This window comes from Lepus europaeus, chromosome 2, assembly GCF_033115175.1.
Source record: "Lepus europaeus isolate LE1 chromosome 2, mLepTim1.pri, whole genome shotgun sequence".
In the NCBI taxonomy this organism is placed as follows: Eukaryota; Metazoa; Chordata; class Mammalia; order Lagomorpha; family Leporidae; genus Lepus; species Lepus europaeus.
The window spans coordinates 147,801,964-147,934,797 of NC_084828.1; the positions used below are offsets into that span (position 1 = coordinate 147,801,964).

Here is a 132,834-nt window from a genome sequence, read left to right on the forward strand (position 1 = left end):
CAAGTGGGACAGAATCCGATGCCCCGACGGGGACCAGAACCTGGTGTGCCGGCGCCGCAGGCAGAGGATTAGCCTATTGAGCCGCGGCGCCGGCCTAGCACATGTATTAAAACTTTTGTGAGACATCACCGTTAATCTGCTGAAGTATCTAGAATTAAAACGCTGACCCTCTTCTGCAACAATGTCTAAAAGATGCTCAGTGTCTGATGCGGGCTTTCCTCCAATGTGGCCCCTAATGAAGGTAGGCTGTCCCAGAACCCTGGTCATAGAAGCATTTTCCCAAAAGGAACAGGATCTGCATGCGTGCTGGGAGACCTACAGCTCTCATGAGTTCATCTAAAACAAAAACACGTCAGCAGGGCCTGGGGTGCTGTGCCTGACAGCAGCAGGGGTGCTTTCCTTATTGAGGAGCAAAAAAGTGTTGTGGACGTATTGAAGGCACAGACTCAGGAAGCTAAACGCAAAAGCGGAAGCTTCTTTGAGTAATTAAAAAACCAAGAGGCAAGAAAAAGAGACCCAAAATATCAAGTCCTGGCAAGAATGTGAAGCACTAACTAGTACTTTTCTTTAAGATTTATTTATGGGGGCAGGTGCCGTGGCTCTCTTGGTTCATTCTCTGCCTTCAGCCCGGCATCCCATATGGGCGCTTGGTTCTAGTCCCGGTTGCTCCTCTTCCAGTCCAGCTCTCTGCTGTGGCCTGGGAGGGCAGTGGAGGATGGTGCAGGTGCTTGGGCCCCTGCACCTGCATGGGAGACCAGGAGGAAGCACATGGCTCCTGGCTTCTGATCCACACAGTGCTGGCTGTAGCAGCCATTTGGGGAGTGAACCAACCAAAGGAAGACCTTTCTGTCTCTCTCTCACTGTCTATAACTCTACCTATCAAATAAATTTAAAAAAAAAAGAAAGAAAAAGATTTATTTATGGCTCCAACAGCTGGAGCTGGGCCAATCCGAAGCCAAGAGCCAGGAGTTTCTTCCAGGTCTCTCATGTGGGTGCAGGGGCCTAAGCACTTAAACCATCTTCTGCTGCTTTCCCAGGTGCATTAGCAGGGAGCTGAACTGGAAGGGGAGCAGCTGGGACTTGAACCAGAGCCCATATGGGATACCAGTACAGCAGGCAGTGACTTATTTGCAACCATAGCACTGACCCTTCACTGGTACTTGATAGGACCAGTTCGTTAGACCAGAAATACTTACTAAATATGAAGACATGTTCTATGATTCAGTAGTTCTACACTTAGGTACATACCCAGAAGAACATAGTGCATATGTTCATACACACACACACATACACACACTCACAAGATTTTCTTAACCATAGTATTTGTAGTAACCAAACACTGGAGACAACCTAAATGTCCCTCTACAACAGAACGGGTAAATAGAACTGCAGCATGTCCATGCCACAGAACATGACATAGTGATGAGAATGAACCTACTGCACCCACATGCAATACCATAGGTGATTCCTATCAACTCAACACTGAATGCAAGAGCTGGATGCTTTTGTCTGACTCACCCTACATAAGACTCAAAATATGGACAAAACCACTCTATGTTGGCATATCTGAATGGTTTTTCCTTTGTGGGAAACACAGTGTGATGACAGGAAGGGGGTGATGGACGGGGTGCTGGTACTGGCAGTATTCCTTGTTTTGATTGGGGTAGTGGTTATGTAGATATGTTCACTGGTGATTTGTTGACTTTTTTATGCATGCATGTAGGTTTATATTAAAATATATAGGTATAGAGGCATAGTTTTTCTTATTCTTCTTACCAAATTCAACAGAATACTCTGGGTATTATATATCAACAAAGAAACAAAAAAGTCTAGAAGGAAAACAGAAAGCAAACCAGGCAGGTATCTTTGGACCCTAGGAATCACATGGTGGTGAGCTCTCTGTTTTTTTTGTTTGTTTGTTTGTTTGTTTGAAGATTTATTTATTTGAAAAGCAGAGTTATAGAGCAGCAGAGGCAGTAAGAGAGAGAGGTTTTTCATCCCCTGGTTCACTCCCCAGATGGCCACAATGGCCAGAGCTTCGCCAATCCAAAGCCAGAAGCCAGGAGCTTCTTCCGGGTCTCCCATGCAGTTGCAGGGGCCCAAGGACTTGGGCCATCTTCTACTGCTTTCCCAGGCCATAGCAGAGAGCTGGATCAGAAGTGGAGCAGCTGGTACTCAAACCGGCGCCTATATAGGATGTCGGCACTGCAGGTGTTAGCTTCACCCGCTACGCCATAGCGCTGGCCCCATCTGGGGTTTTATTTTGCCTCACGTATCCAGGACTTGGAGCTGAAGAAGCTGACAACTCAGAAACCCCAAGAAGCACAGAAAAAAATAAAACCCTCGAAAGTTCAGCTCTCTAGTTGAAGGACCAAGGAAGGCAAGCTAGTAAGACAGGTTACTAACTACTGTCCTTCATCCAAACACCTGCTGAGCTCCACTCCCTGCCCATCCACCTGTGCCAGCTGGAGAGCACGGACTTCCACCAGTACCAGCCCACACCAAAGCGCCTGCCTTAGTTCATTTAATGTTGCTGTAATGAAGTTGCTGAGACTGGGTGACAGATAAACAATAGCACATTATTCAGCCCCGGTTCCGGAGGCTGGGAAGTCCAGGGCATGGTACTGTGCTGGCCTGTGATGAGAACATTCCCTCTGCATCCTAACACAATGGAGATCATCACAAGGTGAGATGGCAAACTTGCCAGGGCCAGGTCCACGGTCACCCCTTCAGCTCATATGGCTCTCCCCTCATTGCCCAGTCTCCTGTCTGAAGTCCACCAACATATGGACAAGGAAACTAAGTTTTCAGTAAGTGAATTTGGGGGTACAATTCAAACCATATAGTGCCTGAGCCCTTCAGCTCTGATAGGAATGTCGGAGATGATCAAAGTATGGACCAGGACTTCCGTCCCCCAGACAATGCTGAGGACGCCCACCTGTCGTATTATGGCAGACCACATCCGGGGCTGAACTGCCAGCACCACTCTACAGCACTAAAGCCCAACAGCATCTACAAAGCCTCAAAAAGCAAATCAGCAGGGAAAATGTAGCCATTTCTACAAGTGGTGCTGAAGCAGCTGGCATCCTTAGGCAGTGCAGTCACTCATGGATTTCATTCATTCATTAAGTGGACCCTCACCCTGAGTCTCCCAACTCTTTCAAATGTAACTCCAAATGAACCATAAACTTAAATGGAAAACACAGAAGTAATTTTAAATTTTTTAGAAAAATTTATTTATTTATTTGAAAGGCAATTACAGAGGAGAGAGAGAGAGAGAGAGAGAGAGAGAGAGAGAGAGAGAGAGAGAATCTTCAATCCCCTGGTTCACACCCCTACCTAAATGGCCACACAGCTAAGCCCGGGCCAAGACAGAGCCAGGATCCAGGCATTCCATCCAGGTCTCATGCAAGGGTGGTAGGGGCCCAGGTACTTGGGCCATCTTTTGCTGCTTTCCCAGGAGCATTTGCAGGGAGCTGGATGGGAAGTAGAGCGGCTGGGATTTGAACTGGTGCTCATATGAGTCCCAACAGCACAGATGGTAGCTTAACCCAGTGCATCACAATACTGGCTGCTTTTAAAAATCTTATAAAAATAGTCTGGCCTCATGGTTTATTGAAAAGACTGTGTTTTCTCCAATGTATGTTCTTGGCACCTTTGTCAAAAATCAGTTGCTTGTATGTATGTGGATAAATTGCTGGGTTCTCTATTCTGATCCATTAACTTATGTCAGTTTTTATGCCAGCGATATATGCTGTTTTAATTACCATAGCTTTGTAGTATGGTTTGAAATCAGGTCTTGTGATGCCTCCAGCTTTATTCATTTACTTATGTGTTTATTTACTTTTGGTCAGGATTGCTTTGGCCATTCTAAGTCTTGTGATTCCATCAGAATTTTAAAATTGTTTTTTCTATTTCTATAAAGAATGCCATTGGTGTTTTGATAGAGAATGCATTGAGTCTGTAGATTGCTCTAGGCAGTATGGACATTTTAATAATATCAATTCTTCTAGTCAATGAATAGGGGATATCATTCCACTTTTTGTGTCCTTAGTGATTTCTTTAATCAGCGTTTTACAATTTTTAAAAGATTTATTTATTTATCCATGTATTTATTCATTTAAAGTCAGAATTACAGAGAGGAAGAGACATGCAGAGTTTCCATTTGCTGGTTCACTCCCCAAATGACTGCAATGGCCAGCTGGGCCAGGCCAGAGCCAGGAGCGAGGAGCAAGGAGCCAGGAGCTTCTTCTGGGTCTCCCATGCTCCCATGTGGGTGCTGGGGTCCAAGCATTTGGGCCATACTCCACTGCTTTTCTAGGCACATGAGCAGGAAGCTGGATTGAAAGTGGAGCAGCTGCGAGTTGAACTGGAGCCCATATGGGATCCCTGCATTGTAGGCTTAACCTGCTCCGCCACAATACCGGCCCCTGCAATTTCCATTGTAGAGATCTTTCACTTCTTTGGTTAAATTTATCCCCAAATATTTAATTTTGGGGTAACTATTATAAATGAAATTTCTTTCTTGATTTCTCTTTCAGCAAGATCATTATTGGTGTATTAAAAAACTACCATTTTTTTCCTGTTACTTTTGTGTCTGATGACTTTACTGAATTAACTTATCAGCTCTAACAGCTTTTTTTGGTGGCATCTTTAGGCTTTTCCATGTACAAAATCATGTCTTCTGAAAACACGGACATCTTGACTTCCTCCTTTCCAATTTCCATGCTCTTTATAAATGATATTGGCAAAACTGGATATCATATGTAGAAGAATGAAATTAGATCCCTACCTCTTACTATATATAAAAATCAATTCAAGATGGATCAAAGAAATAAATGTAAGACTTGAAACTGTGAAAATGCTAGAAAAAAAATTTGGAAAACACTTCAAGACACTGGTGAAAGCAGAGATTTTTTTGGGAGAAGACTCCAAAATGCAATCAACAAAGCTAGACAAATAGGATTATATCTAACTCAGAAACTGCTATACAGCAAAAGAAACAATCAACAAAGGGAACAGACATCCAATAGAATAAGAGAAAGTATTGCAAGCTACTTACTCAATGAAGGATTAATACACAGACTGCTTCTCACCCACTTGGGAGGCTGGGATAGAGTTCCAGGCTCCTGGCTTCAGCTTTCTCCAATGTTGGCTGTTGTGGGCATTTGGAGAATGAATCAGTGGGTGGAAAATCTCTCTGCCTTTCAACTGAAATGAAAAGAAAGCCATTAACATTTTAAAAAAGATTTATTTATTTATTTGAAAGGCAGAATTAGAGAGAGGCAGAGGCAAAGAGAGAGAGCAAGAGAGATAGAGAGGTCTTCCATCCACTGGTTCACTCCCCAAATGGCCATAACGGCCAGAGCTGGGCCGTTTCTTCCAGGTTTCCCACTTTGGTGCAATCTTACTCTGCTTTTCCAGGCACATTAGCAGGGAGCTGGATCAGAAGTGGAGCAGCCAGAACTTGAATTGGCACCCAATATGAGATGCCAGCACTGCAGGTAGCAGCGTTACCCGCTATGCCACAGCGCCAACCCCTAAATTTTTTTTTAATTTAAATTTTACTTTGCAAAAAATTTTATTAAGAGGATGAAAAGGCAAGCTTGCACACCACATTTCTGACAAAGGACTCATATAGAGAACTCTCAACACTTAACAGTAAAACATCCCAAACAATCCAAATAAAAAATGGACCAAAGACACAGCCATGTCACCAAGAGGTTTGTGGAGGGCAAATAAGCCCATGAAAATGTCATTGGCCATGAGGGAAATGCAGATAAAACCCATAAAGGTATAGCACTGTATACCTCTCAGGATTGCATCAAAAATAGTGACAACCTAAGACGCTGGTCACACCTTGCTGGAGGGAGCATGGAGTATGGTCTAGCGGGTCCTTTAAAAAACAAACACGTCCATGACCCAGTAGTTGCATCCCTGGGCATTTATCCTCGAGAAATAGCAATTTAGTTTCACAGAAAAATCTGGACGTGAATGCTGATCGAAGCTTAATTTCTAATGGCTCCATATTGGAAGGAATCTGGACGCTCTCTCTTCAACAGGTGCATGGCTGAACAATCTGTGCCTCACCTGTACTATGTGGAACACACAGGGCTTGGTAGTGCCTGAGAGTGAACTAAATACTGATGCAAACTCTCACCTGGGTCAATCTTCATCAAATCAGGCTGAGCGAAAAAGCTCACTGCCAAAGGTTACGCACAGGGTGATTCCTCTTACGTAAGATTCTTGAAATGACAAATGTGCTGAACTGAACAGCAGATCAGTGATTGCCAGTGCTCAGGAAGGTGGGGGGATGGTGGGGGTGGCTGTCAAAGGGGAACACGCAGGATCTTTGTGGTGATGGATGTGCTCTCTGCCTGGGCTGCCTGAATGTCAGTACCTGCTTGTGGGCTTCGCAAGATGTTACCACTGGGGAAACTGGATCAAGACACACAGGATCTGTCTCATTTCTTACCGCTATCTGTGAATCTACAGGGATCTCAAAATGTAAAAAAAAAAAAAAAAAAAAAAAAAAGCTTAACTTTCATCAAATGCGTATATAATGGCAAAGGACCGAGAATAGCCAAGATCCTGAAGAAAATGGAAAATATAGGTGAAGATGTTGGGCTCCGTGACCTAACAACTATCTTTGGAAAACAGATTGGCATAAAATTAATGATACACTTGGTGCTATCCCACAATTTATCTACTTGATACAGATCTTAGAAAATCTTTTCCCAGGTGCCATCAGGAGATACAGAAAGTCCACAGTAGCATTGTTTGTGTTCACAGAAAGCAAGTTGGGTGCATTTTCCAATATTAACTTCCTGGCTTTGCTAATGTGCCACAGTTATGTAAGATGTTAGAGTGGGGAAGCTGGGTGAGGATACACAGAAACTTCCTGTACTATTTTTTGCAACCTCTCTGTGAGTCGAAAAATTACTTCACATTTAAAAACTGGACACATTTTACTGAAAAAGACTTAAAAAGTGGGGCATACAATGGGCTACTAAGCAGCAGTGGAAATGAAAGATCTGCTGCTACGTCTATCAACAGACCACTCCCAGGAACATCATGTCACAAAAAGTGCAAGTCATAGCACACCTGATACCTTTCATAAAACAAGATGCAAAACAGAGCTGTTGAAGGACACATCCAAATGGGATAAAACACAAAGAAAATCAGCATCCTGGACTTCTGAGTCGGAGAGGGACTTGAAGAAAAATCTTGGGCTTCCGTAACATTGTAACATTTGATTTCTCCAGCTGCTGAGGGGATGAGTGGGCATGGATGCAGATAAGAGTTCTCTTTATAGTTTATGTATACATAGCATATCTTAATTAACAGGAGGCTTTATAGGGAAACAATGGACACACAGGTACTATGTAAAAGAACCTGACTCTAGTGGGCTGCTGAACGGAGGTTCAGAGTGGTCACATCTTCTGTCACCTGGAGAAAGGCTGCCTTGCTCTAGGGCAGCTGGAGGACAAGACTCAAAACAAGGGGAGACAACGTGACGACAGGTGGAGAGGGAGACTGGGAGCGCGGCACACCTGGTGTCCCTGCAGCTCTGATTTCTACAGCTACGGCTGTCCATCCAGTCACAGGAGCCAGACCCCGCAGTTGGAGTTGTTGTTTTTTTAAGATTCTTATTTATTTATTTGAGAGGTAGAGCTACAGACAGTGAGAGTGACAGACACAGAGAGAGGTCTTCCATCCGCTGGTTCACTCTCCAAATGGCTGCACCAATCTGAAGCCAGGAGCCAGGAGTTTCCTTCGGGTCTCCCACGTGGGTGCAGGGACCCAAGCACTTGGGCCATCTTCTACTGCTTTCTTCTACTGCTTTCCCAGGACACAGCAGAGAGCTGGATTGGAAAAGGAGCAGCTGAGACTCAAACCGGTGCCCATATGGGATGCAGGTGCCACAGGCAGAGGATTAACCTACTGCGCCACAGTGCTGGCCCTTGGAGTTGAGTTCTTATCATCTGAATTGGAAGACTGTCCACAGCAGGATGCCCTGCAAGACCTCTGGGCCCACAGTCAGCCCAGCCAGATCTGGTTAGAGATACCAGAGGGGCCCGTGTCCCCAACCCTCCCCCTCTTCCTGCCAAACCAGAGAAGGCGCAGGAGGTGTTTGGGTTTACCTGAAAGACTGTCACAGCTCAGCTGCCTTATCTTGCCAACGAGGACCTCGGGAGGGTGTGCGAGGGGGCGAGAAGGCAGCTCCAGGTACAGGAGAGGGTACAGGCTGGAGGAGTGTTGCCCTGGTTGGGTGCCGTGGAGGGCAGGAAGGGCTATGACATGAGAGAATCCTCTCCTAGAGCCTCTTCCTCCAGCACCACCCTGGACATGTTCTGCTGAGCACAAGTGCGGTGGGGTCCGGGGAGGTTGCCCTGGGCCCGACACGAGGTGCAGTGACACAGGTGTCCCGGGCTCATAGCCTACAGCCCTTGGGCTTCTTGCCAAAGGTGACTGAGAGAGTAGGACACTGGTGCAGACATTCAACAAGGATGTCCTGAGCTCTGAGCTGGGGCCTCAGGATCCAGTGTCGGAGCCTCACTGCTGCTTCTGCCAGGTTCTAGCAAGCAGGGAGACAGTCACGGTGAGCACAGCTGGGCGGGAGCTTGAGCAAGCCCCGTCCGTCAAAAGGAGGCAACAGAGGCGAACTTTTGGACTAGCAGTTAGGATGCTGGTTAGGACAACCTCGTATTGGGCTTGGGCTCCTGATTCCAGCTTCCTGCTAACACAGACCCTAGGAGGCAATGGTGACAGGGCCTAAGGGCTTGCATTCGTGCCATCCCTGTGGGAGACCTGAATTGGTTCCCAGATCCTGGCTTTGGCTTTGAACTAGTGGATGGAAGCTCAATCTCAGGCTCAAATAAATAAAAATTATAAAGGGGGAGGGGAGCTGAAACAAGTGTCCCCTCAAAATCTGGAGTGAGGGTTGTTTCACCCCTCTCCGTTGGAGTACACGCGGCTCTAGGCATGCACACACGCAGTGCGGTCCAGTCCCAAGTAAATATTTACTGAAATGAGGAGAACGGGGGTGGGGTGGGGTGGCAGGGCAGGAGGAGGCGGCCCTGCAAACCCCGTTGAGCCAGAATGCCACGGTGCCGACTCGGCCCTCACCCTCTCACACCTTGCTGCATGCCCCTCCGTGCACAAGGCGAGCACGAGGGCTACCGTGGTGGTGTCGCCCGCGTGTCCCCTGGGAGCCCGACGTCGTCCACACACGCACAGAGCTGCTAGGGCGAGGAGTGGCACTGTCAGCGGGGCCGCCCCCGGGCACTGCAGGTGCTAAGGACGCAGCAGCGCTGGCGTTGCTGGCGTCCCGGCCCCTCCTTTCCCGGAGGTGGGCAGGTCAGGCCGTAAAATGCTCCTAGGAGCGATTGGTTTCTGGTAGGCGCGCCCTGTACTGGTGCCTCGTCGCTCCCTGGCCAGGTCTGCGGGGGACACCTACAGATCCCGCCGAGGCCGCCAGACCCAGAGTTGGGCCCGGAGACGCGAGGGTGGGTTGCACCAGGTGTCTCCCCACACCCCGGCTCCCCGCCACTCCCGGTCCCTGCAGCCCCCGCGCCGTCTACGCCGTGCACCGATGTCTCGCGAGGCAGCGGAACGCACTGGTTCCTAGGCTTAGAAGACCAGAAACAAATGTCCCCTGACAATTTCGTGTCATTTCTCGGGGAATCAAAGGACGGGTGGAGTGGGGCGGGGGGAGCGGAGAGAGACGCAGGGCGGCAGCCAGAGATGGTCGGATCCCAGGGCCATTCGGCCTCACCGCGTTCTCTTTCGCCCGCCGGCGGGCCCCGGGTGGGCGGGCAGACACCCCCAGCCCCGCAGCGCCGCGGGCCCCGCATGACATCAGAGGCTGGGGAGCGCGCAGAGCGCAGGCGCCGGCGCAGGCGGGAGGGGGCCGGCTGGCGCGGCTCGGGAGAGCGCTCCTCCGCCCTGCGCGCGGTCCTTGCGCCCCTCGTCGCCCGCGCCGCGCCTCGGCAGTCCACAGTGCGCCCCTCGGCCCGCAGCCGGCGCCGCCCGCGGCAGCCCAGCCCCAGCCCGCTGCCTCCGCCTCCGCCTCCGCCTCCGCCCTCGCCTCCGCCCTCGCCGCCGCCGCTGGACACGCAGCCGCAGGCCGGGGCCGGGACGCAGCTGGGGAGGCAGGACGCGCGCAGCCAGCCCTTCCCCCTCCGGCTCCCGCACCGCCGGCCGCCTCCCCTCGCCCTCCTCTCCCCGCCCTGCTGCTTCGCGGCATCCTCCTCCTCCTCCTCCTTTCCCGGCCCCGGCTGCCAGCACCATGTCCGCAGGGGGAGATTTTGGAAACCCACTGAGAAAATTCAAGTTGGTGTTCCTGGGGGAGCAGAGCGGTGAGTACCGGGCGCTGCGCCGTACCTCGGCGCCAGGTCGACCCTCCGCCGCGCATTCGCCCGCCCCATGGGGACCCCCTTCTTCCTAGCCCGGGAGGACGCGAGGATGGGGATGTCGAGGTCGGGGCTGGCTCGGGCGGGGCCGGGCTGGGAGGGGCCAAGGTAAGGACCGAGGAGGCGCCGGGGCCAAGGGTGGCAGTGAGGGTGGGATCCGGGTGGGGGGTTGGGGTGCAGGTGCAGGTGAGGCGCGGCGCGGCGGGGAAGCCGGAGGGCGGCGGCTCCTTTGGCGGCGCGGACCCAGGCGTGAAGGCGCCGGGCTCGCTCTCTCGCTCGCACTGCGGCACCGGTTGCGGGCGACAGCGCAGGTGGCGGGTGCCGGCGGGGGTGGGGGTGGGGGAGGGCGCCCCTCTTGGGAGAACGGGGCGGGGCGGGAGTCTGGCCGCCCCCTAGACTTGCGGCGCCGGAGCGGTTCCCTGCGGACCCTGCCCAGAACCGTGCGAGAAGGCACGTCGGAGCGCGGAGCCCTTGGCCGCTGGGGGATGGACCGACAACCTGCCTCTGCTGGAAAGAGCCGCCCAGGCCGAGGGGGCAGGCGCGGGGCGGACAAGGCACCTACCTTCTCTGGCTTATCCGATTGGGCAGAAGGTTCTAGACCCGCTGCCCTTCGCTGGTGCCTGTTAGCCGTCTGGGGGCTCAGAAGTCTGGGTGATGACAGCGAGGCGATCTGGGGGAACAGTACAGGAGCCACCTCATACCAGGAGGCTGTGCAGCCTGCGCTGGACAGAGAAAGGCCCAGGCGACACGCCCTGCCTGCGGCCCAGCGCCCTCCCACCCCCACCGCCCCGGATCACCCGCCCTTCTGGGGGGAGGGGAGGTCACCGTGGCCGAAGGCTGGGGGGTGGGGAGGGAGGGACGAGCAGCCCCTGGGGGAAAGCAATCCTGAGACCCAGGTTGGAAGCCCAGATGGAAGAGCAAGGACCGCTGTGACACCTGTAGGAAGGAGTGGCTCTCGGAGCGCACCCTTGCAGTGGCCTCTCATAGGGAGACAGGCTGGGCCCTGAGCAGCTCTGCCCTGGGAGGCAGGACCGGACTCCAGGTCTGCAGAGCAGGCCGGTGGTTCATCTGGTTGGGAGTCTTGTCTGTACAGGAACCCCAAGAAAGGCAACTGTGGGAGTTCCTGGTGTGCTCAGGACCAGTGCTGCCGTGGTGTGTGCTTGTGGGTTGTGGAGGTCATGTGGCTGCCTCCGGTCTGTGGTGTGCATTGCCCAGCATGGAGGATTCAGAAGCGGGTGGCAGAGGGGGGGTCACAGGCCCTGGCAAGGACAGATGGGGGCATTTGGACCAAGCTCAGCCCAGCCAGCCAGTGCTATGTCCTGGCCTCTGATACTCTGTTTTTGATCAATCCGAGGTTCACAGCTTCCTCCGTGTCTAGGAGGGATGCTGGCCATCTCCACACCCCAGAGCTCTTTTCACCAACCCTGGAGCTCTAGCAGAGAACCTGCAGGCATCAGGCATCCTGGGAGTGGAATGCCCAGCCTTCCTGCTGCCTTAGCAAGATGTCGAATTGTCTGAGACTCAGTTTGTGTCTCTGCAGAATGGTTGCTTGGACACAGTTATCTTGCTCCTTTGTGGGTCCCCAGTGCCCCCTGAAAGTGCATCTTGGGGGGTTCTCAGTAAACATTTGTTGATTCCAGGCCTGAGCCCCGTGCAGTAGTGGACCTGGAGTTTGATGAGCAAAATGTCCCTGGCCAGTTTCAGTGAGAAGTCTGGGCTCCCTCAGAATCCCTGGTGGCTGAAGCCCTGCTGCGCCCTGCAAAGCCCCTTCGCACCGAAAGTCACAGAAATGGGAACTGAGGCCTAGGGCACAATCCTAACACCTCCCGCACAGGTGCACATGGGAAGCTGGAGCCCCACCAAGGGGCAGAACTTGTCCTGAGCCCCACTGTGGCTGGTTAACTTCTCTGGTCTGGGCACCCAGGGCTCCTGTTCCTGGTCCGTTGTTTTTCACTGGCATGACATTGGGAAATAAAATGACCTTGAACTGGAGAAGCCAAGAATCGGGGAGCTTCCCGAGACGGGGCGAGGCTGCTGCTCCCTGGCTGGGCCTGTGGCTGGGTTGGGTGACCTTGTGGGAATGCTGGGCCAGTTACCCAGGGGCTAGCTGGTCTGTGGGCTTTAGGAACATTGTCATTAGGGAGGCACTGCCACGTGTGAGACCAGCTCCCGCCTGCCCTGTCCTCTAGCCTCCAGTCCTGAATGGCTTCCTTCTATTAGGTTGTTTTCTTGAGGTTCCCAGGGCTTTGGGGACCTCCGAGTATGGTAGGGGACATGTGCATCCGTGAGCCTGGTGGTATGGGAAGACTTGTGTCTTTGGCCTGCAGACAGCTTTGTGCCCACCAGCCCACTGCAGCCTCCCTAGATCTGACCATCACCCCCTCTAGCGTTTCCTGCCTGTGGGAGCCCAAGGCCTCTCACCTTCTGCACAGGGGAGAATTGAATGAGCTGAGTTCTGTGGAACCTTCTAGAGCAGTGTGGGCTTGTGGAGGGGGTGAGACAGAGGAAAGGGCTAGGTGGATATATCCTCCTCTTGTTTCCAGAGCCTGCCATAGTGCTGGTCAGGGAGCCAGGGCAGCTGGAACCCAGAGAGAGTGCTGTCCCTGGAGCAGGATGAGGAAGAAGACCCCTGGACCCCGTCCCCTCTGAGGTTCCAGGAACTGGTTGAAGGGCAGGCCTGGAGGAGCAGCTCTGGAGACAGCACCTGCAGCCTGTGAGAGAGCCCCCCTCCCAGCAGCATAGTGCCTGCAGGTCCCCGGCCTGCAGAATGTGGCCTGGCACGGGGTGGGGTTGTGGAGAGGGCCTGGGGATGCACGGCTCTCTGGGCCTCCTGGATCTGCCCTGTGCTGAGGGCTGTGGTGGGGGACTCAGGGGGCCGGTGCGTGGCAATCCCGTGGGAACTCAATGGTAGCCAGAGAAGACAGGTGGTCCTGCAGGACATGTGGCTCCCCCCACCCCAACTCCTACTGGGAACTTCTCAGCCCATCTGTGTGTGGTGGGCGGGGAGGGTCAGGGATGTGTCTCCCATCTTCTGAGATTCTACAGGCAGGAGCAGGATGTAGGCGAGCTGCCGGCCTTCCCAGCGGGGGCCAGCAGGCCAGCTTCCCTCCCTGCCCTTGGCACTTGGCTGTCTGCACTAAGCACGCTGTAAGCAGCACCCTGGAGTTGCGTGACACTGTGACCTTGCCGCCAGCTGCCTGTTGGTTGTTGGCTCGATGGTTCACTCAGTGCCCTCTCCCTGCTCCTTCTGTCACCTGTTTACCTAATCAGATCCTCCAGTATTCCCCTGCCCTCGTGGGGCTTAGGGTCTGCTGGGGAGTGCAAGCATTTGTGGATATGATCACAGTAGAGATCTCTGCGTGCCGTGATGGGGGAGGGACGGCTGCGGCCTGTGCAGGGGCCTTTGGGAGCAGGTGTCAGAGGTGGCCTCTTGGGGCTTCGGTAGGTGAGGTGCTCCCACAGACAGCAGGCGGCTGCACCTTCCACTGGGTTAGGTGGAGGCAGGAGGCCGAGGTGCTGTCAGGTTGCTCGTGCTGGGGCAAAGCTGTCCCCCCACTTTCTTTCCCTCCCGGACCTCACTGCCTGCAAGGCTCCCCCTGGTCCCAGCCCAGCCGGACCCTGAGCCCTTGGCCGGCCTGTGATGTGCTGCAGCCCTCTTGGAAGCTTCCCCTCCCCACCAGCCCCAGGCCCCCTCCTCTGCAATGCCCAACTCTGCTCCTGTCCTGCAGGGCTGCCACCCCCCTGCCCTAGGCATCCCTCCTGGTTTTTTTTCTTGCGCTTTCTAAAAACCCAATGAATCATATGCTGCCCTGTGGCCTGTCTTCTGTCATCACTGTTAACTACAAACTTCAAAATGGTTCTTCACCTTGCCAGGCACAGAAGCCCACCCTGAACTGTAGGCACCGTCACGGTGAACACAGGCAGGGCCGTAGGATGGCCTTGGTGGTCATTTACCCGCTCCATCCACCCGGTGGTGGTTGGTGCTCCTTCAGTCCTGGGTTTGGACGTGGTGAGCTCTGCCTGGCTGTGCTGATGCCTAGCAGTAGATGGCCACCTCGAAACAGGATTCCTTCGTCCTGACACCTGCTGCCATTTCAAGCCAGAAGGTTCTTAGCAGCCACACTTAAGCTTTTTTTTTTTTTTTTTCCAAAGGCTGGGATCATTTAGCCTGCATCCTGCCCCACTCAAATTCATCTCAAAGAGCCTGAAGTTCTGAGAGCACACCCCAGCTCTGAACAGATACAGGGGTACAGCCAGCCCCCTGAGATGCCAGTGGGCATGCCGGGCCTGGTCCTGCCAGAGTGCGCCTTGAGCTCGGAGCCAGCCCCCGAGCTACACGGAGCCTTGGCTTCCCTGTCTGGCTTTCTCTCTCCCACTCTTCCCTCCTTCCTCTGCGGCTGGTGTGAGAAGGGGGCACCTGGGAAGTTGGGCACAGGCCTGGAACTTCTGCTTTGTCACTTGTGGAAGGGGGGATGTGTGAGTGAGTCAGGCAGACACCGGGATGAGACTTAACCTGTACTTGGTATAGGAGGAAAGCGGCACCCTCGACTCTGACGATTAGCACAGAAGTCACCAGCAGGGCGGAGAAGAAACTCTGAGTATGGCTAAGTCACGTCTTTTGCGCGATGTGATAGCCCGTATCGTTGCAGCCCTCAAATTATACTGCAGCAAATTAGAATAACTCCGTTGTCCTCTTGTCCCTCACCCATGCATCGTTGTCCTAACAGGTGCTACCCTGACTGGCCTGGGGTGGTTGTGAGAGTGGTGCCCCTGTCCTGTGCCAGCTACTGGTGCTGAATGAATGCACCATGCTGTGCGCAGGGCTGTCTGCCCTCGTGGGAATGGTTTAGAGAAAGTGCTGGGCCTAACCATGGAGGAGAGGCAGGGGCAGGCCCGTAGACCAGCAGGGTGCATAAGCATCAGGAGTGGAATGCCTTTGTCTGCAGTCTGTCGTCCTTTGTCCTGTTCCCCTTCTCCTCACAGAGGAGACTTCGGGGGAGCCGTGGGTGGAGGTTGCTGGAAGAAGTACCAGACACACCCTGCCGTGCATGGGCAGCTCTTGCCAGAGAGGATGCTGGGAAATGGGCTGTGGGCAGGGCCTTCGGACAGAAGCCCAAGGAGACACAGAGGCTGGGAATGGGCAGGAAGGTCGGCCTTTGTTTCCTGCAACCAGGTAACCAAGGAAGGAAACAAGGAAGAGTCACAGGGCCTCTTTTTTAAGATGTATTTATTAATCCAAAAGGCAGTCTTAGAGAGAGAGAGAGAGAGAAAGGAAGAGACAGAGGTCCTCCATCTACTGTTTCACTCCCCAAATGGCTGCAACAGCTGAGCTGGGCCAGTGTGAAGCCAGGAGCCAGGAGTCTCCTCTGGGTCCCCCACGTGGGTGCAGGTGCCCAAGCACTTGTGCCATATTCCACTGCTGTCCCAGGCCATAGCAGAGCTGGATCGGAAGTGGGGCAGGTAGGACTCGAGTCGGCACCCTTATGGGATGCTGGTGCTGTAGACAGCAGCTTTCCCTGCTATGCCACAGCACCGGCCCCAAGTCGCAGCTCCTAAAGACACCTAAAAAGAGTCTTTCCTGTGTCAGGGGGCTGGAAATTTAGAATTCCTTTCATAATGTTTGCCCTCAACGAAGTGCGATCTTTTTGAAAAGCAAATTTTTTGCTGCTGTGAAAGTGAAGTGGTTTATTTTCAGTAGGAAGACACATTTATATTGATCCTTGGTAACGAGGCTAAACGGGAACCCAGGTGACTGGATCACATGTCCCCAAGGCCGGGCCTGATTCCTGGGGGACAGAGGTGTCACTGACTTCCAAGAAATGCATAAAAAGAGTGGTAGCCAGGTTTCTTCCTTCAGTACACGGTGGACAGCCTGTCCTAACACCCAACATAGACCCCACTGGACACCCACAGAGGAGAGGCCCCGAGAGAGCTGGCCCTGCCCAAGGACTCACTGTTACCATGGCAGAATGAGCCTTGAGACGCAGACACTGTGAGAAACACAGGTGTGCCCAGGCCCAGGAGAGACGGGCGCGGGTCTCGGGGACAGGAGTGTGCTCAGTGACTCAGGGAGGGGCTGTGCTGAAGAGGCACCAGGGGAGCATGGGGGCGGGCTGCTGTGGGGCCTTGAGTGGGGAGGAGGATGGGGTGGGGGGAGCAAGGTCTATGTGGGTGTCTGGTGGGCTGGCACTGCTCAGCGGGCTCTGTGTCCTTATACAGAGTGAACTGTTTACTTGGGGTGATTTCAAGGGAGCTGACAGAGGGGCAGCTAAGCCCACCCCTCCCCCCCGCCAAGTCAGTCCTTAGTCCACTGCCATGGGGGAGAGGCAGCCCAGGACCTAGCTGAGGACTGATTGCCAAGGACCATGTCCTCCTTCCAAGCTTGGAGATAGCAGGGCCCTGGGTATCCTGGCTCCATCCTGGGTGTGTTGTGTAATTGTTCTGGTCGATCTCTGCCTTTCTCCATGTGTGCCCCCAAGGCTACTGGACTGCCTGACCCCTCGTTTTGTGATTGAGTGCCCACTCTGACAAGGCCAAGCCGATAACACTTCTAGCCTGGAGGCCAGGGCACTGCTGGCCAGAGGGGCTGCAGGGAGGGCAGCGTGGGGTCGGGGGTTCTGCCAGCTGTCTCCCCAGAAGTGCCCGGCCCTGAGTGCAGGGTGCTCTCCTGCCTGCCAGCCTTTCCCCCTGGGAGGCATTCCTGCCCCCATCACTGCCTCAGGGTGCTCTGGCTTCTGTCTCCTGAGGTGCGCTGGCCCGGGTTGCCAGGAAACAGGGGCCAGGCCATCCTGCACCTGCTGCTGTGGGAAGGTGTTTCTTCCACACACAGAAGACCTGTGATGAGGACCACAGGCAAGGTGACAGCTCCCAAGTGCTGCTAGCCCTGGACACTTCCTTCTGCAGGGTGGGTCGTGGGCAGAGAAAGGACCAGAGCCACAAGGGATGTTCCGTGTCCCCACTACCCAGGCAGGCCTTGGAGGCCCTGCCCCAGCTCCCACTCTGACCAACACTCTGACCACCCTCCTGCCGGACGGTGCCAGTGTTCAGCATTCAATGCCTGTTTAGGACTCACAGAGGCCTAATGCTTGGCTGCACAGCTCTGGTATCAGCTCCAGTGACTCATGGGTAACTTTGTTCTTGATGGAGTGACAGCAGCCTCCCCAGCCTCTCCCCTCATGGATGTTGAGGGACACGGAAGGGGTGCTGGGTGTGGAGCGTCACTGCTCATTTGTGTGCAGTGAGCTGTGCTGCCCGATCTCACGATCCCACAGGTAGAGGCGCTCATCCCATTTTATAGATGAGTGTGGCTTGGGGCTGGTTAAGCAGCAGGTTAAGCTGCCACTGCCCAGACTGGCATCCATATTGGAGTGCCTGTTTCAGTGCTGGCCACTCTACTTCCAATCCAGCTCCCTGCTATGGCCTGGGAAAGTAGCAGAAGATGGCCCAAGTGCCTGGGCCCCTGTACCCACGTGGGAGACAAGGTTGGAGCTCCTGGCTCCTGGCTTTGGCCTGGCCCAGCCCAGGCCGTTGTCACCATTTGGGGAATGAACCAGGAGATAGAAGACCTCTCTCTGTCTCTCCCTGACTGTAATTCTGCCTTTCAAATAAGTGAATCTTGAGAAAAAGACAAAAAAGAGAGTAAGGTGAAGTGAAGATCTTTATGCAGAAGTGCTTACTGCTGAGCCGGAAGGCAAGCCCAGTCTGATTCCCTCACTCGCTCAGAGGCAGGAAGTGGGATCCACACCCCCCAGCCCCCCAGGCAGAACCCCTCATTTTCCTTGCTGTTGGCATCCCCAAGCGCACCTGGGGGAGAGACTGCAGGGGCGTGGCTTGGAGGGTTGGGGTAGCTTCAGCAGAGTGAGGTGTTCAGGGCAGGTAGGCTGCACCCAGTCTCTGGTGGCGGTAAGCCGAATGGTCTGCACCCAGGCACAGCACAGAGCGGAGCTGGGCTGCCTGGGCATACGGGAAGGTCCCAATGTGGGATGTGATGAGTGGGATTCCACCAGTGGACAAGGGCAGGCACCCAGGGCAGCAGGCCCAGGCACACCAAAGTGGCCAAGGGCTTGGGGCTTGGCAGCCAGGAACTGGACAGCAGGTGTGGAGCAGGAGCAGGGAGGCTGGACCCTGGTGCAGGGACCGGGGATAGGAGAAGGGGTCCAGCGGGGTTTTGCCCCTGCAGCAGGAGTGTGAGCCATGCCTGCAGTCAGTGGGGACCCTCTGGGGGGTGGACTTAGGAGGGATGTGCTCTGGGGTTGGGAGGCAGGACGTGACCCACATGCAGGCAGATCCAGGTGGCTGAGCTGGGTCAGGTGGGAGCATCCAGAGGCTAGGACTTGGAGGGGGGCTGGTGAGAGGTGGGGCACAGGCTTGCTTGGCACCCAGGCTCTGCAGGGGATGTGCGCCTTCTTTTTCTTTCTCAGCAGAGTCCCGGGAACAGTGAAGGGCTGTGGGGGAGGGGCAGCTGTCCTTCTCTGCAAGGCCAGAGCTCTGTGGTGCTGCTTTGAGGGCTCCTTGGGGACCTGGAATTTGCAGCCTGGGGCTCAGGTGGGCCTGCCTACCGTCTGCTTGTCCTAAATGCCCAGGCTTCCAAGTTCAGGTCCTCTCGCTCCCTCCCACCCTAAAGCCTGGTCGCAGTCAGTTGTCTCTGGTCTACACAGGCTAGAGACACGGTGGTCCTCTTTACCTGCATGGTGATCCTGTGCCCACTCCCAGCCCAGGATTTGTGAAGTCCAGGGGGCAGTTTCCGCTCCGAAGACAACGGTCCCTGTCTCTGGACTGCATGGCAAAGCCTGTCCCTCCTCCCAAGTGTGTCTTGAGCAGGTGACGGCAAGTCCGTCCAGGGGACAGGCGAAGGGTTCCTTCTGTTGACCAGATGGGGAGGTCTGGAATCTATTCTCCCTCTGTGCACCCTGCTGCATGTGCAGGGCCTTCTACATGTGTAGGGGCTGCCCAGGGCAGAGCAGCCAGGTGAACAGCAGTGAGTGGGCCCTGTGGGGCTGTGTGTGAAGGCAGGAAGGGACGCTGGGGGCCTGCGGAGGTGCTGGGGGCAGCCCCTTATGCTAATGGAGATGACAGAGTCCCCTGGATTCCCTGGTCAGCAGCACTGCTGTCCAGCCCAGAGAAGCTGCCCGACCTGCAAGAGCCCACAGCCTGGAGGCCTCCTGCCCCAGTCTGAGCACGCTGGGTCTCACCGCCAGGCCGTGAGGCCATTCACCTGCTGTGGGCCTCTGTGTCTGGACCTCAGCTGACAGGAGACACAAGCCATGCCTGTTGACTCTGTCCAGCCCGTCTCACTGTCCCATCCTTCTTTCTCTGTCCCTGATGCTTTTCACATCCACGCCAGGAGCAGTTAGCCAGGGGAAATAGGGATGAGCAGGTCCCTTGCTTTGCCAAACCCCAGGCCGGCTGGCTGGGCCCAGACTCCCTGTCAATGAAGTCAGCTTCTGAATTGCATTAGCGCCGGCATTCTCACGGGGGCAGCCGGGGCTGGGACTCCACTTCCGCTTCCTGCAGCTCTGAGCATGCATGCACTCCTTCACCGCCTCCCGGCAGCCGCTCAGCCGTGAACAGGAGTGGCCCTTGTGGGATCCGGCCCTTGGGGATGGAGTAGATCCTGCCCACTCTGGCCTGGCTCTCCAGGGAGGCCATGCGTGCCAGAGGGCAGTGGTGTGCAGCCCAGACAGCTCTGTGACCTGAGCTGCAGGCGGAGGGTGAATAGCACTCAGCACGGGTGGTGCTGGCGCTACTCTTGGGTTCTGGAGGGGAGACCCTGCACCTCTTTGAAGCTGCCAGGAGTTTGGAGGCGATTCACCAGGCAGAAGGGATTCAGACTGTGGGTGGGAGGAGGCCCACAGCCCATGCCGTGTGGTCAGCTCCCAGGGGAAGGTGTTGTCCTTGACTTTCAGTCCTCACAGCTAAGACACCAGGGGACCTAGAGAATTCCCCCCGCCCCAACACCTACACACACACCAGGGCCTCTGGCTCCTGCTCAGTTGAGCGTGTGTGTGTGTGTGTGTGTGAATGTGCATGTGCACCCATGCAGGGAACCCACTGGCCCTGCCTGCTGAGCTGGTCCACCCAGACTTTCCATTGCTGGCCTGTGATTGGAAGGGCTCCCAGCAGCAGCCGAGTGCCCAGCTAAGCCTCATTCCTCTGGGAAGTTGAAGTTGATGCCAAGTCCAGTTAAATTCCAGTTCCTTAGGAAATGTCTGTGTTGACCAGAATGTCTAATTAAGCAGAACAAATCACGTCTCCTGAACGTTCCGGGAGTCTGAGAGACTTGGATGTGTGTGTAATTAAAATAATCCTTGTGTTTCTCTTTTTCCCTTTCACTCTGGTTTTGGCAGACTTCGGGGCTTGTAGAAAAGTTGCAAGAGTAGTGCAAAGACTCCCCATGTGCCTTCCACCCGGATTCCCCCAATTTTAAATTTCTATTGCTCCCATACAATTCATACTACTTTTGTGAGATGGTGTTTCTGTCGCCATGTGCATAGGAGGGAGCTGAACCTCACGGAGGGCAGAAGCTAACCCAGCGTCACCCAACATCACCCTGCTATGAAACGCGTGGCCTGCTGAGTGATGTGGCGGTGACTGTGCCGTGCGTGTTCTGCCCAGAGAGCACTGCTCCCTACACCGCTGGGCTGAGCAGTGAATCGTCTCAGCCCTTGTTGCTCTTTTTTCACCTTCATTTCTGAAAGACTTTGGCTGGGTGTAGAATTCTGTGTTGACAATGGCAGAGACGCTACCACAGTAGTGAGCATTTGGTCCAGCCGTTCAGCCACCAGTTAGGATGCCTGCTTCCCATATATCAGAGTCCCTGGGTTCAGTTCCCAGTTTCAGTCCTGGTTCCAGCTTCCTGCTAATAGGCTTGCTGAGAGGCAAGTGATGGCTCAGAGAGTTGGGTTTCTCATGCAGGAGACCTGGGTTGTGTTCTCAACTCTTGGCTCCAGCCCCACTCTAGTCCTGGTCACGGTAGGCATTTGGGGAGTGAATCAGCAGGTGGGAGTTCCCCTCCCTTCTCTCAAATAAATTTTTCAGTGATACCACTTCAGTTTCTTCTGGTTTGTATAGTTCTTGAGGGGAGCAAAGATTTTTCTCCAGGGCCGGTATTGTGGTGCAGTGGGCTAAGCTGTTGCCTGCATCACCGGGATCCCATATCGGAGTGCTGGTTGAAGTCCCAGCTGCTCCATTTCTGATCCAGCTCCCTGCTGATGTGCCTGGGAAGGCAGCAGAGGATGGCTCAAGTATTTCAGCCCTGCCACCCATTTGGGAGACCCATTTGGGGAGTGAATCAGCAGATGGAAGATCTTTCCATCTCTCCCTCTCTATTGGTCTACCTTTCAAAAAAAAATAAAATAAATCTTACAAAAATATTTTTCTCCATGTTACCTTGGGTCAGTGACCCAATATGTTTTTGCTGAAACAGGCAATTGTGTCTGAGAGAGATTTAAATGGATAAAAATTGTGCACAGTTGCCCGTGTAGGGGCTGTTTCCCACGGTCCTCTCCCCTTGTGGCACCCACACTTCCATCAGGTTATCATTCCCTTCTTGTGGAGGTCTCGCTTTAATGTTTCTGGTCCTGAGGGTCCGCTGTGGTGCATTCTGTCAGCTTCTGTGTTTGAAAACGTGGTGTTTCATCTGTCCTTGAAGGACATTTTCCCTGGTATGGGACAGGGTGCAGGTTTTCTACTCTCAGTATTTTAGGGATGTCACTCCATCGTTTTTTCCCTTGCATCGTTTCTGTGAAGAAATCTGCTGCCGTCCTTCTCTCTGTGCCTTTCCTCTGTAGCTGCTTTTAAGCCTTTCTGTTTGCCACGGATCCTGCACCGTGTGGTTTCCTGTGCTTGGGGGTTGTTGAACTCTTCAGATCTGTAGCTTTAGAGCATTCCTCACATCTGGAGTGCTTTCGGTCATTATTTCTTCCTTTTTTTTTTTCCTGTTGTTGCTTCCATCTTTTGAGGACTCCAGTTATACAAACATGAGGCTGCTTGATGTCATCCTACAGCTCACTGGTATTGCATCCTTGACTTTTATTCTTTTTTAAAAGATTGATATATTTATTTGAAAGGCAGAGTTACAGAGAGGCAGAGGCAGAAGCAGAGAGAGAGAGAGAGAGGTCTTCCACTGTTGGTTCACTCCCTAAGTGGCCACAAGGCCAGGGCTGGGCCAAACCAGAGCCAGGAGCCAAGAGCTTCTTCTGGATCTTCCACGTGGTTGCAGGGGCCCAAGAACTTCACCCATCCTCTGCTGCTTTTCCTAGGCATGTTAGTAGGGAGCTGGATCGGACATAGAACAGCCCATTATGCCACAGGTCCAGCTCTTACTTTTATTCTTTTCTTGATGTATTTCACCTTAAAATTTATTTATTTGTTTATTTATTTATTTATTTAAGAGAAAGAGAGCCTTCCTATCTTCTCGGTCACTCCCAAAATTGCTGCAGCAACCAGAACTGGGCCTGGCTGAGTCAGGGACTCAGATTTTGAGCCGTCACCTGCTGCCATGGTGTGCTTTAGCAGGAAGGTACTGGAACCTTGAACCCAGGCACACTAATGCAGGGGGGGAGCATCCCTACTGGTGGTTTAACCAGCTCCAATGCCTGCCCCATGTATCTTTGTATTTTTATCACTACATCTTCCGAGTCATCTCTTTTTTCTTCTGCCTTGTTTAATGTGTTCAGCAATCTCAGACATTGCAGTTTTCAAACTGGATTTCTATCTTAAAATGTATTTCACATTCTATCAAGTGTTTTGAACATGCGGGATGCAGTTATAATAATAACTAATTCTTTATGTCTTTATCTGTTATTCTCACATCTGTGTCACTGTTGAGTTGGTTTCTGTTGACTGATTTTTCCCTTCAACAGGAGGCTTATTTTCTTGCGTCTCTGCATGCCTGTTGATTTTTTATCGGGTGTCAGACATGTAGATTTGGCCATGTAGTGTGGGGGGTGGCTTTTGTGTTCCTGTAATAATCTCAGGACTTGTTAGCTGAGACCAGAGCAGTGCTGAGTCTGGCTGATTATTTCTCTCTCTGGAGCACAGCCTTTCTGAGTCTTCAGTGTCCTGTGGAGGCTGAGGCTTCCCAGGCAGGCTGGCAGGAGCAGGTGCTGTGTCCAGCTTGCATGCCAAGTGCTGTGCCCTCTGACCCATGTGTGTGTGTGTGGGGGGGGTCTTTCCCCAATCTCAGCGAAGCCCGCACACACAGCTGCCACTCAGTGCTCAGCTGGAGACGTCAGAGGGACCCTGAGCAGCTCCCTGGAGTCCCTTCTTGTGAACTCCGGCTGCGTGGCTTCCTCTGAGCTCCCAGCTCTGTCTCCTGTGCTGCTCAGCCATTACAAAAGCTCGGGATAGCAGCTGGTATAATTGTATCTGTGAATACAGTAGTCTTCTCTTAGCCACCGTCTTGCCATTTCAATTATTCCTTTTTTTTTAAGAATTATTTTATTTATTTGAAAGACAGAGTTACAGAGAGAAGTAGAGCCAGAGAGAGAGGTCTTCCATCCACTGGTTCACTCCCCAAATGACCACAACAGCCTGAGCTTAGCCAATCCAAATGCAGGAGCCAGGAACTTCTTCTGGGTCTCCCACACAGGTGCAGGGGCCCAAGGAGTTGGGCCATCTTCCACTGCTTTCCCAGGCCATAGCAGAGAGCTGGATCAGAAGTGGAGCAGCCAGGATTCGAACTGGCACCCAATTGGAATGCCAGCGCTGCAGGCTGGGGCTTTAACCCTCTGTGTCACAGTGCCGGCCCCTCACTTAACTTTTAGTATATTGTACTGTTATAATTGTTTTGTTTCATTACAAGCTATCGTCAGCCTCTTATTATGCCTGCTTTATAAATTAAACTTTATTGTAGGTGTGTACAGGAAAAACTGCAGTAAATATGGGGTTCAGGTGGGCCCTGGGGGTCTGCATTGTCTCTCTGTGGCTAAGCAGAGACTACTGCAATGTCAGGCTTCCTGTCAGTCTTACCATGGCCATGCTTTCTGTTTTGCTTTGACTGCCAGGAAGCTCAGGCAGCAAGACCATTTGTCAGACTTCAATAACTGGGGAAGATATTATAAGATGTATTTCTATAAACAAAAATTTTGTCCATCTTTGTCTTTTTAGCTTATATAACCTTTGCCTTGTATCTGTCTCAGAATTTTTAAAGATCTTTTTATTTACTTATTTGAAAGGCAGAGTGACAGAGAGAGGGAGAAAGAGATCTTTCACCTGCTTGTTCACTCCTCAGATGGCCTTAATAACCAGAGCTGGGCCAGGCAGAAGCCAGGAGCTGGGAACTCCATCTGGGACTCCCATGTGGATGGCAAGAGCTCAAGTACTTGGGCCATCCTCTGCTGCTTTCCTAGGCACATTAGAATGGAGCTAGATTGACAGGAGCAACTGGGATGCAAACCGGCACTGTATTGTGAGATGCTAGTGTCACGGGAGGAGGCTTAGCCCGCAGCAGTGCCGGCCCTCTCTCAGAATTTATGGTTGCAAATAAGAGAGACCTGCTCTTACGCTCCAGCTGATTCGAGCAGACATTGTGGGTATTACAGGAATAATGGGCAGTTCATGGAGTCCCTGCAAGGGCGGAGAACCAGGCCTGGAGACAGCCTAAGCCATACAGAGTTCTGACTCTGTTAGCCAGAGGTGCTTGGTGTGGACTGGGCAGTGTCCTGAGAGCTCAGGGGACGTGGGGAAGACCGAGCCCAGAGTACAGACTCGGCCTGGGCTTTGGAGGGAGGCTGGGGACCACTGTTAGCTGGGTGACCGTGCTGCCCAAGGTCTCTAGCACTTACTCTCAACTGCGGTCTTGTACCCTGACTGACCGATGCCTTCCCAGCCCCTGAGAGCCACCTGCTCTTTGTTTCTATGAATTCCATTTTTTAGAGTCTACATATAAGTGAGATCATATAGTATTTGTCCTTCTGTATCTGAAGAGTTGATTTTTAAGAAAGAGTTCTTATTCACTTGAAAGGCAGAGTGATAGAGAGAGCGAGCGAGCGAGAGCACCAGCATCTGCATGTCACTTCACTCCTCAAATGGCCACAACAGTCAGTGCTGGACCTGGCCAAAGCCAGGAGCCAGGAACTCCATCTGGTGGAATTCTGTGTGGGTGGCAGGGGCCCAAGGACGTGGGCCGTCTTCCGCTGTCTTCCCAGGTGCATTGACAGGGAGCTGGATCAGAAGTGGAGCAGCTGGGACTGAAACCAGCGCTCCAGAATGGAATGCTGGCATTGCAGGCAGGGGTTTAATCTGCTGTGCCACGAGCCTCGTCCCTGCAGAGCAGATCTTAAGTATTCTTCACACACACACACACACACACACACACACGCATGCATGTGGGGTGATGAATGTGCTCATTAGCTTGATTGTGGTAATCACCTCCTATGCGTGCATTTATCTCAGAACGTCACGTGGAACACCTGGAGTGCATGTACAACTCCTGTTTGTCAGTTAGACTCGGTAAACCTCGGGGAGGAGGAGGAGGAAAGCTGGAGAGGAAGGGGAGCAAGCCAGTGGCGAGTGCACCTCCTCGAGGCTGGAGAGGGGCCAGACGCACAGGGGCCACCTGAACTGGAGCCTCTCCCAGCCCCACCCAGCCCCGCCAGCAGCCAGATGCCCTGGAATTTGCCTCTTTCTGTAGGGAGGGGCAGCCTCCAGGAAGGCAGCTGGAGGAGGGCCAGTCAGGGAAGGCAGCTGATCTCCTGGCAGGCCACCACATGGAGCCCAGGCCGGCTGTTGTGTCCCTGGCAGCCAGGGGCTGCAGTGAAGGTGTTGAGGACGACACCCGGAGGCCTGACCTGGGAGCACCCGCGCTGGCTGCTGGGAACTCTCCCTGGCAGGAATCCAGGGGTGCTGGTAGCATCCTGCTGTCCCCTTTCCACCCTCATTGTTTCTGTGCAGGTGCGGCATGGGCTGTCCCCATCATGGGGCTCTTCAGCCGAGGCCTGCGGCTCTGGGACTGGTCCAAAGTCCATGAGGCAGGTGGGGGAGGGGGCTGTGAGGGAGTGGGTGATACTCCACAGCCCCCCTGGGGTCCCTGGGCTCAGAGAGAGAAAATGGGGGCAGGGGGAGGACAGAACCTTGGGCCAGACCCGCCTGCAGCTCTCTCACTGGTCCCTCCTCCTCCCCCCCCCCCCCCTCGTCTTCCTTGTGTCCCTGGGTGAGGCCCAGGCGGCTGAGCGTCCTCTGGCAGAGGGAATTCACACACTTAATTAAAGTGTCCAATGAAGAGCTTTGCATATTTCTTAATTACCGTCTGAGTCTTTGGGGGGATGGTTTGAAATGGGATTTTTCACCTGCTTCTTCATTTAGCCCATGGTGAGCCAGAGGGCCCCCCTGGGCGCAGGTAGGAGCTGTCAGGCTGTGTTCCCCTGCCTGGGGCTGCTAGGGGGATGGGGGTGGGGGCTTACCCACCTTTCAGGAACGAGGGGCTGCACTTCCTGTTGTGGGAAAAGAGGATGAAGAAAACAAGGCCCAGGTGGCTGGAGCGGGCATTTCTATTTGATCCTCTGGTCATCGCAGGGCTGGGGTCAGGTGGCCATTGTGGGCGGAGTTTGCAGGGGGAAGGCAAGGGCTCTCCTGAGGCCCGCAGGGAGCCGGGATGAAGGGCCAGCATCGCCTGTCCGCCTCCTCTCCAGCCACAAGACAGAAGCCGAGCCCGGGGGCAGGCCCTCCCGGCCTTCTGCAACATCCCCAGGGCTCGCCCACCAGGCTGCTGGAACAGCAGAGGCGGTGCAGCCCATGCTGGGGCCGGGTTGCTGGCTGTGCCCTGGGGAAGCAGCTTTGCCCTCCAGCCCTGAGGGCCACCTTCCCACAGCTGCACATGTTCGCTGGTGGGGGCTGTGCACAGGTGTAGAGCATAAGGCCCCTTTCCCCAGCCGGGGCACTGCTCTCCTGAAACACCAGCATCTAAGCGGTGGGCAGCCCACCCGGTGTCTTGGCTTAGAAATGGCAGTGCGGAGCTGGGCACCACTTGTGACACTGACATCTCACATCAGAGTGCAGGTTCGAGTCCTGGCTACACTGCTTCCAATACAGCTCTCTGCTAATGAGTCCTGGGAGGCAGCAGATAATGGCCCAAGTGCTTGGACCCCTGCCAACCAAGTGGGAGACCTGGATGGAGTTCCAGGCTCCTGACTTTGTCCTGGCCCAGCCCTGGTTGTTGAGGGCATTTGGGGATTGAGCCAGCAAATCCCTTCTTTCTTTTTCATTGTCTTTCAAGTGGATAAAAATAAACATTTTTAAAAGATTTATTATGTTACTTGAAAGTCAGAGTTACACAAAGGAGAGGCAGAGAGAGAGGTCTTCCATCGATGGTTTACTCCCAATTGGCTGCAACGACTGGAGCTGCACCGATCCGAAGCCAGGAGCTTCTTCTGGGTCTCCCACATGGATGCAGGGGCCCAAGGTGTTGGGCCTTCTTCTACTGCTTTCCCAGGCCATAGCAGAGAGTGGGATCGGGAGTGGAGCAGCCAGGACTCGAACTGGCGCCCATATGGGATGCCGGTGCTTCAAGCCAGGGCTTTAACCCGCTGTGCCACGGCGCTGGCCCCAAAATAAACATTTTTTAATGGCAATGCTTTACTGGTCTTTGTGCCTGTTCCCCAGCCCCTGCCCCAAGCCCAGCGCTGTGGCCCCCTGGGAGGCAGAATCCCACACTGTCTGCTTAGGGGTGCTGCAGAGCTGGGATGGATGCAGAGCAGGGAGTGGGCCCAGGCTTTGGCTTGGCTGGCCGCCTTCCACCAGGTCTTGGCAAACCCTCCATAGTGTCTCCAGCTAACTTCTTATCGCTGCTTCTCACTCTGCCCTGACAGCAGTCCCTCCAACCACGCTCACACCTGCGCCTGCCGTGGAGATGGGGGTGGGGGGAGGGAGGCAGTGGCACAGCAGGGGTTCGGGGACTCACGGCCCACTCAGCTCTCAGCCGTGACCCAGACACAAGCAGCCACACCCAGGAGGCCTTGCACTGGCTGCCAAAACCTGGGTGGCCTTGGACAAATGCTGTCTGCAGAGCTCGCCTCAGCCTCCCACCACCCAGGCTGCCTCCAGTGCCTCTCCTGGGAACCCCATTCCCTCCGGTCCCCTGTCTCTGCCAGTCATGACCAGCCCACTGCCACTTCCTCCAGGGGGCTGCTGTGAACACCCCCCACCTCCGCCCCAGGGAGTGACTTTCCTTCCTAGTAGCCTCTGTCTCTGTTGCCTGGCGTTTCAGGAGCTTGCTTCCCAGTGAGCACCACACCTGCAGCTCTCTCTCTTTTTAAAGATTGACTTATTTGGGGACCGGCACTGTGGCATGGTTGGCCAAGCCTCTGCCTGCAGGACTGGCATCCCATATGGGTGCCGGTTGGAGTCCCGGCTGCTCTTCTTCTGATCCAGCTCCCTGCTTGCGGCCTGGGAAAGCAGGGGAAGATGGCCCAAGTCCTTGGGCCCCTGAACCCACATGGGAGATCTGGAAGAAGCTCCTGGCTTTGGATTGGCTCAGCTCCAGCCGTTGCATTTATTTGGGGAGTGAACCAACAGATGGAAGATCTCTCTCTTAGTCTCTCTCTCTGTAACTCTGCCTCTCAAATAAAATACATAAAATCTTTAAAAAAATTTATTTATTTGAAAGGTAGAATGACAGAGAGAGACAAAAAGAGAGATCTTCCATCTGTTCACTCCCCAGTGGCTGCAACAGCCAGGGATGGGGCAGGCCAAAGCCAGGAGCCTGGAACTCCATCTGAGTCTCCCATGTGGATGGCAACGTTAGCAGGGAGCTGGATTAGAAGAGTAGCAGCCGGGACTCAAACCAGTGGTCCTATATGCGATATCACTCACTGCACTCCAGATTTGGCCCCCAGAGTATGAATATTTCTCACTGTGGATCCTGTGCCCGGCAGTGGGGAATTTGCTGACTGGGTAGAAAAGCTCATTGCCCTTTGCAGCTGCTTGGAAGCCACTAGAAGGTACCCAGATCTGTTTACCTGGGACCTGCCCTGGAGGTGGGACCTAGGGTCCAGAGGAGGCTGGAGAAGCAGATGGGCTTCCTCAGAGAGATCCAGGTGGCAGAAGGGCCCAGCCAGCATTCGGTTTAGTCCCCCTGTGCTGGGGTTTCCAAGGCTGTGTGGGACAGAGCGGCTCTGGACAGCCCAGGGCTGTGCACTTCACGCCTGGCTGGGGAAGGGCCTGTTTTGTGGCGCTGCCTGTAATGCAAGAGCTTCTACCCTTAGCTCAAGGGATTGATGCCACTCCTCCTTTCCTCTGAACACACTGTGGTGTTGGTCCTTTGGTGGTGACAATTACAAGGAAGGCTTTTAGGAGTGACCCGAGTCCAAGGCGATTGCCTGTTATTGTTTCCACTCTCACCATGTACTGATCCCAAAGCCAGGTGACAGAGAAGCCCCTGGGCTGTGACTCTGGCCCCTGGGTTCTGCCACCATCTCCTCCCCATCCACCCCCAGGCCCACTGCCTCTGTGCTGAGCTCAGCCCTCTCTCGCCTGCCTCCTGCCGCGGTCTGCCTCCGTAGAACATTCTCCAGAGTGATGGGAGCTTGCGTTCTGAAGCACAGGTCTGTGGCTCTGATCTCCTGCAGCTGTGTAAGAAACCAGTCCACAGCTTAGCGGCTCCAGACCGTGAGGGTTTTACTCTGCCCCTGAATTTGTGATTGGAGCGGGCCCTGGCAGGGAAAGTGCCTCTGTTTGCCGCAGCATTGGAAGCTGCTTGAAGGTCAGGGGCAGGGGTGATCTGAAGGGTCACTCACTCACAGGTCTGCCGGCCTCAGTTTCTCACCCCATGGGCATCTCGGTATGGGCTGTCTTGGGCTTCCCAACATCACGGTGGCAGAGTTGAAGGGCTAGCTTCTAGAGCGTACCCTGGGCAGTGGCTGGGCTGCCGCTGCTTCCTTTTAAATGTCTATTTATTTGAAAGGCAGAGAGGGGCTAAAGGGAAAAAGAGAGAGCGAGCGAGCTTCCGTCTGCTGGTTCACTCCCCAAATGGCCACAACAGTTGAGGCTGGGACAGACAGAAGCCAGGAGCCAGGAGCTCCATCTGGGCCTCCCATGTGGGTGGCATGGGCCCAAGAACCTGAGTCATCACCTGTTACTCTCCGCGTTAGCAGGGAGCCGGATCGCAGTGGAGGCAGAGCTGCACCCCAGCTTCTCTGTACGGGATGTGGGCACATCCAGCGGCTGCTCCCCGTGCTGCCATTATGACCTGGCCTTGGAACTCACACGGTGCCACTTCTGCCATCGTCACGGCCCAGCCAGCTTCTCTCCTTACTGGAGCGTCAGGGCTGCTCAGTGAGAGACGAGCACGTGCTGGCTGTGTCTGTGGGCGCCGTGTTCACAGCACCCTCTGCCCGAGACCCTGCTGGAGCCCCGACAGCCGTTGGAGAGCAGCCCGAGCTCCTTGGTGTGGCCACCATGGCCTCTGCCCCTTCCTCCCTCCATAGCGGGCCTCAAACTTTGCGACGTGGCACTTCTGGAATGGTGCTCGATGCTCGGCCCTGTCCCCATGTGTGCTTGGCTTCCTTGTCCCTGTGACACACCTCTGACTGCGGGGCCCCCAAGTGTGTCACCCCCAGTCCCCAGTACCATGGCTTGTGGCCTCTCACCCCTCCTCACCGGTTTTCATCTCTGCCTCTGTGCGGTGGCCCCCGCCAGCCCCGCCTGAGTGCTGCTCCCCTCACTGGCACCCCCATCTGCATGGCTGCCGTCAGCAGATCTGTGCTCGCATCCCAGCTCCACTGCCTGCCAGCCCGGTGACCGTGGGGTCCCCAGCTCGTGAGATCATGGAGAGGACTAAATACGGAACCCTCGGAAGGGCACCAAGTCCCGTGTCTGGTGTTGAGCAGGCACCCAGCCCGAGCGTTTCCTTTCCTCCTCTCTAGAAGCGCCTGGCAAAGGCTGTCAGGTGTTTTTCCTCTGGCTGTGGTTTGGTCGGAAGAGCAAAAGTGCATCGCCCTGCTTAGTCACCGAAGACGAGCGGAACATTGCTGAGCCGTGCGCGGGGAGGCCAAGGCAGTTCACAGCAGTTCGCCTGCTTGTGTCTCATAAAACCCAGCGAATCCCTGCTCAGCTGTGGGCGAGCTGCCTTGGGGAGGGCTGTAGTGTGACCTGGAGAGCAGAGCGCAGGGGGCGGCTCCTTCCCAGGCTCCGCCCCTCCACCCTCACCCTCACACCTTCTAGGAGCTGGGGGCAGGTGGAAGCCGCTAATCCTCCCAGGCCATGGCAGCCCCAGCTGTCCTGCTGGCCTCTGAGGTGAGCCAGAGTAGCCAATGGATGGTGTGCAAGCTCTTCATTTGTGGCTTCCAGCACCTAGCCAGGGCTTGAGGGCAGGTGTGGGGTGAGGAGGAGGCAACTTCCCTCCCACTGGGCTTGGCTCAGAAAGGGACAGGACTCACCGACCAGAAATGAAGCCCACAGATGCTTGCCACCCAGCCTGTGGAGGCCGGGGAAGGGTGGGTGCACACATGAGGGTGGTCCCCGCACAGGGGCGATAAAGAGGTGTTTGGGAGAGGGCTGGAGCATCTTTCCTGGATGCAGGGCTGCCCAGGGCACAGCAGTGGGTCCTAAGACCCAGTCTGAACAGCAGAGAGCTTTGGAGAGGAGCAGGCCAGGCTGGTCCAGTGGACGGGGTGCAGGTGGGAAGAGGCTTGGGGGCTTTGGGCCCAGCAGTGCAGGAACTGCGCAGGCATTGGTGGGCTCTAACCACCAACGCCAGGCTGGGGACTGAGCCACGGTGTCCTGGTAGCCATGGAAACGAGGAGGGCGCTCTGCCGTGAGGAAGGAGAAGGTTTGTGCTCTGGACTGTGAGAAACACTGAGGCCCAGGGAGTAGCACAGTCGCTCCCTTGCAAAGCAGAGCGAGAACAAGTCCCTTGTACGATCCAGGCCTCAGTTGGGGTGGGGGCCACCCCGCTCCCTTCCTGAACCCTCAGCTCCCAGTGTCTGACATTCTCTATCAGGCCAGGCACCTCACAAGCAGGGAGAGCCCCCGATTCCTGCCAGTCCCAAGGAAGAGGAGGCGTGGCTTGACAGGGGCCTGTCCCTGGAGCTCTGTGACATCCTCAGTGGTGGGAGTGGTGACCTCGCAGGGTCCTGAAGCCCAGGCTGACCCATGCACACCAGGGAGGGTCTGGGAGGGGAAAGGAGCTCCTTGTCAACAGCCCATGTGGGACCTGCTCATCACTGGCCTGCGCCAGCAGCAGCTGTCACCTGCCGTCAGCTTCCCTTCCATTGTGGAAAGTGGGGGTGATGGAGGTGCTGCTCAGACCTGCAGGCTAGAAAGGCTGGGGCAAGGGCTGAGCCCAGCGCGGCTGCAGGCTTCTGGCAGGCAGGGGCCACATTCCCTCTGCCCAGCCCCTAGCATCACCTGGAGCATACCCTGTAAATACTGGGTCCATGTGTGGCCCGTCCTGGTTGTTGTGGGATTGTTCAGGAAATAGCCCACAGTGCCAGCAAGCAGTGTGTTTTCTTGCAATTCTCTCCTGCTGCCTAGACCTGGCCAGGACTGATCCACTGCCCAGGGGGCGGGAGGGGAGGGGTGCTGGTGTCTTGAGAAGGGTTGCTCTCTAAGTTCTAGCTCCTCTGTGCACTTCCTGTCCCTTCAGTGGCTCTTGGAATTCCACCGCCTCTCTTCTCTGCTCGCTCAGTGGCCCCAGGGAGGAACCTTTCTGGAGAAGAGAACAGAGATCTTTCCACCTGTCCCCCCTCACCCTGACCCTGCTCGCCCCATTGCCTGAATCACTGCCTAGGGGAGTTCCCAGAGGGCCCTGGGGTCCCTGTCTCCCCCAGGAGGCAGGAACTTTGCACCTCCCAGCAAAAGGAGGAGGCTGAGTTCTCCCTGGCTCGGCTGGCTGCTGGGTCTGCCCGTGGCCTCGGGGCTGGTCCTCAGAGCACTTGTCACCTACCTGTGCCATTCACAGGGAGATTTAAAGACAGCTCTCTCTCCACAGCCCAGTTTCTTTCAGAAACTCCAAGTGCCAGGCTCTTTCCCTTGGCGGATGTCAGCTGTTGGGGTACGAGTGCCCTCTGTCGCGCCGTGCACTGTTGAGGCTTCAGGATGGGCAAAGGCCTCTCCGGAGGGGCCCCGTAGGGTTGCCCTGCACCATCCAAGTGGTGACCAGAGGCCCCGCCAGCTCCACCCTGTTGTCCTGCTCGGGAAATGGGAAGGGGCTCTCCAACCTGGATGCCTGCTTTCCCGGCCAGGACTGCCTGTTTCCTGCAGCCCAGAGCAGAGAGGGCCTGGAGCCAGCTCAGCCCAGCAGGCTCCTGCTGGGCCTCCCAGCACCGTGGTAGACACGCAGTGGGGTGTGTCCATGGAGAGCCATGGAGGGCCTGGCCTAACAAATGTCCCTTCGTCACCCTCCTTCCCCTTCCAGATGATTGGCAATTCAGCAGTCAGCATTGCGGCCCCTGCCAGGCCCCAGGGGACCTGCCTGCACAGGCTTAGGTTGGAAGCCATTGTCACGTTGGCAGTGGGTTCCTCCTGGGGTGGCTGAAGACCCTGTGCTGGGCTGGGCAGTCAGGCACACACTGCAGACTGACGCTAGGACCTGGCCCTAGGGCCTGGCTGAAGGAACAGGCAATAAAAAGTAGGCTCCTTTGCAGGCCACCGGCAAGGTGGCATTTGCAGGTGAACAAGGACAGGCATGAGAGGTGCGTCTTGTTTGGCAGCCATTAGCTCTGATTGTCACCTACGGTTCTTGTGCCAGTTGGGCTTCCCTGGTCGAGGAGGACCTGGGCAGGGCCGGTGCGAACTCCCAGGGCATGCAAGGCCCCCTCCTTTTGGGACTCTGGAGCCTGGTGAGGGTGAGGGGGCTCTACTCAGCCACCTGGCTGGGGGCTCAGCTGCCTCGGGGCCCTCCCTGCCTCCCACATGTGCGCCTGTGCAGCTGGGCCCTGACTCCGTGCTGGGGTGGTGAGAGCTGTCTCCTCCAGACGCGGTGTTGTGAGCATCTCTGCCGTGCCATGGCTGAGCCCCTCTCTGCTTGTTGTTTTGCAGTCGGGAAGACGTCTCTGATCACACGGTTCATGTATGACAGCTTCGACAACACGTACCAGGTGAGGTCCCTCCCGGGTGGCTGCCCTCCTCCCCAGCCACCCGGGCCATCAGCTCCCCGAGTGCAGAGCATGGCTGGCCTCACTCGGCGCCTGCTAAGCTGGGGTGTGAGCTGGACACACACCCCCTTCTCTGGACCCCTCCCCTCTCTCTCTGTTGCAGACACACACATCGCCTTGGGCTTCCTTCCCTGGAGAGACTTGTGTGATGGCTTGCCCTGCTCTCTGTGAGCAGGGACAGGACAGGGGGACAACTGTGGCTCCTGCCTGTAGAATGGTGATCTGGGGTCAACTGCAGGTGCAGAGGTGGCTCCAGGTGGCCCTGCAGGCTGAGCTCGTAGGGTCAGGCCCACGCCCTCTCCTGGCACCACCAGCGAGAGGAGCAGAAGCTTGCAACTGTAGCTGTTTCACAAAAAGTATAAACTTAATCATGTCAACTCTTTTTAAGAAAAAATTACGATTTTCTTCCTGAAGATAGAGATAAGCATTAATGGATTTTTCTAAGCTAGTGGGTTCTGTGAGGTCCTGGTTCCAAGAGGTGTTAGTTGGTGCTTCTTGGAATAAAGGGAGGGTATTGGTTCAGTTAGGGAAAGGAAGTTGGCCTCAAGCCTGCTCAGGCCTCTGCTCCATCACCACATGGTTTTGGTTTGCAGACAAGGGTACAGTGTGTTTGGTCATGGAATTCTTGTGTCATTGTGCCCTCCAGGGACAGATATTCATAGACGGCACTGGGGACTGCTGTCTCTTGTCGTTCAACCCTTCCTGGGTGCAGAGAGGAGGCGGAGGGTGCTCTGTGGACTCTGTGTCCAGGTCTACTCTGTAGTCTGCCCGTCTCACTCAGACCACCCTTGTCTGGGCCTCGGTTATGGCCCCTCCCCTGCCTGCCTCTGATTTTGACTTTAACCCTGATGTGGTCTGAGATACTGGATCCCAGGGCACTTGGTCAGAAGTGACTGGAGGGGAGGGGCAGGTGGCTGTGGGAGAGGAGCCTGCGTGACTGCACCGCCCTGGGGCCTGGCCTTCGAAGTGGTCCCCTTGGCTCTGCTGGGCTGGTTCCGTGTAGACCAGGGCTTTGGCCAGCAGGGGCTTGTGAGAGCCCGTCCTCCTGATGAGGGGCTGAGAGGCAACAGCTCCTGCAGATGTCTGTCCTGGAGTCTGACCTGGCTCTCGTGTATGTGTGTGTGCGTGTGCATGTGTGTGCATGTACACATGTATGCATGTGTGTGTGTGTTCACTCACATCATTAGGATGTTAATAACTTACAGTGCCTCCTGCTGGTGGCCCATGGATAACAGTGGGACTCTTGGCAGTGCTGGGTGAAAGTCCCTTGAAATCTCACCCCCTGTCTCCGTAGCACTGTCACCCGCCCCCGCCCAGTGCTTGTCACTCACCCGTGCTCTGCGGCCTCTTGGCTTGCCCCCCGTGTGGGGACATAGGCCGCCTCCCATTCCTGTCTCGCTGACTCCCCTTTCCTCTCCCCTCTCCTGCTGGGAGAATTCTGATTCGGAGGCTCAGAGCATGTCTGCTCTGGGAGCGAGGTCCTGTCACTCCGCTCCCCTTCCGGGCCCTGCTTTATCACCGCACGCTGGCCTCAGCTCCTGTGGCCCCATGTCACCATAATGGCAGCTCCTCCAGGCTCTGTCTCTGAGCCGGGCTCTGGGCTGGGCAAAGGCCAGCACCCACCTTGGCTCCACCACTGCACTTGTGGGTCCGGCCCAGGGTGTGGCCGTGGCTGGTGTCACAGATGCCCGTGGGTACAGAAAGCGTGTTCCTCAGGGTTTAGACCCCATAAGACGGAGAGGCCCCAGGGACCCAGAGTCAGGGCCAGGTGGAGAGAAATCCCCAAGAGAAATAGCGGCCTGCCCTTAGCAGGATATTCCCACCTTCCCCCTCCCCTTTCCGAGCGAGGGCAGTTCCTTTCCCAGTGCCCTTTAGAGGGGTGATTGGCTGGGAGGCTGAGCTCCCAGTTCTGTGCACACACAGGCTCATTTTAATGAACTCTCTGCGGGGGGGGGGGGGGTGTTACTGGTCTTGGAGGGGGGGCGGTTGCCAAGCGAGTCTCGAGTCTCGAGGGTTCTTTTCCTCAGCTTAATATAGAAATAAAAAGCCAAGAGACAATTTGCAAAGAGGCAGAAACTTTTATTCAGTTGGCAAGTGATAGAGAAAACATCTGATCAGAGAGGTGAGCAGGCGGAGTGCCCCAGCGGGACACTGGCTCTGAGGGAGTGTCCCGGGTTTTTACGGCATTACTGTTTTTTTCACTGGGTCATTCTGTGGGGGTGCCCATTGGATGGAGGTTTCACGTAAGTATGTTGATTGGCTTGGGGCTCAAGGAGATAGCCGGGGTCTCCTGGAGACTGTCTCCTTAGGGGCCCAGCCACCTCCCCTGCTAGCTCTGGGTGGAAGATTGCAACTAACCGAAGGCATGGTTGAAAACCGCAAGGTCACACAAGATAGCCAGGGTCTCCTGGAGCCGGTCCTGCTCTCCCCAGGTGCTCAGCCCCTTCCCCTGCCAGCTGTGGGTGAAAGAGTGCACCCACCTGAAGGTGTGATTCAAAGCTGCAAGGTCCCACCTGCAGCACAAGAAGCTATGAGTGGGGGAGATGCCAGCAGGCTTTCTAGCCACCGCTGGCAGCCTGTTTGTGAAGGACATTCCACCTGCATCTGAAGGGGCCCAGAGACCCCCAGCCCCACTGGCCGGCCTCAGGGCGGGAGGGAATGTCGTTTTGTTTTTCTTAATGTAGCAAAGGTGTTTGGAAAGTAGAACCCTGGCTGGGGGACAAACTTCACCCTCTCCCCAAGTTTTCCCCCTGCACAGAGACTGTCTCAGCTACCCCCCAATAAATATGCTATCAGCCTGGAAGAGCCTGCCCTGTCCCCTCTGCTGAGAGGCCCAGATAGCTCCCAGGATGGAGTATAACCCCTGCCCCCCTTCTAACTAATTTATTGGAAAGGCAGAGTTACAGAGAGGCAGGGGGGAGAGAGAAAGAGAGAGAGAATATCTTCCATCTGCTGGTTCAATTCCCAAATAGCCTCAATGGCTAGAGCTGTGCCAATCTGAAGCCAGGAAACAGGAGCTTCTTCCAGATCTCCCACACTGGTGCAGGGGCCCAAGGACTTGGGCCATCTTCTATTGCTCTCCCAGGCCATAGCAGAGAGCTGGATTGGAAATGGAGCAGCAGGGACTCTAACCAGCGCCCATATGGGATGCTGGCATTGCAGGTGGCGGCTTTACCCGCTACATCACAGCACCAGCCCCCCTCCTGCCTTTCTGTGTGTTCCTCCCCACCCCCACCCGCTTCACCCACCCACACAGCCAGTGTCTGTCACGCACCTGCTCTGGGTTGGGAGAGGCAGGAGGGGAAGTGGCCTGTTCATGGGAACTGTCCTAGCCCTCAGCGTAGAGGGCAGAGGGCTTGGTCTGGGCCTAACTGTGCCTGTGGCCCAAGGGGCCGCTGAGATGCCCTGGTTGTGGAGCTGGGCTGCTCTGCCCTCAGGAGAGTCCGTTCTCCTGGCAGGCCCTGGGGAGATGCCACCGTGACAGGCTGGGGACATCAGCAGAGCAGGTCCTCTGCCTTCTCTTGTTTGGAACACAGAGACACAGACACACCCACACACCCACACACGTTCGCTCAGTGCATGCACTCACTGGCTTCTCACCACCCTACTCCCGTCTAAACCTACTTACGGGAAGAAGTGAAGAAAAAAAAAACAAGCCTCCCAGCCAGGTGAGGCTCACATCTGCAATGACTCCTGTACCTGAACTCTCAGCTAGAAGACTACTTCCAGCTGTGTCGTTAAACAAAAGCCCCGACACCTGCTTATGTGGGCCAGCCCCCTCTCCTCCCTCCATGGGCAGGCAAAGCACCGGTACAGGGCCAGGCACACGGCTGCCTTGTGACACCTGCAGTGGGGCCCTAATAGGAGGTCTCAGACCTCCACAGGTGAGGTCGCTGCGGGTTAGGGGAGCGTTTGGAAGCCGGCTCTGCCAGGGCCTCTCCTGGGCCCCCCTCTCCTGGCTGCAGGTCAGTATTACCTGTCCGGGGATGGCTGGGACACTCACAGCCTGGCTCAGTAATGGGCACTTTTAAGCTGTCAGAGGTGGTCGAGATGAACTCCATGGCTGGACCTCACAGCATGACCCACCGTGCTGCCCTGGGAGAGGGTCCCCAGCCTGTGGCGTTTACACAGCTGCTCACAAGGGCACACGTGTGACGCTGCAGGCACCCGTGCCCAGGTGCCCTGCAGCCTTTGGGGGGACACACCATGGCTGTCTCTGCTGTGCCCTCCCAGGGGGGCCCGCCCTCCCCTGCACCTGCGCCTCTTTCCTGCCTGTTGTGCCCTGAGACTTCCTGTCTCACCTTCCGCACCGACACAGTGAACCCTTAGGGATCAGTGCCGCACAGCAGCACAATACGTTCTCACACCTCTGGAGGCCGGGATCCAAAATCAGGGCACAGAGGGCAGTGCTGCTGTTAGTTTTAAAACTTTTATTATGTTTTTCAAGAAAATCTCACTCGAAAGGCAGAGAGACAGAGAGGTCTTCCATCCATTGATTTACTCCCCCAAATGACCCCAGCAGCCAGGACTGGGCCAGGTGGAAACCTGGAGCCAGACTCCCACGGGGAGAGGCAGAGACCCAAAATTGAGCCATCGCCTGCTGCCTTCCGGGGTGTGTGTCGGCAGGAAGCTGGAGTCGGAAGCGGAGCCGAGACTCCAGTTCAGGCACTCTGATGGGGTTGCAGGCATCCCGGGTGGCGCCTTAACAGGCTTCTCCCAGCTCCAGGGGTGCTGTGGAACTCCCACCTCGGCCCCCATGTGCACACGGCCCGAGCACAGTAAGACGTGCCTGCACACACAGGTCTTCCGCGCTCTGCGGTGGACTCTGCCCCCTGCTCTGGGTTGGAGACCATATCCCACGCCCTGGCGGGGAGGCTCCCGCTGCCTCCTGGCTGACCGCACACACTGGATCCAGCTCCTCTCCGTCTCCTGCCCCTTCCTGATCTGGGCTCCACGCTGTGGTCACAGGGCTCTCCCCCAGCCCTGGGCTTCTCATCTGACTGTACTTCTTCAAGGTGAACACACACACGCACACATGCGTGCATGCAACACTAGGTTGTGATGCCCGGGCCTTCCGGGAGCGCTCCTTCAGCGTGCACCCCTTCCCTCTCCAGCACGGCTGTGTCAGGCCCTCCCTGTGCCTGCCTGCAGCTTTCTCCCCCTCCCCCAACGCCCTCCCGCTCACTGGAGCACCGTGACACCCAGGGCCCTGCCAGCACGTGACTGTCTGCACAGTCTTCATGGGCTCCAGGCACTAATAGGGACAGGGGATAAACAGGAAGACGCTCCCTGTGGCCACAGCGGCGCACACTTGCCCTGGGCGGCCCCGAGGCCTCACCCTCCCACCTCTCACCTCTTCCCACCTGCCCAGGATCTGGCTCCTTGCAGGCCCCCAGTTTGGCCACCTAACAACAGGTGTGCCCTTCAGCACAGGCCCCAGGTCTGTGCAGACTCCCTGGGAGAAGGCTGATGTTGGTGACCCAAAGAAAACCGCCGCGGCCTAAGAGCCCATGCGGCTTCTGAGATGGCAAATAGAGGGAGGCAGAGCCCTGAAGGTGCGGTGGGGCCTTTGTCTGTTGAAAAAGATCTTAATCCAAGAAGCACGTGTCCCTGTGTGGTGCCTGGGGAACCCTGGCAGCACGGGGGAGTCAGGGACAGGGTCCCCCACCCTGGTGGAGGAGGTGGGAGGGGCTCACACCAGGAGAGGGGGTCAGCGTGTCCCCTTACACCTCCTTTCTCCTTAGAAAGCCTTGCAGGGGAGGCCTGCGTTCTGACCCCAGGTCTGCTGCCCAGCTGGGAGGCCCTGGCCCAGCTGCTGGGTTTCTTAGCATTGGTTGCACTTTATTATCCTGGAAACTATTTGGGTGAAATCCCACCCCATACCACCTAGACAGGTGGCTTCAACCTTCAGCAGTAGGAATGTGGTTAGTTTGTGTTCAGGCCTTACCTTACATGGTCTTCAAGTCTAAATGATGGAAAATTATGGGCCGAAATCCTTGTTGCTACAAATGAGCTTTACCACACACTGCCTAGAAATGCAAAACCAGAACTGACAACCCGAGAGCCCAGGCAGGGGACAGTGATGAGGTGAGGCTGACTGTCACCGGCCGGCAGTGTCCTAGTGGGAGGCACCAGAGCCCCAGCCAGTCTCGCTTTGCAGCCCGGCCAGGAGATGCTGGGCGCCTGGTCCTCCAGCACAACCCTGCAGGCCTCAGGTCACCGTAGCAACCTGAGGGTCTCATCCTGTGAGTGCAGTGGAGCTCGTCGTGGGCAAACTTGAACTTTGTCCTGCATTCAGATACAAGATAACGTGATGACCGTGTCCTCTGACACCCACTGGGGCACCTCCAGTCACCTGGTGCTCCCGCTGGAGCCCTCCCTACCCGAGCCTGCCCTGACGTCTTTCCTCTCCCTCCCTCCTGTGTCTGCTCTTTCCCTCTCTTCTGTCACCGTGCACAGATGGCAGTCGCTCACCTCTAGTGCAGAAAGCAAACAGTGGTTTAAGCAAAGAGTTTGGTTTTCCAGGTGCAGGGAGCCGTGGGGCAGACACTGTGCCCTCAGGCCCCTGGATTCTTGCTCAGACTCTGTCCCACTCCTTGACATGTGCACAGCAGGGTCTCACCTTCACGCAGACAGGCTGCAGCTGCTCCAGACATCATATCCGCATTCCAGGTGAGCAAAGAAAGCAAGACTTCTCTGGAGCTGCTCCACCGGCAGACTGGCCAGCATTGGCTCACATGGTCACTTTCGCCTTTAGAAAGACAGGGAAAGCAGAATTTAGGTTTGTACAATCCCTCAAGTAGAGTCCAGCAAGGGAGTGGCTGCTGGGAGACTTCCTGCTAAATGCCTTGTGCTGCTGTTCTCTGCACTGGGTACCAGTGGCCCTTCCTAGTTCGTTTTGTAGGTGACACACAGGGAGCTTTGTGGGTGGCCTCAGAAACCAACCACCTGGAGAGCCTTCTGCCTTAAGAGCCGAGGGGGTCCTGGTCCACGTGGCTCTGTTTGCCATCCTCAGGCCCCGCCCCGGGCACGCCTGTGGCTCCTTTGAAGGGGTAACTGATGTTGGTGGAAGTCACCTCTTACTGGAGCTTCGAAGGGGCAGATTGCTTGGCTGAGATTCTAGCCCACGGTGAAGGCAGGAAGGAGCCATCCATTAAATAGTTAAAGTGGCGGTGACGGGAGCATAGGATGTCTCCGCTGGCAGAAAAGTGGTCACCAGGGCCGTAGAGACTTTGAAACCAGGTCTCCGGAAGGGTCCAGGCGACTGCGCCTCAGCCTCCTGAGCCGCACCACCCCCAGAGCGCCTTCCTGGGCTTGGGTCAAGGGCAGACCTCACCCAGCCTGTTTCCCAGAAGCCACTGCTTGCTTCCCCCACAAAGCACCCACTGCCCAGTCTGAATCCTTGGGTTTTGCCACAATCATTTGCATGCTGATTTGCATGACTTAGCCCTGATTGGCTCGTGGTGCAGGGCGCTCACAGCGGCTTCATTGTCAAGGGCTTGTCAAGCCCAGCTGCTTTTCTGCCGCTTGGTGCTGCTTCCCCAGCCCTGGCCCCGGGCCTGGCCAAGGCTGAAAGCAGACGCGCATCACGCCTTTTCTTTATTCCTCTTCCTGAGAAGAGACTGGAGGGAGTGTATGCAAATCGCCATGCAGAGTGCGCTGCAGACCGTAAGGCTGTGCTGGGTCAGAAAGTGGACGTGGAGTTCTGTTTGTAATGAACGCACGTAGCCGAGAGGCTTCAACAGGTGCCCCAGGAAAGGTCTCTTTGCTCGGGGAGCAGCCCGGCCAGTGCAAGTTCTGTGCAGCTGGGTGTGTGCTGGACCCTCGTCCCATCCTGTCAACCCCCGGTCCTACTGGGTGATGCCGCCTTCAGGAGATGGCAAACATCGGTGCGGCCGTGACACCCGTGCTTGTGAAGATTCTTCCGTTCACAGGCAGTGCTTTGTGCAAGCACAAAGACAGTAAAGAAAGAAATAGATATTGCCAGGTCAGGGGTCACCTTAGCATAGCAAAGTGTAGCCAGAAGTGGGGCCCAGCTCCCCGACTGACAGCCTCTGCTGAAGCCCCGGGAAGACTGGGTCATTGGGATAATCGAGGTGGAGAAGTTGGACACACACTGGGTTTGAGCATCTTTGGTGCAGGTCTTGTCAGAGCCTTTAACACACCGTTGTGCTTTGTGCAAGGCACTACTGGAGCAGCTCCCAGGAGGGGCTGGAGTATGCAGCCTTCCCCAGCAAGACTGGGTCCCAGCCTGCTTCTGTCCTGAGGGTCACCTCGCGGGCTGGGATTCGCACAGCCAGGCTGAGCGGCATTGGAGGCTGTCCCCGTGGTGTGCGTCCCGCAGTGTCTCCTGGGACCCCCCGGGCTAGTCGGTCGCTAATCCAGGTCCTCTCTTTCATTTGTGTGGCAGTCGTGGGATGCAGAGTAGCCATCCTGAAAGGAAGCCCTGACTGTCCCTGGTTTAGACGTAGGAAGCCGAGGGCCACAGGGGCAAAGCCGTTTCCACAGGACATTCCCAAGCCTACCAGAGAACAGCCCAGGCCCTGCAGACACGTTGCCCACCCAGGTCCCTTTGATGGGCACTCTGCTGGCTGTGTGACAGCTCCCCTGGCGTTGACAGGCAGTCTGGGTTGCTGGCAGGCCTATGCCCTCTGCCCTAAGGGCCTGTGATGACTGCTGTCCGTCTCAGCCTCCAGGCAGCCCTGGGGCTGCTTGCCTACCATGAACCTGGGATTTGCTTGCTCCATGCACGCAGAGTGCACCTGCTTGTGCCTGCCGACACTAGTGCATGCAAATAAATGCGTAGTTATGTGCGTATAGTGCATCCCAACTCATCCGCTTGTCTGCTCACACACGCTCACGCCCACGTGCCCATCAATGCACACACACCGGTGGCCTGTGCTGATGTGTAAGAGTGAGTGTACCCTGTTGGTCAAAGGGAATCCGCAAGGCTGCAGGGGCCTCTGGTAGGAGGGGTGGCCTTCTGGGGAGCTAATTCCTCTTGGCTGATGTCCCCGTTTTTCTCCAGAGTAGACCTGAAGCAGGAGCCACAGATTGAACCGTCCTCCACAAGGAGAAAACGTAGTGCCCGAAGGGAGTAGAGGGGAGAGGAGGTAGCTGGAGCTCAGCATTTAGCTCGGAGCTTCCTGGTGGCCACGGGGAGAGGAAACACAGTGCGTGGCAAGAAGCTCCCAGGTGTGGGTGAGCCAGCATTGCTGCTGCTTGAAGGAGCTTTTGCAGTAGGCATGAATAGCTAGCATGGAGGGTTTCTTTGGGCAGTGGGGGTCTTGGGTTAATGAGCCAGTGAAGCAGAGACCCTCCTCACATGGTGGCTTGTGATGCAGACCCTCACAGACCTGCACAGCACTAGGCCCACCTAATCTGCTTCAACTGCTGCTGAAACCATTTGGGAACGTGTGGGTAATGTGTCCGGGGCCCACGGCCTCAGAGGATCTGATTCGGCACAGCTCAGACTCCAGGAACCAACCAAGCGGTAGTCACTTCTGTGTCTAGAGCCCAGTATTTCCAGGAGCCTGGACACCCCAGCTGCTCAATGTTAACAGTCTGTGCCGGGCTGGTCAGCTCAGCTGCTTCCTAAGACCACTCCCGGACTCTGCTTAGCCCTGTGAGGAGCCCGCCAGCCTGGGGCTCACTGGCTGTCTGCATAAGAGCGACACCAAGGGTGGGTGCTCGTCCCCGGACCTGGTGGTGTGGCTGCAGGTGTCTCCGGAGAAGCAGTGCCACCACGGACCACCCCTCAGAGGTGACTCCAGCTAGCGCGGGCTCCGGAGGAGCTGGCCCACCTCGGCCACCTTTTGTTTCCTCACCTGAAGCCCATGATTTAGCATCAGAGAAGGTGACGTCGGTCCCCAGGCCCCTGCTGACCTGCTGTGGGACGCTGGGCAAATCGCGTTCCTACTGTGAGGCCCTGTGCCTTGTGGCCGGTAGAGATCATGCTCCCGGCCTGGCGACCCCCGTGTCCTTCCTTCCTCAGACACGCCAGGCTGTGTGTGGGTCCTGCAGCCTCTCCACAGCTCTCCTCCCTGTCTTTCCTCCCTGAGCCCCTTCCTTGCTGCCTTGGCCTAGCCCACCCACGCCCCTTTCCCATCGCTCAGACCTTGGCACGGCTCCTGTCTGTCTCCCTTCCGCTGGTGCCGCTCACCGTCCTTCAGCCGGGGTTGGCTTTGCAGGCCATGGTTGCTAGGCAGCCCCCAAGCTCCTGACTTCCCCCGTGCCTGACTCCATGGCGCCCCCGCGCCCACTCTCCATGCTCTGCTCATTTTTGCTTTTCTGAAGGAAACCTGTGGCTTCACGCCTGGGGGTATGCTGAAGCCATGCTCTTCATCAAAACCCAGTGTCCTGCATTTGCCCATGCGTGTCTGAGGGGACTGCAGTGCGTTTGTGGAAAATGGGATTAAAACACAAGTGTTGTTTGTGGAGCGCAAAAAAAAAAAATAGGATCAGTGTGTAGTTTTGCATATTGCACATTTGCCATGAGCTTTTTGAAAACCCCTTATATGTACCGTTTCTGATGCTTTTAATTTCTTCCAGAAAAATCCAAGTTTCCATCAGTGTCTTTTCCTGTCAGCCTTTAATATCTCTTGTGAAGATCCACAGGCCATGGATTTTTGATTTTCATTTTTCTTTTTAAAAAGATTGGTTATTTACTTGAAAGTCAGAGTTAACAGAGAGAGGAGAGGCAGAGAGAGGCAGAGAGACACACAGAGAGAGGTCTTCCATCCGCTGGTTCACTTCCCAGTTGGCTCCATCAGCTGGAGCTGCACTGATCTGAAGCCAGGAGCCAAGAGCTTCTTCTGGGTCTCCCACGTAGGTGCAGGGGCCCAAGGAGTTGGGCCATCTTCTATTGCTTTCCCAGGCCACAGCAGAGAGCTGGATCGGAAGAAGAGCAGCCAGGACTAGAACCGGCACCCATATGGGATGCCGGCGCCTCAGGCCAGGGCTTTAACCCGCTGCGCCACAGCGCCGGCCCCATCCTTCAGCATCCTGTCATCCACTGTTTTCTGGCCTTCGCTTTTTCTGCCAAGGCAGCCATCAGGCCCTTACTGTTCCCGTGTGTGCCGTGTGTCGCTTTCCTCTGCCTCTTCCAAGATTCTATCTTTCTCTCTCATTTTCAGCAGTTTAACTCTGATGTAAACAGACATGGGACTTTGATTCTTTGATTTTTTAAAAATGCTTCTTGGTGTTAAAATGGAAATGGCATAGAAAATTAATTAATTTGAAAAAAAATTATGTAGGATCCCTGTCTTTAATGTGCTGTACATTGCTATTTAATGCTATAATTAGTAATCCAATGGTAGTTTTTTCACTTTATGTTGCTATATGGGCAAAATGTTGAAATCTTTACCTAATATATACTAAACTGATCTTCTGTATACAAAAAAAAAAATGCTTCTTGGGTTCAAAAAAAATCCTTCTTGATGTTCTTGAATCAGTACATGTGTCTTACTTATGAATTTAGGAAACTTAAAGAAATTATTTGTTTGTTTATTGGCGGCGGAGTGGGTAGAGAGCCTGTGATGGCCAGGACTGGACCAAGGCCAAAAGCCAGGTCTCCCAAGGAATGGGAGGAGTATAGGTCCTGGAGCCATCACTGCTGCCTCCCTGGGTCTGTGTTAGCAGGAAGGTGGAGTCGGGAGCCGGACGTGAGTACTGAACCTAGGCACGCTGATCTGCAGTGCGGTTGTCTTAACCACTAGATAAAACGTTTGCCCTGTTTAGGAAACTTTTGACCATATTTCTAAAAATATATTTGTTCCATTCTTCATTATCCTCTTCTTGTGGGGCTTTTAAACATACATGAAACTGTTGGGTTAGTGAGGCTCTGCTTATGGCATTAAAAAAATTTACTTATTTGAAAGTCGGAGTTAACAGAGAGAGAGGGAGAGAGAGATCTTCCTTCCATTGGTTTGCTCCCAAACATGGCCACAATGAGCAGGGCTGGGCTGTCCAGCTGCCTGCTTGAACAAAGAACAGCACTCTTCAAAGGAACAGACAGAGGGCACTGTGTTAACCACAGTGTGGAGGATACAACCCCAAATTACCAGACATATGAAGTGCATGTGAGCATCTTTAACAAAAAGGGGGAATAAATACAGCCAGGTGCTTCATCCAGGTCTCTCACATGGGTGCAGGGGCCCAAACACTTGGACATCCTCTGTTGTCACTAGCAGGGAGCTGGATCAGAAAGTGGAGCAACCCAGACACAAACCCGCCCATATGGGATGCCAGCATCATAGGCATAGGTGGCAGCCTTACCCCATACCCTACAACACCAGCCCCATGCTTATGGCATTTTTTTCAATATATTTTTTTCTCTGTTTCCTTTTGGGTAAGTCTGTCCATCTGTTTCTGAATTCACTATTCTCACTAATTTGCTGTTCAACCTATTAGTAATTTTTAAGTTATAGATAGTTTTTAGTTACAAATTAAGTTTTTGGTTACAAATTTATATTTGGCTCTTCTTAGTTTTTCAGTTTCTGCTGAGATTTAAAAATTTGTGTTTTTATTATTAGTAATTTTCTTTGTATATTTGATCATAATTATATTAACTGTTTCAAAAACACTACTTTCTTTTTTTTTTAAGATTCATTTTATTCATTTGAAATGCAGAGTTATAGACAGAGGGAAAGAGAGAGAGAGAGAGAGTGCTTTAATCTGCTGGTTTACTCCCCAAATGGCCACAACAGCCAGAGCTGGGGCAGACCAAAGCCAGGAGCCAGGAGCTTGTTCTGGGTCTCCCACATGGACATAGGAGCCCAAGCACTTGGGCCACCTTCTGCTGCTTTCTCAGGTGCATTAGCAGGGAGCTGGATCGGAAGTGGAGCAGCCGGGACTCAAACAGCACCCATATGGGTGTCAGTGTCACAGGTGATGGCTTTACCTGCTAGGCCACAACACCGGCCCCAAAAACTCTACTTTCAAAATCTGGGTCACCGCAGGGTTGGTCTTCATTTAACCTCTTTAGGCTGAAGATGCTCACGTGTTCTCTGCACTTCATATGTCTAGTAATTTGGGGTTGTAGCCTCCACACTGTGGTGAACACAGTGCCCTCTGTCTGTTCCTTTGAAGAGTGCTGTTCTTTGTTCAAGCAGGCAGCTGGATAATTGGACCCTGATTCTCTCCCCTTTGATAGGCAGCAGATGCATGTTCTGTTCAGGTTTTTTTGGTCCATCTTGATTTGTTTTCAGTCTTGGATCTTCTTGGCATCTGCTTGGGTAAGCCAGAGACATGGGGAGCATTTGTGGGTGGCATTTAGGGGTTTTCTCCCCGTGGCTTTGTCTCTTCCAGGATCTCCTTCATTTTCTGGCTGCTGTGATAGCTTTGCTGTCTGTCCCTGAAGTTTCCAACAGCAAGACTGTAGGGCTCCCCCTACCCCTCCTCTCCAGTTCGGACCTACTGTCCTGGGATTAGGAATAAAACCCGGAATCTGTCTGAGTGAGGCTCAGAGATCCAAGTGTTTAACAGGCTCCTGAGGTGATCCTGACGCACATACTGAAAATTACCCAGTGAGAGATTGACCAGAAGTTTGTTTCTTTTCTTTTCTTTCTTTCTTTCTTTCTTTTTTTTTTTTTTTTGACAGGCGGAGTTAGACAGAAAGGTCTTCCTTTTCTGTTGGTTCACCCCCCAAATGGCTGCTACGGCCGGCGCGCTGCGCTGATCTGAAGCCAGGAGCCAGGTGCTTCCTCCTGGTCTCCCATGCAGGTGCAGGGCCCAAGGACCTGGGCCATCCTCCACTGCCCTCTCGGGCCACAGCAGAGAGCTGGACTGGAAGAGGAGCAGCTGGGACAGAATCCGGCGCCCTAACCAGGACTAGAACCCAGGGTGCTGGCGCCGCAGGCAGAGGATTAACCAAGTGAGCCGCGGTGCCAGCCAGAAGTTTCTTAAGATTGACTTATTTATTTGGAAAAGCAGAGTGACAGAAAGACAGAGGTATCTTCTACCCACTGGTTCACTCTCCAAATGGCTGCAAGAGCCTAGCTAGTCTGAGCCAGACTGAAACCAGAAGCCAGGAATTCCATGTGGATCTCCCACTATAGGTAGGGGCCCAAGCACTTGAGACATCTTCTTCTGCCTCCCAAGCACATTAGCAGGAAGCTGTATTGGAAGTGGAGCAGCTGGAACGAACAGTCCATACTGCTGGACTGGGGTCGCAGTCAGCGGCTTAACTCACTGTAGCACAAACCCGCAGTATGAAATCTTCACAAGTTAGTGGAGAAAGTGTTCACTGGGGGCCCCAGGACCAGCCTGAGGGCTCAGAAAACGACTTGCAGAGGAGTCTGCATTAACCACTGTGGAGGCGCTTTCCTGGGGAGGGAAGGGCATTGCCCGTGCCCGTGCGTGGCAAGTTCCATGGTACAACGTGTCAGCTGGGCAGGGGCAGCGAGGCTGCCGGAAGGCCCTGAACAGCTTCACAGGCCAACCAGGGCTTGCACTGCTTCTCGGTGCAGCAGGGCATGATCTGGGCAGAGATGCCCCTGGCTGCTGCAGGGAGGGCGGAGAGGCCGGGCAGGGGGCTGTTGAGGTGTTCAGGTCACGGAGGTCCATGAAGGGGGAAGGTGTCCTAGAACCAGTCCCCCGAGCGTGCCGAGGGACACCTGCTCAGATGCTGAGCCTCTGCTGCTTGGTTATCACTGTTGCTGTGGAAGGAAGCAATCAGGAGCAGCGGCATGTTTTCTTAGATTAACCTGTGGATCTCCCATTTCCGGTGCTCTTATTTTCCTCCATTAGAGATAAAAACATCCATCTATAAAATTACCCTTTGGGATCAGCTGTGCTCACATCCATATTGGCACCAGTTCGGCACCCTGCTGCTCCAGTTCCGATCCAGCTCCATGTCAACGTGCCTGGGAAAGCAGTGGAAGATGGCCCACGTCCTTGGGCCCCTGCACCCGTGTGGGAGACCTGAGGGAAGCTCCTGGCCCCTGCCTTTGGATCGGCACAGCTCCGGCCATTGCGGCCAATTGGAGAGTGAACCAGCAGATGGAGGACCTCTCTCTCTCTCTCTAACTCTTTCAAATAAATAAATAAATCTTTAAAAAATAAAATAAAATCGCCCTTTAACCTACAGCATTTCTTATCACGTTGACAAATTATGTGGCCTTTCCCCGTCTGAAAATGCTTTTATTTTGCCTTCATTTTTTAAAAGATGTATTTATTTATTTGAAAGGCGGAGTGACAGAGAGGGAGAGACAGATCTTCAACCCGCTGGTTAACTTCCCAAACAGTGGCACCATCCAGGGCTGAGCCAGGCTGAAGCCAGGAACCAGGAGCTCCATCCTGATCTCCCCGTGGGTGGCAGGGGTCCAAGGTCTGCTGCCTTCCCAGGCGCAGCAGCAGAGAGCTGGATCGGAAGTGGGGCAGCCGGGATGTGAACCAGCGCGCCGATGTGGGATGCTGTTGTGGCAGACAGCAGCTGCACCCGCCGTGGCACAGTGCCAGCTCCCTGCCTTCACTTTTTAGGCCAGGTTTCATTGGCTGTACAGTTCTAGGCTGAGAGGAGATTTGTTGGCATCTGTGGTGTTTGCTAAGCAGTTTGTTTGTTCTCCTGTCTTCTGTCCTCGGCTGTTTGTGATGAGAAATCAGCCGTCATCCTTTTTGCTGTGTGTTTCTGCTTCCCGACTCTTGTCTTTGGTTCCCAGCAGTTTGACTGGCGCAGGCCCAGGTGTGGTTTTCTTTGCGTTTATCCTGTTGTAGGCTTGCTTTAACTGTGAGTTGATGTTTCTACTTAATTTAGGGCATGTTTTAGCCGGGTTTCTGCAGAAAACGCCTGGCCGGAGTCTGTCCCTGCTCTCCTCCCGAGACTCCAGGGCACTTGATGCTGTCCCCGAAGTGCTCTGGCGCTGTTCGTTTGATTTATATCCGTTTTCTCTTTGTGCTTCAGTTTGAATCATTGGTTTTGGCCTGAGTTCAGGTTCATGGATCCATCTGCAGTGTGCCAGCTACTCTTACTCAGGGCATTTTTATTTCAGATTTTGTGGTTTTTAGCATTAAGATTCTCATTTTAAAATTTTACAGTTTTTATGTATTTCTCTTTTTAAAAAAGATTCATTTATTTGAAAAGCAGAGAGAGAGAGAGGGAGAAAGAAATCTTCCATCCACTGGTTTACTCCCCAAATGGCTGCAACGGCCAGAGCTGGGCCAGGCTGAAGCCAGGAGCCTGGAACTCTGTCTGGGTCTCCATGTGGATGCAGGAACCCAGGTACATGGGCCATCTTCCACTGCCTTCCCAGACACATTAGCAGGGATCAGAAGTGGAGAAGCTGGCCGGCGCCGTGGCTCAACAGGCTAATCCTCCGCCTAGTGGCGCCGGCGCACCGGGTTCTGGTCCCGGTTGGGGCGCCGGATTCTGTCCCGGTTACCACTCTTCCAGGCCAGCTCTCTGCTGTGGCCCGCGAGTGCAGTGGAGGATGGCCCAAGTGGTTGGGTCCTGCACCCACATGGGAGACCAGGATGAAGCACCTGGCTCCTGGCTTCGGATCAGCGCGGTGCACCGGCCGCAGCGCGCCAGCCGCGGCGGCCATTGGAGGGTGAACCAATGGCAGAGGGAGGACCTTTCTCTCTGCCTCTCTCTCTCACTAGCCACTCTGCCTGTCAAAAAGTAAAAAAAAAAAAAAAAGTGGAGAAGCTGGAACTGGAATTGGCACTCCAGTGTGGGGTGCCAGCCTCACACGTGACAGTTTAACCTGCTGTGCCACATGTATTTCTTAAAATTCATCCATTGCATCCACCTTTTGTTTTCTTGTTTAATATTTGATGAGTTGCTTTAAAGCCCTGTCTGCTAATCTAACACCTGGGTCATCTGGTGCTCTGTTTCTGTTGAGTTTTTTCCTCCTAATTATGACTTGAATTTCTCACTGCTTCACATCACTCATTCTTCTGTATACAGGGTTCATCATAGATAGCAAGTTGCAGAGACTCCTGGATTCTGTTCCTCTCTCTCCCCACCCCACTCCGTCTGTCTTTTTAGAAGATCTTTTTTTTTTTTTTTATTGGAAAGACTGTTATGGAGGGGGAGTTAGAGGTGGAGATAGAGTGAGGGGGAGAGAGAGAGAGAGAGAGATACTCCATCCACTGGATGCAACAACTATGGCTGGGCCAGGCCAAAGCCAGGAGACAGGAGTCTTATCCAGATCTCCCATGTGGGTGCAGGAGCCCAAGCACTTGGACCATCCTCTGCTGCTTTCCCAGGTACATTAGCAGGGAGCTAGATCAGAAGTGGAGCAGGGGGCCAGTGCTGTGGCGCAGCGGGTTAAAGCCCTGGCCTGAAGCGCCGGCGTCTTATCTAGTTCTAGCTGGTTCTAGTCCCGGATGCTCCTCTTCCCATTCAGCTCTCTGCTGTGGCCTGGGAAAGCAGTAGAAGATGGCCCAACTCCTTGAGCCCTTGCATCCACGTGGGAGATCCGGAAGAAGCTCCTGGCTTCAGATTGGTGCAGCTCCGGCCATTGCGGCCATCTAAGGAGTGAACCAGCAGATGGAAGACCTCTCTCTCTCCATCTCTACCTCTCTCTGTAACTCTGTCTTTCAAATAAATAAAAATAAATATTAAAAAAAAAAAAACCGAAGTGGAGCAGCTGGGACCTGAACCAGCACTCATAGGGAATGCTGGCATGGCAGGTGGCACCTTAACCCATTGTTCCACAATGCTGGCCACTGTTACTTTTCTCTTAAAAATGTTGTTTTATTTGAGTGGGCAATTAAGTTATATGTAGCTAATCTTTTTTAGGGGAGAGAGCTTAACCATGATGAGACTTGGATACACTTTAGACTACTTGGGCTGCTGTACTTAAACACCTTGGGCTGGGTATTTATAACAACAGAACAGTGCTCACACTGGAAGACCGGCCTTCCAAGATCAGGGCACCAGCAGATTCTGTCTGGTGAGGGCTTGCCTCGGCTTCACTGATGCTGCCTTCTTGCTGCGTCCTCAGGGGGCAGAGGGGAGCCGCGGAGCTTCCTGGAGCCTCTTGGGGGGGTGGGTAGGGGCAGCGATCCCATTTGTGATGGAGAACCCTTGTGAGTTGATCACACCCCGAGAGAGCCGGCCTCTTCCTCCTGCTACGTCAGAGACTCAGTCTCAACGTCCGAGTCAGACCACAGCCTGGGTCTCCCTGGCTTTTCCGGGTCACATTTGTCCTGCCAAAGCCAGCCCTTCGGTGTTCCTATGGAAAGCCTGAGGTGTTTGCCAGATCCTTTCAATGTGGTGGGACTAGTGCTTCCCTGCGGCCGGGGGTTTGTGTGTGTGTGTGTGGGGGGGGGGGGTTTAAATGTAGGATGCACCGCGTTCTCTCCTTGAGAGGTTGTAACCTTTCATCGTTTACCTGCCTTTGCTCACTTCTGAGAGCACTGTGCAACTGCAGACTCGCCCCCTAGTGGCTACATCAGAAAGGACACTCTGCAGAGCTGGGCTAGAAAGCACAAGTCAAGGGCTGGCGCTGGTGTAGAGGGTAGAGCTCTCGAGGCTGGAGTCCCACGGGAGCTGATTCCAGCCCCAGCTGCTCCACTTCCCATCCAGCTGCCTGCGAATGTGCCTGGGAAAGCAGCAGAAGATGGCCCAGGTGCTTTGGCCCCTGTGACCCACGTGGGAGACCTGGATGGAGTTCCAGGGTCCTGGGTTCAGCCTGGCCCAGCTCTGGCCAGTGTGACCATCTGGGGAGTGGACCAGCAGAAGGAAGATCTCTCTCTCTCTCTGTAACTCTGCCTTTTAAATAAGTAAATCTTCTATAAAAGAGAGCGCGATCGTGTTTTTCATGCCACCCCTGCAGCTCTGTGCTGCTTGGTGAGGTCGCACGGGATATTTGACTGCCTTGGGCTGTATCCTGTCCTGAGTGAGGGATTAGCTTGGGCAGTGCTGGAGGCGCTGTGTGGCATCGTGCTCCAGGGAGTGGCAAGGTGCTCTGCTTCTTTGCACCGGAGGGGGCTTCCCTGAGGACGTGGGCCGTGCAGGGCTGTGTAGGGTGGAGTAGGGGCGTGCCTGCACATTTGCGGGTATACCTGGCAGTCGGCCTGCAGGGCCTGGAGACACCGGTCAGCCCATCTCCTTCCCTGGGCTTCCATAATTTTTGCAGTTAGAATTGAGCTTGTTTTTTAAGCTTTATTTTTCTTTCAGAGCTCTGTGTGTAATTTCAGGACGATTTTACATTTGTTGTAGCAAGAGAAACAGTTTGTTGAAGAGAACAGTACATCTACCTGTAGTGCTGGTGTTCTGACCTGGGTACTGTTAACACTTCAGCATGCTTCCTTGACTTTGGTGTCTGAGAAAATGGGAAGTGTGTTCCCCCGCAGGTGGGTCACGCTGGGCTCGCCCCACACACGTGTGTAGCTTGTGTCTGTCACCCCATGACAGTTCCCCAGCTCCTTGAGTATTTATCGAGAACCTGACTTGTAATGCCTTCCAAGGATTCTAGTTGCGTGGATGGACCACACTGTCCTTACCCAGTGCCCTGGGCATTCAGGCTGTATCTAACTCTTCTTAGTTCTCACTGATTACATGGTGGTAGTATCTCCATTTCATATCAACAGCTTCTTAGCTCTGGCCCACAGGCGCTGTGAGTACAGGTGAGGCCCAGAGAGGTGGGGTGACCTGCCCAAGGCCACACAGTATGTGAGGGTGGGGGTTGGCCATGCAGCTGCAGGTGCCACTGGCTGCTTCTCCCTGGGGCCAGGGCAGAAGAGGCACGGGGATGTTGGCCACAGTTGGCGCCTAGCATGTTGGCGTGGGGAGAGGAGAGCCAGTGGGGTTTCCTGGCAGGAGCTGTCCTGGGCACGATGCGATGCCCCCATGGGGAGGCTGCGGCACAGCGAGGCAGCTGGGTAGAGTAGGGCAAGGAGCCCCACCAGGGTGGGGGCAGGTGATGCGTGAGGCAGTGGCCTTGCCCCAGGGGCTCCTCACCACATGTGCCCTCAGCCCTCCCTGAGCTGTGTCCTCTCCTCTGCAGAGAACGTCCCTTGTCCCCAGGTGGCTCCCACTCCCTCCCTCTGCAGAGAACGTCCCTTGTCCCCAGGTGGCTCCCACTCCCTCCCTCTGAGGGGCATCGAGTGGTGGCAGAGGAACGGGGATGAAAGAGCCAGGGCCAGGGGCGACTTGGCCTGGGTGTCCCCTCTGGCCGGCTGTGCCCCCTCTGCATGACATTTGACCTTTCTGTGCTGCTCTCTGACAGGCGACCATAGGCATCGACTTCTTGTCGAAAACCATGTACTTGGAGGACCGCACGGTGAGTGCGGGGTTTCCGGCCTGGGAGGGTGGGAGGGACTCTTAGCTGGGCACCGCTGGCACCTGTGCCCGCCCCGGGGGCTGGAGCTGCTCATGCCATGGCCCTGCCCCCTATAACAGGTGCGACTGCAGCTCTGGGACACAGCTGGCCAGGAGAGGTTCCGCAGCCTGATCCCCAGCTACATCCGGGACTCCACCGTGGCCGTGGTGGTGTATGACATCACAAGTGAGTGGGGGCTCTGTGCTTGACCTAGGGTGGCCCCCATGTGCCCCTGGCCAGGTCTGCATGTGCGATGTGTCCACAAATGTGCTTCTGCCGAAATGCAGGGAGGCAGGTTGCCTGGGGAAGATGGGGGATGAGTTGCCTTTCACCACCAGTGTTTTCCATGACCCCCACACTTCTGCAACAAATACTCACGTCCAGGGCCAGCTTGGGCCTGCTCAGGGCAGGGACTGTGTGGGGACAGACAGGGGCTCACAGGGCTGGCCCTGCTGCAGCCCCTCTGTGCCCATATCACCCTGGCTGCCAGGAAGCCCCCACAGCGTGGCTTGTGAATGTGTGTCAGGGTGGGTGATGTCAGCCCCGGGCAGCCTTGATCTAGCAGCCGTGGTTTGCCACCTGTGTCACAGCTCCTCCCGGGGTGCCCTAGGAGGCTGCACCCAGGGGACCTGGTCTACTGTGGCTCTTCTGGACAAAGCAGGTGTTCTGAGAAGGACTGTGCAGCCTCAAGGGGGCCGAAGCAGAGCCCTGGCTGCCCGGGCCAGCATGACAGACCAGGCCTGAGGTGGGGCGGACCCTGGGTGCCACCCCCAGCCTGAGTCCCACAGGGAGGCAGGCATGGGCCAGCTGCTTCTGCTCTGCCTGCCCCTCTCACCACCCTGCCCTTGGCCATAGGCAGGAGCCCTCCCCACGGAGTGCAGGTGTGAGCTGGGTCCCCAGGGCCTGGGCTCTTCCGGCCTGATGTCCAGCAGAAGGGAGGCAGGGCTTCCCAGGACAGCCCGCATCCCCTGCTGGGGGTGGGGGCTTCCCTTTCCCCTCCCCTCACCCATGCAGCCCAGGGTTCTCATCAGACCCCAAGCTGCCTGGCTCGCCTTGGTGGGGAGGCTGCTCTGTGGGGCCCTCCTGCCTGGGGAGGGGCGGGTGCTGTTTCCTTCCTTACACCCCCCACTGCCTGTTTCCAGGCTCGGCCAAGTCCTGGGCACTCACTTCTCGCCTTCTGTCTCTGAGCCTCTGACGGCAGGTCTCGCTCAGGCGAGCGCCCAGAGCCAGCGTCTGAGGAGCAGATCATGAGAGTGAATTCCACAAGGCTGCCCTGGCCCAGTGCCCTCCCTGCAGAGCCCTGGGGGTGTGGTCTGAGGACACTGGGCAGCCTCCCTCCTGCTCTCACTCGCACTTGTCCCCCCTCCCCACTTTCTGCCTCCAGACCTCAACTCCTTCCAGCAGACCTCTAAGTGGATCGACGACGTGCGGACAGAGCGGGGCAGCGACGTGATCATCATGTTGGTGGGCAACAAGACGGACCTGGCTGACAAGAGGTGGGTGCTGGGCCAGAGGCGCGAGGCTCGTGCTGGGCCAGGGGTTCTGGGGTGCGAGGGTCAGGGGGGGCGAGTCTGTGCTTCTAACCCATCTGCACGTACAGGAGCTGTGAGAACACAGGTGCCTTGTCTCTGAAGCCCTGTCTTATCTGTGTGGCAGGGTGGGGCACTGAGCTGTCTGCATGGGCCCCTGGGTACCTGGCCCAGCCATGTGTATTCAAGGTCATGCCATGGCCACGGCCAAGGCCCCCTGGGCTCCCAGTAGTTGCCATTGGTGCTCAGTGTCTCTGCCCCAGTGTGTGGGAGGTGACCACCCTGGTCCTGCTACAGCCTGCCTGTACATGCCAACCTGCACTGCTGCCCACTCTGCCTGTGTGGCTGCCACGTCTGGGCACGCAGCTGACTTAGATTCTCTACGGCTGCCATAGTGCATGGGGCCCACCTGTCTGCCCATTCATGGGCCCTGGCTTGGGGCAGATAGAGCAACAGCTCATGAGCTCCAGCAAAGCATGGCGGGGGGTGGTGGTGGTGGTCCCCGTGAGGTCCCCTGATCTCTTAAGGAATAATCTGGATGGGAGTTTGCAGGTACTGGACTCCATTATTTTTTAAGTATTTAGCCTTAGTGTTCTCACTTGGAGAATGGGGATAAGAATCCCGCCCAGAGGGGTGCTGTGTGTCCCTGGCTGTTTGCAGAGGTTGCTGGTGATGACTGCAGGGGTAGCCCCACCCTGGCCCGAGGCCTGCTCCTAAGCTGAGAAGACACTGTGGGAAGAGCAGAGAAAGGGGCTAAGATCCTGCCGTGCCCTGGTGTCCTGGGAGGGATCCCTGGAATCAGAGTGTGGCTCCAGGGCCGACTCGGGGTCTGGGCAGCTTCCTTTGCCCTGCTCTGCCGCCCCCTCTCGTCTCGGGCTCCTCCCTCTGCCTCTGTCGGGCGCTCCTCTGTTGGGCTGACTTCCCTGTGCCCTCCCCTCCAGGCAGATAACCATCGAGGAAGGCGAGCAGCGTGCCAAAGAACTGAGCGTCATGTTCATTGAAACCAGCGCGAAGACTGGCTACAACGTGAAGCAGGTAAGGCCTTCCCTGTGCTGGTCCCTGAGCGTCTGGCTGCGGAGGCCCACGCTGGCTTCCAGGGGCTGTCAGCCTGAGGGAACAGGCCCACCAGAGCGCCCTTAAACCGGCCCAGTGCTGAAGGGCCAGGAAGGGAGGAAGTGCTCCCCCTAGGGGCTAGATGGGGAACTGTGAGTCACTTGCCCCTCTGCATCACCTGGTGGGCCGGGGTAGCGGGCTATAAGGTCCAGCCACCAGCTTCCGGAAGCAGCGATCCTTGGTGTCTAATCTCACTTGGGACGAAGGATGCAGGAAATTCAACGTGATGAGCATTTGAGTCCATCCCTTGTGCTTGCCAAGTGCTCCGGGGGCCTGGATGGCAACGCAGGCGTGGGGAGAAGCACCCTTCTGTGGCGTGACTGCCGCTCCTGGGTGGGGGCCAGGGGGGTTAGGGCTGAACCTTGGAGCAAGGGTGCACACCCTGGGTCACTGCTCCAAACAGTGCCTGGGTGGAGCCCAGCAGGTCAGCAGATTGTGCTGGGAAAGTCCTCCCTTGTCTACACTAACCTCTGGCCTGTCTTCAGCACTGCCCTTGGTGCTGGGTATAGGCAGCAAGACCTGGGACTGTTGGCCGTACCCGTGACTTCCGCACTGAGAATTCGAGTGTTTTCTGGCCGCTTCGTAGCACAGCAGTGTGGCAGTGGCTGTGGACTGCTCATCATCGCTGCTGAGCGGGTTCCGAGACACAGCTTGTATCTTTAAAAGCGTCGGAGGTCTATTTCAGCACTCAGCGGCCTCCTGCAGGGCCCCGGAGTCTGCACTCGGGAGCCCGTGGGCTTCGCCAGGCTGCCAGAGGATGAGGAGTGTGACAGTGAGAGCCAGGGCATGGCAGCAGCGGTGCCTGTGAGATGGGACGCTGAGCAAGGAGTGTGGTGTGGCGTGGGTGTCTCTGCTGCCCCGCGGGGGCTGGGAGTCCTGGACACGCTGTCCGCGCAGCAGTTGGCCCCCTGGGTGCAGCAGTGGTTCATCCCAGCAGACTGTGCTGGTGGCACTGGAAGACGCAGAGTGACAGGTGCCCCGTGGGGACATTAGGGAGGCCCTGCCGCAAGGCTGTGGTCACTGCTCTTCCAGCCCCCTGCAGCGTCAGGCTAAGGATGTCTGGTGCCTTGTGGAGGAGGGAGCTGGCCTGGAGGCCTGAAGGGGGGCCTGGGCTCTGCTCTCAGGGGCCCCTGGTGAGCAGGGAGGCAGAGGGCAGCAGCAGGTGGTCTGACATTCAGGTCAGGGAGACCCAGATGGCCCCTGCCTGGTGCCCTGGAACCCAGGCTGTGTTGGGAGCTGCAGGGTAGAGGAGGCATTGTCCTGTGGTGCACAGCCCTCAGTTCCAGCCATGGTCGGATCTGCTCGCCAGGACCCTCCTCGCCCAGGGCCATCCTCCCAGCTGGCTCTTTGTCCCTTTTGCCAGCCAGCCAGGCAGCCAGCAGCCAGCCAGGGCACCAGAGCCACACACGCGTCCACACAGACAGCACACATGTACACTGCATGTGCCGCACTCACACATAACCACACACGCAAACACACGACATCACATTCGCACCCCCGTGTCCTTCGTGGCCTCCGAGAAGTGTCACCACAGGACGTGACGAGGGTCGTTAGGCTCCAGGCAAGTGGGAAGTCTGTTTCCCAGGTGGTCCCCCCAAGGGCGGGGCACTGAAGCCTGCCTGGGGTCTGTCTCCTGCGGGCCTCCCTGGCTTCTGTACCAGGTAGATCCCCTACTCACTGCTTGTGTCCCCGTGAGCAGCCTGCTTGGATGGAAGCCCCAAACACGCTCTTGAGACCTGCCAGGCGGGGCAGCCCCTGCCCTCTGGGGTACAGTGAGCTGGGCGGGCGGGCAGGGGAGGGGCAAGGCCCGCCGAGGCTCACTCCGCGTCTCCATCCCCCAGCTCTTCCGACGCGTGGCATCGGCTCTGCCCGGCATGGAGAATGTGCAGGAGAAGAGCAAAGAAGGGAGTATCCTTTTCTTCCGGGGAGGGGCCACCAGGCATGCCGGAGGAGCCGCGCCAGGGCAGCATAGGAGCCTGGTTTCCAGCCCAGCCTTCACTGAGCGGCACGCGTGGCCAGGGAGCCATCCTGCTCTGTTTCTGCAGCGGCTTCCGGAAAGGCATGGGGACTCCCAGGGATGTGCGTGAGTGGCGGGGTGGCTGCGGAGTGTGAAACAGTGGTTCTGCCCATCTGTGCAGTGACCGCCGGGGTGTACCTAGGGTGTGGGAGCAGGGACGTCCCCCTGTGCCCAGCCCTGCATGGTCCCTGCAGCTCTCCACAACTCACATACACCCCTTGCCAAATTAAGGTTCTGGTTTGCCCAGTTCATGCAATGTGCAAGATACAGACTTCAAATTCGCACGCAGGCCTGCTGTCCCTACACAGCCCTGTTCTGCACAGGACAGCCCCTCAAAGAGGGTACTTGAGAGCTGCTTGGATAAGTGAGGGTCTCCCCTGCCCTGGTCCCCTGCCCCTGCCTAAGTCAGCCCCCAGACGCTGGCCGCTCACATCCCTGGCCTGCAGCCATCATTTAAAAAAAAATTTTATTTTATTTGTTTCAAAGAATTACGATGAGAGAGGGAGACACACACACACACACACACACACGGTGGGGGGAGGGTCTCTTCCATCTGCGGGTTCACTCCCTAAATGGTTGGGGTGGTCAGGGCTGGGCTAGTCTGAAGCCAGGAGCCAGGAACTCCATCTGACATAGATAGCAGGGGCCCAAGTACCTGGGCCATCTTCTGCTGCTTTCCCAGGCGCGATAGCAGGGAGCTGCGTTGGAAGCCAGGAACTCCATCCACGTCTCTCATGTAGATGGCAGGGGCCCAGGTACTTAGGCAATCCTCTGCTGCTTCCAGAGGTGTAGTAGCAGGGAGCTGCGTTGGAAATAGAGCATCCAGGACTGGATCCAGTGCTCTGACAGGGGATGGCAGCATGTCAGGCGGTGTGGCTTAACCTGCTGTGCCACCACGCCAGCTCCTGGTCTGCACACTCCAGAGCAGGGCGTGCTTCCCAGCACCCTACGTGCATCCCCATGGGCCTCTGAGGGGCCACACCCATGACAGATGGACCCTGGAGACAGTGCACGGCACCTTTGGGCTGATGAGTGTTGAAGCCTAGGAAACTGATAGCACCGTGGTGGGAGGCGAGGAGGCGGTGACGTCACAGCTGTGCCTGTCCCTCTCCTGCCTGCTGTGCCCAGTGCTGGGGAGCCTCATGGCTGCAGCAGGGGGAATCCTGAGACAGGCCGGCAGGGGAGCTGGCGCCTCCAGCCTTCCTCAAGGAGCTCTCAAAGTAGACTGGGTCAGGACAGCTAACAGGGTAGCAGGTGTCCCCAGAGGATGCCCAGTGACCAGGAGGAGTAGGTCTGAGGACTATGTCCTGGCCGGCCAGTCATGAAACTCCAAGTGGGGAAACCGAGGGCCAGGGGCTTGTTCAGGGCACATCCCGGCTCTCAGTAGCAGAGTGGGCTCTGGTGAGGTAACGGGGACACACAGCCTGCAAGGTCCAGAGAAGAGCAGGACCAGGGGAGAGGAGGACAGATGAGATGTGGGGAGCTTGTGCTGCAGCTGCCAGTGGGGACAGGGCTGCAGATGCTGGAGCCCGGGCCGCTGCGAGCAGTGACTGGCTCAGAGCCTGGTGTGACAGACAGCTCCCACATCATCCCGCTGAGCCTGGTGTCTGACTTGGCCCCTTACAGAGCAGACCGCACAGGGCGAAGTTGGCTGTGGGGTTCTCCTGTTTGGCAGGTGCAGCCCCACCCTCTCACACTGCCCAGCTGGGGCCTCCGACGAGGCAGGTGCTGGAGCAGAGATCCTGGAAGGGAACGGGTGGAAGCTCAGCGGCGGGGAGGCGCTGGGCTGGTATTTAATGACAGATGCAGGTGTTTTGAAGACTTTTGCAGTCATGGTCAGAACCATGCTCCTTCTCAAGAGCAAAGCACACAAGCACTGCTTGGTGGTAATGCAAGAAAACTTCCCACTTAGCCACGCTCACTGGGCTCGGCCTGGCCGGTGTGCCCTGATGTCCCCATCTTGCTTGTCTGTTGCTTTCAGGGCTGGAAGAAGCACTGCTGCATGCCTGCCAGCCTTGTCCTGTGCTTTCCTAGCCAGGGGCAGTGTGGGGCGGGGGAAGCAGAGGGCCACAAAAGGGTGGAACCCAGGCCCCTCACTGCATGTGCTGCACGGGGCCCCCGTCTCCTGCTTTCTGCCCCCACAATAGGCTGTATCGCAGGGACCCTGGGCCCTCTCTGCACAGGGCTGGCAGTCACAACGGTGCCAGCAGTAACTTGAGCACTTCTTGAAATGGTCCAGCTGGTCCAAGCTGGTGATGCCCCAAACGGGACCAAGTGTGTGCAAGGCCTCCCAGCTGGTGCCTTGGCAAAGATGTATCCAAACCCAAACTCCAGGCCCCACAGCCATTGCACTCTTTAACAGACTCTGCCCTGGTCTTTTTCTTTCCAAATTAAAAAAAATCTCTATAGATATTTATTTGAGCGAGGAAGTCACACAGAGACCCCATCCACTGGTTCACTCCCTAAATGCTCACAGTGTCCGGGGCTCAGTCCAGGTCTCCCACAGGGGTGGCGGGAACCCAAGTGCCCGAGCCGTCTCTCCGGCCTCCCACAGCCTGCATGAGGAGGAAACTGGCAGTGAAGTCAGAGATGGGAACAGACACCGAGAGGCCTGTGCTGCCGCCGAATCTGGGGCGCTGGAGTAGCGGGAAGCACACACAGCACCCCCAGCTCTCTGGAGTGAGTCCAAGCTGTGTGGCTGTGGGTGTGGACTGTGATGGGCCACACCTGCACCCGAGGGGACAGGCAGGCAGGTGCACCCTGCGGACAGGCACACTTGGAGTCTCTGGAGGCTTGTGGGGAGCATCCATGGTGAGTGTCCCCCTGCAGGGTGCTGTGTGGACGCGGATCCTCCAGCATGTCCCCATCGCGCCACTCAGCAGCAGCCCTGCGCATTGCATTTCCACTGTGTGTGGCCGTGCATGGGGGGAGGAGGCACCAGCTGGGAGGGTATGGGTGGAAGCTCTTAGCAGGTGACCAGGCCTGTGCTGCCCGATACGGTAGCCACCTGTGGCTGTTTATAGTTGCAATGAAATGCAGTTCATGTTCAGTCCCTGCCTTGCGCAGGCGTTTCCAGTGCCCAGGTGTCTGGGTTGCCAGTGGCTACCATGTTGCTTTAGAACACTTTGCTCCTCTGGGACAGTGCTGACCTGGAAATATTGGTGGAATAGGGCTCCCAGGAGTCAGTGCACTGGGAACCTCCCAGAGAACTTGTGAAGCGTACACATCCAGGCCATCCCCGGGTCTACTGAGGTTGGGTCCGGGGAGCTATATTTTTAACAGGTTTCCTGGAGCTTTTGCTCAGTCCATTTGAGGACTGCTGCATGGTATCCAAAAGCAGTCTGAGTCTTGTTCCCTTGAGGGGAACAAGCGTGATGTCGTGCTGTGACCGTGGTCATGCTTCTGGCTGGACAGGTGGTGGCTCTGGAATGGATACTGTGCTCAGGAGTTGGGGGTGGGGTTGTCGGTGGCATCTGGTGGCTGCAGGTCAGGAATGAAGCTAAGCACCCTCTGTACAGGGAACAGCCCCCAGCACAGAGACCCCTATCCAGCCCCAAACACCACCAGTGTTGAGATTGAGAACCCAGGGCAAGAGGGATGTAGCAGAGCAGGTCACTTAAATGCCTTGGGTCTACCCAGCCTCCCAGCCGGAAGACAGGCGCTTCACTCTCCACTGCACAGGGTTGAGATGCCCAGTGCCCGGCACAGCGTGGGTGCTCAGCACTGCCTGGAAAGGCTTTGCAGAAGGGACCAGTCCTGCCGGAACCCTGCCCACTTTGCAGGCGGGGAAAGGGAGCCCGAGTATGAGGGAGGTGGAGTTGACTGGGGGAGGCCTTCAATGCCAGAGTGCGACATCTGCAGATGCTGGGTCTCTGTCCCAGAGTGTGACGTGACTGCCACCAGCGCTGGCCTTGGGAAGCTACTGTGCCGAGAGAGGGCTGGGAGGCTCAGAGGGGCACGTGGGGAAGACCAGAGCTAGCTGTGCAGAGGACTGGGGCTGCGGGCGCCTCCAGTGGGGACCACAGCACCACAGCGGGGGCACTCCTGGTGGTGGGTTTGCTTGAGTAGAAGCAACCGGGTGACCAGCGGGAAGGCGTAGGAAAGGCAACTGTGTATCTTACTTGCTTATTTATTTATACTATGCTGTGGCATACAAAGCATGCGTGTCTGTCTGTGCACACACTCGCACACACACATCCACAGAAACAGCACAAAGCCACTTCAGAAAATCTGTGGAAATGGAATTCAAAGGTAAGTTTATTTTGATGCCAGAAAATGTTGCAATCTGTGAGCATGGTCTTCCTTAGCCCGCCCCCGCAGTGATCGACATCAAGCTGGACAAACCGCAGGAGCCCCCGGCCAGCGAGGGCGGCTGTTCCTGCTAATGCGGGGCGGGCGCCCCGGCTCCCTCTGACACTACACGCTTGTTGTGTTGCTTCCTATTGGTTAGCTTCCTAAGGGGGGTGGGAAATGAGTCTCTCAAGATGGGAGGATCTTTCTTTTCTCTCTGTCTCTAGGAGTAGGGTGGGAAGGGGCGGGAGGCTGGGCGTCAGGGATCACGTCACTCTTAACAGCTGTTACTTAAACAACTATTTTTTGGTTTGGTTGTAATATATTGTACTTTATTAAGATTGCCAAAAACTGTTAAAATTAAAAAAAAATTTAAATCATGTGTATACAACTTTTTGCCAGATAAAAGAAATGTAGTCATTTTTATTTGAAAGATGTGCTTTTTGTTTTTGTATATTTGTAAACTTACAGAGATCCTTTTCCACATACCTCCTCCTTCCTGATCTCTTTGAACCGTGCAGCACCCCTGCCTTCCTCCCACCCCCAGCCCAGTCCGTTTAAACGAATGAGTCACTAGGCTCCAGCCTGGGGCTCCCCACGCAAGGCCGCCCGTAGAGGAATCAAACACAGGCTGAACTGGCGCCTCTGAAGGGGCAGCCCTGACTCTGCCCCCCAGGGCCAGAGCAGGACATCAGTGTGGCACTGAGCAGGCAAGACGGCCTTGTGGACTGCGGGGGCCCAGCAGCAGCCACAGGGGAGCGGCTTCTGCCTGGAAAAGCCTTGCAGGAGGTCAAGGGCACCAGGAGCCTTGTGCTCTCTGCCCGCCCAGTGCCCAGCAGAGAGGTCATTGGAAGGACGGGGTGCTGTTGGCTGTTGTGGGCTGTGGTGATTTGTGGTCTGTACCTGGGGAGTCCCGTGGAGTTGCAAGGTGTTTCAGCCAGCGCAGACAACTGGGCTGGACCTCAGAAGCTCAGTGTGTGATGCTGGGCGGCGTGCCACCCGTGTGGAGGTCGGGGAAGCAGCACTGGCCCACCTGTGACTGGGGGCAGGGCGGCTGCCTGCTCTCAGACCCTCACTTGCTTGTATGGCTGGGTCTGGTTCTGGAAAGACCAGTTCCCCCTGTGCATTCACTCCACAGACCTGGCACAGTTGGTCTTTGCACGTGCCTCTGTGAATACCATGGCCTGGTCGGTGGGCACCTGAGGGTGGGTTAAGGTGGGGTCTCTAGAAGGCTGCCTAGAGTGCTGGGATCTGCAGAGAGGCCCCGGTGCCGTCATTAACCGACCCCGAGAGTGGTCTGGCCCCTAAGACCTGTACAATCTCTGCAGCGAACCCTCTGTTCACAGTAAGTAACGTAACACACTTGGTCAGCATTCTGAGCTGAGCCAGACTCAAGCCCAGCAGTGGGCGGTGGCTGTGCCAGGCATCCCACCCCTCCCCACTGGCAGCCGCTCTCCCCCCTGGCTGCTGATGGGCATGTCACAGATGGGCCAGCGCCTGTGGCAGGGTGAATTCCTCCACAGGCAGGAGCACTCCAACAAGGTGGCTGGAACAGCTCAGAAACTGCCCCCAGATGGTCAGGGGCCGGAATGATGTTGTCCGTCGCTCTGGGCCCGCATCAGCCTGGGCCACCATGTCAGCGCTGACCTTACACGGAGTCGACCTTCTGGCGATGGCGAGAGGAAACAGGAGTCCACAAGCACCTCTTGCAGAAGGCGGGGAGCAACGTACGAACGTAATTTGGTGTTGTGTGTTTAGTTTTTCTATGTGTGTACATAATTATATATAGAGATAGACCTGTGTATACGCCTTCCACAGTCACATCCTCACGGATTCGCGTGCTCCATGTAGATTCTTGTTTCTCCTGCTCTCAAGTTGGAACTTGCCTTGTGATAACAGTTTTGGAAATTCAAAAGTACTGCAACGTGTTGAAATCAGAAATTCTTAATATTGTCAAATAACTTGTGATTGTCTTGCCATCAATAAAATGACACATAGATGTGGTGACGTGCAGGCAGCAGTAGCCCTCGGGAATGGCGCCACCATCTCTACCTACTTATGTGCACAGGTGTGCGTGCCTGTGCCCCCCACTGCGGGCACGCACTCCCCCCCCCCCCCCCGCACTGGTGCTTGTTGGAAGAGGGTTTACTTCCCCCGTGAGAATTTATGGGAGTCCATTTGCAGTGTCCGGCCTGCTTGGCCTCTAGGGAACTCAGTAAATGAATGTGTGGGTACCTCCTCTTTAAAACATGTGGAAATCCAAGTGGGCTGATTTATAGACTTCTTTCTTGCCCACCATGGCCCAGAGGAGCAGTAGGAGCCATGGCAGATGTCACCTGGCCTGAGTTGGCCTTGGGGAGTCCTGCCTTCCCTCGCATACACTCTGGAGTCCAGCCTCTACCCGGCCCCATGGCCTCTGAGGGCGAGGGTGTTGCCTCCTCTTGTCCTCCGTCTTGGCAGTGCCGTGCCATTGTGTGCCTCCCCACCCTGCCTGGGGTCTGTTCAAGCAGCCAGAGCAGTTCCACGGGAGTGTCCTGGGTTCTGGACGCCTGTCTTGAGCAGATGCCATTGCTCGTGGGTAACATCTTGACTCCGAGTTACGGTTCAGTAAGCCATGGGCCTGGTTCTCTTGCAGCAGTAGGGGTGTCGTGGAACTGGCTGTGCATCACCAGTGAGGGTCTTGCATCTTGGCTGAGTCCAGGAGGGTTAGCAGAGGCCAGTGTGGAGGGGTCCTTGGAGGAAATGATCAGTTTAGGAAGTGGAGCAGGAAGCCTAGCAGCCGACCATGATCCTCTTTTCTGGGCCCTCAAAGATAAGCTCCTGTTCCACAGGCACCAGAGAAGCGGAGTGGAAGAAGGAATGAGCCCCAAAGTGAAGGTGTGACGGGTGTGACATTGGCATCTTGCGTGTTCTGGCTGCAGTTGTAGGGGCCAAGTTCACCTGCCTGCTGGTTCCAGGCAACAGTTTCCTTGGGTCAGAGCCCACTCCCCCACGCCCTGCTCCCCGCTGTTGCCGTCTCCATTCTCTCTCTCTTGTGCCATCACCCTTCAACATCCTGTAGTGCCCCCGGCTCTGAGAATGGAGAGTCACTGAGCAGACTGACCCAGGGATGGGGACTGAAGTGGTGGCAGCCAGGAGGGCAGGCACACCCGCCCACGGGGGGGCTAGCTAGCACCCGGTGTGATGACGTGGCCTGAGGCACACTGAGGGAGTTAGGACCTGAGGCCAGGCCAGGGAGCTGAGGGCTGCAGCAGCTCAACAGAAGCGTGGTTGATCTGCTGGCAAGGCTGTAGTGCCCCAACTACCTCCCCGCCAAAGAACCTGGGGCCTCGCCATCCTGCTATAGCAAGGTGAGGAAGACAGAAAAACCAGAACAGAGGAGGGCGCCTGGCTTGTGATCACTCGGAAGTCAGGAGTGGGCAGAAGCCAGGCACTGCTGTCTTTTGTCCGCTGCTGGCCTGTGTCTGTGCAGATGAGACGGCACGTTTACGTGGAAGGAAGGACCTCTGCGCGCTCTCCTCTGGTTAGGACGAAGCTCCCCTCTCCCCAGTGAGTCTGGGTGAGCAAGCCTGGAGAGCACGTGGCTGTGTGTGGGCTCCTGCCCTGCAGAGAACAGCCAGACCCAGGTCTACTGTCAGTCTTGAGCACCACCCATTCGGGCGCCCTTCGGACTTTGTTTGCAGTCGGCTCTGTAGGTATTCCCAGGCCTTGGCATCTCCCTCAGCTGCAGGCCGTGGTCTGGCTGATGCTTGGGGCAGAGTGAGTGGTTGGACAAGAAATCCCTGCAGTGCAGTAGCGCTCGGGTGGCTCCTTCAGGAGGTGGTGATGGGAGTGTTCCCAGCATGGTGGGCCAGCCTGCACCTTGTGGTGTGTCACTTTGCCCCCACGCTCCCGTGTGCTCACGGGGAGCACACAGCACGCCACGTCCACCTTGTCCGGGCTCAGGCGGCACGGCGGCCATTGACTTTACATTAAACTGTGTAAACTGTGGAGAGACTCAGCATGTTGGTCAGACAATAAACTGTCCTAATTCTCAACATGGCTCCTCGTCCAGTGTCTCAGTGGGACCGTCACACATGGGGGCTCAAAAGCAGGTTTGCTCAACTGCCTGCTGCACAAGGACCCCTTCCTGTGCCTGGGTGGTCTGCCCTCCAACCGCAGTTCCTGGCTGTTGCTGCCTCCTCACCTGGGCTCATCACCAGCTCTGCAGGGGGCAAGGTGGGACACCTGAGATTACATGCACCTGTGTTCCCATCATTTCCACCTGTCCAAGACCGATGCAAAGGGGCTCCAGGTAAACTGAGACTCGGGTGTGACTTCCCATCACCCCACACTCTACTCATGTCTGGGGCCCTGGGACTGGATCCCTGCTCCTGATGTTGCCTGAAAGCCATTTAAGGGGAAGCAGCATCACCTGTTAGATGACACGAGCAGCCACCTCCAACCTCACCCCACACCAGACAGGGAAGGTCCCGAGGGGCCTCTTCAGGGCTCAGCAGTCTCCAAGCTAAACAATGGTCTGGAAGTGTGGACATTTCCAGGACCAATCCAAAAAGGACATAAAGGTTTGGATCAGGCTCCAAAATTGCCCGGGTTTGAGGATGCAGGGGAACCTCATTTTTCAAGCCCAACTTCACCTTCACCTCTCCCCTTGACAAGGTTCCAGCACACCCTCCCATGTGCCACTGCCAAGGAAGCCATCTCTGGTTAGAAGGGAGGGGAAACAGGTGACCCTGCCCACTAAGCCATACTTGTCATGGCTGCTAGGTGTGAAATGGGCGAGGGAGCAGCAGCGGGGAGGGGGCTGAGAGCCACAAGGCAGCTGCTCACAGGCATGGCTGCACGAACACAGAGGCGGTGCACGCTCACTGGGGCCAGTGCTGACACAGCTGTCCAGCAGCCCTCACCCGAGCAAGGAAGCACTGCTGGGCTTCCCCAGATGGGACTGAAGATGAGAGCTGCAAGGAATGCCCTGCCTGAAGTACACGGCACAGCACCGGGGAACATTGCTCAGGGTGGCTCTCCTTATCACTGGTCACGGGGCTGGGGCGGGAGAAGCATGTCAGCCAAAACAAAATGAATAAAACATGGCCACGTCCCTCACACCTGGCAGGACCACAGGCGACCTTGGAATCCTAGGAGGTACTGAGACGGAGGCCATGGGAGGAAGCGGCAGGCCGCCAACAGCGCTTGTTGGTTAGGAAGGAGGAACCCCTGCTCCCAGCAAATGGTCACGCACCTGGTGAGGAGAGGTTACCAAGGCCCGGGCCTGAAGAACAGGGTGGCTGGTGCCTTTACCTTTTAGTCTGTGTATGATCCGTACTCACTGGGAGACTCCATTGGCAGCAGATGGACTCACCAATGGAGTACAGGGGCCTCACCTGTCGCAGCTCTCTGCAGCCCGCACCTCTCCCTTAGAGGGGGACAGCAGAGCAGCTGCTGTCCTACTGCTTATCCATGAGGTGGCTCAGACACCGCCACACTGCCAAGATGTCAGGCCAGTTGTCTCACTGTGACATACAGCTGTGTCACTCTGCATGTCCCCATGATCTGGCATCCGTCTCTCCGCCCTGGTCACACTTGCCTCCCATCTCATGAAGAAATGCACCTACTTCAGTTGCATGGCCACAAGAGGACGCTGCTGAGCAAAGCATATACTTTGACCTGGCAAATCCCTTCCCAGTTCCCAAGGACTGATCATCTGGCCTGATCTGGGCCCAGATCCACTCCTGCAGCTCAGGGTACGAGTGGGATGAGGTCCCAGGAGGTACTTTCTAACCTGCGTGCACGCTTGGCCTTACGTGAAAGCTGACAGGACTTGAAGGCCAAGACTTACAGCTGCCTCTGGGGCAGCCCAGGAGTTGCAGGGGACTGTTAGCGCTTGCTGAGCAGGCAGAGTCCTGAGACCACCCAGAACTGCTGTTGTATCACAACGTCCAGGAGCAGGGCCTCACATGGGCCTACACCACAGGCAATTCTGGTGCCACTCATCTTTGGGAATCTGTTCTAGACATACCTCTCCTTTTTCAGGAGATTGTCATTAGGCCTAGAATAAAACTCAACCTTTCCATCACTCACCTTTTTGGTACACTGCTTTCTTCAATAAAGGAACTCTTTAGAAACAGAAACACCTGAGGCTGAGAGAACCCATGCCTCCTAACAGAAACCATGGACTTACTCACATAAGCACCTACTATGATCATGCAACTATGTCACACACTCATCACAGTCCTGATTCCTGGTTCACCGTGCTCACCCACTTCCAGAAGTTACTGCTGGGCTAGTAAGGAGAGCCAGAAACACTAGCATCAGCATGGCCTTCAAATGAGAACTCGGACAGTCAAGGTCTAACGACTTTTCCATCACACACTGCATTTATTTCATGCTTTGCTAGGCTGATGCATGCTTCGGGGGCAGGAGCCTGAAGTACATCTGCCAGACATAACAGCCCGAGTATGTGGGCTCTCAGAGCCCCGGCGACCCCCACACAGGGATGTGTGAGGCAGAAGAGGCATGGGCCCACGCTTCTGTCCATCGCCTCTCCCGATCCCTCAACGCCGGGCTAGGGGCCACTGCTGCGGGACCCAGGGCATCTTGTGCCTCTTCTCTCGGGGCTCTCACCGCACTGTTCTGTGATGGGCTTCTCACCACAGCACCCCTGTCTCCGGGTAAGCTTTCCCTGGCCTCGTTCCCAGGCATGAGAGGCAGGGACAGCAGCAGCTCTTCCTGTACCCACTGCAATCTTGAGGCTCAGGTTAGTCCAGCACCCCAATACATGCTCCCTCCACCTTGAGTGTGCTTACTATACCATTCTATTTGATTGCTTTATTGGGCCAGACAGCTTATTTAGCAAGAAAGGTTATTAATCATTTATAAGAGCAGTAAAATTGTCCAGTGTTTAAGAAGACAACAAAGAACGTCACTTTGAAAAAGACTTTTTTTGGTAAGCATCAGTGAATATAGAATTGGAAAACCTACAGAGAACTCTCCCATGCTGCACCTGCCCCACAGCATTCCAGCTCAGGGTACAAACAGGAGCTGATGGGGCAGCACAGGCCCAGGGTCCGCATCTCCACACGGCCCCAAACAACACTAGAACACACCCAACCCTTGGCAGCTGGGGAGTTAGCATCTGCGGCTCTGTCACCTGGGAATGACTCCAAGTGCTCCTGAGTGCTGAGGCTGGAGTGTGGGCAAGTCACCGAGCTGATGAAGAACATCCTGTCAGCCCAGCCCTGCTGTTCTGTACCTGTCTTCACACGTGGGCAAACTAGACTGACTACCTATGAATCTGAGAATAAGGGACAAGAGGATGCACTGCCCAGAACGTGAGGGGCAAGTGGAAATCCACTGTTTGATAAATAGCGTTACTTCCAGGGAAAGCACAAGATCAAAGCATAGAAGCAGAAAATAAGTCTTTGGGGATAACCCTGACCCTAGTGACAGTGTCCTTCCTGTATGTGGTCTGCTTGTTATGTCAGACACTGACCCTGCATCCAGCATTCACTAAGGGGATGTCGCACACACCTTACCAACAGTGAGAGTTAAACAGAAGTCATTTGTTTGAAAGGGAGCAATAGGGAGGACTGAACTTGAGAAAGAAAAGTTCCAAGCAGGCTTTAGCGGGAACTGGTTTCCAGAACAAGGAAATGTTTCCAGCCACATTTTATACCTCTTCTTTATCAACTCCAGACTATCACAGCCAATTGTCACTCACGCGGTCCCCACCCTGACCAGTGCTTCAGAGCTGTCACTCAGGCGATTTTAGCAAGCCACTTCTCCAGGTCCTGGATGTCAGCAGAGCCGGGGTCCCCTCTCCCACCCTTGGCACTACACTCCAGGAACTCCACTTTGAGGGGCAACTGCGAGAATTCAAATTCTTTGCCTTTCTTTCCCAGTTGAGCAGGGGCAGTGCTGGAACTGTCCAGTGTGCTGGGTGCAGCAGAACGGGTAACTCGTAAGGTGTTACTGTGGGCAAAAAGAGAACAGGCCAGGAAGCGAAACTGTTAGACAACACTCACCGCACGTAGTTCCTAAACATTTCAGCACTCACATACAACTTAGTCACAAAACCAGTTACGTTACTCAGACTGCTCAATAATCCTCTGCAAGCCACAGGCAATGCGAGGGGTCGAACCTCACATGCTAGATGACAGCAGATCAGTGGACCCAGGTCAGTCCAGTGCCCCTGCTACCCAGCTCTCCTGAATGACACGTGCTATAAACTTAGGTTTCTGAAAGTTAAGTGTGGGAATATAGGGTATTTTTATTAATTAATTTATTTGAAAGGCAGAGTTACAGAGAGGCAGAGGCAAAGTGAGAGTGAGAGAGAGTCTTCTATCTGCTAGTTCACTCCCCAAACGGCTCCAATAGCTGGAGCTGGGCTGATTCAATGCCAGAAGCCAGGAGCTTCTTCCCAGTCTCCCATGCGGGTGCAGGGGACAAAGGACTTGGGCCATCTTCTACTGCTTTCCCAGGCCATAGCAGAGAGCTGGATTAGAAAAAGGGCAGCCGGGACTCAAACCGGCGCCCATATGCGATGCTGGTACTGCAGGCGGTGGCTTTACCCACTAAGCCTCAGTGCCGGCCCATAGGGTACTTATTTTTTATCTTGGTCTGGACATGAACTTGGAAATCCATAAACTCTGGAAACTCCCATCTCATTTGGGTACAACTACTATTCTCACTAACCTCTTTATCCACCACACTGCCACCTGCTGGCCCCAGGAAAGACTGCATTAGCAGCACTGGTTTGCTAATCCCCTCTGCACCCTCCACCCCTTCCTGCTACCCAGAAACTGAAGAATAAATGGAGGGCACGTGCTGCCTACCTGCCTTCTTATAAAACATCTCCTGCTTCTGTATTGTGGCTTAAAAATCAGAATCCACAGAGAAAACTAAACAATACTTTGTTCAGGAACACACACACAAAGTATTTTAAGAAACAAATAATGGATATTAAATTATTATATAATTCCACCTTGAGGGAAAAAAGGAGAAACTTTAAGGAGAAAAAGGGAGAAACACAGGGGCATTCTAAGCATGGTGGTGAGTACATACGTGTTCATCTTAAATTCTTGAAGCTCAATGTATGTGTTATATATAATTCCTATGTGTGAGACAGTTTACATGAAAAAGTTTAACCTATTATATCCCACCATCCTATATACAGGACATCTATAAAAACTTAAATTAAACAATAAATATGATAACTGAATTAAATATTATGTTGTTGAAATACTGGGTTAAAGAAAAAGGGCAAAACACTACAGCTTTTGCCACAAGGCCAAAAAATCTAGGAAACCTATTCTTCAAAACACTGTGACATGCTTCAAAGCTGATGGGGTCAAAGTATCACAAACAGTTGATTAAACTGAAATTTGACTTCTAATTCACTGATGATAATCTTTCAACACTGTTTACATCACTGTCTTATAATACAGCCATTTCCGTCTGTATCTTCTGGTTCTTTAGAGTGAAAAGCAAATGGCCTAAAGAAAATGTGTTTCACACACAGGAAGACTTGGATTGTACTGGTTTTTAAAGAGCTGCCACCTGCAATACCAGCATCCCATATCATAGTGCTGTTTGGAGTCCCAACTGCTCCACTTCCGATTCAGCTCCCTGCTAGTGCACCTGGAAAAGCAGTGGAAGATGGTCCCAATGCTTGAGGCCCTGACATCCAAGTGGTAAACCAGGATGAAGTTCCTGGCTCCTGGCTTGGGCCTGGCTGAGGCTGGGCTGCTATGGCCATTAGGGGAGTGAACAAGTGGATAAAAGATCTCTCCCTCTCTCTAACTCTGCCTTTCAAATAAACAAATAAATCTTTAACATATAAAAAAGTAGGGGAGAGGGGGAAATGTACAGCTCCAGAAGGGATAGGAATCACTGAAAATAGCACATGTCAGGACAAAACTGATCGGCAAAGAGCCAGAAATGCGGTCTTTTGTGGTCTGTCACATATTTCTCTTCTGCTTTCCCAAATCTTTAAAAATGTCAAGCAGCTGCCAATGCTGCAGCATTGCGGGTAAAGCTGCTGCCTGCACTGGCATCCCATTTGGGCACAGATTCGAGTCCCGGCTGCTCCACTTCTGATCCAGCTCTCTGCTATAGCCTGGGAAAGCAGAAGATGGCCCAGGTGCTTGGGCCCCTGTACCCGCGTGGGAGACGCGGAAGAAGCTACTGCTCCTGCCTTCGGATTGGCGCAGCTCTGGCTGCTGTGGCCAACTGGGGAGTGAGCCAGCACATGGAAGACCTCTCTCTCTGCCTCAGCCTCTCTGTAACTCTTTCAAATAAATAACTAAATCTTAAAAAAAAAAAAAAAAAAAGTCAAGCTATTCTTGGCTTCCAGGCCCTGAAGCCAACTAGGTTCTACTAGACCCTCAGCTTCTGAGGGTAAGAACGACACAGTTCCTCCTACAGATGCATCCCAAGTGCAGGGTTTGGCATATCCTAGATGTATTATAGATGCTTGTTCAATAAATAAAGGAGTAAATATAGAATTATGGGTAAAAATGTTATAAAAGTTAGATTTATAGTTTTCTCAGATCATTTTAAGAAAAAAGTCCTTATTCAAAAAAAAATATAACTTGCTTTACTATCATTTTTTATCTAAGTTTATTTTTTAATTTTTTTAAAAAATATTTTATTTATTTTTATTTGAGAGTTAGAGTTACAGTGAGAGGGAGAGACAGAGAGAAAGGTCTTCCTTCCATTGGTTCACTCCCCAAACGGCAGCAACGGCCGGAGCTGTGCCAATCAGAAGCCAGAAGCCAGGTGCTTCTTCTGGGTCTCCCATGTGGGTGCAGGGGCCCTAGGGCTTGGGCCATCTTCTACTGCTTTCCCAGGCCATAGCAGAGAGCTGGATTGGAAGTGGAGCAGCCAGGACTAGAACCGGTGCCCATATGGGATGCTGGTGCCACAAGTGGAGGATTAACCCACTGTGCCATGGCGCTGGCCCCTTTTTCTTTCTTTTTAAGATTTATATTTTTATTTAAGAGGTAGAGTTACAGACAGAAAGAGGGAGAGACAGAAAGGTCTTCCATCTGCTGGTTCACTCCCCAAATGGCTGCAATGGCCTGAGCTGGGCCAATCCGAAGCCAGGATCAGGAGCCAGGAGCCTTTTCTGGGTCTCCCACGTGGGTGCAGGGACCCAAGCACCTGGGCCATCTTCTACTGCTTTCTCAGGCCATAAGCAGAGAGCTGGATTGGAAGAGGAGCAGCCAGGACAAGAAGTGGCACCCATATGGGATGCTGGCACTGCAGACAGAGGCTTAGCCCACTATGCCACAGTGCTGATACCAGTCTAAGCAAGTTTTTGGCTAGCTCTTACAAACTAGCACGATACAAAGACTTGATGATTCTTTAAAAGTCAAGTTTGCAGCTCAATTTACAAATTTTTAAACACTTGAAGATAAATAATATTGCCAAGTAGCATAAAAAGCAATATAAGTCGCAGAACAGTATAGATTTCTATATTCTTCCTGAGTGTTCCTTTTTTATTTTTATTTCCAATGGCTTCAAAATGCTTAGCTTTTATTCATTTTCTCTTTCTTACTCTATTGTTTTACACGCATCTTTAAACACTGCTGTGAAGGCATTACTGAGTGCTGAGTGTATGCTTCCATCCACTAAAATAACACTGTCCTCAGTTTGGTTCATAAAATTTTTTAGTTTCTAAAATCTTTCATCATTTCCATTGTGAATCAATGAGAGCGTTAAAATACTCTGCTTATGGTCTCAATAAATCTTCTTAGGGAATTTTAAAAATCTATTAACATCCCATTAATCTTTTTACAATTCCATTAATACTTCGGGCAAACTATTAACAAGTGTATTTCACACTAATCTTCCGTCTGTAATTGTGGTCATCACACAACCCAACAACTAAATCTTAGTACATTGCTTAGTGTAAGCAGTAAGTTACATAATTAACCAACGAGGCTTATTCACACACTTACAGTTCTTTCTCAAGCTGTTGCTGAATTAACTTTGCTGATTTTGCCATTGCAATATCTGTAAAGGAAAAGAAGTATTATTGTAGTTTAAACCAGAACAGTTCATTCCCCAAGACTTCTTACACAGACAGAAAATTCCTATTTAACCCAGTGAATTTGTCCCTCATCCCCTTTTTAAATGAGGTTTTATCACTAGCTCTTCACTATCAAAGCAAGCTTTATAGTTCCAAATGGGTTTTCCCAAAATAACGCTTAGAAACATATTATGCTGATGCTCTTAAAACTGCCTTTGGGCCAGCGCCGCGGCTCACTTGGCTAATCCTCCGCCTGCGGTGCCGGCACCCTGGGTTCTAGTCCTGGTTGGGGCGCCGGATTCTGTCCCGGTTGCTCCTCTTCCAATCCAGCTCTCTGCTATGGCCCAGGAAGTCAGTGGAGGATGGCCCAAGTGCCTGGGCCCTGCACCCGAATGGGAGACCAGGAAGAAGCACCTGGCTCTCCTGGCTTCAGATCGGCATAGCTCCAGCCGTAGCGGCCATTTAGGGGGTGAACCAACGGAAGGAAGATCTTTCTCTCTGTCTCTCTCTCACTGTCTAACTCTGCCTGTAAAAAAACAAAAAACAAACAAAAAAAACCCTGCCTTTTGCTCTCACTAAAGCTTGCCACATTATACAGACCTTTCAATTCACTGTATGAATAAGCCTAGTCAGTTAAGCAAAAACCTAACACTAACAAGGGGCCTTCACTCCGACAGACAGTACCCTGTCATTCAGAAGTAAACCCAGCGGGGCCGGTGCTATGATGTAGTGGGAAAAGGTGCCACCTGCAGTGCTGGCATCCCACATAGGCACCACCCTGAGTCCTGGTTGCTCCACTTCCGATCCAGCTCTCTGCTATGGTCTGGGAAGGCAGTGGAGGATGGACCAAGTCTTGGGCCCCTGCACCCACGTGGGAGACCCAGAGGAGGCTCCTGGCTCTGGACTGGCACAGCTCTGGCTGTTACGGCCATTTGGAGAGTGAACCAGCAGATGGAAGATCTCTCTCTCTGCCTTTCAAATAAATAAATAAATAAATCTTTAAAAAAAAAAAAAAAGGCATAAACCTAGCACATTTGTAGCTGACACTAAGATGGTATGTTAAAGTATACTATGGCTAAGACAAAGCTCTGGTTTGACAAAAAGTCTGGGCTAAATAAACACTAACCGCCTTTCTTATAGTGAATAAGAGAAACTGAGGTCGGATAACAATGCTAGTAACTGCACTGTAAGTCACTACAAGGATTATTATCTATCATCTCTGAGAAATGCACTGGGTCCTTCACAGAACCAGAATTTTAGATCTGAAGAGACCACTGGTCTATGGCGTTTTAGAGGTAACTGACCTGAAGCTCAGTTTTGCTGGGTGTGGCTACAAAGTTTTCAGGTTAAAGGAAAACAACTTCTACAAACTCCCCTGAGAAAACTTGCTGGCACACTTGTTTGGAAGGACATATTTCACTCTACTCACTCCACAACTGTGTGCCTGATATGACACACGCTGTCAATCTAACAAACTGGGTGATGTAAAATAACTTTAAATAATCTTTAAAAATGAAAGCACTATACTAAAGATAAATCACAACAGTCCCTCTGTTGTCATTCTGAGAACAGCCTGGTAAGAAGACTGGTGAAGACAGGAGTAGAAATAGACTTTAATATTTTAAACTGTTCAAGCTGTAGTTTCTTAGCACAACTGTCAGTCATCCTCAATAACAACACTGTAAACAACCAACTATTAGTAGCAGAAAAAGTCGTTGCCAGAAAACATGATGGCAGCGCACCTTGCTTGTTGCAGGCTATTAGGAACGATGGTGTGTTCTTCAGACTCATGCTGTCAATGAGGACTTGATACAGAAACTCAGCCACATCTTTCACCTCTCTCTGGAATGCTGCACTATCCACGACAAACACCACAGCCCTGGAGGGAGGGGAAAAAGAAAAACCAGCCTGTGAACATGCGATTGCGCATTAATATCCTGAAAATGGTATCCTGAATTTCTTCTAATTCAATCTCCCTGAATAAACATGATAGGAACACACGCAGCTCTGTGTATGTGTGATCACACAACATAAGTTCTCACTTAACAAAGAACGGTTGAGTGCTACGATGCATCAGTAACTGAAGCTGAAAAGATAAATAGAAAGGTGTGGGCTGGGGGGCCAAGTCAAAGACTTGGAGGATATAACAGCTGAGCTGAATTTTAGCCAAAAACAAAAACTGGGACACAGACTGGGAACTTGCATGTTCAAGGTCCGAGGAAATCAAACACATACCGAGGGACAAGTCAAGGTAAGCCAGTGCACAAGGAAATGGGGGAGGCCCAAGTCAGCTGCAATGGGGTAAGATACACTGACCTGTGGAGTTTATGCCTTTCTGCCTTACAAAGAATACCGGTGCCTACATGGAAGACACAGCAAGACTGGAGAACAACTGAACAAGAGGCAGTGCGACCAGAGAGGGCCTGACCTAAGGTAGCAACAGTGCATCTGCACATGCCAGGAACAAAGAGGGATCACAGGCAAAAAGCACAGCAGCCCAGGAAAACAGGCAGCAGGCCTTAGGGGCCAGGGCTCAGAGTGCCCATCGGAGACCGGAGACATGCAGCAGCCCACGTGCAGCTAGGGAGCTGAAACAGAGGCCCTGCGGAGCCTAAAACTTCAGAGCATCTAGTGGAGGCCACGGCAGAAAATAACTGCAAAAATTGAAACACCAGGCCTCCAGCGCCTCAGAGGGATGCTCGCCATGGATGTCTACTCTGCAGGTGTCTCCCCAAGCATAGACTGACAGGAAAACGCGCTAGACTCAGGGAAGCCCCACGGCCCCAGCAGAGGGGACTCTGAAGCCCCTCCCACAGCGAGGCTTTCACATCCTAACCACCACGATCAGCACACACACCCTTGCAGAGGGCTTCTGGGTCAGAGTTACAAAGCAAATGAGAAAATAGCAAAGTTATTATTTTTTAAATGTAGTGTAACTAGCACCCCAAAACTTGAGATAATGTAGCAACCTACAAACTTCTAATTATGGAGGAGAATACTAGAAACTGTAATAAAAAAAACAGAACAGAGTGAAAAGAAACATGTTAATTAGAAAAAGGATTATTTTGAAAATAATGAATACAGTGAATAAAATAGCGCAATGGAAAAGCAGCACTTTCAGCCAGGAGGAAGGTAGTGCACTAGAAAACTGATGTGACAGAGGAGACACACAAAGGACGCAAACGGTCAGTTTCAGGTGTTGGTAAGAAGCCCAGGGTGTGAGGACCGAGACTGGGAAGATGGGATAACAGAGAATTCAGGACTGAACAGAGAGGTGTATCTTTGGTCTCCAGAATAGCATAGTCGAATTCCAAGTGACGCTAAGTCCATCCCCGGACAGGGTGGACCCTGACAGCCTTCCTGCAGTGAAACGGCATCTGACGGCGGCACGTTCTCAGCTGTGGCAGCGCTGTCTGCAGTCAGGAGGCACGCCTTCGTGGGACGGCAACAACTGCCACCCAGGGCTGCATATGCAATCAAAACTGCCGCTCAAAATGAGAGTGGGGGCCGGGTGTTTGGTAAAGCAGTTTGCATGCTGCTTGGGACTCTCGCATCCGTAAGAGTGCCTGGGCTCAACTCCTAGCTCTGCTCCCAATTCCTGCTTCCTGCTAATGTCACCCTGTGAGGCAGCAGCTGACCGCTCAGATAGCTGCATTCCTGCCATTCATATGGGAGACCCAGACCGAGTTTCTGCCTCCTGGCTTTTGCAGGCCCAGCTCTGGCTGTGTGGCCATCTGGGAAGTTAACCAATAGATGGGAGCTCTCTATTCCTCCACCTTTCAAGTAAGTAAGATTAATGATATTTTTTAAAATGAAGGTCAAATAAAGATAGTTTCAAATGAACAAGGATGAAAAATGTTCCTACTCATTTGCCCTCTCTAGAAACTTTTTTTTTTTTAAAGATTTATTTATTTACTTGAGACGCAGAGTTATAGACAGAGAGAGGGAGAGACAGAGAGATCTTTCATCTGCTGGTTCATTCACCAATTGGCAGCAACAGCCGGAGCTGAGCCAATCCAAAGCCAGGAGCCAAAAGCTTCTTCTGGGTCTCCCAAGCGATTGCAGGGGCCCAAGCACCTGGGCCATCTTCTACTGCTTTCCTAAGCGATTGGCAGGGAGCTGGATCGGGAGTGGAGCAGCTGGGACTCAAAGCAATGCCCATATGGGATGCTGGTGCCGCATGCAGATGCTTAAGCTACTACACCACAGCGCCAGCCCAAGGAAACACTTCTAAAAGATATATTCAGTGAGAGAAAACAAAACCTAAGAGGAAGAAGCAGAATGTCAAAGGCACTGGGGGGGCTGACACTGTGGCGCAGCAAGTTAACACCCTGTCCTGAAGTGCCGGCATCACATACGGGCACCGGTTCAAGACCCGGCTGCTCCACTTCTGATCCAGCTCTCTGCTGTGGCCTGGGACAGCAGCAGAAGATGGCCCAAGTCCCTGGGCCCCTGCACCCACTTGGGAGACCCAGAAGAAGCTCCTGGCTCCTGGCTTCGGATCAGTGCAACTCCAGCTGTGGTGGCCAACTGGGGAGTGAACCATCGGATGGAAGACCTCTCTCTGTCTCTCCTCTCTCTGTAACTCTGACTTTCAAATAAATAAATAAATATTAAACAAAAAAAGGCAATGGTGAGTAAAGACATCCCAAGCATTCTGACAAGGCTAAGTAAGCACCACATGTAAGAGAGAAAATCAGTAATTAACTAGGGTTAAAAAGGAGCATAAGTAAAACAAAGGGAAGTTGTAATAAAGATTAAAGTGGAAGTGATCTGAAGTTCAGGAAAAGCAAACTGATATTCCTGACTTAAGATGCTAATTAAATGCTTTAAAAGGAGACGAGGGGCACTATGAAAATAATAGTAATGACACACTTTCAAACCAACAGAGGGAGAAAACAGATACTCAGGAAACTTGATTAAGTCAGAAAGTAGGATTAAAGAAATGTACACACCATAGTCAATGTCTTTTCAATTTCATTTGTTTTAGTTATGGACCATTTGAATTCAGTTTAATCTTCATATTTTCAGTATCATATTTATGCAAAATTCTTTATCAGAGTAATTATACTAAAAGTATAAAATATTTGGAATTGGCAACAGAAAAAAACAATTTTTACTAAAAATTCACAATTATAGCAAAATCTACCACTTTTAGATTTGTCTCAAGCACCCAAAGAATAAAAATCACCCGTTCATCTGTGACAAACTGCTCATTACCACCACGTATGGATACGGAAGCAATAACAAAATCTTCAGTCAGAAATGAACCAACTGCCTCGATTCCATCAAATATATGATGCCATCAATTAAAAGGCATTACGATGTCTTGGGTAACCAAGAGAGAGAAAATACTCACACTATCAACTAAACTACAACACCACTGCTGTGAGATGCATTCCAGATTCAGGCATACTAAAATACGTCCTCATCAATTCTCCTTCTTTTGGCTAAGATCAAGTGTAGTATCTGTTCTTTTCAGTTTGAAATGTGTCGTCAAATTACTGATTCCCCTCTTCAGTTCTTACCCATGGTAGACAAAACTTGAAGCTTAAGTGTAAGAACCTTAGGAGCAAACCTGAGAGTCAACAGTTCTGCAGCATATGCTAAGAGAAACATGGAAACACTGTTCTGTATTTCTGGAGGCACCGATTTTAAGCAATAATAGACTTACGTTATGTTAGAGTTCAGTAAATTCTAGGATCCCCCCTAGCTTTAAAATTCTTTTGTTCAGATTTTAATTGTCCTACATATTGTTAAATTAATCAGAGAAAATTCAAAATTTAATAATAGGATATAGGAATTATCACTTCCCTATCATGCTGAGAAACACTCTAAGTATTCCCTCAAATAATTCTCAAAAACCTAGCAAGGGGGGCTTGCCACTCAGAATGGCCTGACCCCAAAGTCCATGCTCTCTCCACCCCAGGACACCAAGCTGTGTCCTGAATCCCATCAGAACAAGTAACATAAGAGGCCTCCACACAGACTTCTGATGGCCTATTTCACTCCCTTCCTACTTACCTGGCTGAAGTCTTAAACCGCTCTAAGAACTGAAGCCGCAAGCTCTCATGGCCAGGGAGGTCGATCAAGGTCAGACTATTGCCCTAAGGACAGTAGCAAGAACACTAAGTTAGTCTTTCAGTCTAGTTCCAGTCTGGCACCTAATTAACGAATGAATCAAACAAAGGTTCACAGAGCATCTTCTACTTATAAAACACCCATCAGAGCCAGGCGATGCAGCAGTGCAGACCTGGTTCCTGATGCAATACGACTTACAATGGGAAAGATGAACACAATGCCGAATTTCAGCAACACTGACAAACCTTCTGAGGGTACATGCGCATGTCACCACTGTCTGGGAGGGGCAGGGCAGTGTGGTCAATCTGAGGTTGGGGAGTGTACCAGTATGAATAAAACCAAAAACATGTGAAAACTACTAACAAATATTCACAACCTAATCATGTAATTAAAGAACCTACAATTCACCACAAAGCATGCTACTAATACTGGGATTCCCAATCTTTATAACAAAGCACTCTTTTATCACTTACCTTCAACTTTTAAATATCTATCTACTGGGCACACCACTTATTTGCTCTCGTTCTGTCGATAGTCTGTCAATTCTGGAGCTCCTAGCGAGCAGCCCCATTATGTACTGTTCAGTCCTATTCATCATTCCAGGTCTATCCTTGGCTTCACATGAACACAGATGTGGCTGTGCTCAATGGAAAGACTCTCAGATGTGGCTCTCGTGCATGTTATCAGACGCCTTTCCTAAGCAACAACCAATTGTCACCATGGTTCAGCAGAAAGAAATCAACACCTGATATGGATCTCACATAATTCCAGCCAGACTAGTATGACATTCCAGATAGTCTATGCGGTTGTTTGTAGACAAACTGAAATATCTATTAGCCTTTTCCTCTTTTTTAAAAATATTTATTTGAAAGGCAGAGCTAGAGAAGGAGAAAGAGACCTTCAGTCCACTAGTTCACTCCCCAAATGGCCACAACGTACAGCACAGGCCAAAGCCAGGAGCCTACAACTCCATTTGAGTCCCCAATATGGGCAGGGGCCATACCGGACCATCCTCCACTGCTTTCCCAGGTTCATTAGCAACATGATGGATTGAAAGTGGAGCAGTGGGGGACTCAAACTGGCACCCATATGGAATGCCAGTGGAGCTGTAGGCAGCAACTTAACCCACTGCACCACAATGCCAGCCTATAGAGTCTAGGAAAAGGTCCTCAAGATTGCAATTCTAATTCATCCGCCCCTCCAACCAGCTACGCAGACCACACGTACCAAAACTTATCCCACATTATAATCAGTGTGGCAGCACTGTCTAGTTTCTGAAGTTACACAGGTAAATAAAAAGTCTTTTCGTTCTTTATGGGTAGTTTTGATACAGACTTAAGTAAGCTATTTAAGATAGATAGCCATTGAAGCACTGTTTAAATAAAAACATAAGACTGAGACAGCACACAAAATGAAGTATCTATTAACAGTTCATAAATCACTCAAGTATTACTCATGTACAGAAACGTGAGGGGGGGGAAAGCCAATCTATATTCATCTTATTAAATGAAAAAACTCTGGCCAGAACAGTTATAAAAGAGAAATAACTAGAAAATATACACAAATATAGAATATACACGCACAGGCCATCTGGAAGGCTGCTCATAAAGTAACAGTTACTGAGTGGGCAGTGGGAATAAGAAAGCACAGATAACTTTCTATCAAATATTCTTTCAACCTTTTGCATTCTTGTTCCATATACATTACTACCTATTCAAAACACAGAAGGGAAAAGGACTTAATGTCCACTCTGAAGAGCTCTTACTAAAGTGGGAAAGACAAAGAAACAAAAAATAGGATGGCATGCAACACTGTTGTACCCAGGCACAGCAAAGCAGGAGTGCATGGTTCAACCTACCACGCCAATCATCCGGAGTAGAACTGTCACCGACAACAGAGTTCCCCACAGAGATCAGCCGCTGCTGCACCTGCATCATCACGCCAGTGAGAGCAGCCCACTCCCACACCCCACCAGCATCTTACCCTATTATTGTTGACTCTGTATGTGGCAGAGCTGTCTGTAATGGACGTCTGGGTGTCTCTGTAGTGGCCTGTTAACAACTGTAAAACACAAGGTGAGAGAGATTGAATTACTAGTGTAATAGCACATCTAATTGCATTCATACCATTCTAACTCTCCCGAGGGTAAATTTAAACAAATGAACACTGCTTGCAATAGCTGAAAACCTCACCTGTTCTCCACAGTAAAACACACTCAAAGATACCAAATATACTGCATCCCCCCAAAAACATTAGTGAAAACTAGCTCAATCTGACAGACTGCCGTTTAAAAATGTCTGGCAAACTCTCAAACAGGTTACTCAAGGAATTATGAACTGTGCGCAGGTCAATGGCCCCCACATCTTAGCCACAGAAAGACACCTGCTATATAAAACCTTGACATGCAATAAGCATCCAGCAAGGCCAAAAGTAAAAGTACTCTCCACGGATTAGTGAACTGCCCAACCCATCCGCTTATCCAACAGACCCGCGCTCGCGGGGGAACCGGGTCGGCACACAGAGACGTAAACCTAAGCGCTCACCCTGACGAACAGCAACGTCTTTCCGGAGTCGCAAAGGCCGAGCAGCAGCACCGCTCTCTGGCTGCTCCTTCTGCTGCGGACGAGCTTCCAGAACACTGTGGAAGGCACGGGGAACGGCCCCCGGAGTCACGCCCGACGACCCGCACACGCGGGGCGGGGGTGGGGACTGAGACCTCTCGGCCAGCTCCGCTTTCCTTCCGGAACTGGACTGCCACCACCATCACAGCCGCTGCTGCGCTCACGGGGGTCCCACCGGGGCCCGCACCCTTCTCCCCGACGGCGGGCACCTCACGGGCGCTCTCGTCGCCCGCGTACCCCTGTGCCCAGCTCGAAGCGCAGGACGCTGCACGTCGGGTCTCGCGCCTTTCGGGCCAGGCTGGCCCCGCCACGGGTCGCCGGGATCCCTTCAGCTTCAAGAGGCGAGCTTTACTCCTCAGACGCCCCCGCCCCATTAAAGTGCCCTCTCGCCCGCTCCGCACCCGCCATAAGCATCAGCCGCCTCTTTACCCAGCGTCAGCAACACGGCGAGAAGCGCCACCACCACTGACAGCACCGTCGGGTCCCTCTGCTGCAGCTCCTGCCGCAAGGAATCTAGGTAGGGCTGGAAAGCGCCCCCGGCACCGTCGCCGTCCCCCAGCCGCCGGGAGTCCGCGGAAGCCATGGATGAAGCGCGTGCTGTCTAGTGCCGCAAAAGCGACGTGGCTCTGGGCTCTGCGCAGGCGCGGAAAACGGAGCATCCTGGGAGTAGTAGTTCCTAGGGGAACCCCAAGTGCATGACGGGAGTTGTGGTTCCCGCCGAACGTTAAAGGCAAAAGTTACGTGAGGAGGGACGCACCGGTCTTTTGAGATATGGGTCAGCCGTCGCGGCTTGCTTTATGGCTACTGAGAAAAATGATGAAATGAGGGAGATGAGTGGCCCCTGGAGGGTCCACCGAGGTTTTCCAGTCGGACGCTGCGGCGAGGTGAGGCTCACTGTCAGGAGCTCAAGCATCCTGCGAGCATTCAGTCTGAATGGGATGTGACAGGGCGGTCTACCGCGCTAAGTGAACGGACGCCGGGTCCATCGAGAGCTTAGCGCAAGGCGGCTGGAACCGCCGCGAGCAGGAGAAAATGAGTTCCACCCGTGGTGGGTGCAGGAAACAATGTAGTTCAGTGTCCCCGCGCGGCCCGTGTTGCAAACCCCATTTCCCCATTGACGAAAGCCATCGCAAAGGTGGACGCTCAGGGGGACTCCGGCGGGCGTGGGCCGGGGGACGCACACCCTTCCCAGCCGGGTAGGTGTCTTGGGACCTGGGCTTCCGGCTCTTCCAGTTTTGTCAAGACAAGTCATAAAGGCAGGTTATTTTATAGGAAAATTTCCACTTTAAAAAATTTGCTAGATAAGTGAAAACCCCAAAATGTGTGGCTCAAGTTAAAACACTTCTGGCAGCCCGAAGCGGCTGGCCGCCCGGAGGCGCCCAGTGTGCAGTCCGTGTCTTGAAGCAGGTGGCGTGGTTTTAAAATGTGCACGTGATTGAATGTAGAGGTGTGACTGAGTAACAACAGGAGCCGTCCACGATCGCACTTCCCTGTAGGGGATGGGGCCGAGGCGCTGTGGCGTAGGGGGTAAAGTGGCTGCTTGCCATGCCTGCAACCATGCCTGCAACCCAAACGGGCAGTCTCTGGTTTGAGTTTTCGCTGCTCCACTTCAGATCCAGCTCCCTGCTAACGTGCCTGGGAGAAACAGCAGAGGGTGGCCCAGGTCCTTGAGCCCCTGCACCCACATGGCAGCCCCAGATGGAGTTCTAGGCTCCTGGTTTCAGGTTGGCCCAACCCCAGCCATTGCAGCTATTTGGGGAGTGAACCAGGGAATGAAAGATCTCACTCACTGTCTCTGTCACTCTTTCAAATAAATAAATCTTTAAAATGCCTGTTGTAATTCCACATTGACATACAGGGCTACGTGCACCCTCAGACACACAGAGGCCAGGGACCAAGTCCTTATTACTAGTGTGGCAGGGAGTACCTGGGTGGAGACATTTTTAGTTGTATGAGGAGTGAAACAGAGGTGTTAGGGTTGCTGCTTGGAAAGTTCAAAACATGATGTAGGTGCAGCTTGAAAGCCGGGAGAAATGTCAACAATTTGGGCTGTTAAGTTTGGCCTTGTGATCCCTGGATGCCGAATCCATCTACTACAAAATCTGTGAGAGCTGGTTAGAATAGTCACTAGGTAGGGGTCACGGGAGATCAAACTGGAAAGGCGGCAGGACTCCAACCCGAAAGGATTCTCTGTGCTTTGCTGAGGAGTGCAAGAAATTTACCCAGAATGCAACAAGACATTCCAGTTGGGGCTGGCGTGGATGATTAATTGGCAGATCTACAGATAACCATGACCTGAGGGGATAAAAGGCTATAGGTGGGTGTCTTGCAGCATTTAGACAAAAAGTGCTCAGGGTCTAATGCAGGGACAGAAGTAGATATGGAAAGGAGGGCATGAAATTGAGAGATATTTAGGAATTAAAATATGTAGGATGTGGTTGTAATCAAGGGCATAGCATTTCGGGCAAGAGAGGGACACGGGGAGAGAATGTGAAATGGCTGCTTCTTGAGTTCAATTCTCAGAGGAATTTCCAGGAAAGCTTATCTTGCAGTGTTGCACCTAGTGTGGGCCAGACCCCCAAACAAGGCAAGCTGCAAACCAGTCTGAGTTAAGAGTTTGTCTCTAAGGATGTTCAAGGAAAGCTTATCATGCAACATGGTATTCAGAAGGGGCCAGACCCCTGCAAATAAGAAAGCTGCAAGAAACCAGTCTGAGTCCTTTCCACACCCTGGGCACTTCCCTAATCCTTGCTGTGAAAGCCCTAGATACCTGCTTCTCAGGGAGGTAGTTTCTTAGGGAGCTAAACCTTCCCACTGTCTCCTTCACAGTCACAAAGCCAGCTCAAGGCTGATGATCTGGCAACACCCCAAGTGGACAGACCCATTGTGTCCACCAGCATGACTGGTTAACTTGACGTGGTAACCAGGAGAGTACCAAGGCTGCACCCCAGGCAGCTGGTATGGGAAACTAGGGATATGAAAGTGCCATTAAGTGGGAGAGGGGTAGGGACTGCAGACCTATTGGGAAAGAGTGGCCAGAATGAAACTGTCTCCCTTTTCTATGTGTTGAAGTTCAGGTGCTTCTGGTTAATCTGAAAGCTTATTGAAGCAGGTCCTAGAGTAAACCAACACATGCTAGGTTTTCATTGGAGAGCCATGTGGAAACAGGAGGTTGTAAGGTAATAGAGCCCATGAAGAGTGAGCAGAGAGCAAGTCATGGAGAAGCTTAAGAAGGAAGAGTCAAACACTGAGTGAGACAGACACGCCCTGGCAGTGATCAGGGACATTCTGTAGCGGAGTGGCTCCTACGACCAGGCTTTGAGTGAGTGAGGGCTGGTGTGTGGTCACGGAAGCAGGAAGGCAGTGATGGTGGGGGGTGAGGGTGATTTTCATTGTCAATGAGCACTTGCAGGTGCAGGCAGCATTCCAAATATATGGACTGTATTTTTTTAAAACCCTCATAATAGCCCATTATTCCAAATTTGTAGAGGGGACACTAAGACGGGTAACTTCCCCAAGGTACATAATAAGGGACAGAGCTGGGATTTGATTGCAGGAGTTGGGCTCAGTACACTTAACTATATGCTTCAACACAATGGGATGCATTGTCCAGGCATTCTGTTGAGAGAGGTGGCAGGAGAGATACTCAGCTCAAGGAAGAATACTTAGGATGTAAGGTTTCAGTAAGCAAACACACTGCTTTCTTTTAAATTGCTATTACCAATAAGCTGGCAATCTTGCTACCTTTTATGGTTTCTTTTTTCTTTCTATTGGCTTTGTCCACCACCCACCACACACACACACACACACACACACCTTGCTCCTTTATAACCATTGAAACACCATTGTTTCTTTAGGAAAACCATTGTTTGCCTTCTGGCATGAGATATCCCTGCTGGGAACTGAGAAGGCACGGAAGGAGGAAGAGACAGACACGGGAAACCCCAGCCACAGATGTCTTCATTCCGTAAGGATACCTAGTCAGAGCTGTGTGGATGAGAGGGCTCCTAAGCCCTAGTGGTGAAGCTTGGGAGGGAAGAGAAAAGGGTTGAAGACACAGACACGCTACTCCCCTCAGGGATTCCTGGGACGGTGCAGGCAGAGAGCTGTATGCAGCTCCCGCACCTGAGGAGAGGGTGACAGCACTTTCCCAGGGATGGAATCAGCAGCTCCCCTTGCTCCTGGATCTCGTGATTCCCGGCGGAGTGCAGAGGCACGGAAGGCAGGTTCTGACAGCTGCTTGCTGAGCGGCCTTCTGCTGTGGACTCCAGCAGCCAACCAAATGGCCGGGTCGCTTGCTGCTACCACTCAGGAGGGTCACACGTGGGTCACTCTGGGCTGTTCTGGGGATGGCTGCAGGTTGGGACGGTCCGTAGAAGGGCAGGAGAGGGTCTTTTGCTGTTTAGGGATGGATGCTCCTAGAGCTGGAGACGCAAACATAGGCCCGGAGGGGATGGATTCAGTGAGTCCTGTCTAGCCTGTCTTCCTATTTCCCTTAAACCTTAAAATGCACAGCTTCGTAATGCCAGAACTGCAACATTCAGATGGCTTTACTCTCAGACATCTCCCTGGGAGTACTTAAGAAAAAACTAATTTAGATAACATTTAAGAAACCAAGTGGAATATAAGGTGCAGATTTAAGAGGAATATTTTTTCCTCAGTCCTTCCCAGGCTTTTGCTCAGATACAGCTGGCCTCTGGAGAGTTATCTGGACACACTTGTGGCCTTCTACACACACAAACAACAATAAAGATCCCAAATGAACAGGAGGTAGGAATCAGCAGAGGTCCAAGAAAAAGGGTGTGGCCTTGGACCAGATGCACAAAGCAGGCCTCAAGAAGGAAAGAACCAATTGTTCTAACAGTTGCCAGGTGAGTGGTACCCTACAGGGACACTTCAAGGAAGGGGTGAACAGAAGACTGACTGCTGTCTGTCCCACTGCTAACAATAAGAGATGAGAGGTGAGCACCTCCTTAGAGGAAGCTGGGTGGGAGGAGGACCCTGGGTGGCCACTACCATGGCAGCAGGCTCGAGGGATGAGTTTTAGCAAAAAGGCGTTCCAGTGTTTTACTTTCTCCAGTGGGTTAGATCCAGGACCTCAGCCAGGCCTTGTAAAAATCATTAAAAACATCAACATCAAGGTACGCTTCTGTGGTCTGTTTCTGTACTCGCTGAAGGACTTGATCTTTGTAACTCACTGCCCCAGCCTCCTGGCCCCTTGCCCTGCAAGGCAGGCACACGCGACCATGCCCCATGTGAGTCTATCAGAACGACCACGAAGCCCCCAGCAGAGCTTCCCCATGTGCTGTGCCCGGGAGGTGCAGCCGAGCCCTCAGCTCAGAGGGCAGGGCTCAGTTGCACAGGGGTTGAGTCAGGCAGTAGCAGGAAACCCTCCTGATGGGTGGCCGGCACCGTGGCTCACTAGGCTAATCCTCTGCCTGTGGCGCCGGCACTCCAGATTCTAGTCTCGGTTGGGGTGCCAGGTACGGACTAGTTGCTCCTCTTCCAGTCCAGCTCTCTGCTGTGGCCCTGGAAGGCAGTGGAGGATGGCCCAAGTGCTTGGGCCCTGCACCCGCATGGGAGACCAGGAAGAAGCACCTGGCTCCTGGCTTTGGATCGGTGCAGCGCCGGCCGTAGCTGTCATTTGGGGGGCTGAACCAACGGAAGGAAGACCTTTCTTTCTGTCTCTCCCTCTCACTGTCTAACTCTGCATGTCAAAAAAAAAAAAAAAAAAGAAAGAAAGAAAGAAAGAAATCCTTTGATGGAAACATTTAGGAAAGAATGGAAGTTCCGAAATGTAAAATGTGTAATAGTTTTTATTCTGCATTCTACACACTTGGCAACACAGAACTGTAAAGACAGACATGATTGGCACAACACTCTGGAGCCCAGCAGATCCAAAAGAAGCTCCTGGGTCACCCAAGCTCCATCTCCAGCCGTGCGGCAGCTCTCTCGTGGATTTTAATGTTTGTGGAAAGTGCAGGCTTCCAGGAGTCCTGTGAGGGCAGAGCAGAGTTGGGGGGCATTCAGAACCATCCTGTATGTACTCATGAACTGTTGGCTGAATGAACAGTTACAGCACACAGCTCTCAGGCCCTGCCCTGCCCTTCCTCCGATGAGTGTACTGCACCAGTCTCCCAGGGCCCTTTCCCTTTGCTTGAGGAGAGCCCCGTGCCAAGGCTGTTAGGTGGTTTCGTGCCCCGCAGCATCCTCTCACCTTGTTTCTTCTGGGCCAGCTCACACACCTCAATTTGTGTGGCTACAGGAATACCCCTCCTTGACCTCATCAAGCCAAATGAAAACTGACATAGCCCGGAACATGCCAGATTCTATGCAAGGGGCAGGAGGGGAGAGCAGAGAACAGCACAGCCCAGACAGTCTCCCCTTAGAGGGACACAAGGTAGGTAAATATTAACTTTGTGCCCACCACAGTGGGCCTCGACAAGCACACTGCTTACACCGGAATTATGCACAGCCTTGCTCAGTCGGTGTCCCCAGGGCCTGGAAATCTGCATTCTAATAAGGCCAGAGACTCACCCACACCCTGTGGTTGAAGGGCAAGTGCCCTTCGCCTCATGCTGTTCTACATCTTCCAAATGCTCTCCCGGGATTCAGTCATGTCCACGGTCAGTAGGCTGCACAGCTGTTCTATTTCAATTCCGTTTCAATTCTTAGAAAGTGGTGCTGCAGATGAGTAGTACCCATGGCAGCTTGGTAGTAGCTACCAGCACTGAGCATTTCTGAAGCTCTCTAGGGCAGCATGCCCGGAGGCCTTTCTGCAGCCTGGGGAGGTTCCCCGTGCTGACCAGCATGGAGCCACACGTGCTGCTGAACCCTTGACATGTGGCTCAGGGAGCTGGAGGCAGTGGCTCCATCTTCACTTAAATTTAAGTAGCCACATCTTTCTGGTGGCTGATGTACTGTAATGTACTGTAATTTTCATAAGAAGTGCACCAAGAGCACTGAACATGTGGATGTAAGCCTCTTCATTTTCTCAGAAATGCAAGGGTACTTATGAAAGTTCATAGAAAAGTGGAATTAAAAGATAAATGTGTTTTGATGCAAAAATCTGTGAGATCCATGCATGGTTTTTTTCATAATACGATTTTCCATGAATCCTTTGAAGAGCCCTAATATCCAAGAAGCTCACTTCTTTGGTGCCTCAGGGCTGTGTTCCCCTTGGGATTTTCCCACACAGGCAACCTGTCACACCTGCTGGCTTCTCCCTCTTTCGTCTTCTCCATGAGGTCGCACCTGAGGACCACAGTCTGATCTTCTGTACCCACCACTATTTGCCCTACCACTCCCCCATGCTGTTCTTCCTACTCACGTGAGGTTGAGCATTTCCTCAGGTTACTGACAGCCTTAATATAATCTGCTCCCAGGTATTTTTCATATGTGTTTTTGCCCCGAAGGTCAACCAGGCATTTTGTGTCGTCCCTGAACAGAAGGTCCTTGGTTTCAGAATGGAACATGCAAAACTGCCTGGAGCAGTCAGCCACTGTACTTCCATATTCAACCTGTCAAATGGACAAAGTGTGTCAGGACCCATGGCCTTCAACAGCAGGAAACACAAGGATCCAAGGCGGCTGCAATCTCTGAACCAGCCCTGCAGAACAAGGGAGGCTACAGAGTGGGCCTCAGGAACTGTCCATCTCCCTCACTTGCCACTTAGCCCACGGGAGCCCACTCCATGCTTCCACGATGCCCCCACATCCCTCATCCCACCTGCCGAGAAGCCCTTCCTGCCTTCTCTAACCTCTCTTGCCAACATCACTGCCCAGATCCCTTGGAGCTGCTTAAAGGAAATGAGAGGATATTAACATGTCCCTTTAGTTGTTGAAAGTTATGTTTGATTGCATTTTGAGTCCTATCCTGGGCAAGCCACTTCTAAGGTTGTAAGCAAAACGATGACTGTAAAAAGCTTAGCATTCCAGGGTGGGCACAGGGCCCAGCAGTTAGGATGTCAGGGCTCATGTCCCAGCTCCAGTCCTGATTCTGATTCCACCCGCAGTTCCAGCTTCCTGTGAGACAGTTGGTGAAGGCTCAAGTAATGGGTCTCTGGTGCCCCTATGGGAGAACCAAATTGAGTTCCTGGTTCCTGGCGTTGGTCCGGCCCACCCCAGGCATTACAGGCATTTGGAGAGTGAACCAGCCGATGAGAGCTCTAGCTATCTGTCTCTCTCCACCTACCTCTCTGTGTCTCTCTAATAAAAACAAATAATATTTTTAAATAAAGCTTACCATTCCATATAGCACCTAGGAAATGTTCATTAAATGCTCATTATTGTCATTACATACCTGAAAAGGACTTCTAAAGACATGCTATTTTAATAAGAAAAAACAAATGGTGAATCACCAGGCAGGAAGCTATTCCTGAGAAAAAGTTGCTGTTTGTGTAGAGAGGGGCCTCTAACGTGAGGCCATCCTGGCAACCCCTCTCCCCGCAAGGCTGACCCTGAGCACCAGCTGAGGGAAGGAACCCTATGTTTTGCAGATGGCTGAGATGGTGCCCAGTCTTCCTAGGCACAAGAGCCAGAAGCCCGCTGTTCATGAGCTGTATCAAAGAATGCTGGGAGCCAGAATCCATCTTCTTCATTTTCAGTAAAAAGTGGGAGAGATGAGGGCACTCCTGAGCGCGGCAGGGGAGCAAGCAGGCATATTCCTGGTCCTGCGAGTGTGTGGATTAGATAAGAACTTAGCTCCGGTGACCATGGGCTAGAGGCAGAGCCAGGCCTGAGAGCACCACTTGCATGACACAACTAATGAGCACTTCTGTGACCACGGCATTTTCCCAAGTCCTTTGGGTGCCTTAATTTACCCAGTCTGCGTTTTAATTCAGAAGTGGGTAACAATGTTATTAATCTTATTGTATAGATGAAGAAACTGAGGCATAGAGAGGTTAAATCATATACCCTGGATGGCACAGCTAGGAAGCTGCTGAGCTGAGCTTTAAACCCAGATACTGTGATCCACAACCCACGGCTTCTCCATTCTAGTTTCCAGGAGGAGAAGGCAGAGTCAGCATTTGCTGTGAGCTCCCACAAGTCACCTACAGCTCTCTAGAAAGGAAGGGTGGGAGGCCCTGGCAGGCCCATACCTGCAGGTCAAGCAGTTTCTGCTTAACACAAGCTGCCTTGTCTTTCCTCGAGACCACGGCATGATTTGGAGCTTTGGCAAGATGGCAGCTGTGAGCCTCAGAGACAGGCTTCCTGGTACCATCAAGGCACAGCAACTCAAAGTTTTCTGCCTTCAGATCCTTAGCCCACGGTTCAGAGTTCTGTCCTGGGGAGAGAAAGAAGGTGGATCTTTCTTGATGGTCTTGGGCAGCCTGCCCTCACTGGCACTTGTGACTTACCCGCTGGGTTGTAGAGGACCTGAGCCCTCTGACAAGCACAAGTGTTCACACTGTGGATGAAGACACCATGTGTGTCTACACAGCAATTACCAGTCCCCTCCCAACATTCCTGACCCAGCCAGGTGAGAGTGACCAACATCAGTGGAAGTTGTTCAAAAGAATTTTCATTTCAGCTGAAGTCCAAAGCCTTTGGCTCTTCTTGCTCCAGCGTGAGAAGAACACGGCCCGCTAAGCCAGGTTAATGGCTCTGTGTGTAACAAGGCATCTCGAAACCAGAGAGCTTTCTCCCAGAGGGCCCTTCTGCAATCTGCAACAGCGTTTGAGATCTGAGTCCCTTCTACCAGCTCTAAGAGAAAATGTGCACATTTGTGTGGTACAGGTCCAAATCCTATTCAGGCCTCTCGCTTCATCTTTTCTACACTGGTTCCAAAACAACAAAAAAACCTCACCCATTCACAAGGTTTCAGCCCCTTCCTTCTGTGTAATGCCAACTTTTATTTCTCTCCCATAATGCAAGACTGCAAACTTTTTTTAAAAATTCATTAATTTTTCACTCAATTTTCTTAAGTCGAATAAGCAATTTATGAGCTGACGTTCATAAATTTTTGATTATAAAATAAAATGCGCCTTTCCTACACCCCCAGATCCCACTCTGCTCTGTAGCTCTCCCACTCTGCTCTGCACTACTAGTCCTTGCGATCACCATGGCATGTCCCAGCCACGCTTTGTTGTAAGCAGCTACCCAAGATGTGTCTTCATAGATGTTGTGTGTTTGTGATTTTTTTTAAGTGTCTGCAGCTACTTACCCCCTACCATCGTCTTTTATTCTTTGTCAGGACGTGCAAATCAAGTCCATTCTTTTTAATTACTGTACCAATTCAATAGTGTGGCTACATAGAGTATTTTTTAAGCCAGTCCTCCACTAATGGGCATAGAAGGGGTTACAACATTTTTCCAACCCAATAGGATTAAAGTGAGTATTATTGCAAAAGGCCATGTCTAAGCAGAAGCAGAGCAGTTAGTTAAAAGGATGTGTGCATTTTGTCGTGTGAATGCACATAGGAAGCGCCCAACTGCCTGCTCCTCTCTATGCCAAGGACCATGATCGTCAATCATCTTACCATTTCTTCTTCCCTGTGCTGGCTCTCAAGCCTGCACCTTCCAAACACAATCAATTATCTTTCTTTCCTAACCCACTAACTCTTTGGTCATTTCAGCACTTACTGTACAACACACTATTTTTCAGCCCTCTGCAAGGCACAGTCATACTGGAAGGAGAAACAATACAGGAACCAAAAGCAAAAACGCAGGGCAGAGACATTTTGTGTTCTGTGGAACACTCTAAGTGCTGTGCAAGCTCAGAACCAGGGCCCTGAGCACAGGCTGGAGCACAGCCTAGGGCAGAGAGCCTGATGATGACTCACAGCCATTGCGGTAAAGGCCTGGAGTAGGAGCAACGAGTGAGGTGCCCAGGTAGAAGGAAAAGTGGGTCTATGAGGACTCAGGAATGGAAGTCAATATTAATGAAAGAGCTAGAACCTGTGCGTGGAAATGAAGAAAAACTAGATGGCAAGTGTTTCAGTATGGGCTTAGAGGGTAGCAGTACGCATCTATAAGGCACAGCTTTTCCCATGAAGGTAATGCATGTTCACTGATGGGAATTTGTAAAATGCTACAGAGACACTTCAGAAAGTTCATGGAAAATGGAATTAAGAGATAGTTTATTCTGTTGGGAAAAAATTGAAATCCATGCATAGTTTTTTCCTATAAGTATTTTTCATGAGCTTTTTGAAGAATCCTAGTATGCATAAATTTCAAAGTTTTTTGTACCAAAATAAAGTGATCTTTTGAGTCCATTTTCTATGAACTTCTTGAAATACTCTCATGCATATGATCAAGAAAATTTTGAAATGTAATTTCAAAATTTGAAGCCTATAGCTTCAAAGTTGGTAAGTTTCTTCCATCTTTTTACTATACACATATATTACACACATGCACGCACATAATCACATAATCCAGACCAAAGTGTCTGTGCTTCTGCATCTTGCTGTTTCTATACCACAACAAGCCATAAGATAAACTCTGAGCAACTATTATGCTATATACTGGGTGCTGGGACTAGAAGAGGAGGAAAACAGCTCCCAATGTATCTGGATCCTGAGTACATGATAGACTGTGGCGCGTGCAGTAGGCACAGCAGTGTAGGCGGAGGAGTCTTTCTGCAGGATGAGGTGTGCTATCTGAGGAGGCTTCGTACAGGGTTGGTGCTGAGGTGGGTCCTTCTAGCCGAGTTGTCCAGCAGAAAATGGGAGGTTGGGGGGGGAGTGTTGAATGGCCAGGACAGAGAGCAGGCGGGGAAGTAATTCACAGCCTGGACTCGAGTGAGTTCTACTCACACTCGGTGACACTGGAGCAGTCAGATGTGCAGTGCTCATTCTTGCCAAAGTTTGTTTTATTTTGTCGTCATCACTTTTTAATGTCATGGCCATCCAGTTTCTCACCCACAAGTTAACACTCATTGATGAATCTTGCCTGAATGAATCATCAGTATATTGATTGTCAAATGACAGCGTTCTAACTCTGTCACTCCTCTACATTCATTAGTCGGCATTCTATGATAAGAAAGAGCTTTGCCTTCATTTGTCTCATAGTATTGCCTGGGGGATTCTTGTTTTATTCCACGGACTATTGTACATTCCTGCTCTCACTATTTGTGTCAACATCCAGAATCCCCGTAGCTGGCAGTGGGAGGTCCCTCAGATTGGCTCCTGCGTGACCTGACACACGTGGACTCTGGGAGCCCTTTAGTGTGATGCTCTGGGCTCACCATGCAGTTGTCCTGCCCAGCACTGGAGTCACTTATTTATTTATTTATTTATTTATTTTTGAGAGTAGGCAATATGTTGGTGCTCAATCCCATTGGTGTGCCATTGCCTCTTGGCCTTTTCAGTGGGCAGAGCCAGGAAATAGAGGAGGTAGCTACAAAGGACATTACTGGGCTGACTGAGAATGTGGTCCATAGACATGCTGAATGTCACATCCACAGAATGTGAGATTTCCTGGCCTCAGTAATTGTCCCATAGGTATGGAAGAGAATGCCTCGTTCTTGGGAAATGGGCCTTGAGGTATCTGGGGGAAGAAAGGGTAGCAGAGCTGCAGCTGTGAGGGTGTTTGTGGGAGAGGACCCAGAGCCATTGGGAGCCCCATTGGGAGAGGATCCGGAGCCATTGGGAGCACTCTGGCTACTCTTTCCACTGAACAGACAGGTTGGAGGCTGACAGTGTCTGTACCACTCCCACGGAGGCAACCCTGAACGTGAGTGCATCCTCGAGGCCCGCGTGTTATGGGGACAGGGCAGCATGTGTACCTACCACCAGTGTTCTGCAGCACAGTTTGGGACTTCACAAAAGCCACGTCTCCCTTCTCCACCAGACACCTGCAGGCACCCCGTGGGAGAGAGAAGAGAGGAGGTCAGAGTGACACATCTGTCACTGAGGGGCCACCTTACAGACCCAGGCTGGCCCCCTGATGTAAGCATTACAACTTCCATCCTATCCCTAAGCAGAGTGAAGGAGAAAGAGCAAACACGCTCCAAATGGCTACCCAGGTATACGGCCTTGGCTCCAAATAACACATCATCATTCTGACACAGCTTCTGTGATCCTACGGCTTTCCTACTATCAACATGGACACCAGAGGTCAATTTGCCACTGAGGTCATGCCTCCCCTAGCAAAAGAAGTGTGAATGAAAACACTCAATTCCTGCAGGTTCTTTTAAGACACAAATATCTCCACACTTGTGAAAGAGTAAAAAACTCCCTCACAGATTTCAATTTGTGATATACGCAAAAGATTTTAACATTCATAAAGCAATTGTTTTGCTTTGAGACATGCAGAGCATTGGGCAAAACCTGTATACAGGCACTTGGTTCCATGAACTCCCAGTCCACATATCTCTGGGTGTGGTATTGATGATTGTAGACACAGCACTGAGCCATTACAAGTCCCAAGAAAATTTCAGGAGAGAAAGAATGCCACAGTGAACCTTGTTTAGGATGATTCTAATGTTAACTATTACTGAATTCCAGTCCTGTAAAGATGCGTACCACACTAGTATAGGCTTCAGATTCTACACATGGCCCCCCTAACGACTGGGTGAATCAGACTCTATTGCTACAAGCCCAGCTTAACTCACTCATTTCAAGGAAAAGGACTTGGGGCCGGCACTGTGGCATAGTGGGTAAAGCTGCTGCCTGCAGTGCCAGCAGCCCATATAGATCCCAGCTGCTCTACTTCCCATCCAGCTCTCTGCTATGGCCTGGGAAAGCAGAAGATGGCCCAAGTCCTTGGGTCCCTACACCCACATGGGAGACCTGGAAGAAGCTCCTGGCTGCCGGCTTTGGATCGGTGCAGTTCCGGCCATTGCAGCCATCTGAGGAGTGAACAGCAGATGGAAGACCTCTCTCTCTCTGTCTCTCCTTCTCTCTGTGTGTAATTCTGCCTTTCAAATAAATAGATAAATCTCAAAAAAAAAAAAAAAAAAAAGGAAAAAGACTTGCCCCCTCCTGCAGCTTTAATAGTTTCTTTTTTTTTCTTTTAATTTATTTGACAGATACATTTACACAGTGAGATACAGAGACAGAGACAGAGAGAAAGGTCTTCCTTCCATTGGTTCACCCCCTAAATGGCCACTATGGCTGGAGCTACGTCGATCTGAAGCCAGGAGCCAGGTGCTTCCTCCTGGTCACCCATGCGGATGCAAGGGCCCAACAACGACTTGGGCCATTCTCCATTGCCTTCCAGGGCCACAGCAGAGAGCTGAACTGGAAGAGGAGCAACTGGGACTAGAACCCGGCACCCATATGGGATGCTGGCGCTGCAGGTGGAGGATTAACCAAGTGAGCCACAGCGCCGGCCCCAGCTGTAATAGTTTCAACCATAGCTAGCCGAAAAGGCGGGTTCCCTGTTCTGCCCTATATTTTCTTCTAAGCTACAGGTCTAATATGTGACCACCAGATAAAGGTCAAAAAGGAACAGCATTTTAAGTCCTCACTGCCCCCAAACTCTTAAAACAACATGCTGTGATTTGTAAAGCCAGGAACGTGCGGTGTGTGAATCGTAACTACTCTCACACAGCTGTTCTAACTGGAACGTACAGACACATTTGGATTTCCACCACTATCAGAAGTTGGGGCAGTTCAGGGACTTGTGGACTACCAGGTAACAGAAGGTCAGAAGCAGAACGGATAGTTGGTAAGCAGCAAGGCACTAAGGCACACAGGTGCCTGAGAATTAGACACACCATGAGGTTCCATGAGGTTTGGAATTCAGAAATTCTGCACTCCGCTATTCTCTGTTTCCAGATGAGTATGGTTCCCAGTTACCCAGAGGGATCCGGAGGAGGCTGAGCCAAACTCCCGTCTCGGAGTTGATTCAGCTATACTAGCGTTCCATCGCCTCAGCCCTCAGACCTTTGGGGCTGGGTGGTTCTTTGTTGTACAATGCTTTCCTTTGCACTGTAGGATATTTAACTGCTTCTAGCCATCAGATGCTAGTAGCACCTGCCCCTTGCCCCCAACACTGTCTCAGTCAAAAACATCTCTAGACATTGCCAAATGTCCCCAGAGGGCAAGCTGCCCCCACGGGAGAGGTACACAGTGATGAGCCACCCATCAGTCTCTGCGGCCTGTGACAGCCAAATGGGGCAGCCGGTGCCTGAGGGAGCCTGAGGGCCGCTTCACACACAGCTCTGCATTTGACTGCAGAATCTCCCACCTCATAGATACATGCAGCACTAATGGAGTCAGACCATGCAGACCTCCCCTTAGCTCCTGAAAAGAATCAGCCATGGCTGGGATCTTAGGTTATTGTGTCAGGGCCAGAGCACTCACCTGAAAGCCCCCGTGTAGCCATAGTATCCCTCTCTGTTGTTGGGAGCACATACACTTGGGCCGACACACAGCTCACAGAGACTGGAATTCTTCTGAGAGCCAGGTGCACAGCCTTGACGGAAAAACTCATCTGCACAGAAGGACATGAGGGAGTCAGCTCTTCCTGAACCAATTACATGCACACAACGGCTACGAAGCCTGAGCGAGGGAGAGCCCATTCATTCATTCATTTGGTGACCCGCCACTGCCAACTCAGCATCTGCCAGGCTGCAGGCTTTAAAAGGGAAACCCACGGAGGCTGAGAAAAAGAGTTGGTGACCATTGCAACTCAGGGCAGAGGGATTCCTTTGAGCACCATGCGGGTGTCAACACTCACCTAAAGAAAAAATGGAGATGATATGGAAAGAGACACAGGCGGATGGAGAGCAGGCACCTCATTTCTTGAGCTTGTCTCCCCGTTGTCAGATATCCCCTCCCCTGCCTCTATCGTATCTCCAAGCTCAAGAAAGGGAATCCCCAGTGGCTCTCCCAGGGCTGTAAAGGTGCCAGGAGGCTCAGGTGTGCAGAGGTAGGGCCCTCATCAGTGGGCATCTTCAACTTTCTGGAGGCTGCCCCAGCTGCACTGTGCTTCATGTCAGACAGGTGTCACAGAGAGCCCTGGGGTGCTTCCATCCCCATTCACACAGGGTTCACTGGGCTGCAAGCAGATTTAGAAGCCTCTCCTTTTTTTATGGAGTGGCCCAAATTTGGAGGTAGCAGGGAGGAAGCACGCAGGACACTAATGTAAATCAGAACCATGGCAGCCATGGCAGCTGGCGCTGTGGCATAGTGGGCTAAGCCTCCACCTGTGGCGCTGGCATCCCAAATGGCACCTGTTTGTGTCTAGCTGCTCCTCTTCTGATCCAACTCTCTGCTTATGGCCTGGAAAAGCAGTGGGAGATGGCCCAAGTCCTTGGGCCCCTGCACCCGTGTGGGAGACCAGGAGAAAGCTCCTGGCTTCTGGCTTCGGATTGGCCCAGCTCTGGCTTTTGCAGGCATTTGGGGAGTGAGCCAGCAGATGGAAGACCTTTCTCTCTGTATCTCCCCCTCTCTGTCTGTAGCTCTGCCTTTCAAATAACTAAATAAAAATCTTAAAAAAAAAAAATCAGAACCACTGGGAAACATTTGCCTTTGGGGATCTGAAGAAGTGTAAGGGGTAAAAGTAAGCTCTTGACGATATTCGGAGGACACAGGGAATAAACTGACTCCTGCCCTCTTAAAGGATCCTGGGAGCCGGGCAGTGACTGGGTGAGACTCCCACAAGGAAAGATCACCCATGCTTACACAGCTGACAAAAGCCCTGTGGCAGGCATTGCTGGCTGTCTACCCCACATCCATTTCCCTTTGTTCCTTAGTAACAAAGATCTAGTTTTTCTTGGCTGTGAACATGCCCAAATGAACGAGTACACTCTGTTACAGCTAAGTGTGGCGATGGGAGAAGCCAGTGGAAGTCACCGGCCAGACCTCCTTTAATAAGTTGACATTTGCTCCAACCCTTTGGTGCGTGGGGCTTCCTGGATCATGGATGCGAGGGCAGCCATGGGTGTCCTTGAGGCAGCACCCTGCTGAGAATGGTGGAGCAGAAAGGGGGAAGGAGCCTGACTTCTCATGGCCACAGCAGCCTCGGGCTGCTCACCGCCACTCTTTCTCATCAGGGAGAAAAGTAGCTGTAGATTCACTTATACAAACCATCATGTGCAACCACAAAGAACCACCCTGACTGAACAACTTTCTCTGGCCCTCCCAGTCCATTTGGTGTCTCCTTGAGGTTCACTTGAAGCAAGCCTGACTTCCACAGAGCCTCAGCTCACAGCACCCCAGCCCGCTGGCTCCCACGCAGCACTCGGCTCTTGCCATGGCCCACGCCAGCCACGCTGCTTCTTCCCAGGACGCACTCACCAAACCTGCAGTGGTTGATCCTGTTGTACAGGAGGCCCATGGGGATGTTCCAGCCAGCCGTTCTGTCCACCGCCGTGTGGCAGGACTTCTTGCCTTCCAGGTTGTTCCAGTTTATGTCAGGATTTGACTTCTTCACCACTGCCACAGAAAGATACCCTGCAGGAAAGACACCAGCGAAGGAAGCCTCTGAAGTGCATGCCTCCAGGAAAGCCGCGTCTCCCAGGGAAACGGACATCTGGAGTGGCGCACTGTGTCTTGAGCAGATCTCTCCAGTAACAGTCGGAGGTAAAGTACAAGGCAGTCTGACAGGAGGGACGCATTTGAACTTGAAAAACAAAATATTCATAATACGTTATCTTTAGAGTAAGGGCTTGGATATAGGCATCCATGAAGGCTTAAAGTTACTGAAGTTAAGATTCAGCAAATCACCTTGCAGTGCGTTATATGGGAGGAATGGATACTGAGCATCTAATGCAACTGCAGCATTTTATAAATTAATTTGCACTTGGATAAAGTAGTTAAAGGCCAATAAATCATAGGGGATAATCAACAAAGACATTTTCTGATAAGGTTAATATAATTTTATACACACACAAAATGGAAAAATATCAAAATTAAGTCAGCTGTCATTTTTCACAGCAAACACATGCTGGTCCTTAAAACGGGAGCAGAACATCCAACCTATGCTTCCAGTGTTCTAATTTAGTCAACTTAGAACAGTGTTTCCAACAGAAAATAGAATCCTTATTATCCATGGAGTAAGAGTGGTTCTTTATCTGCTGAAGAGCTTTGCTCCTCAGGTGATGTCCCGGGAGAGGCTAGGAGGGTGTACCTGGTAGAAGTGACAAGGACAGACTTGCACACTGCTGGCCATCTGCAGTAGGGGCACAGAGGCCCTGAGACCCAGTGCTCCTTGGTGCAAGACTTCCTAACTTGATCCAACCCCATCTTTCTTTTTTTTTTTTTTTTTGTTTGTTTGTTTTTTTTTTTTTTTTTTTTGACAGGCAGAGTGGACAGTGAGAGAGAGAGACAGAGAGAAAGGTCTTCCTTTTGCCGTTGGTTCACCCTCCAATGGCCGCCGCGGTAGCGTGCTGCGGCCGGCGCACCGCGCTGTTCCGATGGCAGGAGCCAGGTGCTAATCCTGGTCTCCCATGGGGTGCAGGGCCCAAGCACTTGGGCCATCCTCCACTGCACTCCCTAGCCACAGCAGAGAGCTGGCCTGGAAGAGGGGCAACCGGGACAGGATCGGTGCCCCGACCGGGACTAGAACCCGGTGTGCCGGCGCCGCAAGGCGGAGGATTAGCCTAGTGAGCCGCGGCGCCGGCCCCAACCCCATCTTTCTAAAATCCACCCCTAACCAGAGCTCCTGGCGAGAGCAAGGTTGGTTTGAAGACCTAGGACCAGCCCTGTCGGGGTGGTTGGGTGATTCCATGCTCCCAGATACCTGCCTTTGTGAGGCTCACTACTCGGCCCTGCAAGGAACAAGCATGTAGGTTCCCTGGCTGATGCTGACTTATCTAAAAGTGCACAAGCCTAGTAATGCAAGGTGGTAGGGAGCAAAGGGGAGAGCCTGGACAACGCATAAATTCCCTGAGCCCTAGGGTCTTCTTACAGATCCTTAGAGGATGCCAATACCCACTGAACGTGATTTACTGAGAAATCCTGTCTCAGTAAGTACACAGGAAGCCCCACCATCATCATCAGTTACCAGCCTTCCGTGATTCTGTTGCACCCTAAAAACTGGTCTCTGCCAGGGCCTTGTGATTTGAACATTAAACTTAGCAAACCACTTCCCAAAGCAATGGGAATTTACCTTTTAACTCCCGAGGTTACCAATTCCAACTCACCTTCCTCTGGTGGTTTCCTGCAATCAGTGCTTTCTGGAAAAAGAAAATACAGACAGCGTTCAACATTACTTAGAGATTAGAGAGACTAGCCTTTTCATGCTGCAACCAGGAACAAAGAGTCAGGCAAGGCTACACATGTCACTGATTCTCAACAAGCATGCAGGTCCATCTCAGCTCTGGAATGGACCCACAAACTGCCAACAGGTTTCCTGCTCTGTCTGCACTGAGCCCGCAGGGCGGTGGTGGCCAACTATACTGAAACCCCTGTGACAGGGCAGGGGCAAAGCGTGCATCTGGAAACTGCCAGAGAGCCCAGCTGTCCTCTGCAGCAGGGTTACTTTCGCAGGAACTTCACGGCCGAGAGCCCCTTGTTCCCCACTGCTGCAAGGGGGTTAAGTGCCATCCTCTTACGATGACTGTGGGGCTGCTCTGCAAGGGAGCCCAGAGCCTGGGAAGCAGTTGGCGCTCTGCCAGGAGAGCCTTACAGCAGTTATGGCAGGGTCAGGCTGTGATTTCCGGTCTCCTCTCCCCCTGGCTCAGAGGGAAGAAATACAGAGCAGTGCCCTCTCCCCCTCCACCCCATTTACCATAGTTCTCTGCCAGGACAGGCACCAGACCACACTGGCCCGCTATGTAGACATATCCTCCGTCCAAGCTCATGGCGTCAGCTTCTCCATTCTGTAAGCAAAGACACAGTCACTCCCGGCTGATAGAATGAGGCTGTGTCCTGGGCCCTCACAGCCCTTTCCTTGAAGGACCTGCCCATGACCCAGCTCACGACTCCCCAGAGGAGCGGTCAGGCCCACCAAGCATAGAAAATAAAATGCATTCTCCTCTTCATCCGAGCAGCATGATAAATTCCAGGTGCCTTGCTGAGTTGGTAAAAGAGCAAAGCCCCACATTCAGTCCCCCGGGCTTCTCATAGGACACAGTGTCTTGGAGACAGTCCTAGGACACCCCTCTCACACCAGGGATTCTCATTTGTGAGGCCAATGAAGGGAGCCATGGACTTAGTAGCCCAGTCTGTGGGATAGCTCCTCTCCTCAACTCAGCTTTGTTGGCTGGCTGCCTGGTGCAGACAAGGTGTTTAATGAATGAGTCAAGTCTTCTCAGATGACTTAATACAAAGCTAATAAGTATGGAATGTCAGAGATGCTTAGATTCAACAAAAAATGGGAAGACAGCCCTGCAGTCTGGCAATATACTTCCCAAGGATATGCCATAGAGGAATAACGAGATAGGTGGACAAAAAGAATAAATGTGACTTGTAAAAGTGAAAAAGGGGAACCGAAGGAGATTCGAAATATTTCCCTAGTTGACCTGCACACAGGGTAGTAGGCTGATGCTCGACAGGGAGACCCCAGTTCTTTCATACATTTTCAATCAGCGTCAGCCTGGCTATGGGTCCTCAGCTCTTTACATTTCTGGGCCCATGGGTCAGGACTCCAATGAATCTTTAATGGAATTTGAAACTTTTCCAGACTTGATGATATGACAGCACCTAAGTACACCAAGAACCCCGTTTTCTGTTTCATAACTGTTAGCTCCTTGAATTCCTTTCTTCAGAGGTAGTTCTGTTGGTTCTTTTGATCTGGCACAAGAGTTCCAATGGCACAAGACTTATTCCCATTTGCATATGCACAGAAGCCATCCAGGAGTAGGAGCGTCTTCAAAGCTGCTCCCCTTTGCCAAGAGAAACACGCTCTGCCCATGCTTTTATAAGGTCCTTTTTAAGCTCAACTCCATGATTTTTAAGCAATCATCAAACTCTCTGGTGTCTCCAGTACAGAGCCACTTCTGTTAATTTAACTCTTCAAGGAAATCATCTTTGCTTTTTGCTTCATTTTTGTAGTATCTCATTGTCACAGTTTGGTCACCAGTAGGCACTTTGCCTATTAGAGTTTCCAGCTCTTTTCCAGGTCTTTATTTCACAGAGAACTAATGGGGCTCCCACTTCTGCCAGTATTGTGGCTCCAGCAGATTCAGTGAGTCCCTAACCCTGACAAGTGAGTTAGTGAAAACAGGTCTTCATGAGTTGCTGTGCTGTGTGGGTGCAGAAAGTGGAGTATCTCCACAGAATAGAAGCTAGATTGTTCTACCTAGCAAGCGTCGAGATTTCCAGAAAATCAAAGCTGTCACATGGCATGGTAAAGATTTCCAGAAAAGCAAAGCTGATACTATGCCCTTTTGAAATAGTTTCATTTTATAATTATAGTTCAGAAATGCATCTAAAATGACTACTCTCATGTACTTTACTCGGCATTTGTGCAGATCTGGTTCATGATTTCCAGAACACTACCATCAGTGTTGGATGAAACCAGGATGAAGCCTTGACTTCTTCTTTTTTTTTTAAAGACTGATTCATTAAAGTCTGTGGTGAAGAGTTGCCATTGAGGCACCCCTGAGAAAGGTGACATCAGCACTGGATTCCAGAATGTGTACCAAAGGCAAATACCCAGTGTGGTCAGCTTCCTCTTACAGTCCTGGAACCCCTCCACCACCCCAGCTATGCCATAATCATGCTGCCAGGTGAGACCCTGAAGTCCTGGGCATCCACTTGTGCACTTCATCACTGCACCATCTGAGGACACTGGCTCTGAGGTCTGTTTCCCATGTCCACCTGTGCTTTCACGCAGTGGGAGGTGCACCTGTAACACTTGAGGGACCTTGGACAGATCAGTGGCTTCCCATTGCTGGTAATGATGTATCCCAGGGTTGGAACCAAATAAACTAAACCCTCCACCTTTGTTTGCAAGAGTTCTTTACTAACAAAAATGTTGGTCACTCCTACTTCATTTAACCAGTGAACAACTGCTTGGCATCCCAGAGTAGTATAAAAGGTAACACGCTGAATATTATGCATTAAGTCACGACCATGCCTCAACCATCCACTTGGTCCTGATCTCACAGAACATGGGAGTGCTGTTCTTTGGTTTCTGACCCAACATCTGTAAGCCATTTCCAAAATTCAAGGCTTTGAATGACATCTTCATAGAAGAGCAAATTATAGTGTCAACAAATACCTTCAAAAACATGTTTCCACTTGGTTATCCTTTATCTTCCTCATTTAAGGTTCCAGTGCTGGGGCCAGTGTTGTGACACAGCTGGTAGAGCTGCTGCCTGCAGCACCAGCATCCCATATGGGTCCTGAATGGGTCCTGGCTGCTCCACTTCCCACCCAGCTCCCTGCTAATGTACCTAGGAAAGCAGCGGAAGATGGCCCAAGAACTTGGGCTCCTGCACCCAGTTGGGAGACTCAGCAGAAGCTCCTGGCTCCTGGCTTCGGAGAAGCTTAGCTCTGGCTGTTGGAGTCATTTGGAGGATGAACCAGTGGATGGAAGATTCATAATCTCTCTCTCTCTCTCTCTCTCTCTCTCTCTGTAATTTTGCCTTCCAAATAAATAAAAAAACTCTTAAAAAAGAAAAAAAGATTCCTGTGCTCCCAAGAGTCTCTCATCCTTAAATTTGTGAGGGTTTTGTTTGCATACATAAAAGCTTTAATGGGTCACACCCAGCGTATAATGCTGAAGTCAAATCACCCAAACTGTTAACAACTCTGTATATGGACTCAGGTTTTGAATCTGCGGCCTTTGCTTTCATTTTGTATGATTTTTCTCATCTTGGTTCAGACCAAAAAAAAAAAAAGGAATGAGTAATCAAATAGTATAAAGTGATATTAATTATGGAACATACAAAATACAGAAGAATGGGGTTGATGGTCTATTTCACTTCAGGAGATAGCTTTGAAGCTACATGGTTATCTACAAGTGCTCAGAAAGTAGAATGAACAGATTTCAGCAAGAATCAGTTGGTAATGGCAGGAGGTCTGAGTGTCTTTGTTTTAATAATTCACTGGTTTATTCTAAAGGATCCAATAAAGAATAACCAACTGTAGAAAATGCATAGAGCAAGGAATGGGTGCGTCTGGAGGCACGGAGCTTGGAGTTTCATGCCCTGTCCAGGCATGCTGTGTATGTCAGCACAAGAGCTCCGAATCAGGTCCTTAAAGTGTGTTGTGGACATGGTCACAGCTCACTAGAAATCATGAGGTGAGACAATATACCGAGCAACCATATGTGTGACCCCAACCAGAGGATTTTCCCGGTTGCATGATTGTACAGCATTCTTCATATCATTCAGGATTTTCACAACTCTCTTGGAGCAAACGTGGGATACTCTTTTGCCCAGCAAAGCACATTTGTACCTGCTCGCAAACTCAACACAGGATCCCACTCTGACAGAGCACCAGGGCTCAGCCTCGGCTCAGCAGGGCACTGCTCTGCTGGCCTTCCCACCCTGTTCTCATCTGAGGAGGAAGCTGAGCCCAGCCGTCCTTCCCAGCTTTTGTGGGGCTGGTTCCTGGGATCCTCTCAGGACACACACTAGCTCTGCCTCAGCAGTGGGCCAGCAGGCATCGGCGGGGCACCGCCCCGGGGTGGGGGTGGGGCAAGTGACATACCATGATCTTGGCAATGCAGTCTTCCGTGGTCTCTGCCGATTCACACTCTATTTTCCCTCCACTGGTAACGCTCCACTCATCACACTTGAGCCTCTCGTGGTGGCTCAGAGCGCACCACTTCACCGCCTTGCACTCATCCTGCGAGGAGTCTGGGCCTGTGGCATCCGAGAAAGAACCAGAGGTTAGAAGGGAGGCCCCTGGGGCGGCGCCATGGCTCACTTGGTTAATCCTCTGCCTGCGGTGCCGGGTTCTAGTCCCAGTTGCTCCTCTTCCAGTCCAGCTCTCTGCTGTGGCCTGGGAGGGCAGTGGAGGATGGCCCAAGTGATTGGGCCCTTGCACCCACACGGGAGACCAGGACGAAGCTCCTGGCTCCTGGCTTCGGATCGGTGCAGCTCCAGCCATAGCGGCCATTTGGGAGGGTGAACCAATGGAAGGAAGACTTTTCTCTCTCTCTCTCTCTCTCTCTCTCTCTCTCTCTCTCTCTCTCACTGTCTATAACTCTACCTGTCAAATAAATGAATGAATAAATATATTAAAAAAAGAAAGGAGGTCCTGGCTGCTGAGTGGCAGGCATTAATGCTGCTCACTGTCCTAACGTTCTGGAGTTTACCAGGGAAAACCAGAGATCCCATTCAGCGATTTCATCATCAGAAAGCAACGTCACTGCAGAATCTCTTGGTTGCCTTCTTACTCAGATTGGCTTTTCTCTTCTGAGAAGCCAACTCTGCAGCCTTGGAGCGCTCCAGGACTTGTGACTGATTTCCCCTTCTTTTTCAGATGGTGCTTGACCACCTGCTGTGCTCTCATCCTATGTTCAGCGCTTATTCTTGGTTTCCTGGCAGAACATCTGCTCCAACCAGGACAGGGCCTGGGGAGTCTTGCTCACCGGGCTCCCCTTAGCGTTCAGAGCAGGCCCAGCATGTGGTCAGCATGATAAATGCCTGATGAGTGCGTGGGCACCGGCTCGTCTTTCACACTTGGCTCAAGAGTCACTTGCTCGGGAGGCCTGGCCTCAATCCCTAGGCCAGGGTCCATTTTTTTGCAATACGTTCTCAGAGGACCATGGTATTTTGCTGTCATTTTTTTTCCTTCTGAGCAGGTGTTTCATTAGGTAATCGATCATTCAATCGTGTGACTATTCTTTCAACGATGTCTTTTCCCAGATCTGAGAGTTCCAGGACAGAAGAATGGTGCATGTCTAGCACCTAAGAGTTTATGGCTAGATGTTCAACAAATGTTTGTTGAATGAATGAACGATTTAAACAAACCAACCATGATCCAATGAAAGCCAGGACTGGAATTGCCCGGTTCCACCACGGCACAGGCTGGTCCTCATATTGACAGGAGATGTGCAATTTGGAGAAACCTCATTTTGTTTTCCCTACTTTGTGCCAGGCTAATTAGTTCCATCCAGTGGGTTGGATGATCCTGGACTTATGCATGGGTGACACAGTTAGCACCTGGCCCAGGCATTTAAAATGTGAATTTCCTTTAAAGCCCCGGCTGGTGTCCAGGCCACCCCAAGATAACTAATGCCAAGCAGCATCAGTCTAACACTGGGTTCACTGACAGGGCAGACAAAGGAACATCAGGAAAGGCGTTCAGACACCTGGAGAGGCTCCATCGCTGGTCCTTGCCCTCACCCGTCTCCCCAAGCCCTTCTGGTCACCAGGCCCTACCCCAGCACTTACATATGCCTTCCCGTAGGTTACGAACGGCGGTGACATACTCATAACCCAGGTACAGGTTGGCATCCATCCTGGGGGGAACTTTAAAAAACCCATAGGCTGAGTCCTTAAACAGCAGGTTCTTCCCATGAGGAGAGCTGAACAGTTGGAAGTCTCCTGATTTGTCTTTGCCGAAATGTTCCTGTTCGCAGTAGAATGGGAGTGTGAATGGCCAGAGGGAAAAATGAAAAACTTCAACTGGGGTGCTGCACACCCCACACCTTCTCTGCTCCCAGTCCTCTGGGGACCAGGCCGGACCCTATCTTCCTGAGCAGACATCTGGGCCTGTCTGCCAAACTGGGTTGCAAGAACACGGAGGAAAAAAAAAACGTCTAGTTCCGAGGCCAGCGTGCATGGTTGCCACTTAAACTCTGCACAGACAGAGGCAAGGGCTGGGCAAGTGGCTCCCTGTGCAGTCAGGGCGGCAGCCACTGAGGAGAGGTTACGTCCTTTGGAGGGGGAGTCACTGGCCAGGGAGGTTTGCCTGGAACAGAACAATACGGAGCCTCTTGAGCCATCTCTGGCCCAAGGTGGCAGCAGAGATCATGCTTGCTGCTCTGTGCGGAGTCCCCCTGGGGACTTTGAGAGAAGCTGATGGTGTGTGGCACGGTTCCCGCTGTGCCTTGAACACACAGGACGTCTACGGTGGCAAGAAGGCAAGGAGGAGAGCCCCCAGATCCAAGCAGGGAGCAAGTAGCAGGGGAAGACAGCAGCTGGGGCTACCTGGGCCTGGTTCAGAAGCTCCCAGATCAGGTCCTCCTTGCCGTCCACGCTTCGGGCCACGACTGCATGGGAAGGGACCCGAGCCAGGTGGCACTGCTCATACTCGTCCACCGGTTTGCGGGTGTTGTCCAGGCACAGCAGCTCATACTGGTCCCTCTCTTCCTTGCTGGGCAGGTTCTCTGGGGGAGGGAAAGTGTAGATGAGCTGAGGGTGCTGCCTGCCCACCCTTGGAATCCCATGGATTGTGGAAGGTACAAGCCAAGAGCCTTGGCACAATCACTAGGCGCCAGGGAGCATGCAGGAAAATGACTTACTCAAGGCAGGGAGGCCTCTGATACTACCCACACCCTACGAGTCTGATCTCCACAGGCCAAGGCCAGCCAGACCAGCCCCTCATCGTTTGCTATGGCACCACTGCTACGGGACAGAGTCACTGCATGGAGACGCTGGACCATGGGAAGAGGGCCAAGGACCCCCAGGTACCCTCCCTCTGCACGGCTGGAGCCGTGTGCTCACGTCCCACCACTGAGCATGAGAAAGGGGGCAGGAGAGGAGAATGCTCACCACTCGGAGAGTACCTGCTGGCTCTGTCACTTACCAAATATGGTCTCGTGCTTGACAAAGGCCACATCCCCAAGATCATCCTTCAGACACCTGTGCAAAAGGAACATTTTTAGGGCAGCTCCCATGGGACAGGCCCTTCTCCTCACCCTGGAGGCTCTGGCCACGCTGTCACACAAGGGTAGAGTCTGGGGGAGGCCTCTGGGTGGGCCCTACCGCTGAGGCTGACATCAGGAGACCACCAAGATGGGGGAGGCTGCAGTGAACTGACATGAGATAAAGGCCCCACCTTACACCCCAAAGCAGCAGGAAGCAATGGAAGCTATTTCCATGTGGAAAAGCTTTTGTAAGCTCCTGTTATAGAAAATAAGGCAATGGTGCCTGCTAAGGACGGACATGAGCCCTTGCCTGGCTATACAATGCAAGCATTTAATCAAGATAGAAAGAGGCAGCAAGAAACCAAGCATGGGAAACTGGCAGGAGACAGTGGTGGGAGACAGGCCTGTAGGCTGAGCCTCTACCACTGTGAAGAGTGGGCTCAGCCATGCCTGTCCTTTCAGACCTGGCTTGGTCCAGTGAGAGGAGGCACTGGCCAGGCTCAAGGGCTCTGGGGAGAGAGAAAGGCCCCCAAGAGAGGAAGGAGAACGTGGGCTAGCCCGGCTGCAGGCGTCCTAAGCTGAACTATGGTCTACTGGGAGTGATCAGGCTTCCTGGATAGCCTGGTACGGGGCAGGGGACTGCACTGGGCCAGTGCTGAGCGCTCACTCTAAGGACACCAGCACCTTGGCCACTAGGGGGCAGCAGTCTCACTTACTTGAAGGCGCCGGAGTAGCCGAAATACGGCTGAACAGAGGAGCAGCCACACCCTGGGCACAGCTGACACAGCTGGGGGAAGTCCGCACCATCCGCACAGGGGACACAGCTGCCCGAGAAGAAACTGGCCACTGCTGCTCAACACAGAGAGATGGACACAGGGTGTGGGCGAGCCTGGCCGCGGGCAGGGACACCTCCCAGCCTGGGCCCATTAGGGAACAGAAAGGGACTAAGCTCAACACGGCAAGCCCAGTCCCAGCTCACCCTTACCTATGCTGCTGCATCAGAATTGAGGGGCTCCAATCAACAGCGAGGGAACCCCTATGCTGTCAACACCCAACCAAGGAAACAGACCTGGACTTCTCACCAGCTAAGATCTGCCTCCAGGCCTCGTCAGAGGGGCCCTGTGGGACCTGTGCCCCAGAGCTGGGAGAGCTACTCGGAGAGGTGCGGGCCAACCTCACGGCCATTAGACGGCCGTCAGAACAACCTCCGGTGGAACAGCACGCACATCAGCACAGACAGCAAAGAACTCCAGGGAAAACACGTGGGCCTGGCCATTGTGGTGCACCCTGAAATTTTCCACCACGCCCTCTGGCCTTTCCTCCACGCCCCCCAGGACGGCTCTGAGAGCTCAGAGCAAAAAGGGCCCAGCTGCTTCCTCCCGAGGGCACCATGCAGACCTGCCAGCTCCAAGCCGGCTAGCCTCCCTGCCCCACCCTGGAGCTCTTCCCACATGTTCAATGGACGGAGACCATCCATCTGACGAGTCCAGGCTGACCTAGGTGGGCATCTGGAGTAGAGATGCCTGCCTGGGAGCACCCACCCTCTGGCCTGCTTACCTTTCTCCAGAGGCTTGCGTGGCTCCGGTAGGTCACAGTAAAGTAAGCCTATTGGGATGTTCCACCCGGCGGACCTGCCGAGGCCTGTGTGGCAGGACTTCTTGCCTTGGAGCTGGTTCAGCTGGAAGCCACTGTCCTTTTTCACCAGAGCCACAGCATAGTAGAAGGTCTTTGGATCTGCGGAGGGCCAGTATGAATGCAAGGTCCTCAGTCCCGCAGGGGGCAGCCCTGCTCATCACTACATACCCTTGAGGAGTGAAGGGGGACCCAGAGGCCACTTAGGTTGAGTGGTGAGGAAGAGTCAGGGGACGCATCCTGGGTTTGCAGGGAAAAGACAAGCATGGGAGGTGCAGCTCTAATGAGCCCGCAGGCACACACAGTGGCAAAAGGGCTCCAGGCACGTGAGCCCCAGATGGCGTGCCTACCCTGGCCCTGCGCTGCACCAGTCTACACCGACCAACCCAAGTCCACAGGAAACTGATGCTGTGGCAACAAGGCCCACATCCCCTCAAAGTCTTTCCAGGGAAAGACAGGTTATCCCAGAGACGTGCAGGACTGTTGGGGTCTGTGTGTGCTCCACAGGGGTCGCTCCCTGGTGCACGGTGCCTGGACACAGCACTAGACCCCAGCGGCCTTCAGGTCAGAATGCACACAGCACGGCCCTCTGTCTCCTCAGTGAGCATAGTCCTGGCCCAGACAGCCCCCGGCTTCAAGCAGCCCAAAGCCCACAGGGGCCCCTTGTGGTCCCCTCACGCCCCGAAGGGGAATGCGCATTAGTATCTAACACCAGACTCAGTGTCTACCCGGAGAGAACTTACTCTCTTTTGATCCATAGAACTCTGCCACTACGGGCTTCAGGTTGTTGGGAGTCAGGCCGGCCTCATGCACCAGACCCGCGTCCAGCGTCACGGCGTCTGCTTCGTGTGCCTGAAAAACACGAGTCCAGGCCTCAAGGAAGCCCTTGCCTCCAAGGCCAGCTCACCCAAACCTGGACGAGGCCGGCGTGACCAGTAGGGCTCCATGAGTCCAGGGCAGAAGACCCCTCGGTTTGGGCAGACCGCGCCCAGCACGGCCCCAGCACAGAGGAATAAAGTTGTCCCTGCAGAGCTGTCCAGCTCCTGGTCCAAACTCTACACGGATGTGGCCTTGGAGGTTACAAAGGCTCGACCTGGCTGGCGTCCTGGGCGAGGCCGGTGCACAGCCAGGGCACTGCAGTCTCTGAAGAAGACATCTACTGGCATTCCTAGCACGGCCATCATTCACAGATTTCTTTACCCTGACACCTCCTACGAGGCCTTCCTCCGGCGGCTTTCTGGAAACTTCTTTCTGGAGGAGGAAGGAAGCCATGCAACACTTGTCTCCACTCTGACTCAGCACTCAATACTTTCTCTTCCTGTCTGGGTCCTGAAAACTGCTGAAGCCTGTGTTCAGGGATCCAGCACCCTCTCTGGGTTTAACTTCTTGGCTATGCAAGTTGAATATACCTTATCTGAAGTACTGGGGACCAGATGTACGTCAGGATTCGGAATACCTGCACGCACACAATGAGATCTCTGGGGAACAGGACCCAAGTCTAAACAAGAAGCTGGTGTGTTTCCTGTACACCTCATACACATAGCCTGAAGGTAACTTTATACGACATTTTATCAATATTGGTTATGACCGACAGTCTCGTGATGTAGGTGCTCACAAAATTTACAGCATAGCCGGTGAAGAATGTTCCACCTGTTCCACGTGCCGAATGGTAAAACACCTGATTATCACTGCCCCTTCTGACACCTGACAGCTCACCTTCCTGCCATCTCAGCTCCATTTTACAAGTGGGAAAACAGCGAGGGAAAGGTTAAAGTTGCTTCCCCAGGGCTCGGAGCAAGGAAGTCACGGAGCTGGGATTTGAATCTACTACTACACTGCTACATTGGGTAATTATTATTATTGTTATTATTTTACTTGGTGCTTCTGTGAATCCTCATCTTAAATCAGTGGGACATTTTTAGTATTATCACTACCTTCCCCCTAGGCCTATAATTTATTTTCTCATTATGTGAATTCTAAAGTGAACCAAACTGTCTCTTTTATATAGACACTTAAAAGAAAAGAGTTAGGGTCTGGTGCTATGGTGTAATAGGTTAAGCCTCTGCCTGCAGTGCTGGCATCCCATATGGGCACTGGTGTGAGTCCCAGCTGCTCCATTTAAGATCCAGCTTCCTGCTAGTGGCCTGGGAAAGCAGTAGAAGATGGCCCAAGTGCTTGGGCCCCTGCACCCTTATGGGAGACCCAGAAGAAGCTCCTGGCTCCTGGCTTCGGATCAGCACAGCTCTGGTCATTGCCACTGTTTGGTGAGTGAACCAGCAGATGTCTCTCCCTCTCTCCCTCTCTCTCTGTAACTCTGCCTCTCAAATAATAAATAACACTTTAAAAAAGAAAAAAGTGAACTTTTTCTCCTTGTTTTTGCTTCAGCTACCTTTAAGCAAAATGATTTTCCCAGAAACTCTTGCCAGTTCTCTATGACCTATTCTTACTGATCAATTACAAGGCAAAAACTGTCACGTTACAGGTAGACAACAATACGATACTATTTCTAAATGAAATAAAACACTGATGTAAGCCAAACTATGTCTGTCTGGCTTTAACACTTTTTATAACAAGGTGGTTTTCGTTTTGTTATAACAAAATGCATATGACACATTTTCCATTTTAGCCATTTTTAAGAGGCATTCTGCACAATGACCCTGCTTGTAACCATCACCACTATCCACCTCCAGAACTTGCTCGTTGTTCCAAACAGAAACCCTGTTCTATCAATCAGATACTCGCAGCCCCATCGCTCTACTTCGTGTCTCTAGGAATTTAACGACCTAGGCACCTCGTGGGCGAGGAATCACAGGAACTTGTCCTTTTTGTATCCGGCTCACCTCCCTTAGCTTTCCACCTGCATCCGCACAGCAGCATGCATTACCATTTCATTTATTCTGAAGGCTGAAAAATATTTCATTGTATGTTTCTAACAGATTTTGCCATCCATGCACTCAGCAATGGACATTTTTGCATTATAAAAACATATTTTAGTATGACAAAACAAAACAAAATTTTCATCAAAAAAAAAATTGGTACATCCACTTGCAGTATCATAAAGAGCTAGGAGACATGGCGGACCCTCTTTTCCCAAACAGCTAGATCCAGGATATGAAACGCTCTTTGTGGCTTTGTCCAAACCTGCAGGTACCCCCCCACTACACCTCAAATCACTGAATAAAAATGAATAAGCAAACAAGAGCTTTTCCCCGTGCAGTGGAGTTGGGGAGAGTGGTCAGGAATCTGGGTTTTCTTGGCTGAGACTCCACTGCCTCTGGTGCTCAGGAAGGCAAGGAGCCAGGTTGCAACCGGGGGTGGGGGGTGGGGGGGGTGGGGGGGTGGGGGGGGTGGGGGTGGGGCAGCGCTAGCAGCAGGGATTCCCAGGGGGAACCTGACCCAGGAGGAGGACAGAGATCAACCTGGGCATGACCTCAGGGGGCTGGATGAGCAAGCCCAGCAGGGGAGCGAGCGGCAGTGAGTGGCCCTTGAGGAAGCCATGCAGGAAGGGAGAGGAGGCAGGAGGAGACACTCAGCCAGCCCGCTCTGCACACCCCAGCGCTGACTGCGCCAGGTGAGCCAGGCTCCCAGGGGCTGAGTCTGCCTCTCCGCCCTCCCCACCCCCTCCTGCTTGCTTAGCTCTCAGGATGCAGTCCTTTCTGCACATGACAAATCTGCCCAAACTCCTGCACTAAGAGACTTGACCGTGACTCCAGCAAGGCTTAAGGTCAGGTTCCTAGGCTGGCCCAGCCCTCCTTTGTGGGCCTGCTTGAGAAAACACAATGCTACCAGAAAGCTGGCTGTTTCTTCTAACCTATATGCAACCAGCAACAGCAGGCCCCTGGCCTACTTTCCCAAGAGCATGTTCTTCGAAGGGCTCACAACTGGACTATGTATCTCCTGCATCTCAGCCATTTGGGGAGTGAGCCAGTGGATGGAAGACCTCTCTCTCTGCCTCTATAACTCTGTCTTTCAACTGAATAAATAAATCTTTTTAAAAAAAGTTCCAAACTGGTGGCCAGTGTGTGGATCTTCCACTCTCGTCCGGGTGGCAGCCACTTACCGCGATGGCTTTGATGCAGTCCAGGTAGGAGGCCTTCTTCACACAGACCACCCGGGGGCCGTCTTCTGGAAGGACTTTTTTCACACTGTCCCGGAAGTTGGCGCACTTGCTGGCCTCGTGATCGTTCACGGCGCACCATCGCACGGTCTTCTCCGCGACGGCCAGACACAGCCCTGAGGGAGAGAGCACGGACGTGTGAGGACCCCACCTCTGTTCTGTCTTCTCGGTCACTCGTGGCCTTGGACACTGCAGTGCCTGGCAGCCACTGCCTTTCGAGACTGGCCCAAGAGGAGGGTGCTCTGTTTCCCGCTGACCACGCTGTGCTGGCCGGAGCTCCCCTGGGGGCCGAAAGCACGCTCCCTGCACTCTCCCTGGGCCCTGCCCTCCCTGGCCTGGCCCTGGCTGCATGGGGCCTGAGCCTCAGTGTGCACACAGCCTTGGCAGCCACTGCGCCACACGGACTTGCTAGCACCACCTGGGAAGCGCAGGGATTGCCATCAGAGCAGAGAATGGTGCCCTTGGCCCAAAGTCATCCTGCTTGGCAGTGGCCAGGCCAGGAAGCCAGGTCTTTCCAGGGGTCTGCTGCCCAGGGCACGGGAGAGGAGAATAGTTCCAAGTTACTGCGCCCTCCTCTGCCAGCAGCTGGAGGCAAACAAATGAAGAGATGATGCATTTGCCTGTGACTCTTGTCTGCCACCTGCTGGTCAGAGATTAACAGTAAACTCCAGCCAGCCAGCGCCGTCCCTCTTTTTGCACTGAGCCCTCCTTTGCTTTCCACCATTCCTTTTGGCCAAAGCCAGGTGTGTGGAGAGCTATTCGAATCCATGGGGTGGTATAGGGCTGGTGCTGTGGCGTAGCGGGTAAAGCCCACCGCCTGTGGTGCCGGCATCCCATATGAGCCGGTTCAAGTCCCGGCTGCTCCAGCTCTCTGCTGTGGCCTGGGAAAGCAGTAGAGGATGACCCAAGTCCTTGGGCCCCTGCATCGTGTGGGAGACCCGGAGGAAGCTCCTGGCTCCTGGCCTCAGATCAGCACCGCTCCGGCTGTTGCAGCCATCTGGGGAGTGACCCAGCACATCCATGGGGTGGGGAAGTATTGTTCCTATCAGAGGAGCTTTAGAGCCTCTGTCATCTCAGCGTCCTGCGGGCCAGCACAGCAGGAGCTGGCTCAGACGGGCTCTGATGCTCTGCAAAGCATGAAGGGAAGCGGCCAACTGCTCTCCAGGAGGGACAAGGAGGGACCTTGGGGACTGACTGCCCCTTTGTTCCACCTCAGCCCCTGAGAACTCACGGGATCCGGGCCCATCGGCAGCTTCCCCGGAAGCTCCTCACCCCTCAGGGTTCCCACAGACAAGAATTTGTCCCCAGCCATGCAGCCTCTAGCACTGCCCTTGCCCTGAGGAGGGCAGAGGTGAGGAATGCTGGGCTGTGGCTCCAGGAGCTTGTAGTTTCCAGAGAGAAAACTGCTCAAGGGTCCAGTGGTGTGACAGAGGCCCCACAGGGGGCAGGCAAACAAACAAACAAACGTCAGAGGCAAAGGTCAGGGACCCAACAAACTGGGAGGTGAGGAAGTGGGGGGTGGGGGCGGTCAGCAGCAGGCCTGCCGCGGGGGCGGGGTGGGATGTGTACCCCAGCGGCCTCCACAGGACCTGGCCCTCACCTGAGCCTACCCTGCAGGTGCTGTTACGACCGCGCTCACGTGGGAGAAGCCAGGCAGGGACCCAGACCCAAGCGGTGCGGCCTCACACCCCATGCTCTGACCCTTAGTCGGAGGGACCTCACGTGGTCAAGAGCGCCCGTGGGACGGGACGCCGGACCCTGGAAGGGCACGGGGCAGATCCGGGGCGCCGGGGATGCTGTGATAAGGGGTCTGGATACGCGGTGATGGGAAGCGCTCTAATTTAGCGCTCTCCCGGGCTGCAGGGGTTAGCGCTCCGATAGGAAGCTGCGGCTGGCGCTCAGCTCAGGGCTGCCAGACGGCGAAGCACCTGCAGCCCGAGTGCATCGGGCACTAGGGCGCCCACGGCGCGGCGCTGCCCAGCGGCAGCGCCCGCACTCACTCACCCAGGGCGGCGCAGGCCAGCAGGGCGCCTGCGGCAAGCCTCATCTTGTAGCTCGGGAGTGGTGGCGAGGAGCGGCTAGCGCAGACAGACCCGCTTCTGCGCACCCTGCCCGCGCCCCGCGCCCCTTTATCGCCGTCGGGGCGGGCCGGGCGCGATCTTTGACCTCGCGTGTTTGCGCAGCGCGGTTGCCCAATCGGCCCTCGCCCGTCCCCCTCTTCCTTCCTCGCCCCTCTGTCACATTTCCTGCTGGGCCCGCGTGGGATCCAACACAAAAGTGCTCTGAGGACGGGAACAAAGGAAAATCCACCCCCTGCCGTCGCGGCTCGCTCGGTGCCAGGACGCTGGCTGCCGCGGGCGCGAGGCGGCGGAGGCTCTGCTCCTGGGGCCCGCGCTGCCCCAGCACCCGCTGGACCCACACGTGGAGACCGACTCCGGCCTGCGGGGGCCCCAGACTCGAGCCCTTCCAGGGGAGAGAGAACGAGGAGGGCAGAGTAGGCATCCCGCGTGCTCCCGGGCTCCGCCATGCCCAGCCCTGACAGCCGGGCTCAGGCTGCTGCGCTGGAGGCTCGCGTCCTGCCCTCACGCCTGCCCTGGGGCCCCTCGGCTGGGGACGGAGGCGCAGAGGAAAATGAACTCGCGCAGGAGGGGGCCGGGAATGAGGTTGGGGCAGTGGGAAGCTGGGAACACAGGGCCCTGTTAGTACAGAGAGAGCCGCGCAAGGGCGGATCAGGTCAGTTCCTGAAGTCCTCCGTGTCCCCCTGTCCCTCTCCAGCCCGGGAGTCCCCAAACCATTCTGACTGTGCATCGTTACCACGAGAGAGATTGCGCCTCTGCATTTCAATCACGTGCAAGGAGTAAAGATGTATAAAAGGATGATTATTTATTTATTTATTTATTTGAGAAGCAGCGAGAAAGAGATAGCTCCTGTCCATGCCTCAGCTGTCCCGGAAGGCTGCAGCTGGGAGTTAGGAACGCAATCCACGCCTCTCGCAGGGGTGCAGGAACCCAGCTCCCTGAGCCATCATCGCTGCTCCTGCCCGAATACAGCCCAGGCACTCCAGTGTGAGACGTGGGTGTCCTGACCTGGTTTCTTAACCATGAGACCCAACACCCACCCCTGCGCTTTGAATGTCCTTTTACTTGTACTGCCTTACGTATGATGAACCTCAAGGTACAGTATATACTTGGGGGAAGGTCAAGGTTCCGTAGGCAGAGTGGAAATCTGGATTTCAGGGCATCATTAAGATAGTTACTCCTACCTGGTCTGCCTAGATGGTCCCTGCTTCTGCCTCGTATTTTAACTGACAAAGAGCTTATTCCAGGCCTGGGAGAAGTAACGTAGCTTGTGCTTGTTATCAGAATTTTCTTCTTTATAAAAAGATGTATTTATTTAATTAGTTACTTGAAAGAATGACTGAGGGGGAGAGAGAGAGAGAGAGACAGAGAGAGGGAGAGTGAGAGGTGCATCTTTGTCCCTCACTGGCTGACTCCCCAGATGGTCACAACAGCCAGGGCTGGGCCAGACCAAAGCCAGGGACCTGGAACTCCATTCTGGTCTCCCACGTGGGGAGCAGGGGCCCAAGTGCTTGGACCATCTTGGATTGCTTTCTCAGGCGCATTAGTGGGGAGCTGGATTAGACAGTGGAGCAGTTGATCCTCCAACCGGCATCCTAAGCTAGTGTTTAACCTGCTCTGCCACAATACCAGCTCCAGAATTTTCTTCTACTTCTGGTTTCTTTGCAGGGATTTTTTTTTTTTAAAGTTTTATGTATTTATTGAGAGGCAGAATTACAGAGAGAGACAGGAGAAACAGAAGGGTCTTCCATCTGTTGGTTCATTCCCAATGGCCTCAATCACCAGAGCTGGGCCCATCCGAAGCCAGGAGCCAGGAGCTTCTTTCAGGTTTTTCACATGGGTGCAGGGGCCCAAGCACCTGGGCCATCTTCTACTGCTTTCCCAGGCCATAGCAAGAGAGCTGGATTAGAAGTGGAGCAGCCAGGACTCAAACCGGTGCCCATATGGGATGCCGGTGCCACAGGCGGAGGCTTACTCTACTGTACCACAGCCCTGGCCCCCCAGGGATTTTTTTTTTAACACACCTGTCCATCTTGTGAAAGTTGGAGAGTGAATCCCACATTATGTCATCTGAACACCCGTTACTCAGGCACACACAAACCACAAAACATGGACACGCAGATGCCAGAAATGAACGCCAAGGCCTGGGTACTAGAATCACTCGGTGCCCCTTTGACAGCCCACCCCTCTGTGCAGAGATTCCATTCTTCAGAGGCTTCACCGGACCTGCTCCTGCCCAGTCCTTCCCCCCGGTGGGGAGCTGGGGCCACTCCCCATGGAATGTGAGTGCCTGCTGATTTGTTAACCTTACTGCAGTAACAATCAATATAACTGAAGCTGGGTATGGTCTCTCCAGCCCCAATAGGCTGCGTCATACACAAAGGGGCAACACCATCCCACCTTAGAGGTGCTTGCCTTAGCTGGAGGTTTTTGTGTATAATGTGGACATGAGCCAAGGCTGGTCTTCCAGACACCTGCCTCTCCCATGAGGAAGAGAGGTCGCTGGTGCCTCTCTACCGCCTGTGCTTGAGCCAGGAGAAGATGAGACTTGGCCGGCACCCCTGCAGCAGTCCTTGGGGCGGCTCTGGATTCCTGCAGAGACCTCGAGGCAGGGATGGAGGCGGGGGTGGGGGCTAATTACTGGAACAGGGCTGGCTGGGAGGCACCTCGCAGGGCAGCAGATACACACCTCGCTGCAGGTTTGCCAGGAAGCTGGAAGGGGATTGCCCAGTACTGAGCAAATCTCAGGTAAGAACAGTGCAGGCCATGGCAGGCAGGTGGGCAATGGCGAGGCATTGTGTCCAGCCCCTATTTGTGTTGGTAGGGTGTGTGGAGGGAAGAGGTTCGCATTGCACTGTGTCCTTGGTGGTCCATGACCCTCATGCCCGTGCTCTCAGGTGCGTTGTGCAGTTCCACACCAGGGCCGTCTGGAGTCGGGATCCTCACTGTCCCTCATTCTCGGCTCCGGTGGGATTTACTGTGAGATGCACTGCACACTGCCCTCTGACATCAGTGCTTCAGCATCGCTGTCTTACAGATAAATGCGGTCAGGAAGCCGAACTCCCGGGAGGGCACCGCCTGACATGTCAGCTGGACAGGCCGAATGCAGAGTCAGGCCCTGTGGTCCCAGTGAGTGTCCACCCCCGAGGGACACTACCTCTCCAAGGAAACAAGGATGCAGAGAATCAGAGGGCTTGGCCTTGGGTCCCAGAGACGGGCACAGCGCGCTCCCAGCTCCACCGTCTGCCAACAGACACACCCAGGGAGCGGTTCTGCCCACAGAGACGCTGGCCAGACGGGGAAAGGGCTGAGAACCAGGGCCATGGGCTGACTGCATTCTGCGCTCAGCTCAGGCAGCACCACGTGTTTAGCCCCTTGTGGGTGCTAGGCACTGTTTGGGGTGAGATCCTATGGTTTGGACAAAAAGCCCTCAGGGATAAGATCAGTTTCCCCATTCCTTGTGAGGTAGACCCTGCAATGAAACAACTCCTTGTTTGTGGAGCTCTGAGCCCCAGAACACAGATTTCTCGAATCCCAGCCCCCATTGAGGCCACAGCTGCCTTCTGGCTATTAGTCTTCCTGGTTTATTTTGAGGAAGAGAAGCACAGGGCCAAAGGTGGTGAGAGAGTCACAGAGGAGTTGAGGGGACTTTCAGTTCCAGACCAACACAAGCATGACCCAAAAACCTGCACCAGGAACAGAATAAAGCTCTCCTCTTCCAGCCCCAGGGCTGGCCTCTTAGAGAAGCAGCGGGCATTGTGTGGACGTGCAGGGCAGTTGGGGAAGCTGCCCAGAAGGGGGTGAGCAGGAAGGCACTGGACCTCAGATCCAATATTTGTTGTTTCCAAATGTTGCCCAATTTACACAGAAGCTGAGCAAACAAAGAGCCTGTGTCTGCTGCCGGTGGTGCCTCCCCCACCCCAGTGTCCTCTGCCTGACTCCAGAGCCTGCCTGAAATCCCGAGTCTAGGGCATTGTTCAAAGGCAGAGACCTGAAGCGATGCTCACAAGGCCCTGGGGGCCTGGTGGGCCTGGGGCACGTGGGATGGGTGGGGACCAGGGCAGGGGCGCTTTAGGAAAATGTCAGGCATTTTGCATATGGCCCATGACACCATCCCCACCCTACCACCACTCAGAAGTCCTTAGACAATGGAAGATTCTCAAGGTTTCTTTTAAATAAACATGTATTTATTTATTTGAAAGACACAGTTAGAGAGAGAGAAATAGAGAGAGAGAAGGATTTCCCATCCACTGGTTCACTTCTCCAACAGCTGCAATGACTAGCCTGGGCCAGGCAGAAGCCAGGAGTTTGGAATTTCATCTGAGTTTCCCATGTGGGTGGCAGGGGCCCAAGCATTTGTGCCACCTTCCACTGCTTTCCCAGGTGCCTTAGCAGAGAGCTGGATTGGAAGCAGAGCAGCCAGGACTCAAACCTGTGCTCTGATATGGGATGCTGGCTTTGCAGGAGGCGGCTTAACCCACTGCATGATGCCAGCCCTCGTTTCTGTTCTTTCTGTAGGGGCCTCTATAAAAATACCTTCACAAGAAGAATAGTCCAGGGACAGGAGGAATGAAATATTAAGAATAATGATATCAATCTTACCTATATTCTTCCAGGGAACAGAAAATAGGAGGAACATTCCCTAACTAATGTTTTGAAGACAGCATATATATTTTGAAAGGAAAAAATCAACTAAGATCATGGCAAAGTTAAAAGAAATCCTTTATGAACATAGATGCAAAAATCCTGTGTGAGAGATTAGTGGATAAGGGGAGAGTGTTTGTGCAGGGGTCACTTGGGATGCCTGTGTACTCCATGGGAGTGCCTGGGTTTGACCCCCAGTTCTACTGCCAATTCCAACTTTGTGTTAATGCACACCCCAGAAGGCTGAGTGACAGCTCAAGTATTTGGGTCTCTTCACCACAGGGGAGACTTGGATTGAGTTCCTGCCCTGGGCCTGGCTGAACCCTGGCTGTTATGGGCATTTGGGAAGGAACCAGTGGATAGGATATGTCTGTCTGTCTCTCTCTGCCTTTCAAACAAATAAAACAAACGACTAAAAAAATTTTAAAATGATTAGCAGACAGAAAATAGCAAAATATGAAAACAGTAACAGATAATTACCAAATGGGATTTATTCCAGGAATGCAAGTTATCTTTTGAAATGTTAACCAGTGTCATTGGTCATATTAAGAGTGATGGAGAAAAATTATCTGAGCAGATCAATCAGTGTAGAACACCACTTGATAAAATTGCATATCCATTCATAATAGACCCCTGAGCAAATCTGTCCTCAATCAGAGCAAGTGTTTGCGCATCACGAAAGCTCCGGAAGTCACACTTGGCTGTGCTCTGCTGGTTGCAAGTTTCCCTTTGAGATTAAGAAGACTGGAAGGTCTGCTGTGTCATTTTTTTGTCCACATTTTTACAGAAGATCCTTGTCAGCCCAGTCAGGCAAGGAAAAGAAATAGCAAGTAAAAGGAGTGAAAGGGAAGCAATAAAACTTTCATTTTTGCAGACGATACAATTGTATATATGTAAAATTCTGAAGAAGTTAGATGATATATTAAGATAAATGAGCTAAGAAGTACAGCTGGATGTAACATAGATATGTGTGCATCAATTATATTTCTATATACAAATAGAAAAAAAAACCTGTCTAAAATAGCATAAGGAAAACTAATGCCTATGAACAAATCTATTAAAAGACATCTAAATGGGTGGGCATTATGGCACAGTGGGTTAAGCTGCCACTTGGGATGCATGCATCCCATATTGGAGTAGCACTTCCAATCCCAACTGCTCTGCTCCCAATCCAGCTCACTGCTAATACACCTGGGGAGCAGCAGTTGGTGGCTCAAGTATTTGAGTCCCTGCCACCTTCAGTGGGAAACCCAGATGGAGTTCCTGGCTCCTGGCTTTGACCTGGCTCAGACCTGATTGGTGCAGGCATTTGGGGACTGAATCAATGGAATCTCTTTGTGTCTGTCTGTCTCTCTCTCTTTGCCACTCTGCCTTTCAAACAAACAAATAAATATTTTTAAAAAAAGATATGTAAAGTTTTTGTGTACCAAACCATAAAATACTAAGTAACTGAAAGACTATATCCTGAACATGAAGTGGAAGAGCCCAACTGACTGATATGCTCCCAAATCCCCAAGAACTGTTTTATATTTTTGGGTGTAAATGGACAATATAACTCTAAAAATTTATATAGAATTGCAAAAGATCTAAAATGGACATTTGGTTGGCTGTGTAAGATGAGATATACTAAGATAAGAACAAAATGTACGGGCTGGCATCGTGGAACAGTGGGTTGAGCCTGCAACACCAGCTTCCCATATGGATGTCGGTTCATGTACCAGCTGTTCCACTTCCAATCCAGCTCCCTGCTGATGAGCTTTAGAAAGCAGCAGAACACGATCCAAGTGATGGGATTCCTGCCACACATGTGGGAGACTTGGATGGTGTTCCAGGCTCCTGCTTTCAGCCTGGCCCATACCTGGCTGTTGTGGTCATTTGGGGAGTAGATGCAAGATTCTCTCTCTCTCTCTCTCTCTCTCTCTCTCTCTCTCTCTCTCTCTCTCCCTCCATCTGTCTCTGCAACTTTGCCCAGCATAGAGCAATGAGATCTGCAGTACAATGGTAGGTCTATCAAATTTGTGTGCTGATTATGCATAAAAATTGCCTACACATGTTCTTTAGCATTACAGAATGAAAAGTACATGACAGGTTTTCGAAGAGTTCATGGAAAATGCATATTATGGAAAAAACTATGCATGGATTTCAAAATTGTATTCCATAAAAATATATTTGGCTTTTTATTCTGTTTTCCATAAACTTTTTGAAGTCCTCTTGCTTAGAGCCAACCACATACTTGGGGACATGTGCACACACATCCACAACAATTACTATACACTCTGTTTTCATATTCATTCCAATTCTTCCGTGCTAAGAAGCAAATTAAACTTTTTTTAAAGATTTATTTATTTATTTGAAAGTCAGAGTTACACTGAGGAGAGGCAGAGAGAGAGAGAGAGAGAGAGGAGAGGCAGAGATAGAGATAGAGAGAGAGAGAGAGAGAGAGAGAGAGGTCTTCTATCCGCTGGTTCACTCCCCAATTGGCTGCAATGGCCAGAGCTGTGTCCATCCGAAGCCAGGAGCCAAGAGCTTCTTCCAGGTCTCCCACGTGGGTGCAGGGGCCAAAGGGGTTGGGCCATAATCTACTGCTTTCCCAGGCCATAGCAGAGAGCTGGAATGGAAGTGGAGCAGCTGGGTCTTGAACCGGCACCCATATGGGATGCAGGCACTGCAAGCCAGGGCGTTAACCCACTGTGCCACAGTGCCAGCCCATAAATTAAACTTTTGATTGGTTATGGTTTTAGATTCTGCTCCTCTTCCTCCTCCTTCTTGTTCATATGTATATGAAAAGCTTCAAGCATACACATAAAATAGAGAAACTGATGTAATAATTCCCTTTGTCAATCCTGTTTTACCAATTGTCCTGCCACAATTTTTATTTAGAGTAAAAGTTGTCATATTACTTGTCCCACAAAAGTATGCATCCTTAACATGTTAAAATCTTTTTATGCAACCTTTATAGATTGATTGATTGATTGAAAGACTTTAATATTATAATAAGTATTTAAATATTTATTTGAAAGGCAGAGTTGACAGAGAGAGCGAGAAAGAGAGATATCTTCCATCCACTGATTCACTCCCTAAATGGCCACAATGACCAGGGCTGGGTCAGGACAGAACCAGGAGCCCAGAGCTTCTTCCTGGCCTCCCACATGGATGCAGGGGTCCAACCACTTGGGCCATTCTCTGCTGCTTTCCCAGGCACATTAGCAGGGAGCTGGATTGGAAGTGGAGCACCCAGGACTTGAACTGGTGCCCTTATGGGATGCCAGAGTAGCAGGTGGTGAATTTACCTGCTATGCCAACAGTGCGGGCTCCTAGGTAACCTTAATGCTATTATCACATCTACCAAATTAACAGTTATTCTTTTTTAAAAAATAATTTCTTTAATGATTTATTTGAAAGTCAGAGTTACACACACACACACACACATACACAGAGAGAGAGAGACAGAGAGAGAGGTCTTCCATCTGTTGGTTCACTCCCCAGTTGACTGCAATGGCCAGAGCTGCACCGATCTGAAGCCAGGAGCTTCTTCTGGGTCTCCTATGTGGGTGCAGGGGCCCAAGCACTTGGGCCATCTTTCACTGCTTTCCGGGGCCGCAGCAGAGAGCTGGATCAGACGAGGATCAGCTAGGTCTCGAACCAGCACCCATATGGGATGCTGGCGCTTCAGGCCAGGGTGTTTACCTACTGCGTCATAGCGCCAACCCCAATAGTTATTCCTTATTACCATCTAACAGCCAGTATACTAATTCTCATGATTGTCTTAAAAAAACGAGATTAGATTGTCCAAATTGGATCTCAACAAGCCCCACATGCTGCGTGGGTTACAGCCCTTCCACCTCTTTGACTCTGAGACAAGCCCTGCATTGTACACTGGTGCTTGCTGTTGCCCACTTGTCCTTTGACATTCCCAGGGTTCTGGGTCTGGCTGATCCGTGTCCTGTGGTGTGATGTCACATGGTCTGTCTGATATTTACCGGCTGCTTTTCAGACGGTCCTTCTGGGTGGGTTTTTCTGGTGCTACTTCACAAGTGGGCTCAGGGTGGGCACCCTGGCCAGTGGCAGCATGGGTGTGCCGTGTTCCTCCTGCCTCACTTTACGGGAGGCCTAACGGGGATTGCTCCTACTGCTGCTTCTGCTAGCTTTGGTTGAAGTGCTATCTGACAGGTTTCTTCACTGAAAAATCACACTTTTTCCCTTTTGTAATCAAGGAGTTATTTGTAGAGAGATGCTTGAGACTAATTTCCCCCCCTAAGCCTTTTGCCCACTGTCATTCACTGATGGTTGTTGCCACAATGAATTAGCACCGTATTGGTTGCCAAATGATTTTCTGATCGCATCACTCCTTCTACACTTGTCTATCAATTGGTATTTCAAAGAGGGGCTCTTTTCCTTCCTTTACTTGTTTTGATCTTTTATTTATTTATTTTTTATCAGCATGATCTCATTGATCTCTTTGTTCTGTGGATGATAACCATCATTACCATTTTTTAAAGATTTATTTATTTATTTAAAGGCAGAGTAAAGAGAGTGGAGAGAGAGAGAGAGAGAGAGAGAGAGAGAGAGAGAGAGAGAGAAAGGCCTTTCATCTACTGGTTCACTCCCCTGATGGCTGCATGGCTGGAGCTGTGCCGATCCGAAGTCAGGAGCCAGGAGCCTTTTCCGGGTCTCCCACATGGATGCAGGGGCCCAGGGTCTTGGACCATCTTCTACTGCTTTCCAAGGCCATAGCAGAGTTGGATTGGAAGCGGAGCAGCCAGTGTGTGTGGCTTCGGCCTGGTTTCCTCCACAGCTACTGAACCCTCTAGCAAACTGTTTCTTCCTAGGTGATTTAGGGATTTTTCTTCTCATTGCCACGTCCCGAGATCTTCAGGTCGGCCCATCACAGGTGACTGGTTAAGTTGAGCAGAGTCCAGTGATTTTGGGGCCAAAACAAACAGATTGCTGATCTCTCTACTGCCCACATTGTTTAATGTCCCCACTCTCCAGGGGAAGAGAAGACCAACGTCCACCTGGGTTTTGAGCTGTGCAAAGTAAACCTCTGACCCATGCGGACTGACAAACAAGTGCTGCCAACTGTTGGCTTCTGTAATCGAGCAGCCATAGCCTTTTAGCTCTTCCAGGTGAGCCTTTTGTATACATCTATGCAGCTCATCTACATGTCTACTTTGGGAAGATTCACCAGTCCCACAGGAAAGCGTCTACCTAAAGATGAATGAATAAACCTCTCTCCCTAGCCTTCTACCTCCGACAGGAAGCATTCAGGAGGTAACAGAGCAACCACTGAACTGGAGCTGTGACTGTACCAAAACTGTGTGCAAAAGTGTGTGTGTGTGTGTGTGTGTGAGACTAGGGTAAGCGCCTATGGCTTTTGTTGCTCCTTATAGGGTCCATTGGTACCCTAAATGTGTGAAAAAGTTACACCTTAGTTATCTGCCCTGGCTTTATCTCCAAGTTCTTGCAGTTGGAAGACTGTGGAGATGAGGTACTTGACAATTCCCCCTGCCCCCCAGCATCAGCAAAAGACCCCTGTTGGATCAGGATCCTCAAGCTCTATGTCTGTGTCACATAGGAATGCCAGGTTGGCTCTCTTGGTGAGGAAGATGGGGGCAGAAACTCAAGCCCATCACAGCCAACAGCTTCTACGGTGTTGGGCAGCAGAGCCCGAGGACTTTGTAACAGGTGGAACTCTAATGGGAGGTCTTTCAGGTGTTCCAACATAATGGATAGGTATGCCTATGACTACCTGGGAGCAGGTTTTAGAGAAATGATATAGGACCAGATGTGAAAATGTCATTCTCAGGCTGGCGCCGTGGCTCACTTGGTTAATCCTCCACCTGCAGCGCCAGCATCCCATATGGGTGCCAGGTTCTAGTCCCAGTTGCTCCTCTTCCAGTCCAGCTCTCTGCTGTGCCCTGGGAGGGCAGTGGAGGATGGCCCAAGTGCTTGGGCCCCTGCACCCTCGTGGGAGATCAGGAAGAAACACCTGGTTCCTGGCTTTGGATTGGCACAGCGCCGGCCGTGGAGGCCATTTGGGGAGCGAAACAACAGAAGGAAGACCTTTCTCTCTGTCTCTCTCTCTCACTGTCTATAACTCTACCTGTCAAATAAAAAAAAAAGAAAAAGAAAAAGAAAATGTCATTCCCAGAATGGGAAAGGCCCTAGCCCCCAGAAACTGCTGGTCAGGAAGCTCCAGAGCCATGGCCCTTTCTGCACATCTCTCCTCAATAGATTTACATATGGCTGGAGCAGGGTGCAAGACTGTTGTGAAGAATCTGGGGTGGGGATGAGGGATGAAGAATTTGGGTGTGTGCAAGGAAAGTTTGATTTTAAGATTATGTTAATAGATGTTGTTGAACTGGACTGCAGGCTGGGAGAGGGTTTGCCCCCATAACCTTCTGTTGGGTTCTTCAGCTCTGCTAGCTACATGTGCTGGGAGAGAAAACTTGGTATCTCACTGGAGACGTAGAAGTTAACAATACAAAATAGAGTCACCTATGTCAAAACTCTAACAAAAATGGAGCCATGGAGGGCCATAAAAGGTAAGTAGTTATGCTTACGTTCCTGAACTACCTAACTGTCCATACCTTACAAGCAGAGCTAGCAGAATTCCCCAGGAGAAATTCCCCAGGCATTGCAAGAGTTTAGCTAAAACGGTTGGACCAGGACAGTCACCTAGCAATGGCTGTCTCCGGTGAACAAATGCCGGCTCCTCCAGTGAGTTCCTCTGGTCAGTGAGTTTGTTTAAGAACTTTGCATGGACTCCTTTCTTTATCTTAAAAGTTTCCTTTTGGGGTCAGCACTGGGGCTCAATGGGTTAAGCCATGGCTGCAGTGCTGACACCCACATGGGCATCAGTTCATGTCCTGGCTGCCTGACTTCATGCCCTGTTTCCTGCGTATGCACCTGGGAAAGCCATGGAAGGTGGCCCAAGTCCTTGGGCCCCATCACTCATGTGGGAGACCTGGAAGAAGCTCCTGGCTCCTGGCTCTGGCCTGGCCCAGTCCCGTTTGTTGTGGCCATTTGGGGCATAAACCAGAGGATGGAAGATCTTGCTCTCTGTAATTCTACCTTTCAAATAAATAAATATTTTTTAAAAGATTTTTTTGTGCCATTTTTTTTTTCTGGTGGGCTTATGATTCCCATAACTTGCATATACCATGAATTGCAACTGTTCGCTGTTCCTAACAAGACCTTTTGGTCTAGAAAGCCTGTCTCTGAGGCTGACATGTAGATAAGGAGCTTGAGACTGGAGAGCACAAGGCATTAGGGGCCGTTTGGTGGTGGGGCTTAGTCTGAAGTCATCATTTCCTTCCATTTCCCCGGGCTCCCTCTGCACTGCACCAACTCCAGCTCCTCAAAGCCAAAGGTGCTCAGTTTCTCTGAGTTGTAACCTAGGTTTCTGGCCCTTTCCAGGGCTGTTCACCAACAAGTACAGTACACTGGAGACAATGAGCATATGAAAGCTAACATTGCTGACACTGGAGGGAAGATGCCCAGTTTGAAATCAAGTCCAAAAAAACTGCTAGAAGGACTTCCCCTTCCGTCCCTGATGGAGCAACCAGTCTTAGATGACCCCCCCCCCCATCATAAATGGGTAGAAAATTAGCCAAATGCACTGAGCAACTGTTTTCAGATACTTGCCAGTTACAGGTTGTAATTCTTTTTAAAGATTTTATTTATTTCTTTGAGAGGTAGAGTTATAGACAGAAATAAGGGGAGACAGAGAGAAAGGTGTTCCATCCACTGGTTCACTCCCTAAATGACCACAATCGCCAGAGCTGTGCCAATCTGAAACCAGGAGCCAGGAGCTTCTTCTGGGTCTCCCACGCAGGTGCAGGAGCCCAAGCATTTGTGCCATCCTCCACTGCCCTCCCAGGCAATAAGCAGAGAGCTGGATTGCAAGAGGAACAGCCAGGACACAAACTGGCACCCATATGAGATGTTGGCACCATAGGCAGAGGCCCAGCCCACTACACCACAGCACCAGCCCCCTCCTCCCAGGTTGTAATTCTTGAGAAGAGAGAGAGAGACATGTGAAGTGAGTCCTACAATTTCACTTACTCAACACAAGGATGAGGGGCCACGCGGAGCCGGGCAGTCTCACTGTGTTGAAGGAACAGAGATCAGAGTTAGTGGGTGGTGCGGGAGTTGTGCTGAAGAGGAGAGAGGTAGGCAGAGAAAGATATCCTGAAATCTGCATTGGGCCCCTTAGAATTTTTGGCTACACAGGTATATGAAGAAATTGTTATGAGAAGTGTGACTCCATGAGGCCCAGCAAACAGCAGCTGCTGAGGAAACAATAAATTGAAGAACTCCTGGAGATTTTCTGATTGCACTGGGGTGATCTCATTAAACACACAGAGCATTCGGGAAAGACCCAAGGAAGGCCACGTGTTGGAATGTCTGCACAGTTACTCTTTGTCCAGCTCGTGGATCTCGGGTCTACTCTGCTCACATGCAAATCAGTATTTTGCTCAGGACTCCAGGACACTCCTGTGCAGATCTCTAGAAAGTTTTCTCTGCAAGCCTTTGCCTGTTCTGGTTCTTAACCCCACACATTCTAGCTCCCTTGACCTCCAAAACTTTTAATCTGTTTCCTCAACTCAATGTGTTGGACTCTTGTGGGTTCTCTCTCCCAGTACCATGATTGGAAATTTCCCCCATTCAAAAAAAATTTTAAGATTTATTTGAGGGGCAGGCATTTTGGCACAAGGTTTAAGCTGCTACTTGGAATGCCTACCTGCCATACTGGAGTACTGGTTCAAGTCCTGGCTCTTCTGCTTCCAACACAGCTTCTTGCTTATGCATCTTGGAAGGCACTGGATGATGGCTCAAGTACTTGGGCACCTGCAACCCATACGGGAGACCTACATGTAGTTCTGGGCCCCTGGGTTTGGCCTGGCCCAGTTCTGATTGTTGGGGGCAATTGGGAAGTGAACCAGTAGATGAGATCTCTCTGTCTCTCTCAATCTCTGTCACTCTGCCTTTTAAGTAAGATGGAAATAAATAAATAAACTTTAAAGAAAATTTATTTGAGAGGCAGAAAGAGCTCTCATTTGCTGGTTCCCTCCTTAAGTGTCTGCAACACCCAGGACTGGACTAAGGCCAGAGTCTAAGTCAGGAGCTGGCAGCAGGTCTCCCATGGGTAATAGGCACCCAGTTACTTGAGCCATCCTCACTGTCTCCCAGGGTGGGAAGCTGGAGTCAGGAGCCCGAGCTGGGAATTGAACCCAGGCACTCCAGTGGGAGGTGTGGGCATCTTAACCATTGGGTCAAACACTGGTTCCTGCTCACCT

The 132,834-nt window shown here is 52.7% G+C and overlaps 3 protein-coding genes, 1 long non-coding RNA gene and 1 pseudogene across 4 annotated transcripts; 3 read left to right on the forward strand and 2 right to left on the reverse strand.

Annotated features, from left to right (window-relative positions):
• Nucleotides 1-10,154: 10,154 nt before the first annotated feature.
• On the forward strand, nt 10,155-63,939 carry RAB6B (RAB6B, member RAS oncogene family). The gene is made up of 8 exons (XM_062178997.1): nt 10,155-10,361; nt 34,392-34,450; nt 54,685-54,738; nt 54,858-54,963; nt 56,162-56,273; nt 57,248-57,341; nt 59,261-59,327; nt 63,757-63,939. The coding sequence occupies exons 1-8, from the start codon at nt 10,292-10,294 to the stop codon at nt 63,819-63,821; spliced, it is 627 nt and encodes a 208-aa protein (XP_062034981.1). The 5' UTR covers nt 10,155-10,291; the 3' UTR covers nt 63,822-63,939.
• A 6,142-nt stretch (nt 63,940-70,081) lies between these two features.
• On the reverse strand, nt 70,082-85,084 carry SRPRB (SRP receptor subunit beta). Its single transcript, XM_062214590.1, has 7 exons — nt 84,889-85,084; nt 84,382-84,476; nt 83,822-83,899; nt 81,782-81,864; nt 77,500-77,636; nt 75,687-75,741; nt 70,082-71,694 (listed from the first exon to the last, which is right to left on the reverse strand). The coding sequence occupies exons 1-7, from the start codon at nt 85,040-85,042 to the stop codon at nt 71,481-71,483; spliced, it is 816 nt and encodes a 271-aa protein (XP_062070574.1). The 5' UTR covers nt 85,043-85,084; the 3' UTR covers nt 70,082-71,480.
• Nucleotides 81,188-81,326, forward strand: LOC133752507 (U2 spliceosomal RNA; annotated as a pseudogene).
• A 155-nt stretch (nt 85,085-85,239) lies between the features above and the next one.
• On the forward strand, nt 85,240-89,498 carry LOC133775978 (uncharacterized). The gene is made up of 3 exons (XR_009868321.1): nt 85,240-85,343; nt 88,317-88,426; nt 89,121-89,498. It is a non-coding gene; the product is annotated as an uncharacterized LOC133775978 (long non-coding RNA).
• Nucleotides 89,499-90,257: 759 nt separating this feature from the next.
• On the reverse strand, nt 90,258-118,923 carry TF (transferrin). The gene is made up of 17 exons (XM_062214577.1): nt 118,815-118,923; nt 116,754-116,926; nt 113,437-113,545; nt 112,619-112,795; nt 111,778-111,910; nt 111,001-111,056; nt 110,403-110,581; nt 109,644-109,821; nt 107,953-108,107; nt 104,081-104,171; nt 103,494-103,526; nt 101,647-101,802; nt 99,709-99,838; nt 97,189-97,253; nt 93,560-93,744; nt 91,790-91,979; nt 90,258-90,455 (listed from the first exon to the last, which is right to left on the reverse strand). Exons 1-17 carry the CDS (start codon nt 118,855-118,857, stop codon nt 90,421-90,423), a joined length of 2,088 nt encoding a protein of 695 aa, XP_062070561.1. The 5' UTR covers nt 118,858-118,923; the 3' UTR covers nt 90,258-90,420.
• Nucleotides 118,924-132,834: the final 13,911 nt, after the last annotated feature.

Coding starts and splice junctions, on each gene's coding strand:
- RAB6B (XM_062178997.1), top strand. CDS start 10,292: ATGTCCGCAGGGGGAGATTTTGGAAACCCACTGAGAAAATTCAAGTTG. Junction 34,451..54,684: donor GCTTCGACAACACGTACCAG/GTGAGGTCCCTC, acceptor GCTCTCTGACAG/GCGACCATAGGCATCGACTT. Junction 57,342..59,260: donor CTGGCTACAACGTGAAGCAG/GTAAGGCCTTCC, acceptor TCCATCCCCCAG/CTCTTCCGACGCGTGGCATC.
- SRPRB (XM_062214590.1), bottom strand. CDS start 85,042: ATGGCTTCCGCGGACTCCCGGCGGCTGGGGGACGGCGACGGTGCCGGG. Junction 84,477..84,888: donor CGCCGTGTTGCTGACGCTGG/GTAAAGAGGCGG, acceptor TGCCTTCCACAG/TGTTCTGGAAGCTCGTCCGC. Junction 81,865..83,821: donor ACAGAGTCAACAATAATAGG/GTAAGATGCTGG, acceptor TACTGTCCTTAG/GGCAATAGTCTGACCTTGAT.
- TF (XM_062214577.1), bottom strand. CDS start 118,857: ATGAGGCTTGCCGCAGGCGCCCTGCTGGCCTGCGCCGCCCTGG. Junction 111,057..111,777: donor GGCTACTCCGGCGCCTTCAA/GTAAGTGAGACT, acceptor CCTTTTGCACAG/GTGTCTGAAGGATGATCTTG. Junction 93,745..97,188: donor TGTGCTGCAGAACACTGGTG/GTAGGTACACAT, acceptor TTCTCTCCCCAG/GACAGAACTCTGAACCGTGG.